At 40.8% G+C, this 115,232-nt stretch overlaps 2 protein-coding genes and 6 long non-coding RNA genes across 8 annotated transcripts; all 8 read left to right on the forward strand.

The window, feature by feature from the left end:
- The first annotated feature begins 340 nt into the window (after positions 1-340).
- On the forward strand, positions 341-24,787 carry cplane1 (ciliogenesis and planar polarity effector 1). Its single transcript, XM_074617498.1, has 50 exons — positions 341-510; positions 741-894; positions 1,866-2,001; positions 2,088-2,207; positions 3,162-3,394; positions 3,521-3,624; positions 3,704-3,860; positions 3,974-4,077; positions 4,492-4,674; positions 5,150-5,399; positions 5,493-5,675; positions 6,518-7,299; positions 7,455-7,645; positions 7,822-7,902; positions 8,018-8,173; positions 8,652-8,819; positions 9,439-9,670; positions 9,788-9,924; positions 10,018-10,235; positions 10,319-10,483; positions 10,873-11,020; positions 11,108-11,217; positions 11,306-11,455; positions 11,564-11,675; positions 12,448-12,763; positions 12,849-13,955; positions 14,668-14,819; positions 14,900-14,985; positions 15,077-15,141; positions 16,351-16,615; positions 16,706-17,080; positions 17,180-17,815; positions 17,910-18,091; positions 18,176-18,263; positions 18,379-18,454; positions 19,408-19,542; positions 20,220-20,270; positions 20,372-20,457; positions 21,078-21,315; positions 21,418-21,677; positions 21,791-21,890; positions 22,068-22,250; positions 22,468-22,510; positions 22,612-22,746; positions 22,825-23,005; positions 23,107-23,162; positions 23,238-23,405; positions 23,586-23,722; positions 23,869-24,134; positions 24,255-24,787. The coding sequence occupies exons 2-50, from the start codon at positions 814-816 to the stop codon at positions 24,408-24,410; spliced, it is 9,744 nt and encodes a 3,247-aa protein (XP_074473599.1). The 5' UTR covers positions 341-510; positions 741-813; the 3' UTR covers positions 24,411-24,787.
- A 5,895-nt stretch (positions 24,788-30,682) lies between these two features.
- Positions 30,683-31,923, forward strand: LOC141757183 (uncharacterized). Its single transcript, XR_012591599.1, has 2 exons — positions 30,683-31,279; positions 31,472-31,923. It is a non-coding gene; the product is annotated as an uncharacterized LOC141757183 (long non-coding RNA).
- A 6,281-nt stretch (positions 31,924-38,204) lies between these two features.
- On the forward strand, positions 38,205-39,305 carry LOC141757631 (uncharacterized). The gene is made up of 3 exons (XR_012591684.1): positions 38,205-38,303; positions 38,499-38,652; positions 38,849-39,305. It is a non-coding gene; the product is annotated as an uncharacterized LOC141757631 (long non-coding RNA).
- A 164-nt stretch (positions 39,306-39,469) lies between these two features.
- Positions 39,470-41,270, forward strand: LOC141757630 (uncharacterized). The gene is made up of 3 exons (XR_012591683.1): positions 39,470-39,494; positions 40,137-40,626; positions 40,819-41,270. It is a non-coding gene; the product is annotated as an uncharacterized LOC141757630 (long non-coding RNA).
- Positions 41,271-49,083: 7,813 nt separating this feature from the next.
- On the forward strand, positions 49,084-50,324 carry LOC141757624 (uncharacterized). Its single transcript, XR_012591682.1, has 2 exons — positions 49,084-49,680; positions 49,873-50,324. It is a non-coding gene; the product is annotated as an uncharacterized LOC141757624 (long non-coding RNA).
- A 6,311-nt stretch (positions 50,325-56,635) lies between these two features.
- LOC141757636 (uncharacterized) lies at positions 56,636-57,707 on the forward strand. Its single transcript, XR_012591689.1, has 3 exons — positions 56,636-56,705; positions 56,901-57,054; positions 57,251-57,707. It is a non-coding gene; the product is annotated as an uncharacterized LOC141757636 (long non-coding RNA).
- A 164-nt stretch (positions 57,708-57,871) lies between these two features.
- Positions 57,872-59,672, forward strand: LOC141757635 (uncharacterized). The gene is made up of 3 exons (XR_012591688.1): positions 57,872-57,896; positions 58,539-59,028; positions 59,221-59,672. It is a non-coding gene; the product is annotated as an uncharacterized LOC141757635 (long non-coding RNA).
- A 2,554-nt stretch (positions 59,673-62,226) lies between these two features.
- wdr70 (WD repeat domain 70) lies at positions 62,227-111,804 on the forward strand. Its single transcript, XM_074617471.1, has 18 exons — positions 62,227-62,315; positions 63,964-64,035; positions 64,153-64,236; positions 64,317-64,422; positions 64,580-64,787; positions 66,029-66,088; positions 66,652-66,785; positions 67,956-68,109; positions 72,797-72,873; positions 83,775-83,949; positions 95,377-95,476; positions 95,882-95,966; positions 96,064-96,202; positions 104,600-104,700; positions 105,222-105,301; positions 107,071-107,187; positions 109,301-109,463; positions 110,840-111,804. The coding sequence occupies exons 1-18, from the start codon at positions 62,291-62,293 to the stop codon at positions 110,925-110,927; spliced, it is 1,968 nt and encodes a 655-aa protein (XP_074473572.1). The 5' UTR covers positions 62,227-62,290; the 3' UTR covers positions 110,928-111,804.
- Positions 111,805-115,232: the final 3,428 nt, after the last annotated feature.

Below are 115,232 nucleotides of genomic sequence, written 5' to 3' on the forward strand. Positions count from 1 at the left end.
CTTTTATTTTTATTATTATATTATTTTTTACAATTTAAGTTATCTTTCCTATTCAATTGTGCCTTGTATGTTAAAAGTATTGAGTTTAGATTACAATGCCTTAATGTTTGTAAATGAATTATCTTCAATAAATAAATAAATAAATAAATACAAAAATCACTATTTTCAGGCAGTGTCTAGAAGGGAACCCGCAAACTGTGGAGTCTCTCTCGCGAGAATGTCACGGTTAGGCATTGATCAAGGAGGTATAGTGAGTCTCGCGAGATCATATTTTGCAGGTTACCATCTAGACACGACCCTATTTTCATGTACGTTCCTACGGCAACGCTTTGAAGCTTCCTCCTAGAGGATCATGGGAAACACTCCTTGCCATTGAAGCGGAGGGAGTTTCGAAATCTTTCATGATTAGCTTCGTTATAACACATAAAACCAGAGTTATATTAACACTTCCGCGACCAAAGGATGTGGGCATTTACACATTAGACTATAACCAACAGTTGAAATGCTCAGGTAAGGCTTTATTTTCGGGAACAAAGCTCCGCAGAGTTAGCAAAATGAGCTAGGTGGCTAATGCTAGTTAACGGTAAGGTAAACACTGCTGACGGTTCAGTTGGTTACTATGGATATTACTAACTAACGCTAACTACGGAGCATCATGTTAACACTGCAGCACATTAAAGTGATGCTTGTCAGCTGACTTAGATGTAGCTAACGCTGTATCATCGTCTTGCTTGTTCTAGTGGGATCCTGCGACATCTATGAAGCCTTCCTGAGAGCATCATCAGGAGGAAGAACCGATGCTGTCTGTTAAACATGGAGCTAAAGCTGGAGGTTGTTTTGTCATCCAGCATCAAACGGAAGAAACCATGGCCGAGATTCTGTTGGCTTGGGAAGGTGAGGACACTTTCAGCCAGAGACACTATAAACATTGATATCCTTGCAGTGGCGTCTGGTGGGAATGTTTCTAGGTAGTGCTGTGCCACATCCAATCAATCTCAGCAAACATCCCTGTATGATTTAATGCAAGAAAAGTGAAGGTATCAAAAACACATTACTACTTTGCAGTTAAATAATCAACAATTATTTTATTCCAACAGGAGCAGTAAAGAATGCTTAGAAAAACAGTTCAACATGTACTCAGTGGTGGAAAGTAACTAAGTACATTTACTCAAGTACTGTACTTAAGTACATTTTTGAGGTACTTGTACTTTACTTGAGTATTTCAATGTTCTGATACTTTCTACTTCTGCCCCACTACATCTCAGAGGGAAATATTGTACTTTTCACTCCACTACATTGATTTAATAACTTTAGTTACTTTACAGATTCAGATTATTAATACAAAATATTATCAACAAATAAATAAATAATATATTATTATAGATTAAACTACCCAGCAGTAACTAAAGTCATTAAAATGAGCTTCACCTTAACCAGCTGCAACATTTAAGTGATGAACACATTAATGCATCAATAAGTATAATCCAATAATATACATTATTCTGCATAATGTGTACTTTTATTTCTCCGTCGCCCCAGAGCTGAACTTCAGACATACAGACAGGCAGAGGGGAGTCAGGGACGTGCAGGAAAACCATATATTTTGCACAGATGATTTTCTATCATATTTTACACATATTACTGGGTGCATTCCATATTTAAAACACATAAATATTGTAAATTTGTATAATTTATTATTATTATTAGTAGTAGTAGTGGTAATGTTTTTTTTGTGTGGCTGTCTGGCTCAGGGGGGGGGGCGGCGCCCTAGCGCCCTCTATTGGCCGGCCGCCACTGCACACTATAAACATTGATATCCTTGTCAGAAGAACATTACTGTGAACATGTGTCGTGTCACTCTTCAGGAGAAGGAGTCTGTGTTCCTGTTAGATGACAAACGGATCAGTGAGATCAACATGGTGTCTGGTCGCACCAAGAAGAGGACTCCTAAGCTCCATCCTCTACTCAACAGTGTGGTCACAATGGCTTCATCCCACAACGGTGAGTATAATGTTTAACCTCAAGGAAAAACACGTTGTCACCTGTCAATTATGAGAATACATTACTTATCTTTTTTTGTTTTTCAGGTATGTGGCTTTGTGGACTTCTGGTGTCAGGAGAGCTGTTTCTGTGGAACAGGGATAAAGACTTGTTGAAGACTGCTGCAGCAGTCCCAGAAGTAGTTCAAATGATTACTGCTCTTCAAGGTATGCACAATACAGGTATATGATGTACTGTACATGCACTAGGGCTGTCAAAGCTAGAGCTAGAGTGAGGATGCTGGCATCATATAAAACTAGAAAACCCTTAGGAATCCATTGGTACCAACCATGTCATACTAGTTTGTCGCGATGTAGGCTAAATAACGCTTCCACTAAATTTTGGCAAGATAAAACTAACATGGCCATTTTCAAAGGGGTCCCTTGACCTCTGACCTCAAGATATGCAAATGAAAATGAGTTCTATGGGTACCTACGAGTCTCCCCTTTACAGACATGCCCACTTTATGATAATCACATGCAGTTTTGGGCAAGTCATAGTCAAGTCAGCACACTGACACACTGACAGCTGTTGTTGCTTGTTGGGCTGCAGTTTGCCATGTTATGATTTGAGCATATTTTTTATGCTAAATGCAGTACCTGTGAGGGTTTCTGGACAATATTTGTCATTGTTTTGTGTTGTTAATTGATTTCACATATTAAATACAGTATATACTTACATTTGCATAAAGAAAACATATTTGGCCACCCCCATGTTGCTAAGAGCATTAAAGACTTGACAAATCTCCCTTTAAGGTACATTTTGAAAAGACAAAAATTTTTTTGATTAATTTGCAACTAATCACGATTAACTATGGACAATCATGCAATTAATCGTGATTAAGTGACAGCCGACAGGTACATACATGTAAATGTATTCTCTCTACTGTGAGACCGTAACATACAGTCACTTGGAAAATGTGGGAGGGTGCATTCTTGACCCGAGATTTTATCCTGGGTATATCAAGCAGCAGATTGTGGGTGGGTTTTTGTAAGGTGATGTTTACTCTTTCTTTGTTTGTAACTTGCGCTGCACATAGAGTATCTTGATTCCAGTCAGTACATTTAAATTAAATATAAAATCTTCAATCTATGGATTTATGTGTGTGTGTGTTTTCTCAGGGAGTGCTACACGACTGTCGCTCCAGGTTTCAGGGGATGGGATGCGTGTGCTCCTGGTAGCCATAACAGGGCAAGTGTTCCTGTGGGAGGGTATGGATGTCAGGGATTTGACATTAGTACGAGATGGCACAGTCAAGGGACACTGGGCACATATACAGCCCCTTGAAGACTCCATTCTGCCTTCCTCGCAGGACAAAGAAGCATCCCAACACACCATCTTCATCAAGACAGAGGTCTGTATACTGAAAAGAATACATATTCAATATATTGTGTCATGCTTCAGTAAATTACACATTTTTACACTCCATTTCTTATTTTCTGAAGGCCTTACATCTCATTTTATCTTTCTTCAAACTTAGGTTATGGGTGATGCCTGCTTATCAGCCTTTGTTTTCACATCTGGGAGGAAACTAATCATCACCTGCCTGAAAATTCAATGGGAAGAGGGACGTGTGAGAGCGGGGTGAGTGAGCAGGTCTATATGACATGCAGGACTCTCATTGGGTATCACAGTGGTTAAAAGTACACATTTCTCTTTGCAGTTCTGTGGGATACAGCATACAGTGGGCCACCAAGACATACCCCATGTCTCGTCTCACCCCGCCCTGCCAACCAGTGAAGTCCAGAGGGGCCTTGGTGCCAGCCTTCTCCCCAGATGGCCGACTGTTAGCCATCGTCCTGAACCAAAGACAGCCTAGGGTGAGCATCAGGCCTCTCTATCTCTTTTTTTCACATATTTATGTGTTTCTTTCCAGGTCTGTCCACCTGTAGAAATGTGAATCAAAATGTATGTTTCCTGTTGTTGAATGCAGGCCACACAGGTCCTCTTTGTGAGCACACAGAATTTTGTCTCAATATCAAGTGGCCTCGGAGGATGTGGCAGTAAGAAATTGGAGATCCCCTCTAAATACATAAGGTATGGTATGCATGAATAAAAATGGAAACATTTGTTGTGGTTGGTGTTGTGCAGTAGTCGGCCAATGAGAGGCTTAACCTGGGGGTCAAGATATGTTTAGTCACACTCTAAATATCGCTGGTGAAAGTGTATGATTAAATAATCATCTTAGTGCTGACAGTGTGCTTGAGTTCAGCACGCCATTTCCAGACTGTCTGAATATAAAATGTAGATCACCTCCCAGCATCACCAGCAAAGATGACAATGTCTTTACAATTGAATCAACACTGACAAAATGTAAGACACCAGGAAATGATTGCCACCAAAGGGTGTGTTGTGTCACCCGAATGTCATCTGTCATTAGATCTTCTTTCAAATCTTTGATGCGCAGTGTGTATTTATTTAGAAATTTACTTATCATATCTTCTCTTGTAGGTCCTACTGGGTGGGCAGTGTGAGCTGGTCACCAGGCGGTCTTTTCCTGGCCTGTGTTCTGAAGAGAGGCTCCCTTCTTATGTTAGCTCGCCTTGGAGGGCTTCTCACTCTAACAAGCTGTGGGTGCAATGTTGACTTCGAGCCTGCACACTTCCTACCCCTGCACCCTCTCGTCCATTACCGGTATACATTTGAGACATTTTGCCTGTCACTTGCTAGCTCTTGTTACAAGTTTTTGATTTGTTTGTGCCCGATGTTTTTTATTCTAAGTTCTCCTCTCTCGTCTGTGGTCATCTTTGCTATTGATTGCTTCACTTTCACTTTTCACCATGAAAGTCAAGTCATAAAATTTCCGAAAACTCAGAAAAATGCCTGTTACTATTTCTTAAAGCCAACAATGTTGTCTTCAAATGTCTTGTTTTGTCTGACCAACAGTCCAAAACCCAACAATATTCAGTTTACAATGATATAAAAGAGAGAAAAACAGCAAATCCTCACAGTCTGAGAAGTTAAAACAAAAGAGTGTTATGTATTTTGGCTGAAAAAATTACTTTCACGATTATCAAAAAAGTTGATAATAGCGATCGACTAATCAATTAACCATTTCAGCACTAATATAATGTGTGTGATAAAACTTCTCTATCCTTTCTCGCTGCAGGGCGCCAATGTCTGCAGGGAAAGGGGAGGCCTCTCTGTCCAGCTCCAGCTTGTCTGTGCGGGATGTCCTCAGGCAGCGGTATTCTGTGACCTGGCATCCACGGCTGTTGTATCTCATTGTGTCTGATGGCTACATGGCCACAGTTCTGAGGGTGCTAGATAGGCCTTCTCCTGCCCTGTTACTGAAAACACTTCTAAAGGACACAAGCAAGGACCTCGAGAAAGCCAGCCGGATACTGGATAGATCACAGGTGGTAAACCAGGGACTTCACCTTCAACTTTTGTATGTACTTTCTGCAGGACTATTCTTGACAGTATGGTTTCCTCACATTCCTTATTTTCAGATTCATGTGAGGGCATGGTTGGAGTCTCTATCTTGCCTGCATCTTGACAGCAGCCTTGCTACACGTGGGCCCAACACCGCAGACTCTGTCATTTCAGCAGCCACAGATGGATCCACTTTGCCACTTTTCCTGCAGGATCAGGGCACATTGGGTGGTACCAAGGAGCTTCTTGAAAAAGTACAGGTCGGTCAAATAGCATAAGTTAGAAATATAGAGCTTTAGATTCTGAGTTTGGTGTAGGCTATATACACTGACTGTGGCTACATTTACATGAAGGTAAAAAGCAGATGAAAAATCTGATTACTCACCCATCCGTACCATATTTTTATGCCTCCGCACCGGCGATGTTTTCGGGTTGTCCGTACATACGTACGTCTGTCCGGTCCATTCTCATGAATGGAATTCCTGGAGGGAATTTCTTCAAATTTGGCACAACCTGTGCTAATGAACTGATTAGAATTTAGTGGTCAAAGGTCATTGTAACCTCACGTCCATCCAATTCTCATGAACGGGATATCTCAGGAACTTCTGATGGGAAGGTGTATTACATCTGGCACAAACATCTACTTGGAATCAAGGATGAACTGATTAGAATTTGGTGGTCAAAGGTCAAAGGTCAAAAAACTAATTTTTTGGCCATAACTCAATAATTCTTATGCTAATTATGACAATTTTACACAAATGTCTTATAGGATAAAATGATGTAGTGATGACATTTTGGACAGACATGGATGTAAACTGCAACTTGACTGGTTCACTGAGGCATACAACTGTGAGGCGGTAATTCTAGTTGTACCAACACTGACATATTCTCAGTGTCTTAAAGTTTCTATCCCTTTGTCCTATGAATTGAAAAATACAGCACTCCCTGTTATATGGGCATGTTTTATGTCAGATTACTGCTAACAGTGAAAATAATCTAATTACTATCGTGCATGTGATTACACTGAATAATAATGGCTGCTGTATCAAGTGTTTGATTCACTTATGTTAGCTGTCTTTAACCTGTTTGTGTGGTTTCCTAGACTTTCTTCGAGGACGACTCTGATGTGGACGGACCTCCTGCTGGTTCTCATCTGGAGGATGGCGGCCGTTTGGAGTTTGCCTCAATGTTTGACACACTTCACGCCCTGGACACACAGACTGGATTTATTACTAGCCCAGATTATGAGAAGGACTTTGTTGAAACAGAGAGGAAGACTTCTCTTCTTCATCTCGAACTTGGAAAAATCCAGAAAAAGCTGTTAACAGCTTGGGCTTTTGGCATGTCTCTCGGAAATGCTGTGGAAAACAGAACTCGTCTGCTGAAGCATACCCTCTATTGTGTGGTGCGATTTGCTGCTTTACACAATTTAATCTCCAGCTCCGTGAACACAGGGAAAAAGAATACCTCGGTTTCTGCTTGCCTTCTGGACCTTCTCAAAGCCCTTCTGTCTTTTCTTCCGTGGGATAGCACTCACTCAGATGGGCCATGCTGCCTGGGGCTGGTGGTAGAGTTCAGTAAACGGCTGATACGCCTCCTGCTGACCCCTCACCCCGAGTCCTACCAGACTGGTCTCTGTCAGTTATCATCTCATACTCTCTCCTCAGTCCTGCTTATCTTGCAGCTGGTCTCCGATTCTCTTGACCACACCTACAGCCTGCAGCGAAGAACTGTCTGGTCCTCTGCAGAGAAGGAATCTCTTTCCCAGCCACCACAATGCTGGCCTTCAGATGCACACCATGTGCCTCTGTTACAGGATGACAAAGAAGAGAAATCCAGTTTTGTACATCAGGCAAGACCTGTTCCCCAGCGACCATCCAGCAGGTGCAGACCATCTCTCTGGCTTTTCATGCATTTGTGTTTATGAGCAAATAGTTATTTGTTGTCGTGGATGCCATGTCTTTAGTTATTGCATGTCATGTTTCGGCTGGAATTTGTCTCAAAGTAAAATAAGATTGGTGATTTTCTTTTTTGCCCAGATTGCTGGGAGTGTGGCAGTGGGTCTACAAGATCACCCAGGAGTATGTTGAGGAACTGAAAAGCTTTAAAGGCTGTGATGGCTGGGAGGAGGAATGGCAACAGTCGTCTGTCATCATGTCCCAGATCCAAACAGCTCTGCAGGCTACAGGAGAAAGGCTAGAGGAGGGTCCTGCACTGCTGAGTTACCCAGGTCTGTAGCAAAAGGACTATTTATCTAACTATGGTTATTGCACCAGCTACAATAAATACATTGGGTAGTTTAAATGAAAACAAACCAAATAGTAGTAGTTAAGATTGAAGAAAAGCCTAAGAGTTATGTCTGAATAATAATTGTTGTTGTTTCGTATTTCACTCTTCTCCCCCCAGGTGAACATCTTTTCCTGTTTGGCTCGTACCCAAAAAGTGCCGATACGTGGCGGACACAAATTTGTGAGGAGAGTAACAAAAGTAAGAACCACTGCTTATTTGTTTTGTTCCATTTAAGTACACCACATGGTCCCGTTCAGTCTGTAATGTCATGGTCATGGTCCCATTAAATGGTAATCTTGTGTCTTTCTGTTAGGCTGCGATCGTAGCGTCTTCAAGGAGACTCGGCTTTGTCTGGCACTCCTATACAGTCTGTTATCCCAGTACCGTCTGAGAGAAGCCCAGGAGTTGGGGGACCACATGGCCTGCCTGATCCTGCACAGGGCTGGACACCAGAAGGACAACATAACAGGTCAGCCATGGTCAATAATTCTTCAGTATTTTAGAGGGCTTTCAAGAACGAGTCAGTTAATGGAAGTAATTGTAAATAGCTCCTACATAATAATACATCATGGAGTGCTGAGTGGACTCAAAAGGTTACTATATTTCATACCGAGCAGCCTTTGAGATAGCTTTGAATGTCTCACTAAAGGCTGTGTGGCCAAAAGATGTTTTCCTCCTTGGGACAAGTAGACATTAATATTATCTATTAGCTATTAACTATTACTCAATATAACCCCTTAACTTTCCGAATTATGAATTTGGTAAATAGGGGAGTTGTTAATTTTTTGGCACAAATCCAGGTGCTAGAAACTGGGATCTTGCTCCATGATGACACAGATTTTTGCCCTTCAGCTGTTTTAGAAATAACTGATGTGCCCAGCCTCAACCATCATACCATGTTCACAGTCGCTTTATTTTGTTATAAGCTCTGCCTTCATGCCCTGCAGCAGACTCCCTCCCTTGCCCGTGGCTGCCGACGGACCTTCACAGTGACGCAGCTTGTGCCGTGGTTCAGACTCTGGGGAGATTCATGGCCTCTTATTTCACCAACCAACCCCTCAGCATCCTGCCCCCTCACCATGTGACCGTCCCGCCTCCACTGCATCTACCTCATGGTGTGTTTTCATAATTATTATTTGTCAGTTAAACAGAACAAATTTCTTCATTTATATTGCTCTTTGGTATAGGGCTGTCCATCGATTAACATGGAAATGGACAAATATGTTTGCTTTATGCAAACGTATGTATATATTTATTATTGGAAATCAATTAACAACACAAAACAATGACAAATATTGTCCAGAAACCCTCACAGGTACTGCATTTAGCATAAAAAGATATGCTCAAATCAGAACATGGCAAACTCAAGCTCAACAGGCAACAACAGCTGTCAGTGTGCTGATTTGACTATGACTGGCCTCAAACTGCATATAATTATCATAAAGTGGGCATGTCTGTTATGGGGAGACTCGTGGGACGTGGGTAGTTTAGAGCATTATTTATCCTATTCGCGACAAGCTAGTATGACATGGTTGGTACCAATGGATTCCTTAGGTTTTCTAAGGATATGTTGCCAGTATCTTCAGCTCTAGCTTAAAAACGGAGTCCGTTACAACCTAAAAATCTATTAAAAAGTTGCGTTAATGCATCAAAGAATTTAGTGGAATTTAAACAAATTTGTGTTAACAGCCCTACTTCATTTATATTGCTGTTTGGTAATATGTCCTGTCTCAGCTCCTAGCATTGGGCGCTTGATGCCACTGTGCCAGGAGGAGGTTGCTAGAGCAGTGCGACAACAGCAGCTGTCAGAGGTATGGACAGTAGACTACGCCCAGGACCTGCTGCTGCTAGGGGGTCTGCTTCCTGAGACTGTGTGGTTGGCTTACCATCTTGGGGACTGGAAGACAGCGGCCTCTCTGAGCCTGGCCTACACAAACTACTGCACTGACCACTTTGACTTCTCTCGGTCAGTGTGAAAGCATACAGTATAATCAAAGAGTGAATGAAATGTATTCACTAGAATTAATTCAAACTTTGACCATGTTTGTTTTCATAAACATCTCAATGACATCTTTTATGACAGGCTCAGGAGAAGAGAGCTCCACCTCCCAACAGCTTTGGAACCAGAAAGCATTTTTCAGGTTGAGTTGGAGTGTCTTCTTGGCAATAAGTCTGACTCCCAAGAGCGCAGAGATAAAGATGGTGACAAGAGCTTTACAGGTTGGTGAGATGTGTCAGCTTGAAGATAGAGACCACAACCCACATAGAACCCTTTGATTTTAATCTATGCTTTGTCTCAACTCCTTTTGCTAGACCCTACAGAAGGAGAAGACTGGAACTTGTTACAGGTTTCCATTCAGGAGATTCTGAAGGCTTCAGTCATGGCTGGAGTTAATGTCTTGTCTTCACCCTTGTCTTCCTTGCTGGACACAGCCAAAGACCTGTGTTCTTGTCTGCCTACGTTGGTGCCCAACGGACTGTATCTGCCTTCCCCACCTCTTTATTGCCCTCAGCCTTCCCCCAACACACAGGTACATAACATAGATCAACCTTTACATACAGTATGCATACATATAAATTCTATAATTACATGTTGTGTGTGTCTCATGCTTAGGACCCAAAAGGGACAATAGGGCAGTTTGCAGAAGTTGCATCACGTCACAAAGTGTCCGGAGTTCTCCAAAGATTGCTGTTACTCCTGAGATCTGCACGTTGTTGCCATCCTGCTGCCCAGTGGTACATCAGCCACCTGCGCCGTGCCAGACACGTTCTACACAAGGTACTCTCCAGGACTGAAGAGTTTTTATCTGGTTTAGTGAGAGGATTAAAGGTCCCCAAGTGTGGCTGAAATAGCTGATGTTATTTGTTTACAATTTCATGCATTGCAATAGTTTGTTCTAAAAGACACTTGACAACAACAATCACATTTTTCTGAAAACATCTTTTCAATTTTGCTACACTTTCATTGGTTTATCATGCAAATAGGAAATTAGAATAAAGATGAAACTCGAAATTTGACTGCCTGTAATGCCCTGTCCTGCTAATATCTTCTCATCTTGTGCAAACATTACCGTAAATTACTGACGGTGTTTAAATGTCGGTGATTACACTTTGGTACGAAGTGCCATGCCATCCTAAATAGAGCAAATATGGTGATGTTGTTTTCAGATCAAGAAGAAGTACTCCTATCCATCAACTGCTGAAGAAGAAAAGGCTTTCCCAGAGGGCCTGATGAAGTTCGTCACCCGTAGTGGATTTTTCAGACGGGGGCCTAATAAAGACCATCACCTGGACCCTGACACCATTCAAACTATTAGTAAGACACCACTCATAGTGAATTGCCAATATCATAATCAATGATCTACTTTCAGAGAGTACTTATTGACTATATGTTTCCTACAAGTCTGTTTCAGGGAGCTGTGTGGTTTGTGCTGGATGCTCCATGTCAGGGACCAGCTCTCCATTTCCTGCAGGAAGTATCAGGCCACCAGACAGCATGGTAGAGATGAACAGGTAATCCATTTGTGATTGATTGTCTGACATGGTTATGTATAAATATCCTCAGACATCGATGCCCTATATTTATCTGTGTGTCCCTCAGATCCTTGGCGATTCAGAGGTGAGATCGACGTGTGCTGATGCTCTCCGATGGGCCCGTCGTTTTCTGCCTTTCTCTTGCTTCCTCAACGCTGAGGAGATCCTCCAGGACATACTGCTCAGCCTTGTGTCTGAACTTCCTCCTCTCTCTCTGGTGATGTGACTTTTTCTTGTCTTTCCTTACACAGACAGTGTTTATAAAAGTAAAACAGAATGACCTCGACTGAGTAAATTACTCATCCTTTCTTGTTCTTCTTCTTAGGTGGCAGACACGCTGGTACGAGCCTTCCCAGAGGAGGAAGAGTCTGTCAGAGTCCCTCTGAGAGAAAAGTACAACACACTGCTGCAGAGACTGAGGCGATGCAATGTCCTCGGTACGAACACCTCTATTCATTAACAAGTTGCTTTGAAGAACTATACAACACTTACACTGTAGGAATATTTTAACTTTTGTTTAACTTACCTGATGGCTACTTCATTTTTTAACTATTAGAATCTATAAAACATGTAATGAAAACTTCTGAAGGCCCCAAAGATAATTTGTTATGATCTTTGAGCCAGGTCATAACACCAGTATTTGTGCTATGATTAGTGCTGGTTACATATGATCACTATGTGCTAATTTGATTTAAGATAGGGCTGCACAATTAATCAAAATGTTATCAAAATCGCAATACGGCCTACTGCAATTTTCAAATCATAGGATGAATAGGAAATCGTAATATTTGTTAAAGGCGAAATGTGTGTCAAAATACCATTTAAAATAAAATATTGTGGTGCTGCAGAGATGTCCTGGCCTACACATCATATTCTACAGACTTAAGAAAACATCTTTGTTTGGTCCAGATCCCTGCAAAAATCACACCATAATCATTTTAACATGTTTTTCAAGGAAAATGAGAATAATGATGTAAAAATGATCATTCCCTCTAAAATTGCAAATCATATCGCAATTGCAATATCCGTCAAAATAATTGCAATTAGGTATTTTTTTTCAAAATCTTGCAGCCCTAATTTAAATTCCTCAAAGCTTTATGTATTCCTTTTAAGTGAGGGATTTAGGATGATGTATTTTACTGATTATCCATGACCTCCTAAACATATGTGATGTATTTGTCACTTGATGTTGTTCTGTCTGTTCTCTAGAGGGGGAAAAAGAGGAGGTGGACGAGTTGATGATTATTGTGATTCAAGACAAATTCAGGCAGAGGAAGAAACATCTTAGGCGTTTGACGAGGCACCTGGCGCCCCCTGAGCTCCATCTGTGGGAGAAAGAGGAGGAGAAGGAGGACAGGGGAAGCAAACATGGGATGGCTGTGTTGAGGAAACTCTCACTGGGTACAAGTCTGAGCACCAGCACCTTAACTGACTGTGGGTTCCCTCCAGTGTACAGTGATGGAGACACTGTGGATAATTCATCTGAGGCTGTCTCTCCTGAAATGCACAGCAGAGCCAAGACAAGGTAGCCAGCATGGAATAGTAGTACTGCCATTACACTGAGGTATCTATGTTGTGGCTCATTCTGTGTTCTGTGTTGTTCTTTGCAGGGGCAAAAAAGCAAAAAAGACTGCTGCAAAGAAGACTACTGTTAAGATTGAAAGCGTCATTCAGGAGGAGAGTCAGCCAGGCGACGCCAAGGAGAATGAGCAGCCCCCCCTACCAGTGGTCGGCACCTGGGAGTTTGAGCTGGAAGATGAAGAGTATCTAAATTTCCTGGAGCTCTTCCTCAGCTACGTGCTAGAGAAGGATAGCGCTGATGGAGGGGACTCAGGCGGTGAACTTCCTTTGCTGAAGGGCTTTTCATCCCAGCTGCGGGAGAGAGAGTTGCATTCCCTCACCTTCGATGTGCTCACAACTATTCATCGCCGTCAAAGAGATGTGCACCATCCAGCGAGAAAACACTCTGGCAATGATCCTCCGGTGTTCAGAGCCGGCTGCTGCTACAAGCCCGTGAAACAAGGTGCGACACCCGATCTGCAGACTTCCTCCGCCTGGAGTGAACCCCCCGTATCCAGAACTAGCCTCTCTGTCACCTCTCTTCCTGGGCTGAGAGCTGGCAAGCAGAAAGGTTTGTTTAGCCTCCGACAGCAGAGGCCTTTAAGCCAAAGAATGAAGGGGGGGCACTTTGGTTCTGAAACTAGTCCTATCCGAAGTGCCTTTCCCACAGGGCAGCCTTCAGAGAGCGGCATATTTGGCTCCTCAACTTCTGTGGAGGCAGTGATTGAACTTCAGCAGGGCCTGGACGCTAAACTAGAGGCTCGGTTTCCGGAGCTAGGCAGGCTGCTGGAGTGGATGGTACGCTGGGCTGATAGGAGGGTGCTACTGGGACATCATGGCAAAAAGAAAAAAGAGAGGGGAGGAGGGGATGGAGGAACAGCTGATGAAGGAGTAGTGATCCGCGTCAAAGCCTCAGCGCCTGCCGTCCTCACTTCCCTCAGCTTGCTGGAGCGCAGGTACACCGCTCTGCTCGGGACTGACCGCTACAGTGCCCACATCCAGGTTCCACATACACAATGGACTGTAGCCCCTGTGCTGCAACCTGAGGCGGACAGGAAGCTGGAGAGAGAGAGCAGTGTTGATACAGGCTACCCTGGATCAGCCAACACTCCCATCATTGGTCTTGATCACAATCTACAGCAAGAAGAACTGTCCATGTGAGTGCCTCATGTTTTTATTTAAATGGTTTATTATTGGACTAGAACTAGCACATACTGTATACTTCAAACAACAAATGACAGTAATTGGACATTTGATGGTGATTTTAAAAAATGTAGCAGCAAAAATAGAAAAATGATGCAGGTAAATAGCTGCATTTGATCCTTTTTGTACCCAGATCTAGAAATATTTGTACGGTTTTGCTTGCAGCCAATCACCACAAGCGTTTTTTTTATTTAATGCAATGTTGGCCCACTACCGCAGCAGCTACAATCCACAGTTTGTGGTGTGGTGAAGCGCAGTGTATTTGACGGCGTTGGCAGTTCAGCATGCTGAGATGCCAGCAAAACGTTCAAAAGTATGACTATACTACACGCCTGTGGTAAAAAGCGGTGGTGATCGCATTTTACGCAACTGAATGCTTCCATTGGCATGATGGGCATTGAATGAAGTCGAAAAAAAAGGTACCAAATGAAGTACTCTGTTGGTATTGGTATCACTTTAAGGTTACTGGTATTGGTACTGGTATCATCATTTTTTAAACGATACCCAGCCCTAATAATTTGGAGTTGCATATGGTTGTTGTGTACTGATTCATCATTTGACATGGTTTCATGTCTCAAACAGTTTCATATAACAGCATATTCCCTTTCAGTTTTACTGTACATATAAATAACCTACTGTATTTATATATTATGTGTTTCCCTGCAGTAGTTCTCGCACAGATGAACCAGAGGAACTGACGTTTCACCGGACACCTCTCCCTAATGACCAGGATAAGCTGACCTTTGATGCTCAGCAGAGACAATCCAGTTCACAACAACTATCTCTCCATGACTTAGATGTCACACCTGAAAAAGAAGGTAGGCTAAGTTGGATCATTAACGTTGCTGTAATGCAGACCCTTATAAAGTATATTAATTGATGCGTTTGATATTTGTAGGAAAAAGTAGTGACAGTGAGGGCTTGGAAGTGTCGTCATCTGTTTACAATGGGAACATTTCTGGAAACATCTGCACGTCTGACACGGTGAATATTACCATTCAGGATTTCTCCATATAGTATGCATCTTCAACGTTGTCAAAACAAAACAAATATCTGTCGTCTTTGTCCTTTGCAGAGTTTAAAGCTTGCAGACTTGGACTTCCCAGAAAACGCTGAAGACATGTCCAGCTCTACGTCTCTGTGAGTTTTTAATGTAAACTTATTTACTTTGCAAGAACACACATGAATGTGTAGAAGTTTGTTCTCTAAGGGGAGCTGATACTGTAGTAAGTTAGTGCCAAAATGATAGCAGAAGGTTGCTCAGTATTGCTTAATTCTTTTAGATTTTAAGTCTAATCATGTTATGTAATGCTTACTATAGTTGTAGTTCCCTTAACTTCTTCAATACCACACTATACAGTTATACAAATAGAATAAAACATAATCCCTGCTGAGTTATTTCTACATCAATATTTTGATGGTGAAACCTCAGGCCAAAACATAGAAAATCGCTATTGACATTGTGTGTTGAAATTGCCGGTAACACCTTATAATAACCATAATTTATAAATGGTAAATTGATAGTTAATTAAACTTAGTTAATAGTTATTTTTACTCTTAACAAACAACAAAATGATAATTGATACTGTTTACTAATTATTAGAAATGCTATAATTTATGTTATTTTGACAGTTTATTGTTGCACACATTGTGACATTTTATATAAAACATATTAACAAGTATTTGTTAATGATTAAGATATTATTTGTAAACTTTAAAGAATTATTTGGAAAACATATAAACATTATATAGATAGATATTTGTAAAACTTTATTAATGGTTAATAATTGGTTTGTAAAGCATCTATAAACATTATTTGGATGGCAGTTATAAAGTTGCAACTGACTATTATTATAATACCTTGTTAAATGGTTAATAAATACTTTGTAAAGCATCTATAAACATTATTTAGATGGTTGATAATTGGTTTCTGGTCCATCCATCTATGTAATGTTTATAGATGTTTTACAAACGATTTCTTAAAGGTTTACAAACCATTTAGTGATCACTAACAAATGCTTAATATGGCATATCAAATGTTTTAATATGTGCAACCATAAACTGTTAATAAATAGTTTACTAATGTAATCTGAATGCAATTGTAATTGTCTCTTATCAACTATGATACAATATAGAATTTATTTTCTAATTATTTCATATTTCACAAACTAATGATAAAACAACAGAAACTATAGCATTACTAATAATAAGTTGACATTATTAATTATCATTTCATTGTTTGTTAACAGTAAAATAACTATTAACTAAGTTTAATTAACTATCAATTTACCCTTTATAAATGATGGTTATTACAAAGTGTTACCAAATTGCCTGTTTTGTTGTGCACAGTCATGCTGAAAGCCTGCAAGCCCCCCCACACCCAGAGCCCCAAGCTCTTCCTACTGTCCAGCCTGAGGCAGAGGTCCATGCAGATCCTTCTGGTTCAACTGGAGCGCTGCTCCCCAACACACCTGTGGATCCTCCAAGCCTTCAGCCACAAAGCTCCACAGCTGGTGCACCCACTGTGGATTCTACAGCCCCCAAACAACCATTATCCACTCAGTCTCCGGCAACGCAACAGCGTTTGGGTGAAGACTTATTCAGATTGGTTCAGGTAAGAAGAGACTTACCAAAAGGAAAGCTCTGGACTCAACTGACTCTTTAGATTGACTCTGATCTGAAGTGTTTCTGTCCTTCATTGCAGAATATCAACTACATGAGCCTGATGGAGGTTTTGGGAGCGTCGTTTTCTAACCTGCAACTTGCCCAGCAGAGCTCTTCTTTGGCCCAGTCTAACATGAACACCTCACACCCTAATGTGCCATCATCTTATGCTACCAATTTCATCCCTCAACCGAATGCCTTACCCGTTCAAACCAACATTTCTGTGCCACCTCAGACACAAGCACATGTGCCAAGTTCAGGATCCAACAACCCTCAGTTCAGTCAGGCCCCTGCGTGTATGTTTGCAGACCAGCATGCCATGCAGAGCTCAGGGAAAACCTCTCCGACAGGCGGCCAGCATCACACCACCAGGAACCTGACCTCCACTGCTAATGGTGCAGGTGTAAGTTATCAGGTATTGCTCACTGTGAAGTTGTGATACATTGTCCCTCTATGTAAGCAATACTTACATCCCAGTGAAACCAAGCTGAGTACAGTTTTCTTTTTCCTTCAGGAAATGCAGCAGCTCTCTGTCCAGGCGGTGTCACCAGAAATCCAGTTTATGGAGAGCAGGAGGTTGATTCCACCCTCGCAGGGGCTTCTGGCCACTACTGACACCAGTCACACTATTCACAGTGCCCCTGTGTTACTGCCTTCTAATGATAGCGTACAAAGTGATCCTGCTCCTCAGGTCTTGGGCTTGAAGTTACTTCAGCTCCACCGTCCTCCATTGCCCCAGCAGAGTGCCCCACACCATCCCCAAGGCCCCCAGGAGCTCTACACTGCAAACCCTGCAACTATAGAATCCCATCAGCATAAAAACAATGACCAATCTGCCTCGGTCCCAAAAAAACAACTCAGTTTTAATACTCCGCATGATCCAGCTCCCAGGTACTCTCAAGTCAAGAGTCAGACATCGGAAAGATACAGTGGGCAAGAGTTCTCCCTGCTCCCTCCTGCTTTACCAGCTCACACACCTGCACCGATGCAGGGCCTTCGTCTGCTGCACTTTCAGCCTGTTCCACACAGCAACACCACGTTCCCCAAACTACCCTTACCACCTCCCTACAGGCCCGCTACTTTCATCGCAGCTCCGATGGGACACGCACCTATGATCAAGCTTCTACATATAGATTCTGGACCACAGATGGCAAGAAATACTTCCATTGTTTCAAGTTTTTTTAATTAGGTATAATTAAATATTGCATTTGTAGTTTATGTACAGTTATCTGTCTCCACCACAGAGGTTTCCTAAGGCAGCTCCTTCACGCCCAATGACCCGTCTCATGTCCATGGAGGAGTTGACAAGTTCAGTGATCGGGAGGCAGAACGCTGAAGAGGCTCGACTGCAGTTGCTCAGAGTAGACCCACCTACTGAAAGCCCTAGAAGAGCTACCACTTATCCCAGCTCTAACTCCAACCATAGGCAATCACATATTAGTTTTCATGTTATTCATTTTCTTTTTTTTAAAGCTGATTATATTATTCATTGATGCCACTTTGTTTATAGGCAGAAAAGGAGAGAGGAGCTGGCGGGGAAGGCAAGAAAAGCAGAGGTCACATTCCGACCAAATGAGTCCATCATCCCTACACAAGAGGTAGAACTATTTTAATTAATGTAATGTAATGTAATTAAAGTAAGAAGTATTTTGTGCTACTACCAATGTTTAAGTGTAATTCCACACTCATTTGTTTGTTCTAATATATCTACAGCCAACAAATGAGCCTGCACACGAAGACCCTGCATCTGCAGAAGAGGTCACCCCTGGACAGGACGTTGCTCAATTTGGTTAGTGTCAAATACATACCTAATTACACTTGCCTGTTTCATCGATAAACAGATGTATTAGGAGAGTTTAGGTCCAAAACTGATTGTGATCTGCAGAAAAAAGCAACCAGCTTTATCAAGTATGTTGCCGGACAACATTTCGGGGCTGGATTGTGCTAGAAAGCAAGTAGTTTGTACAAGAGGTGCACATTTTTAGACGGTCTCTCCTGGAAGACATTCATAGTGCAGCATTTGGTTGTGCAGAAATAGTTGTGTTGAGAATGAAAAAAAGAGAGTCGGAGAAAGAAGTTCAAACTCAGCTCCTTTCCCACCTCCATACGGCTGACGGGAAGTTGGCGTGAATGTCTGATTGTCGGTTTAAGAAAGTTAGATGTTGTCTGATGCAGCCCCCCAAATTTCCGACATCTTAAGGTGTGGGGGGGGGGAGGTTTCTGAAGCTATTCGACCATCCGACTAGCAGCTCTGATGGAGTATACTTCTGCCTTTATTTGGTAGCACTAAAGAAAGGTTTTACCTCGAAGCAATAATTAGAAAAAGAGCTATATCGACGACTGCAATATTATTATTTTGTATGTAAAACAATTGCAAAAATCTCACACCACTACTTCTCAAAGGGAGGACAGAAATTTGCATTCTTACAGTTTCAAACTTACATTGTTTGAATTAAGATGCACACTTTCATTGTCGGCTTGGCATTGATCACATTCTGATGAATTGCAGTCAAATCAAGTTTCTCTTGGCTCTTTTCTGCTGTGTTAAACCTCAAGATAATCACACTACCAAGTTAAAGTAACAATGAATTAAAGGCTCATATACCTCAATACCCCTGTAGCTCCTTTTCCACAGTATTTTATCAACTGGCCCTTAGTTTTACATGTGTAACACACAGTATAATGGAACATTATAATGTCTATTGATCTGTGGTTCTTTTTCTAATGAACTTGAACTCCCAGGGTCTTTTGACTATTTGCTGACTGGTCAGAGATTACTGGACAAGGCCGAGTCCACTTCAGCTGAGCTCCATGCCTTTGCTTCCACACGTAAAAGACCCCCAGAGTGCCATGATGCTTTCACCAACACAGACCCAGGTGAGTTACGCTTGGGCCAGACTGCCCGCGTTAGCAGTGCATGACGGCTGCCTCGCTGATCTGCTGCGTTCTACATAGAGTTTGCTTTCATAATGGCCATTTCATTTCATTATAAATGTAATTTATATTTATTTTAGACAGAAAAAGGTTAAGAACCATGTGGTAATTTGTAAATAATAGTAATAATCCACAATTAAAACCCCGTTATTTATTCATTCATGGAGCCGTGCATGTCACTGCATTTCCTACGACACTGTCCTGCAAATATTTCAGAATAAAAGCCTTGTGTTAAAAAATGAAGGATTACTGTCCACAGAAAAAACGCTAGAGCAGGAAGTGTTGATTTAAAAATATATATTTATTTTTTTCATGTCTGTGACATATTCTACAGATACAGACATTGAAAGTGTAGTAATGTTGCTGGTATGATGTCAATATACTGTCACTTTTTAGAATTTGGGTTACGATTTATACGGTGTTAATATTGTAATAGTTTTGCACAGTTAATGTTATTACACTGTTGTTGCTTGTATTTGTAATTCAATAGAAATTTTTAAGTGTTAACGAGTAGTAGCATAAATTGGATTTCTCTGTTCTGCCTGTTGGTTGTCTGAAGTGCATGCTTTCCAAAACCTAAATCGATAGAGCATGTAACATGTTGATTATTTTTCTTTCAGCTCGTCCTCCCACGCTTGTGGATAAAGCTGTGTCTGCTAGTAGCCCTAAATGTAAGTGGACTTGAAATCCAGGTACAAGGATAACACACTGCTTTCTATTTGTTGTGGACATAATGAAGAGTTAAACATTGTGCGTGTTTTTCTACATCCAGCACAAAGCTCAGGGAATCTGCGGTTTTTCAACGCGCGCCTTGTTGAAGAGAGAGAGGATACCCCACAGGGACCAGAGCCGAATCTGGTAAGAGGCCAGACATACAGGGTAGACTCAGCAGGGGCTGTGAATGGTGTTTTTAGACTCTAAAGCTGTGTCCTCTATTCCACTTACTTAAATTATGTACTGAATACAACATGTGCCTACTACTCTGGGTGTAGAGAGCAGTATACTTAGTTCTAGGAGTGTCGTGATATACCGGTATTGACGATAATCATGATATTTAAAAATGAAATATTGATATCATGTTAATAATACTCATGTGATAATATCGTGTAAATAATCCAGCGCCTCTTAAATCATTTTATATACAGTAGTGTTTATATTAAAAAATTGAAATATCGATACACATTGATACTGAAAATTTGAAACGGTTTTAATACTCATCTTCCACAGTATCAATACACAGGTACCAGCTGCGCTTTCTGCTCTCTATTCTCTTTGACAGCGAGTTGACACACACACTGCTATTTATCTTTTAATAAAAAATGTATGCCCTCAATGTGGTATCGAAAATGGTATTGAATATTAATATATTTCAAGGTATTGTACTGGTATTGTTTATATTAATCTATTATATTTTAACAAGGGGTTACTTTAATTAATGGATATTTGAATTTCTTTGTTTCTGTGTCTTTATCTCTCAGGGTCTGGATGGCCGCCAGTTCATAAGTGTCTTGGATCTAGAAGACAAAGACCTGCATCAGGACCTGCCACCTTCTCTCAGCCTAGGAGCACAAGATGTTCCTTCCATCCGCCCTTCTTCGCCTACTTCTGCTCAGCTTCACGTACTTGCGATTTCTGTTATTAGGAGTGCTGCTGCTGCTGCTGATCCACAACCCTTAGCCACAAGTCCAGAGGATCTCCACTGGAGATCACGCACAGGTCTTTATATGTCTTTATTTTTAAGGATCTAATGCAGTTATGTCTTTATACTGAATACAACCAGATCAGTGGTCCAAATATCTGTTGTACTGTACACTCTAGATGTCCCAGAGGAGTCGCCGTCACACAGCCGCATTGAGCCCGATAGGGATTCAGAGAGAATCACTCCACAAGACGTGGTAGATCCACCTGACTCTGAAATCTGTCGAGCCATAAAGAACCAGAGCGTCGGACTTCACAGTGCCTCATCCACACCTCCTACAGCCTGGTTCTCTTCCCGCCTGTCAGAGCTGGACGCTCAGTTGGCTGCTCTACAGAACATCGCAGACTATCTGGAGATGGACTTTTCCAACTCCAGGATGGTACATAAGCATCATTATTTATTCTGCTTATGTTATTAATGACACCCGAGTTTACAAATTGTCTTCGGAGGCTGACAAATATCAGTATATGTAACATGTCGTTCTTTGTGTAGCTGGTGAACACTATTGAAAAACTCTCACCGGTCTTGGCTCCTGATGTGAAGACTGCCACAGCAGTAAAAAAAACTGTCAGACTGTCCGTCCCACAGGAAGGTACAGTATGACCTAAAACTATTCATCTGGAATAATATAATAAACTGCATTGTATTTTAAATCACATCACAAGAAACCCAGAAACAAACAAAACAAAGTTGAAGGTTTAATACTGTATATAACACAGTGATGTTGTTGCATCTAAGACGCTGTTGTACATTCTCTGTCTCTTAACAGCATGGTTACCACGACTGGACGCTTCAACTGAACTGAATGCATGGGAAGAGGAAGAAGAAAATCAGGAAGAAGAACGTGTGCTTCATAATGACTCCTGGGCTTCCGAAAGTAACCGCTCTGTTCGTTATTCCACTTCTTCTCACAGTCACAACGCTGGTCCTTCCTACCGTCACACCCCTCCAAGTAAAGATGCAATTTAATCAAACATTTCCTAACAACCGTTAATACCTTAAACAAGTGGCTTGCATAGTGGCAAACAACTGCATTTTTAGTTGATGAATAGATATTAATATAAACGTTTAGATTTAGATTCTTTATTCTTGTCGGGTACATGGTTATTTTCTCAGCAGAGTCATAATGTTGAAAGTTATTATTTCATGTATTTGTCTTGCTCCCACAGAAATGAAAGATCAGTTGTCTGAAGCATCTGGGATATCTTCAGTGTAGGTTTAAGTAAATCTCAAACATGTTATGACTGGCATTATCCGTTGTGGATGTGCTGTTCTATTTTACAACACTCTTCCCTCTACCTGTCCATCTCTAGATGGGCCAATGAGAATCTGGGTCAGACCGGGCTATCCGATACAGCAGAAATCTTAGACGAGCTGGTGAGGGAAGGATATTTGTCCCGGACTGACCTGAATCTGTCCAGGTCACAGACTGCTGCACACCATAGCAGGTAAGAGACCTACTAAAAGTCAGTGCTGTTCAAATGACGACGATTTATCACTGAGCTGAAATTTTATGTCACCCCTAGCAGGCTGTGCCAGCAGCAAAGTAGCTGGATGTCGCAGAAACGAGTCCGTCCAGAGGACGAGAGGAGAGAGCTGAGGATCTGGATGAGAAGGAAACAGAGGGAAAGACTGGCTGTTTATCAAAAACACAGAGAGAGCCTGAGGGAGAGGGAGCACAATCCTTTTTCTACCTCAGGAACAGTGGTGAGATATATTTGCCTCTTTACTAGAATTGATATTCCATTGTATGTTATATTTAAATATATTACATCCACATTGTTGTTCGCCTGATCTGCCCCCTGCAGAAACCAACACACAAGAATCAAGCAACAGCTTGGAGAACCAGAGAGGAAAAAGAAAAGTATGTACCTGTTTATATTGTCTTTGCACAAGAAACATGCATCTGCATAACTGTTATTTCCATTTGATTTAATAGGTTCATGCTTCTGGAGCAATACAACCAGAGGACCCGTGAAGCCTATTCCTTGGCCAGTGACTTCCCTACCAGTCCTCCAAACCTACGCACTTTTTCACAGACTGAAGGTTTACCAGTGGCCTTAACTACACGAGCCAACACCGCTCCACCCTCTGGTAGCGCTCACAGGTATTTCCTGCAACAGTAATCTGACCAGCATCTCGTCTCATTAAAGAATAATAGTACTCTGTTATAGCATTTGATCAAACCATTAATCATTCATTCATTATTCCACAATGATCAGAACCAAACCTGTTGATTTTAAACATTTGGATTAGCCGCTAACGGAGGTAATGTCTTTTTTCTTAGGGCGTACAGTGTATCTGCTGATGATAAAAGAAGTCTTAAGTCAGGACAAGCTCAACCCCACCTTCGTCCATGGACTGCTGAGATGCAGGAACGGCCTTCAGAAGATCACCGCAGGAGACTGGGACTACATAGACCAGGTATCATAATGAAAAAGAAATGCTTAGTGAGATGATGTGTGAGTGTCAGCTGATGATGATACCCTGTAGATGTATTTTCAGTCTTTTGTCAATTAACAGTAATATTAAATTCATGATACGTTTATGTTGTGTGAATTTTGTGTTAGTCACCTCTCTGCCAAGGGACCGTCTGTCTCAGGTGACCCGGCGTGGCATGCTCACGTACACAAAGAGCCACGCTAAACTGCACACAGCCGGCCAGAGCGAGGAACGGCATGTCGGACACCATAGAAAAACGGGGCCGAGCATAGGGGCTGCTGTAGGGAGAGGGATCCCGAGGGAGCAGGCGAGGGTGGAAGAGAGAGAAGAGGTGAACCTTTTGGATCCCACTTCAGAACTGAACAGGCTGCTGGAGTCAGAGGAGTCTAACATAGTAAGAATCACATTCATCACATATTATTAGCCTATATCTGAGACGAATGTAACTACTGTAGATGGAAAATGATAATAGTTTTTGTTGATAGATGATGTGGTATTGTTGTACACTTGTCAGGTTTTGGCTGGACTGTTGGATGAGCAGGACGACGGTGCCGGAGCTGGTGTGTCAGCGATGGACTGGCTGGACAACCTTTCTGAGAGCGCTAGCAGCAACCTCAGCAAAATAGACTGGGCAGCTATCGAGAGGATGGTGTCTGCGGAGGACTCTTGAGCTCAAGCAGATGGTATACTGGTAAACATGTTATGTGCCTATTGAATATACTGAAATTCAGAAGCATTTTAAAGTATAATATAAATTATAATTTAGATATATTTAATAAATTAGATATGATCAGAAGTGATATTAAATATGTCATGGCAGATATATTTGTTATTGGTAAAGTAGGCCTACGATAAATTATATGTGATGTAGTCTATTTCATTTTCATAATTTGTTATAGAATATTTGCACTGACATCTGTAGTGATGCCCTCTTCTTGAAAATCTAGGGTTGTGCCATTTGTGTGTAAAGTTTTCTACATTTATAATTTATTTTTGTACAGACTTGACAGTTCCAGCTATTAAATATCTGGATTTAAGCATTTCAAAGTGGTTTCCTCTCATTTTCATTGGTTTCATTCTTGTCTATATAGCCTGAGAGAGCTGCCCACTGGATCACACAAGCATGTGTTTTGATATCTGACTTATTTTAAATTTTCAGCATATATTATATGCTACAAACTGAAAGTTCCCATTACTATTAAATATAAGAGAATTGATAGCTTCTGGAGTTGTTTTATTGCCATTTTGCAGTGGATCCACTAACTTCTCCTACATGAGACAGATCCCGCGCTATTAACCAGTCTGTTGTTCATTAAAACCATAGACATATAAACAGTTTATACAGATTAATTGAGTTTTGCGTCAGTGTAAACAGTCATGTCAAAAAAAAATAATTTAAATCTACGCACGAGTTGTCCACTTTTTGAAAACACTCGGAGGGAGTACCCTTCATCAGTTGAAGAGGAAGACTCCTTACTTCCCTAAAGCAAAAAAAAAAGAAAAGACGGTCCTAGATTGGAGAATGTTGGATCGGTCCTCAAGGCTGGCCTCTGCCTCGTTTCATTTTCGCTTTTTGTCTGCTATCATTGCACCGTTTGAGCAAGCCACAGTAACACACAGTTATGCTTTTTTGTTGTTTTGATATCATTTGTCGCTGGCTTTTTAACCTACCTTTTCTCGTCCAATATCAAAAATATGTCAAAGTGTCTTTTAAGAACTGTGAATGTAGAAAGAGAAGCTTGTACTCATTTAACTGGGGGTAAATTTTGACAGTGAGAACTATAAATTGCATAGTGCTAATTTTACCTCTGAAGCTGTGCACCCATGCCATTGCATGTTAGCAGGCCCAGAGAACTACAGTTAAGATATTTCAGTTGATTATTCATGGAAAATGTTTCATACAAAGTCCATATTAATGTCTCCATAGTCCAATATTTTCATTAAATCATCCACAAGCTAAATCCCATTTGGGTGTTTGTTGACTTATTTTAAAACACACACAGGTCTCTAGTTTGTAGTTGTAAATGAGGGCTATGATGGTGTCATGAGCTGTGATTATCCTAGAGGTCATAAGAGGTCATTTTATAGCCTACAGTGAGGTCAAGTTTTAAAAAAATGGTCTCACTATGTGAAATGTCTACTATGGGGATAGAACCCATCTTCATTCACATATCTTGGGGTCAGAGGTCAAGGGAGCACTGTGGTACCAGTATCGTCACTCTAGCTTAAAGACTGAGCCCGCTATAGCCTCTTAAAGGCAGTAAAGTCTCAGCTGGCCTAGGTGGGCCACCTCTACAGGTGCATAGGACTGAAATAAGGAGTTCTCCAGTAGGCAGAGAAGACATAGGGACATTCACAATGGATGTAATGGTTATCAGTAAACTCTATGCAGTGGTGGAAGAAGTACTCAGATCTTTATTTAAAATAAAAGTAGCAATACACCACCACAGTGTAAAAATACTTTTGGCACTTCACTTAAAGTACAAACATATAAACATCAAAATATACTTAAAGCACCAAAAGTAAAAGAACTCATTATGCAAAGTAGTCAATTTCAGAATTGTATATCTTATATTATTGGATTATAATTATGATGCATTCAAGTGTAAGCATCACTTTAATGTTGCAACTGATAAAGGTAAGGCACATTTTAATTGGTGGGTAGCTAAATGTATATCAATACATCATAATGTGTAGATTATATTTACTATTTGTATCAGTAACTGGTACAGCTATCAAATAAATGTGCTAAATGTACAATTTTTCCCTCTGAAATGTAGTAAGTATAAAGTAGCATGGAAATACTCAATTAAAGTAAAAGTACCTAAAACTGTACTTAAGTATAATACTTGAGTAGATGTAGGACTGTATGAACTGGTTATGGATGAAGAGCTGACATCATTGACATGATGCTGAAGATCATGTAATACCCGGAATGTGCATCTGTTGCCCAGGTAACAGAATTTGCGAATTAAGGGTGCACGTCATAATGTACCGTTCTATTCTATGGTCAATCAGAACGTTCTGTGGCGTTCTATGACAGAACGCGTAAAGTCTACATAAGTGCAATTTTGAGGAAGAATCTCATATCGTCTGTAGTTTTCATTGTGTGAACATCTCATTATCTCGAGTAGAAGTGAAGATATTTCTGAACAATTTCGAAAATCACAGATATAGCAAGCAGTCATTAAACGCATCAGGTAAGTAAACAGCTCTAGCTTTTTTTTTTAGCTCAATTTAAATGTGTAAGAGTAAAACCTCATGAATCTGACTGAGATGCACTTGGCTCTCTAAACTGACAGCTATAGCATTACTTAAACATATTGTTCCTTTGGTCTGTTAGTTGTCAATCCATCAGTATTTTTCAACTCCAATGAATTGTTGAAGAAAGTTGAGAAACTTTTTGGGATGTTGGTTTATTGGTTTAACTGTCAGTTAAGTAGAAATAGCAAAACTACAATGTAAAAAATACTGCAAGTAAATGTTGCATTTTACTTAACAAAAGCAAATTTGCTCAAAATTGCAAGTAGTTATCATGCAGATTGGCACCTTTCAAAGTTTTAGATCATATTATATATTATATTATTGGATTATTAATACTGATTCATCAACATGTAAGCTGTATTCAAATGTTTCATGCTGTCCAGGTGAAACCAATTATCAACTTTGTATATTGTTTGGTAGTTCAATCTTTAAAAATGCATCATGTGTTAAATAATCTGCGTAAAATATTTATCTGCATAGCTGTGAAATAAATGCAGTGAAGTAAAATGTACTGTAATTTCCTTTGACATGTGGTAAAGTAGAAGTAGAAAGTAGCAGACATGCTTCTCTTATAGACTCTTATTTTGTAGGTGTGTGTTTGTATTTCTAATTCAGCTATTATTATTAGGTATTATTAATATTATTAGTCATAGTAGTATTATACTATAACTCTCAGTCAGCTAATAGGGGCCATTTACTGTAAATAAATGCTGCTCCCTCTCATCTTTGACTCTAACCAAGAATCTAGTTTGCACCTGGTGCCCTTAAACCTTTATTTTACTCCCTATAAATGTCTAAATATCATCTTTTTATCAATGTGTGTCACAGGATACCAGTAACTTTCAGATAGAGTCTGTCATTCTTCTGGAGTTGAAACTGTAAGGAGGCCGGACACAAGATGTCTGACACCGACACGTGTGTAGATGTGATGCACTTCCTGGAAGAGCTGGACGACATCGATCTGCTTTCCACTCTCCAAAATGTGTTTCACGATGTGATGGGCCCGCTCAACCCATCAAATCCGCCTCCACCTCCTGTTGTCGTTCCTGACCTCAACATCCGCCCTCAGATTGATCAAAATCTGAGTGGATATGGATATGGTGGGTGCACCCCCCTGGGAGCAGCTCCGCACAGCGTTGAGCCTCCAAGTACCCTGTACAGTACGGCAGGTGCTTACAATCAGGGACAACAATGCTATGTCCACCCTCAGATGAATCAATGTCTGAGAGGAGGATATGGTGGGTGCACCGCCCTGGGAGCAGCTCCAATGAGCATTGGACATGCTGCTCCCATCCCGTACCAAGGACCTCAGTATGCCATGCAGCCAGGTCCTCCGTACATGCAGGCAGGCGCTTATAGCCAGGGACAGGTAAGATACTAAGTTTAAGTTAGGGATAGGTATCATAAGAGTTTTATCTGCATCAAAAAAGACACGTATCAGTCAGAACGGAAAGGATTAACCGATTAATCAATTAGTCGATGTGTTTGGGTCTTGGACTGTTGGTCAGACCAAAAAGGGAATTTGAAGATGTCAACTTGGGCTTTTGAAAATTGTGATGGGCTTTATTTAGACTATTTTATGAAAATTAAATTTTTTGTTAAGTTTGGAAGAAACGTCAGGATAGTTTATTTGTTTAGTATTATTTGTAATTTATGTTGCTACTCTGGTTTCTGGTCTCTTTTTCTAAATAACGGTGTCCTGTAAGTCTGTTTGGGCTGGGCATATTATTATATATAATTTTTTATAGGGCTGGAATTAGAGAATATCTGCCCCCCATTTTTTTCTTGAGGAAATGATTGTTTAACAGATTCTACTCAAATGATTTTACTATAGTGTGATTGAATACACGCTGAGATGAGTGTTGGTGTCTGTATTTATTTTTGAGTGTGTGTTTGATGGCTGGCTGACCTTCCCTCTCTCTTTACAGAACCTGCCATACAGGCCATACGTCCCGAGTGCAGCAGCCACCCCCTACGCTGCTCCTCCGCTGAACCAGCGCATGCGTCCTCTTGGAGTGCTGTAAGTAACACACATATGAAGTCAAACAAACACACACAAGTTTACACAGGTATTGAGCTTCTGTTTTTATCTTCAAACACGTTCTTTCTATTATCTAAAGTATCTCTGTGTCTCTTTATCTGTGCAGGAATGGAGAGGTGATTTATGGGTTTCCAGTCAATTTTCCCGCCACTTCTACCTCTGCTGCTCCACCTCGGCCTCCACCACCGAGCACCTTCACATCAAAGTAAGTGAGCTCTGGCCAGTTTTAGTCAAAATGTACTTTGCCAGCATGAATATTATTATAAAGAGGTATTTTTTATAATGGGTTTTAATGTACAACACTGCACAGACAAGGATGCATTCACCCATGTCTTGTATTATTCTGCTTACTTTACTGTCTTGCTCTAAAATTCTTCTGTTTTTTTCTGTATCCCCACAGTAAGAGAAAGCGTGAAGACGGGCATGATGGTCGGTCATACGTGAAAAAGCCGCCAAATGCCTTCATGCTTTACATGAAGGAGCAGAGGCCAATTTATGCGGCCGTAATGAAACTCACTGGGACTGCAGGGGTTAACAAGATCCTTGGAGATAAAGTAAGTGCACAACATCATATCATATCTGGTAAAAGATTCTGCAGACATGCTTGTTCTTTATTGAAATGCGCTGTGGGACTTTGTGGGAGCCTGCTGTTATTAATGTGGATCTGTGTGCAATGGATGGGATAAGCGGTTACAGATAATGTTTATACCTGTAGTAGTGTGCTGACAGTGTGTTGTCATCTTTCCACAGTGGAAGTCGCTGTCCAATGAGGAGCAGGCGAAATACTTCCAAGTGGCAGACCGTGAAAGACGGCTCCACGCCCTGCAGCACCCGGACTGGTCATCCAGTAACAATTACGTATGTACACTCTGCTGACAAAGAATTATGAAACAAAGTTCCCTGAAAAGAGTCTTTGTTTTTATCAGCTCATGTCAAATAGAAAGCCTAAAATGTTTTTGTTTTTGTGTAGGGCCAAAAGAGGAAGAGGGAAAGGAGCAAGGCCTCCAAAATGACTGAAGGTAAGACAGTATTTCTGTGGATCAGATTCAAGTGAAATGGGATGAAAATTCGATGACATGTGACCACACAGGATCATATTGGACTATGTTATATTGCAGATTGTCAAAATACCTAGAATAAGAAGCAGTATCTTTTACCATGTTTTTAAAAGTCTTAGTGGATTGATCAGTGGTTTTCTTTGTGTTTATCGCAGCATCTACATCAACATCTGGAGAGGTCACACAGGAAGTGAAGAGGATGTGTGTTACCCCAGGATACACAGGTGTGAGAGAGACTCATCACGTACAGTCAAACGTGATGCAGCCCTCCACCTCGATGACAGACGTGACAGTGTCTCATCACGCACAGTCTAAAATGATGCAGCCCTCTACCTCAACGACAGGTGTGAGCGTGACTCATCACGCACAGTCAAACGTGATGCAGCCCTCTACCTCAACGTCAGGTGTGAGAGAGACTCATCACGCACAGTCAAACGTGATGCAGCCCTCCACCTCGATGAAAGACGTGACAGTGACTCATGACGCACAGTCAAACGTGATGCAGCCCTCCACCTCAAAGACAAGTGTGACAGTGACTCATCACGCACAGTCAAACGTGATGCAGCCCTCCACCTCAACGACAGTGACTCATCACGCACAGTCAAACGTGATGCAGCCCTCTACCTCAACGACAGTGACTCATCACGCACAGTCAAACGTGATGCAGCCCTCTACCTCAACGACAAGTGTGACAGTGACTCATCACGCACAGTCAAACGTGATGGAGCCCTCCACCTCAATGGAGTCCAACTTCATGGCTGGGGACAAAGGTTTATCAACGGTGGAGATGCTCAAGCTGCTTGAGATGTCTCCTCCCCCCACGCCACAGACTCTGCCGCCCATCTCTGAAGCAGTTGAAAGTCAAACAACTGAGCCAGACTACTTTACCTGGCTGGATGACTCAAACACGGTGTCTTTTATAGATATGCTTGAGTCTCCTCCCCCCACGCCACAGACTCAGCATCACTCAGCATCACTCTGCACCGATTCTGCATCAATGTACTCCCCCCTTGCACTGGATGACAACCAAACTACGGTGTCCAAACTCTTGGCCGGGATTGAATATCCACCTATGGCAGAGCTGCTTGAGCTGCTAAGTGGCTGAGTCTTGTTTTTGTGAAGGGGCAAAAGGGGAAGAGGGAGAGGGACAGGAGCAAGGCCTCAAAATGACTGAAGGTAAGACAGTATTTCTGTTGATCAGATTCAAGTGAAATGGGATAAAAACTCGATGATGTGACCACATAGGATCATATTGGACTATGATATATTGCAGATTGTCAAAATACATAGAATAAGAAGCAGTATCTTTTACCATGTTTTTAAAAGTCCTAGTGGATTGATCAGTGGTTTTGTTTGTTTGTCTCGCAGCATCTGCATCGACATCTGGAGAGGTCACATCGCAAGCGAAGACGATGTGTGTGAAGCTAGGTTATATAAGTGTGACAGTGGCTTCTCACACACAGTCAAACGTGATGCGGCCCTCCACCTCAACGACAGATGTGACAGTGGCTTCTCACGCACAGTCAAACGTAATGGAGCCTCAATGGAGTCCAACGTCATGGCTGGGGACAGAGATTTATCAACGCTGGCGAATGTTCGAGCTGCTTTAGATGATTCCTGTCCCCACGCCACAGACTCAGCTGCCCATCTCTGAAGCAGTTGAAAGTCAAACAACTGAGCCCGACTACTTTGCCTGGCTGGAAGACTCAATGGTGGGAGATTTTCCTCATCCGAATCAAGGGTCTAAATACAGAGAATGTCGTATGCTGACTATGTTTTGTGATATTTTCATATACAGCAAATAAAACAAAGAAAACAAATGTTCTATGTAAATATGTTTTTTTGTAGATCAAGTGCAACAAATCTTTTAGGTCTTTTAGCATATTTGAGGTGTAATTGTTTTTTTTAATTCTTTACAGCAGTTAGATTTTTTTCAACAGACTGTCTTTGCATAAGCCACATTTTTATAAGTTATTCAAACCAGATTTCAGAGCAGAACTGTTTTTGAAGTTATAGAGTCAACCTTATCTGATCTATGATCAGTTTAGTGAAGCTTGGTAACAATTAGGATCCTTCGACTCTAACTTCAGAACAATGAAAATAGGTTTGTGATTTTAAATCATGAGGTTTATAACAGTTCTAAGATGAGATTTTCTCTTACATCCATTTACATATACTGTAGCTAAAGTGTCTCTTTAAATATTTAGAGGCTTTATGAGGTGATATTATATAATATTTAACAAAAAGAAGCAAACATTTTTGTCCTTTTTTCCTGCTCTGCTAATTATCATTATTAAGTTATGTTATGTTTTTCTGTATATTCCTTATATACACCTGTATCTCCATCAAGAATCTTAAGACTTATTTTGTTTCTTTGTTATCACTCCTATTTTATTAAATCTTACAAAAAGGGGTGCCCTTTGCAGTGTGTCATCCCTCTTTCTCCGCTGCATTTCGTGTCTCTCACACACTTAAAATAAAAGCAAAAAAAATAATCAAAAAATAGAGACTTACTAAAATGTTTTATCTTCTGCTTATGTATTTTAAATAGCTTGTCAATCTTTTTATTTTTTATTTTATTTGATATAATTGGTTCAGTGTTTAGTGGTTTATGATAACATTCCCCACTCTCATTAATTTAATCATGGAGGCTTCCTGTCCCTATGGTAGATCTCACGTTGCTTGGGGCAAAAAGAACAAAGATAAGCAGTTTATTCTACAACCACAAGTAATAAAGACCTATATAGAAAACAGCTATTATAGCTATGTCCAAATCTATACTGATGCTTCAAACAGACAAAATCAATATTTCATTCATAGTCCCAGATTTCAACATTGAAGTCTGCAAACGAATCACTGATGGATTATCGGTGTATACTGGGGAGATGATGGCATTTTGTTGGCATTACAATGGGTTGAATATGTGAGACCGTTGGGATCAGTAATATGCTCAGATTCCAGTTCGTCATTCATTAATCAGCTTGAAGTGCAGAGCAGATGTTTTAATGGAGATACAGCAAACACTATATAGAACTCAAATGATGGGATTAGAGATGACCTTTGTATAGATAGGAAGGAAATGAATCAGTTGACAAGTGTGCAAAGGAAGCCAGAAAAACAAATCAGATTGACATCACAGTACCCTTCAGTAAAACGGAAATGAAGACCAGGATTAAGCATAAACTGAAAGAAAGGTGGAAAAGCAGCGCGGGAGAAGAGAGAACAGGAAGGTGGTTATACATAATTCAAAGAAAAGTAGGTATGATGAGAAGCACAAGGAGAACCCAGAGAGAGGAAACAGTAATATCTAGGTTACGTTTTGGGCATACTGGATTAAATAGTACATCATTTAAAATAGGAAAACATAATAGAGGAAGGTGTACATTTTGTAATCAGGAAGAAACTTTAGAACACGTTATGCTCTACTGTCCTAAATATGAGGCTGAGAGAAGAGAACTGGTTGCAATCTTGAAGAAATTCAGTTGGGCAATGATCTAAGTGATCTCTTACAAAGAAGTTCTGGGAAAAATTTGTATTTATTTTTTGATCCAATATCTCAGGAGCACGAATTTCATAGAGAGAATATGACTCTATTTGTGTATATATACAAATATATTAGGCGCTCAAGGACTTTTAGACTGAAACCACAAATCCTCAGGGACTTCTACCGGGGCACCATAGAGAGCCTCCTGACAGGCTGCTTCACCACCTGGTATGGCAACTGCACCAACGTGGACCGTAAGGCGCTGGGAAGGGTGGTGCACTCGGCCCAACACATCACCGGGTGCGAGCTGCCCAGCCTGCAGGAGCTGTACAGCCAGCGGTGCCTCAGGAAGTCCCTATAAATTGCATAGTGCTAATTTGACCTCTGAAGCTGTGCACCCATGCCATTACATGTTAGCAGGCCCAGAGAACTACAGTTAAGATAGTTTCAGTTGATATTTATGGAAAATGTTTCATACAAAGTCCATATTAATGTCTCCATAGTCCAATATTTTCATTAAATCATCCACAAGCTAAATCCCATTTGGGTGTTTGTTGACTTATTTTAAAACACACACAGGTCTCTAGTTTGTAGTTGTCAATGAGGGTTATGATGGTGTCATGAGGCTGTGATTATCCTAGAGGTCATAAGAGGTCATTTTATAGCCTACAGTTAGGTCAAGTTTTAAAAAATGGTCTCACCATGTGAAATGGCTACTATGGGGATAGAACCCATCTTCATTCACATATCTTGAGGTCAGAGGTCCAGGGGCCACTGTGGTACCAGTATCTTCACTCTAGCTTAAAGACTGAGCCCGCTATAGCCTCTTAGTCTCTACACTGGCTCCCTGTCTCTCAGAGAATTGATTTCAAAATACTGCTGCTGGTTTACAAAGCACTAAATGGTTTAGGGCTAATGGTTTATTTCCGATCTTCTGCTGTGTTATGAACCATCCAGACCTCTCAGGTCATCTGGATCAGGTCTGCTTAGTGTCCCCAGAGTCACAACTAAACATGCAGAAGCAGCATTCAGTTTTTATGCACCAAATATCTGGAACAAGCTCCCAGAAACCTGCAGGACCAACTCCAACTCTCACTTCTTTTAAAACAAAGCTTAAAACTTTCCTGTTTGCGGGTGCCTTTTCTTAAACCAGATAATGATCTGATACTGCACTAGAGCTTTTACTCTTTTGTGTTTTACGCTATTTTAGTTTCTATCCTAGCTTTTATTTTTAGCTTGGTTTTATTTTCTAATTTTTAATGTTTTAATGTTTTAATGTTTTTATAACTGTTTTAATTATGTCTTAATGTTCTTTTGCACTTTGTCGCAATGTTCTTGAATGTTTCTGTAAAGCACTTTGAATTGCCCTGTTGTTGAAATGTGCTATACAAATAAAGCTGCCTTGCCTTGCCTTAAAGGCAGTAAAGTCTCAGCTGGCCTGGGTGGGCCACCTCTACAGGTACATAGGACTGAAATAAGGAGTTCTCCAGTAGGCAGAGAAGAGATAGGGATGTTAACAATGGATGTAATGGTTATCAGTAAACTGTATGCAGTGATAGAAGAAGTATTCAGATCTTTTACTTAAAATGAAAGTAGCAATACACCACCACAGTGTAAAAATACTCTGTTACAAGGTCATGCATTCACTTAAAGTACAAACACATCAACATCAAAATATACTTAAAGCACCAAAATAAAAGAACTCATTATGCAAAGGAGGAAATTTCAGAATTGTATATCTAATATTATTGGATTATAATTATGATGCATTCAAGTGTAAGCATCACTTTAATGTTGCAACTGATAAAGGTAAGGCACATTTTAATTGGTGGGTAGCTAAATGTATATCAATACATCATAATGTGTAGATTATATTTACTATTTGTATCAGTAACTGGTACAGCTATCAAATAAATGTGCTAAATGTACAATTTTTCCCTCTGAAATGTAGTAAGTATAACGTAGCATGGAAATACTCAATTAAAGTAAAAGTACCTAAAACTGTACTTAAGTATAATACTTGAGTAGATGTAGGACTGTATGAACTGGTTATGGATGAAGAGGTGACATCATTGACATGATGCTGAAGATCAGGTAATGCCCGGAATGTGCATCTGTTGCCCAGGTAACAGAATTTGCGAATTAAGGGTGCACGTCATAATGTACCGTTCTATTCTATGGTCAATCAGAACGTTCTGTGGCGTTCTGTGACAGAACGCGTAAAGTCTACATAAGTGCAATTTTGAGGAAGAATCTCATATCGTCTGTAGTTTTCATTGTGTGAACATCTCATTATCTCGAGTAGAAGTGAAGATATTTCTGAACAATTTCGAAAATCACAGATATAGCAAGCAGTCATTAAACGCATCAGGTAAGTAAACAGCTCTAGCTTTTTTTTTTAGCTCAATTTAAATGTGTAAGAGTAAAACCTCATGAATCTGACTGAGATGCACTTGGCTCTCTAAACTGACAGCTATAGCATTACTTAAACATATTGTTCCTTTGGTCTGTTAGTTGTCAATCCATCAGTATTTTTCAACTCCAATGAATTGTTGAAGAAAGTTGAGAAACTTTTTGGGATGTTGGTTTATTGGTTTAACTGTCAGTTAAGTAGAAATAGCAATACTACAATGTAAAACATACTGCAAGTAAATGTTGCCTTCTACTTAACTAAAGCAAATTTGCTCACAATTTAAAGTAGTTATTGTGCAGATTGGCACCTTTCAAAGTTTTAGATCATATTATATATTATATTATTGGATTATTAATACTGATTCATCAACATGTAAGCTGTATTCAAATGTTTCATGCTGTCCAGGTGAAACCAATTATCAACTTTGTATATTGTTTGGTAGTTCAATCTTTAAAAATGCATCATGTGTTAAATAATCTGCGTAAAATATTTATCTGCATAGCTGTCAAATAAATGCAGTGAAGTAAAATGTACTGTATTTTCCTTTGACATGTGGTAAAGTAGAAGTAGAAAGTAGCAGACATGGATCAAAAAACTTTATTATAGTACTTTTATAGTGGGAACTTTCCCTCCAGTCACACCGTGATTTCATGCTTCTCTTATTAGTAGACTCTTATTGTGTAGGTGTGTGTTTATATTTCTAATTCAGCTATTATTATTACATATTATTATTATTATTAGTCCTAGTAGTATTCAAGATTCTATTATCACTCTCAGTCAGCTAATTGGGGATATTTACTGTAAACAAATGCTGCTCCCTCTAGTTTGCACCTGGTGCTTTAATCCTTGATTTTAATATCATCTTTTTATCAATGTGTGTCACAGGATACCAGTAACTTTCAGATAGAGTCTGTCATTCTTCTGGAGTTGAAACTGTAAGGAGGCCGGACACAAAATGTCTGACACCGACACGTGTGTGGATGTGATGCACTTCCTGGAAGAGCTGGACGACATCGATCTGCTTTCCACTCTCCAAAATGTGTTTCACGATGTGATGGGCCCGCTCAACCCATCAAATCCGCCTCCACCTCCTGTTGTCGTTCCTGACCTCAACATCCGCCCTCAGATTGATCAAAATCTGAGTGGATATGGATATGGTGGGTGCACCCCCCTGGGAGCAGCTCCGCACAGCGTTGAGCCTCCAAGTACCCTGTACAGTACGGCAGGTGCTTACAATCAGGGACAACAATGCTATGTCCACCCTCAGATGAATCAATGTCTGAGAGGAGGATATGGTGGGTGCACCGCCCTGGGAGCAGCTCCAATGAGCATTGGACATGCTGCTCCCATCCCGTACCAAGGACCTCAGTATGCCATGCAGCCAGGTCCTCCGTACATGCAGGCAGGCGCTTATAGCCAGGGACAGGTAAGATACTAAGTTTAAGTTAGGGATAGGTATCATAAGAGTTTTATCTGCATCAAAAAAGACACGTATCAGTCAGAACGGAAAGGATTAACCGATTAATCAATTAGTCGATGTGTTTGGGTCTTGGACTGTTGGTCAGACCAAAAAGGGAATTTGAAGATGTCAACTTGGGCTTTTGAAAATTGTGATGGGCTTTTTTTAGACTATTTTATGAAAATTAAATTTTTTGTTAAGTTTGGAAGAAACGTCAGGATAGTTTATTTGTTTAGTATTATTTGTACTTTATGTTGCTACTCTGGTTTCTGGTCTCTTTTTCTAAATAACGGTGTCCTGTAAGTCTGTTTGGGCTGGGCATATTATTATATATAATTTTTTATAGGGCTGGAATTAGAGAATATCTGCCCCCCATTTTTTTCTTGAGGAAATGATTGTTTAACAGATTCTACTCAAATGATTTTACTATAGTGTGATTGAATACACGCTGAGATGAGTGTTGGTGTCTGTATTTATTTTTGAGTGTGTGTTTGATGGCTGGCTGACCTTCCCTCTCTCTTTACAGAACCTGCCATACAGGCCATACGTCCCGAGTGCAGCAGCCACCCCCTACGCTGCTCCTCCGCTGAACCAGCGCATGCATCCTCTTGGAGTGCTGTAAGTAACACACATATGAAGTCAAACAAACACACACAAGTTTACACAGGTATTGAGCTTCTGTTTTTATCTTCAAACACGTTCTTTCTATTATCTAAAGTATCTCTGTGTCTCTTTATCTGTGCAGGAATGGAGAGGTGATTTACGGGTTTCCAATCAATTTTCCCGCCACTTCTACCTCTGCTGCTCCACCTCGGCCTCCACCACCGAGCACCTTCACATCAAAGTAAGTGAGCTCTGGCCAGTTTTAGTCAAAATGTACTTTGCCAGCATGAATATTATTATAAAGAGGTATTTTTTATAATGGGTTTTAATGTACAACACTGCACAGACAAGGATGCATTCACCCATGTCTTGTATTATTCTGCTTACTTTACTGTCTTGCTCTAAAATTCTTCTGTTTTTTTCTGTATCCCCACAGTAAGAGAAAGCGTGAAGACGGGCATGATGGTCGGTCATACGTGAAAAAGCCGCCAAATGCCTTCATGCTTTACATGAAGGAGCAGAGGCCAATTTATGCGGCCGTAATGAAACTCACTGGGACTGCAGGGGTTAACAAGATCCTTGGAGATAAAGTAAGTGCACAACATCATATCATATCTGGTAAAAGATTCTGCAGACATGCTTGTTCTTTATTGAAATGCGCTGTGGGACTTTGTGGGAGCCTGCTGTTATTAATGTGGATCTGTGTGCAATGGATGGGATAAGCGGTTACAGATAATGTTTATACCTGTAGTAGTGTGCTGACAGTGTGTTGTCATCTTTCCACAGTGGAAGTCGCTGTCCAATGAGGAGCAGGCGAAATACTTCCAAGTGGCAGACCGTGAAAGATGGCTCCACGCCCTGCAGCACCCGGACTGGTCATCCAGTAACAATTACGTATGTACACTCTGCTGACAAAGAATTATGAAACAAAGTTCCCTGAAAAGAGTCTTTGTTTTTATCAGCTCATGTCAAATAGAAAGCCTAAAATGTTTTTGTTTTTGTGTAGGGCCAAAAGAGGAAGAGGGAAAGGAGCAAGGCCTCCAAAATGACTGAAGGTAAGACAGTATTTCTGTGGATCAGATTCAAGTGAAATGGGATGAAAATTCGATGACATGTGACCACACAGGATCATATTGGACTATGTTATATTGCAGATTGTCAAAATACCTAGAATAAGAAGCAGTATCTTTTACCATGTTTTTAAAAGTCTTAGTGGATTGATCAGTGGTTTTGTTTGTGTTTATCGCAGCATCAACATCTGGAGAGGTCACACAGGAAGTGAAGAGGATGTGTGTTACCCCAGGATACACAGGTGTGAGAGAGACTCATCACGTACAGTCAAACGTGATGCAGCCCTCCACCTCGATGACAGACGTGACAGTGTCTCATCACGCACGGTCTAAAATGATGCAGCCCTCTACCTCAACGACAGGTGTGTGCGTGACTCATCACGCACAGTCAAACGTGATGCAGCCCTCTACCTCAACGTCAGGTGTGAGAGAGACTCATCACGCACAGTCAAACGTGATGCAGCCCTCCACCTCAAAGACAGGTGTGAGAGAGACTCATCACGCACAGTCAAACGTGATGCAGCCCTCTACCTCAACGTCAGGTGTGAGAGAGACTCATCACGCACAGTCAAACGTGATGCAGCCCTCCACCTCGATGAAAGACGTGACAGTGACTCATGACGCACAGTCAAACATGATAAAGCCCTCTACCTTAACGACAGGTGTGAGAGAGACTCATCACGCACAGTCAAACGTGATGCAGCCCTCCACCTCAAAGACAAGTGTGACAGTGACTCATCACGCACAGTCAAACGTGATGCAGCCCTCCACCTCAACGACAGTGACTCATCACGCACAGTCAAACGTGATGCAGCCCTCTACCTCAACGACAGATGTGATAGTGACTCATCACGCACAGTCAAACGTGATGGAGCCCTCCACCTCAACGACAGGTGTGACAGTGACTCGTCACGCACAGTCAAACGTGATGCAGCCCTCCACCTCAACGACAGTGACTCATCACGCACAGTCAAACATGACGAAGCCCTCTACCTCAACGAGAGGTGTGACAGTGATTCATCACGCACAGTCAAACGTGATGGAGCCCTCCACCTCAATGGAGTCCAACTTCATGGCTGGGGACAAAGGTTTATCAACGGTGGAGATGCTCAAGCTGCTTGAGATGTCTCCTCCCCCCACGCCACAGACTCTGCCGCCCATCTCTGAAGCAGTTGAAAGTCAAACAACTGAGCCAGACTACTTTACCTGGCTGGATGACTCAAACACGGTGTCTTTTATGGATATGCTTGAGTCTCCTCCCCCCACGCCACAGACTCAGCATCACTCAGCCTCACTCAGCATCGTCTCTGCATCGATGGACTCCCCCCTTGCACTGGATGACAACCAAACTACGGTGTCCAAACTCTTGGCCGGGATTGAATATCCACCTATGGCAGAGCTGCTTGAGCTGATATGTGGCTGAGACTTGTTTTTGTGAAGGGGCAAAAGGGGAAGAGGGAGAGGGACAGGAGCAAGGCCTCAAAATGACTGAAGGTAAGACAGTATTTCTGTTGATCAGATTCAAGTGAAATGGGATGAGAACTCGATGATGTGACCACATAGGATCATATTGGACTATGATATATTGCAGATTGTCAAAATACATAGAATAAGAAGCAGTATCTTTTACCATGTTTTTAAAAGTCCTAGTGGATTGATCAGTGGTTTTGTTTGTTTGTCTCGCAGCATCTGCATCGACATCTGGAGAGGTCACATCGCAAGCGAAGACGATGTGTGTGAAGCTAGGTTATATAAGTGTGACAGTGGCTTCTCACACACAGTCAAACGTGATGCGGCCCTTCACCTCAACGACAGATGTGACAGTGGCTTCTCACGCACAGTCAAACGTAATGGAGCCTCAATGGAGTCCAACGTCATGGCTGGGGACAGAGATTTATCAACGCTGGCGAATGTTCGAGCTGCTTTAGATGATTCCTGTCCCCACGCCACAGACTCAGCTGCCCATCTCTGAAGCAGTTGAAAGTCAAACAACTGAGCCCGACTACTTTGCCTGGCTGGAAGACTCAATGGTGGGAGATTTTCCTCATCCGAATCAAGGGTCTAAATACAGAGAATGTCGTATGCTGACTATGTTTTGTGATATTTTCATATACAGCAAATAAAACAAAGAAAACAAATGTTCTATGTAAATATGTTTTTTTGTAGATCAAGTGCAACAAATCTTTTAGGTCTTTTAGCATATTTGAGGTGTAATTGTTTTTTTTAATTCTTTACAGCAGTTAGATTTTTTTCAACAGACTGTCTTTGCATAAGCCACATTTTTATAAGTTATTCAAACCAGATTTCAGAGCAGAACTGTTTTTGAAGTTATAGAGTCAACCTTATCTGATCTATGATCAGTTTAGTGAAGCTTGGTAACAATTAGGATCCTTCGACTCTAACTTCAGAACAATGAAAATAGGTTTGTGATTTTAAATCATGAGGTTTATAACAGTTCTAAGATGAGATTTTCTCTTACATCCATTTACATATACTGTAGCTAAAGTGTCTCTTTAAATATTTAGAGGCTTTATGAGGTGATATTATATAATATTTAACAAAAAGAAGCAAACATTTTTGTCCTTTTTTCCTGCTCTGCTAATTATTATTATTAAGTTATGTTATGTTTTTCTGTATATTCCTTATATACACCTGTATCTCCATCAAGAATCTTAAGACTTATTTTGTTTCTTTGTTATCACTCCTATTTTATTAAATCTTACAAAAAGGGGTGCCCTTTGCAGTGTGTCATCCCCTCTTTCTCCGCTGCATTTCGTGTCTCTCACACACTTAAAATAAAAGCAAAAAAAATAAGCAAAAAATAGAGACTTACTAAAATGTTTTATCTTCTGCTTATGTATTTTAAATAGCTTGTCAATCTTTTTATTTTTTATTTTATTTTATATAATTGGTTCAGTGTTTAGTGGTTTATGATAACATTCCCCACTCTCATTAATTTAATCATGGAGGCTTCCTGTCCCTATGGTAGATCTCACGTTGCTTGGGGCAAAAAGAACAAAGATAAGCAGTTTATTCTACAACCACAAGTAATAAAGACCTATATAGAAAACAGCTATTATAGCTATGTCCAAATCTATACTGATGCTTCAAACAGACAAAATCAATATTTCATTCATAGTCCCAGATTTCAACATTGAAGTCTGCAAACGAATCACTGATGGATTATCGGTGTATACTGGGGAGATGATGGCATTTTGTTGGCATTACAATGGGTTGAATATGTGAGACCGTTGGGATCAGTAATATGCTCAGATTCCAGTTTGTCATTCATTAATCAGCTTGAAGTGCAGAGCAGATGTTTTAATGGAGATACAGCAAACACTATATAGAACTCAAATGATGGGATTAGAGATGACCTTTGTATAGATAGGAAGGAAATGAATCAGTTGACAAGTGTGCAAAGGAAGCCAGAAAAACAAATCAGATTGACATCACAGTACCCTTCAGTAAAACGGAAATGAAGACCAGGATTAAGCATAAACTGAAAGAAAGGTGGAAAAGCAGCGCGGGAGAAGAGAGAACAGGAAGGTGGTTATACATAATTCAAAGAAAAGTAGGTATGATGAGAAGCACAAGGAGAACCCAGAGAGAGGAAACAGTAATATCTAGGTTACGTTTTGGGCATACTGGATTAAATAGTACATCATTTAAAATAGGAAAACATAATAGAGGAAGGTGTACATTTTGTAATCAGGAAGAAACTTTAGAACACGTTATGCTCTACTGTCCTAAATATGAGGCTGAGAGAAGGGAACTGGTTGCAATCTTGAAGAAATTCAGTTGGGCAATGATCTAAGTGATCTCTTACAAAGAAGTTCTGGGAAAAATTTGTATTTATTTTTTGATCCAATATCTCAGGAGCACGAATTTCATAGAGAGAATATGACTCTATTTGTGTATATATACAAATATATTAGGCGCTCAAGGACTTTTAGACTGAAACCACAAATCCTCAGGGACTTCTACCAGGGCACCATAGAGAGCCTCCTGACAGGCTGCTTCACCACCTGGTATGGCAACTGCACCAAGGTGGACCGCAAGGCGCTGGGAAGGGTGGTGCACTCGGCCCAACACATCACCGGGTGCGAGCTGCCCAGCCTGCAGGAGCTGTACAGCCAGCGGTGCCTCAGGAAGTCCCTATAAATTGCATAGTGCTAATTTGACCTCTGAAGCTGTGCACCCATGCCATTGCATGTTAGCAGGCCCAGAGAACTACAGTTAAGATAGTTTCAGTTGATATTTATGGAAAATGTTTCATACAAAGTCCATATTAATGTCTCCATAGTCCAATATTTTCATTAAATCATCCACAAGCTAAATCCCATTTGGGTGTTTGTTGACTTATTTTAAAACACACACAGGTCTCTAGTTTGTAGTTGTCAATGAGGGTTATGATGGTGTCATGAGGCTGTGATTATCCTAGAGGTCATAAGAGGTCATTTTATAGCCTACAGTTAGGTCAAGTTTTAAAAAATGGTCTCACCATGTGAAATGGCTACTATGGGGATAGAACCCATCTTCATTCACATATCTTGAGGTCAGAGGTCCAGGGGCCACTGTGGTACCAGTATCTTCACTCTAGCTTAAAGACTGAGCCCGCTATAGCCTCTTAGTCTCTACACTGGCTCCCTGTCTCTCAGAGAATTGATTTCAAAATACTGCTGCTGGTTTACAAAGCACTAAATGGTTTAGGGCTAATGGTTTATTTCCGATCTTCTGCTGTGTTATGAACCATCCAGACCTCTCAGGTCATCTGGATCAGGTCTGCTTAGTGTCCCCAGAGTCACAACTAAACATGCAGAAGCAGCATTCAGTTTTTATGCACCAAATATCTGGAACAAGCTCCCAGAAACCTGCAGGACCAACTCCAACTCTCACTTCTTTTAAAACAAAGCTTAAAACTTTCCTGTTTGCGGGTGCCTTTTCTTAAACCAGATAATGATCTGATACTGCACTAGAGCTTTTACTCTTTTGTGTTTTACGCTATTTTAGTTTCTATCCTAGCTTTTATTTTTAGCTTGGTTTTATTTTCTAATTTTTAATGTTTTAATGTTTTAATGTTTTTATAACTGTTTTAATTATGTCTTAATGTTCTTTTGCACTTTGTCGCAATGTTCTTGAATGTTTCTGTAAAGCACTTTGAATTGCCCTGTTGTTGAAATGTGCTATACAAATAAAGCTGCCTTGCCTTGCCTTAAAGGCAGTAAAGTCTCAGCTGGCCTGGGTGGGCCACCTCTACAGGTACATAGGACTGAAATAAGGAGTTCTCCAGTAGGCAGAGAAGAGATAGGGATGTTAACAATGGATGTAATGGTTATCAGTAAACTGTATGCAGTGATAGAAGAAGTATTCAGATCTTTTACTTAAAATGAAAGTAGCAATACACCACCACAGTGTAAAAATACTCTGTTACAAGGTCATGCATTCACTTAAAGTACAAACACATCAACATCAAAATATACTTAAAGCACCAAAATAAAAGAACTCATTATGCAAAGGAGGAAATTTCAGAATTGTATATCTAATATTATTGGATTATAATTATGATGCATTCAAGTGTAAGCATCACTTTAATGTTGCAACTGATAAAGGTAAGGCACATTTTAATTGGTGGGTAGCTAAATGTATATCAATACATCATAATGTGTAGATTATATTTACTATTTGTATCAGTAACTGGTACAGCTATCAAATAAATGTGCTAAATGTACAATTTTTCCCTCTGAAATGTAGTAAGTATAACGTAGCATGGAAATACTCAATTAAAGTAAAAGTACCTAAAACTGTACTTAAGTATAATACTTGAGTAGATGTAGGACTGTATGAACTGGTTATGGATGAAGAGGTGACATCATTGACATGATGCTGAAGATCAGGTAATGCCCGGAATGTGCATCTGTTGCCCAGGTAACAGAATTTGCGAATTAAGGGTGCACGTCATAATGTACCGTTCTATTCTATGGTCAATCAGAACGTTCTGTGGCGTTCTGTGACAGAACGCGTAAAGTCTACATAAGTGCAATTTTGAGGAAGAATCTCATATCGTCTGTAGTTTTCATTGTGTGAACATCTCATTATCTCGAGTAGAAGTGAAGATATTTCTGAACAATTTCGAAAATCACAGATATAGCAAGCAGTCATTAAACGCATCAGGTAAGTAAACAGCTCTAGCTTTTTTTTTTAGCTCAATTTAAATGTGTAAGAGTAAAACCTCATGAATCTGACTGAGATGCACTTGGCTCTCTAAACTGACAGCTATAGCATTACTTAAACATATTGTTCCTTTGGTCTGTTAGTTGTCAATCCATCAGTATTTTTCAACTCCAATGAATTGTTGAAGAAAGTTGAGAAACTTTTTGGGATGTTGGTTTATTGGTTTAACTGTCAGTTAAGTAGAAATAGCAATACTACAATGTAAAACATACTGCAAGTAAATGTTGCCTTCTACTTAACTAAAGCAAATTTGCTCACAATTTAAAGTAGTTATTGTGCAGATTGGCACCTTTCAAAGTTTTAGATCATATTATATATTATATTATTGGATTATTAATACTGATTCATCAACATGTAAGCTGTATTCAAATGTTTCATGCTGTCCAGGTGAAACCAATTATCAACTTTGTATATTGTTTGGTAGTTCAATCTTTAAAAATGCATCATGTGTTAAATAATCTGCGTAAAATATTTATCTGCATAGCTGTCAAATAAATGCAGTGAAGTAAAATGTACTGTATTTTCCTTTGACATGTGGTAAAGTAGAAGTAGAAAGTAGCAGACATGGATCAAAAAACTTTATTATAGTACTTTTATAGTGGGAACTTTCCCTCCAGTCACACCGTGATTTCATGCTTCTCTTATTAGTAGACTCTTATTGTGTAGGTGTGTGTTTATATTTCTAATTCAGCTATTATTATTACATATTATTATTATTATTAGTCCTAGTAGTATTCAAGATTCTATTATCACTCTCAGTCAGCTAATTGGGGATATTTACTGTAAACAAATGCTGCTCCCTCTAGTTTGCACCTGGTGCTTTAATCCTTGATTTTAATATCATCTTTTTATCAATGTGTGTCACAGGATACCAGTAACTTTCAGATAGAGTCTGTCATTCTTCTGGAGTTGAAACTGTAAGGAGGCCGGACACAAGATGTCTGACACCGACACGTGTGTAGATGTGATGCACTTCCTGGAAGAGCTGGACGACATCGATCTGCTTTCCACTCTCCAAAATGTGTTTCACGATGTGATGGGCCCGCTCAACCCATCAAATCCGCCTCCACCTCCTGTTGTCGTTCCTGACCTCAACATCCGCCCTCAGATTGATCAAAATCTGAGTGGATATGGATATGGTGGGTGCACCCCCCTGGGAGCAGCTCCGCACAGCGTTGAGCCTCCAAGTACCCTGTACAGTACGGCAGGTGCTTACAATCAGGGACAACAATGCTATGTCCACCCTCAGATGAATCAATGTCTGAGAGGAGGATATGGTGGGTGCACCGCCCTGGGAGCAGCTCCAATGAGCATTGGACATGCTGCTCCCATCCCGTACCAAGGACCTCAGTATGCCATGCAGCCAGGTCCTCCGTACATGCAGGCAGGCGCTTATAGCCAGGGACAGGTAAGATACTAAGTTTAAGTTAGGGATAGGTATCATAAGAGTTTTATCTGCATCAAAAAAGACACGTATCAGTCAGAACGGAAAGGATTAACCGATTAATCAATTAGTCGATGTGTTTGGGTCTTGGACTGTTGGTCAGACCAAAAAGGGAATTTGAAGATGTCAACTTGGGCTTTTGAAAATTGTGATGGGCTTTATTTAGACTATTTTATGAAAATTAAATTTTTTGTTAAGTTTGGAAGAAACGTCAGGATAGTTTATTTGTTTAGTATTATTTGTAATTTATGTTGCTACTCTGGTTTCTGGTCTCTTTTTCTAAATAACGGTGTCCTGTAAGTCTGTTTGGGCTGGGCATATTATTATATATAATTTTTTATAGGGCTGGAATTAGAGAATATCTGCCCCCCATTTTTTTCTTGAGGAAATGATTGTTTAACAGATTCTACTCAAATGATTTTACTATAGTGTGATTGAATACACGCTGAGATGAGTGTTGGTGTCTGTATTTATTTTTGAGTGTGTGTTTGATGGCTGGCTGACCTTCCCTCTCTCTTCACAGAACCTGCCATACAGGCCATACGTCCCGAGTGCAGCAGCCACCCCCTACGCTGCTCCTCCGCTGAACCAGCGCATGCGTCCTCTTGGAGTGCTGTAAGTAACACACATATGAAGTCAAACAAACACACACAAGTTTACACAGGTATTGAGCTTCTGTTTTTATCTTCAAACACGTTCTTTCTATTATCTAAAGTATCTCTGTGTCTCTTTATCTGTGCAGGAATGGAGAGGTGATTTATGGGTTTCCAGTCAATTTTCCCGCCACTTCTACCTCTGCTGCTCCACCTCGGCCTCCACCACCGAGCACCTTCACATCAAAGTAAGTGAGCTCTGGCCAGTTTTAGTCAAAATGTACTTTGCCAGCATGAATATTATTATAAAGAGGTATTTTTTATAATGGGTTTTAATGTACAACACTGCACAGACAAGGATGCATTCACCCATGTCTTGTATTATTCTGCTTACTTTACTGTCTTGCTCTAAAATTCTTCTGTTTTTTTCTGTATCCCCACAGTAAGAGAAAGCGTGAAGACGGGCATGATGGTCGGTCATACGTGAAAAAGCCGCCAAATGCCTTCATGCTTTACATGAAGGAGCAGAGGCCAATTTATGCGGCCGTAATGAAACTCACTGGGACTGCAGGGGTTAACAAGATCCTTGGAGATAAAGTAAGTGCACAACATCATATCATATCTGGTAAAAGATTCTGCAGACATGCTTGTTCTTTATTGAAATGCGCTGTGGGACTTTGTGGGAGCCTGCTGTTATTAATGTGGATCTGTGTGCAATGGATGGGATAAGCGGTTACAGATAATGTTTATACCTGTAGTAGTGTGCTGACAGTGTGTTGTCATCTTTCCACAGTGGAAGTCGCTGTCCAATGAGGAGCAGGCGAAATACTTCCAAGTGGCAGACCGTGAAAGACGGCTCCACGCCCTGCAGCACCCGGACTGGTCATCCAGTAACAATTACGTATGTACACTCTGCTGACAAAGAATTATGAAACAAAGTTCCCTGAAAAGAGTCTTTGTTTTTATCAGCTCATGTCAAATAGAAAGCCTAAAATGTTTTTGTTTTTGTGTAGGGCCAAAAGAGGAAGAGGGAAAGGAGCAAGGCCTCCAAAATGACTGAAGGTAAGACAGTATTTCTGTGGATCAGATTCAAGTGAAATGGGATGAAAATTCGATGACATGTGACCACACAGGATCATATTGGACTATGTTATATTGCAGATTGTCAAAATACCTAGAATAAGAAGCAGTATCTTTTACCATGTTTTTAAAAGTCTTAGTGGATTGATCAGTGGTTTTCTTTGTGTTTATCGCAGCATCTACATCAACATCTGGAGAGGTCACACAGGAAGTGAAGAGGATGTGTGTTACCCCAGGATACACAGGTGTGAGAGAGACTCATCACGTACAGTCAAACGTGATGCAGCCCTCCACCTCGATGACAGACGTGACAGTGTCTCATCACGCACAGTCTAAAATGATGCAGCCCTCTACCTCAACGACAGGTGTGAGCGTGACTCATCACGCACAGTCAAACGTGATGCAGCCCTCTACCTCAACGTCAGGTGTGAGAGAGACTCATCACGCACAGTCAAACGTGATGCAGCCCTCCACCTCGATGAAAGACGTGACAGTGACTCATGACGCACAGTCAAACGTGATGCAGCCCTCCACCTCAAAGACAAGTGTGACAGTGACTCATCACGCACAGTCAAACGTGATGCAGCCCTCCACCTCAACGACAGTGACTCATCACGCACAGTCAAACGTGATGCAGCCCTCTACCTCAACGACAGTGACTCATCACGCACAGTCAAACGTGATGCAGCCCTCTACCTCAACGACAAGTGTGACAGTGACTCATCACGCACAGTCAAACGTGATGGAGCCCTCCACCTCAATGGAGTCCAACTTCATGGCTGGGGACAAAGGTTTATCAACGGTGGAGATGCTCAAGCTGCTTGAGATGTCTCCTCCCCCCACGCCACAGACTCTGCCGCCCATCTCTGAAGCAGTTGAAAGTCAAACAACTGAGCCAGACTACTTTACCTGGCTGGATGACTCAAACACGGTGTCTTTTATAGATATGCTTGAGTCTCCTCCCCCCACGCCACAGACTCAGCATCACTCAGCATCACTCTGCACCGATTCTGCATCAATGTACTCCCCCCTTGCACTGGATGACAACCAAACTACGGTGTCCAAACTCTTGGCCGGGATTGAATATCCACCTATGGCAGAGCTGCTTGAGCTGCTAAGTGGCTGAGTCTTGTTTTTGTGAAGGGGCAAAAGGGGAAGAGGGAGAGGGACAGGAGCAAGGCCTCAAAATGACTGAAGGTAAGACAGTATTTCTGTTGATCAGATTCAAGTGAAATGGGATAAAAACTCGATGATGTGACCACATAGGATCATATTGGACTATGATATATTGCAGATTGTCAAAATACATAGAATAAGAAGCAGTATCTTTTACCATGTTTTTAAAAGTCCTAGTGGATTGATCAGTGGTTTTGTTTGTTTGTCTCGCAGCATCTGCATCGACATCTGGAGAGGTCACATCGCAAGCGAAGACGATGTGTGTGAAGCTAGGTTATATAAGTGTGACAGTGGCTTCTCACACACAGTCAAACGTGATGCGGCCCTCCACCTCAACGACAGATGTGACAGTGGCTTCTCACGCACAGTCAAACGTAATGGAGCCTCAATGGAGTCCAACGTCATGGCTGGGGACAGAGATTTATCAACGCTGGCGAATGTTCGAGCTGCTTTAGATGATTCCTGTCCCCACGCCACAGACTCAGCTGCCCATCTCTGAAGCAGTTGAAAGTCAAACAACTGAGCCCGACTACTTTGCCTGGCTGGAAGACTCAATGGTGGGAGATTTTCCTCATCCGAATCAAGGGTCTAAATACAGAGAATGTCGTATGCTGACTATGTTTTGTGATATTTTCATATACAGCAAATAAAACAAAGAAAACAAATGTTCTATGTAAATATGTTTTTTTGTAGATCAAGTGCAACAAATCTTTTAGGTCTTTTAGCATATTTGAGGTGTAATTGTTTTTTTTTATTCTTTACAGCAGTTAGATTTTTTTCAACAGACTGTCTTTGCATAAGCCACATTTTTATAAGTTATTCAAACCAGATTTCAGAGCAGAACTGTTTTTGAAGTTATAGAGTCAACCTTATCTGATCTATGATCAGTTTAGTGAAGCTTGGTAACAATTAGGATCCTTCGACTCTAACTTCAGAACAATGAAAATAGGTTTGTGATTTTAAATCATGAGGTTTATAACAGTTCTAAGATGAGATTTTCTCTTACATCCATTTACATATACTGTAGCTAAAGTGTCTCTTTAAATATTTAGAGGCTTTATGAGGTGATATTATATAATATTTAACAAAAAGAAGCAAACATTTTTGTCCTTTTTTCCTGCTCTGCTAATTATTATTATTAAGTTATGTTATGTTTTTCTGTATATTCCTTATATACACCTGTATCTCCATCAAGAATCTTAAGACTTATTTTGTTTCTTTGTTATCACTCCTATTTTATTAAATCTTACAAAAAGGGGTGCCCTTTGCAGTGTGTCATCCCCTCTTTCTCCGCTGCATTTCGTGTCTCTCACACACTTAAAATAAAAGCAAAAAAAATAAGCAAAAAATAGAGACTTACTAAAATGTTTTATCTTCTGCTTATGTATTTTAAATAGCTTGTCAATCTTTTTATTTTTTATTTTATTTTATATAATTGGTTCAGTGTTTAGTGGTTTATGATAACATTCCCCACTCTCATTAATTTAATCATGGAGGCTTCCTGTCCCTATGGTAGATCTCACGTTGCTTGGGGCAAAAAGAACAAAGATAAGCAGTTTATTCTACAACCACAAGTAATAAAGACCTATATAGAAAACAGCTATTATAGCTATGTCCAAATCTATACTGATGCTTCAAACAGACAAAATCAATATTTCATTCATAGTCCCAGATTTCAACATTGAAGTCTGCAAACGAATCACTGATGGATTATCGGTGTATACTGGGGAGATGATGGCATTTTGTTGGCATTACAATGGGTTGAATATGTGAGACCGTTGGGATCAGTAATATGCTCAGATTCCAGTTTGTCATTCATTAATCAGCTTGAAGTGCAGAGCAGATGTTTTAATGGAGATACAGCAAACACTATATAGAACTCAAATGATGGGATTAGAGATGACCTTTGTATAGATAGGAAGGAAATGAATCAGTTGACAAGTGTGCAAAGGAAGCCAGAAAAACAAATCAGATTGACATCACAGTACCCTTCAGTAAAACGGAAATGAAGACCAGGATTAAGCATAAACTGAAAGAAAGGTGGAAAAGCAGCGCGGGAGAAGAGAGAACAGGAAGGTGGTTATACATAATTCAAAGAAAAGTAGGTATGATGAGAAGCACAAGGAGAACCCAGAGAGAGGAAACAGTAATATCTAGGTTACGTTTTGGGCATACTGGATTAAATAGTACATCATTTAAAATAGGAAAACATAATAGAGGAAGGTGTACATTTTGTAATCAGGAAGAAACTTTAGAACACGTTATGCTCTACTGTCCTAAATATGAGGCTGAGAGAAGGGAACTGGTTGCAATCTTGAAGAAATTCAGTTGGGCAATGATCTAAGTGATCTCTTACAAAGAAGTTCTGGGAAAAATTTGTATTTATTTTTTGATCCAATATCTCAGGAGCACGAATTTCATAGAGAGAATATGACTCTATTTGTGTATATATACAAATATATTAGGCGCTCAAGGACTTTTAGACTGAAACCACAAATCCTCAGGGACTTCTACCAGGGCACCATAGAGAGCCTCCTGACAGGCTGCTTCACCACCTGGTATGGCAACTGCACCAAGGTGGACCGCAAGGCGCTGGGAAGGGTGGTGCACTCGGCCCAACACATCACCGGGTGCGAGCTGCCCAGCCTGCAGGAGCTGTACAGCCAGCGGTGCCTCAGGAAGTCCCTATAAATTGCATAGTGCTAATTTGACCTCTGAAGCTGTGCACCCATGCCATTGCATGTTAGCAGGCCCAGAGAACTACAGTTAAGATAGTTTCAGTTGATATTTATGGAAAATGTTTCATACAAAGTCCATATTAATGTCTCCATAGTCCAATATTTTCATTAAATCATCCACAAGCTAAATCCCATTTGGGTGTTTGTTGACTTATTTTAAAACACACACAGGTCTCTAGTTTGTAGTTGTCAATGAGGGTTATGATGGTGTCATGAGGCTGTGATTATCCTAGAGGTCATAAGAGGTCATTTTATAGCCTACAGTTAGGTCAAGTTTTAAAAAATGGTCTCACCATGTGAAATGGCTACTATGGGGATAGAACCCATCTTCATTCACATATCTTGAGGTCAGAGGTCCAGGGGCCACTGTGGTACCAGTATCTTCACTCTAGCTTAAAGACTGAGCCCGCTATAGCCTCTTAGTCTCTACACTGGCTCCCTGTCTCTCAGAGAATTGATTTCAAAATACTGCTGCTGGTTTACAAAGCACTAAATGGTTTAGGGCTAATGGTTTATTTCCGATCTTCTGCTGTGTTATGAACCATCCAGACCTCTCAGGTCATCTGGATCAGGTCTGCTTAGTGTCCCCAGAGTCACAACTAAACATGCAGAAGCAGCATTCAGTTTTTATGCACCAAATATCTGGAACAAGCTCCCAGAAACCTGCAGGACCAACTCCAACTCTCACTTCTTTTAAAACAAAGCTTAAAACTTTCCTGTTTGCGGGTGCCTTTTCTTAAACCAGATAATGATCTGATACTGCACTAGAGCTTTTACTCTTTTGTGTTTTACGCTATTTTAGTTTCTATCCTAGCTTTTATTTTTAGCTTGGTTTTATTTTCTAATTTTTAATGTTTTAATGTTTTAATGTTTTTATAACTGTTTTAATTATGTCTTAATGTTCTTTTGCACTTTGTCGCAATGTTCTTGAATGTTTCTGTAAAGCACTTTGAATTGCCCTGTTGTTGAAATGTGCTATACAAATAAAGCTGCCTTGCCTTGCCTTAAAGGCAGTAAAGTCTCAGCTGGCCTGGGTGGGCCACCTCTACAGGTACATAGGACTGAAATAAGGAGTTCTCCAGTAGGCAGAGAAGAGATAGGGATGTTAACAATGGATGTAATGGTTATCAGTAAACTGTATGCAGTGATAGAAGAAGTATTCAGATCTTTTACTTAAAATGAAAGTAGCAATACACCACCACAGTGTAAAAATACTCTGTTACAAGGTCATGCATTCACTTAAAGTACAAACACATCAACATCAAAATATACTTAAAGCACCAAAATAAAAGAACTCATTATGCAAAGGAGGAAATTTCAGAATTGTATATCTAATATTATTGGATTATAATTATGATGCATTCAAGTGTAAGCATCACTTTAATGTTGCAACTGATAAAGGTAAGGCACATTTTAATTGGTGGGTAGCTAAATGTATATCAATACATCATAATGTGTAGATTATATTTACTATTTGTATCAGTAACTGGTACAGCTATCAAATAAATGTGCTAAATGTACAATTTTTCCCTCTGAAATGTAGTAAGTATAACGTAGCATGGAAATACTCAATTAAAGTAAAAGTACCTAAAACTGTACTTAAGTATAATACTTGAGTAGATGTAGGACTGTATGAACTGGTTATGGATGAAGAGGTGACATCATTGACATGATGCTGAAGATCAGGTAATGCCCGGAATGTGCATCTGTTGCCCAGGTAACAGAATTTGCGAATTAAGGGTGCACGTCATAATGTACCGTTCTATTCTATGGTCAATCAGAACGTTCTGTGGCGTTCTGTGACAGAACGCGTAAAGTCTACATAAGTGCAATTTTGAGGAAGAATCTCATATCGTCTGTAGTTTTCATTGTGTGAACATCTCATTATCTCGAGTAGAAGTGAAGATATTTCTGAACAATTTCGAAAATCACAGATATAGCAAGCAGTCATTAAACGCATCAGGTAAGTAAACAGCTCTAGCTTTTTTTTTTAGCTCAATTTAAATGTGTAAGAGTAAAACCTCATGAATCTGACTGAGATGCACTTGGCTCTCTAAACTGACAGCTATAGCATTACTTAAACATATTGTTCCTTTGGTCTGTTAGTTGTCAATCCATCAGTATTTTTCAACTCCAATGAATTGTTGAAGAAAGTTGAGAAACTTTTTGGGATGTTGGTTTATTGGTTTAACTGTCAGTTAAGTAGAAATAGCAATACTACAATGTAAAACATACTGCAAGTAAATGTTGCCTTCTACTTAACTAAAGCAAATTTGCTCACAATTTAAAGTAGTTATTGTGCAGATTGGCACCTTTCAAAGTTTTAGATCATATTATATATTATATTATTGGATTATTAATACTGATTCATCAACATGTAAGCTGTATTCAAATGTTTCATGCTGTCCAGGTGAAACCAATTATCAACTTTGTATATTGTTTGGTAGTTCAATCTTTAAAAATGCATCATGTGTTAAATAATCTGCGTAAAATATTTATCTGCATAGCTGTGAAATAAATGCAGTGAAGTAAAATGTACTGTATTTTCCTTTGACATGTGGTAAAGTAGAAGTAGAAAGTAGCAGACATGGATCAAAAAACTTTATTATAGTACTTTTATAGTGGGAACTTTCCCTCCAGTCACACCGTGATTTCATGCTTCTCTTATTAGTAGACTCTTATTGTGTAGGTGTGTGTTTATATTTCTAATTCAGCTATTATTATTACATATTATTATTATTATTAGTCCTAGTAGTATTCAAGATTCTATTATCACTCTCAGTCAGCTAATTGGGGATATTTACTGTAAACAAATGCTGCTCCCTCTAGTTTGCACCTGGTGCTTTAATCCTTGATTTTAATATCATCTTTTTATCAATGTGTGTCACAGGATACCAGTAACTTTCAGATAGAGTCTGTCATTCTTCTGGAGTTGAAACTGTAAGGAGGCCGGACACAAAATGTCTGACACCGACACGTGTGTGGATGTGATGCACTTCCTGGAAGAGCTGGACGACATCGATCTGCTTTCCACTCTCCAAAATGTGTTTCACGATGTGATGGGCCCGCTCAACCCATCAAATCCGCCTCCACCTCCTGTTGTCGTTCCTGACCTCAACATCCGCCCTCAGATTGATCAAAATCTGAGTGGATATGGATATGGTGGGTGCACCCCCCTGGGAGCAGCTCCGCACAGCGTTGAGCCTCCAAGTACCCTGTACAGTACGGCAGGTGCTTACAATCAGGGACAACAATGCTATGTCCACCCTCAGATGAATCAATGTCTGAGAGGAGGATATGGTGGGTGCACCGCCCTGGGAGCAGCTCCAATGAGCATTGGACATGCTGCTCCCATCCCGTACCAAGGACCTCAGTATGCCATGCAGCCAGGTCCTCCGTACATGCAGGCAGGCGCTTATAGCCAGGGACAGGTAAGATACTAAGTTTAAGTTAGGGATAGGTATCATAAGAGTTTTATCTGCATCAAAAAAGACACGTATCAGTCAGAACGGAAAGGATTAACCGATTAATCAATTAGTCGATGTGTTTGGGTCTTGGACTGTTGGTCAGACCAAAAAGGGAATTTGAAGATGTCAACTTGGGCTTTTGAAAATTGTGATGGGCTTTTTTTAGACTATTTTATGAAAATTAAATTTTTTGTTAAGTTTGGAAGAAACGTCAGGATAGTTTATTTGTTTAGTATTATTTGTACTTTATGTTGCTACTCTGGTTTCTGGTCTCTTTTTCTAAATAACGGTGTCCTGTAAGTCTGTTTGGGCTGGGCATATTATTATATATAATTTTTTATAGGGCTGGAATTAGAGAATATCTGCCCCCCATTTTTTTCTTGAGGAAATGATTGTTTAACAGATTCTACTCAAATGATTTTACTATAGTGTGATTGAATACACGCTGAGATGAGTGTTGGTGTCTGTATTTATTTTTGAGTGTGTGTTTGATGGCTGGCTGACCTTCCCTCTCTCTTTACAGAACCTGCCATACAGGCCATACGTCCCGAGTGCAGCAGCCACCCCCTACGCTGCTCCTCCGCTGAACCAGCGCATGCATCCTCTTGGAGTGCTGTAAGTAACACACATATGAAGTCAAACAAACACACACAAGTTTACACAGGTATTGAGCTTCTGTTTTTATCTTCAAACACGTTCTTTCTATTATCTAAAGTATCTCTGTGTCTCTTTATCTGTGCAGGAATGGAGAGGTGATTTACGGGTTTCCAATCAATTTTCCCGCCACTTCTACCTCTGCTGCTCCACCTCGGCCTCCACCACCGAGCACCTTCACATCAAAGTAAGTGAGCTCTGGCCAGTTTTAGTCAAAATGTACTTTGCCAGCATGAATATTATTATAAAGAGGTATTTTTTATAATGGGTTTTAATGTACAACACTGCACAGACAAGGATGCATTCACCCATGTCTTGTATTATTCTGCTTACTTTACTGTCTTGCTCTAAAATTCTTCTGTTTTTTTCTGTATCCCCACAGTAAGAGAAAGCGTGAAGACGGGCATGATGGTCGGTCATACGTGAAAAAGCCGCCAAATGCCTTCATGCTTTACATGAAGGAGCAGAGGCCAATTTATGCGGCCGTAATGAAACTCACTGGGACTGCAGGGGTTAACAAGATCCTTGGAGATAAAGTAAGTGCACAACATCATATCATATCTGGTAAAAGATTCTGCAGACATGCTTGTTCTTTATTGAAATGCGCTGTGGGACTTTGTGGGAGCCTGCTGTTATTAATGTGGATCTGTGTGCAATGGATGGGATAAGCGGTTACAGATAATGTTTATACCTGTAGTAGTGTGCTGACAGTGTGTTGTCATCTTTCCACAGTGGAAGTCGCTGTCCAATGAGGAGCAGGCGAAATACTTCCAAGTGGCAGACCGTGAAAGATGGCTCCACGCCCTGCAGCACCCGGACTGGTCATCCAGTAACAATTACGTATGTACACTCTGCTGACAAAGAATTATGAAACAAAGTTCCCTGAAAAGAGTCTTTGTTTTTATCAGCTCATGTCAAATAGAAAGCCTAAAATGTTTTTGTTTTTGTGTAGGGCCAAAAGAGGAAGAGGGAAAGGAGCAAGGCCTCCAAAATGACTGAAGGTAAGACAGTATTTCTGTGGATCAGATTCAAGTGAAATGGGATGAAAATTCGATGACATGTGACCACACAGGATCATATTGGACTATGTTATATTGCAGATTGTCAAAATACCTAGAATAAGAAGCAGTATCTTTTACCATGTTTTTAAAAGTCTTAGTGGATTGATCAGTGGTTTTGTTTGTGTTTATCGCAGCATCAACATCTGGAGAGGTCACACAGGAAGTGAAGAGGATGTGTGTTACCCCAGGATACACAGGTGTGAGAGAGACTCATCACGTACAGTCAAACGTGATGCAGCCCTCCACCTCGATGACAGACGTGACAGTGTCTCATCACGCACGGTCTAAAATGATGCAGCCCTCTACCTCAACGACAGGTGTGTGCGTGACTCATCACGCACAGTCAAACGTGATGCAGCCCTCTACCTCAACGTCAGGTGTGAGAGAGACTCATCACGCACAGTCAAACGTGATGCAGCCCTCCACCTCAAAGACAGGTGTGAGAGAGACTCATCACGCACAGTCAAACGTGATGCAGCCCTCTACCTCAACGTCAGGTGTGAGAGAGACTCATCACGCACAGTCAAACGTGATGCAGCCCTCCACCTCGATGAAAGACGTGACAGTGACTCATGACGCACAGTCAAACATGATAAAGCCCTCTACCTTAACGACAGGTGTGAGAGAGACTCATCACGCACAGTCAAACGTGATGCAGCCCTCCACCTCAAAGACAAGTGTGACAGTGACTCATCACGCACAGTCAAACGTGATGCAGCCCTCCACCTCAACGACAGTGACTCATCACGCACAGTCAAACGTGATGCAGCCCTCTACCTCAACGACAGATGTGATAGTGACTCATCACGCACAGTCAAACGTGATGGAGCCCTCCACCTCAACGACAGGTGTGACAGTGACTCGTCACGCACAGTCAAACGTGATGCAGCCCTCCACCTCAACGACAGTGACTCATCACGCACAGTCAAACATGACGAAGCCCTCTACCTCAACGAGAGGTGTGACAGTGATTCATCACGCACAGTCAAACGTGATGGAGCCCTCCACCTCAATGGAGTCCAACTTCATGGCTGGGGACAAAGGTTTATCAACGGTGGAGATGCTCAAGCTGCTTGAGATGTCTCCTCCCCCCACGCCACAGACTCTGCCGCCCATCTCTGAAGCAGTTGAAAGTCAAACAACTGAGCCAGACTACTTTACCTGGCTGGATGACTCAAACACGGTGTCTTTTATGGATATGCTTGAGTCTCCTCCCCCCACGCCACAGACTCAGCATCACTCAGCCTCACTCAGCATCGTCTCTGCATCGATGGACTCCCCCCTTGCACTGGATGACAACCAAACTACGGTGTCCAAACTCTTGGCCGGGATTGAATATCCACCTATGGCAGAGCTGCTTGAGCTGATATGTGGCTGAGACTTGTTTTTGTGAAGGGGCAAAAGGGGAAGAGGGAGAGGGACAGGAGCAAGGCCTCAAAATGACTGAAGGTAAGACAGTATTTCTGTTGATCAGATTCAAGTGAAATGGGATGAGAACTCGATGATGTGACCACATAGGATCATATTGGACTATGATATATTGCAGATTGTCAAAATACATAGAATAAGAAGCAGTATCTTTTACCATGTTTTTAAAAGTCCTAGTGGATTGATCAGTGGTTTTGTTTGTTTGTCTCGCAGCATCTGCATCGACATCTGGAGAGGTCACATCGCAAGCGAAGACGATGTGTGTGAAGCTAGGTTATATAAGTGTGACAGTGGCTTCTCACACACAGTCAAACGTGATGCGGCCCTTCACCTCAACGACAGATGTGACAGTGGCTTCTCACGCACAGTCAAACGTAATGGAGCCTCAATGGAGTCCAACGTCATGGCTGGGGACAGAGATTTATCAACGCTGGCGAATGTTCGAGCTGCTTTAGATGATTCCTGTCCCCACGCCACAGACTCAGCTGCCCATCTCTGAAGCAGTTGAAAGTCAAACAACTGAGCCCGACTACTTTGCCTGGCTGGAAGACTCAATGGTGGGAGATTTTCCTCATCCGAATCAAGGGTCTAAATACAGAGAATGTCGTATGCTGACTATGTTTTGTGATATTTTCATATACAGCAAATAAAACAAAGAAAACAAATGTTATATGTAAATATGTTTTTTTGTAGATCAAGTGCAACAAACCTTTTAGGTCTTTTAGCATATTTGAGGTGTAATTGTTTTTTTTTATTCTTTACAGCAGTTAGATTTTTTTCAACAGACTGTCTTTGCATAAGCCACATTTTTATAAGTTATTCAAACCAGATTTCAGAGCAGAACTTTTTTTGAAGTTATAGAGTCAACCTTATCTGATCTATGATCAGTTTAGTGAAGCTTGGTAACAATTAGGATCCTTCGACTCTAACTTCAGAACAATGAAAATAGGTTTGTGATTTTAAATCATGAGGTTTATAACAGTTCTAAGATGAGATTTTCTCTTACATCCATTTACATATACTGTAGCTAAAGTGTCTCTTTAAATCTTTAGAGGTTTTATGAGGTGATATATATATAATATAATATTGTTTCGTTATCTCTCCTATTTTATTAAATCTTACAAAAAGGGATGCCCTTTGCAGTGTGTCATCCCCTCTTTCTCCGCTGCATTTCGTGTCTCTCACACACTTAAAATAAAAGCAAAAAAAATAATCAAAAAATAGAGACTTACTAAAATGTTTTATCTTCTGCTTATGTATTTTAAATAGCTTGTCAATCTTTTTATTTTTTATTTTATTTTATATAATTGGTTCAGTGTTTAGTGGTTTATGATAACATTCCCCACTCTCATTAATTTAATCATGGAGGCTTCCTGTCCCTATGGTAGATCTCACGTTGCTTGGGGCAAAAAGAACAAAGATAAGCAGTTTATTCTACAACCACAAGTAATAAAGACCTATATAGAAAACAACTTTTATAGCTATGTCCAAATCTATACTGATGCTTCAAACAGACAAAATTGATATTTCATTCATAGTCCCAGATTTCAACATTGAAGTCTGTTAACGAATCACTGATGGATTATCGGTGTATACTGGGGAGATGATGTCAATTTTGTTGGCATTACAATGGGTTGAATATGTGAGACCGTTGGGATCAGTAATATGCTCAGATTCCAGTTTGTCATTCATTAATCAGCTTGAAGTGCAGAGCAGATGTTTTAATGGAGATACAGAATACACTATATAGAATTAAAATGATGGGATTAGAGATGACCTTTGTATAGATAGGAAGGAAATTAATAAATTGACAAGTGTGCAAAGGAAGCCACAAAAACAAATCAGTTTGACATCACAGTACCCTTCAGTAAAACGGAAATGAAGACCACAATTAAGCATAAGCTGAAAGAAAGGTGGAAAAGCAGCGCGGGAGAAGAGAGAACAGGAAGGTGGTTATACATAATTCAAAGAAAAGTAGGTATGATGAGAAGCACAAGGAGAACCCAGAGAGAGGAAACAGTAATATCTAGGTTACGTTTTGGGCATACTGGATTAAACAGTACATCATTTAAAATAGGAAAACATAATAGAGGAAGGTGTACATTTTGTAATCAGGAAGAAACTTTAGAACACGTTATGCTCTACTGTCCTAAATATGAGGCTGAGAGAAGGGAACTGGTTGCAATCTTGAAGAAATTCAGTTGGGCAATGATCTAAGTGATCTCTTACAAAGAAGTTCTGGGGAAAGGTGTTATTTATTTTTTGATCCAATATCTCAGGAGCACGAATTTGATAGAGAGAATATGACTCTATTTGTGTATATATACATATATATGAGGCGCTTAAGGACTTTTAGACTGAAACCACAAATCCTCAGGTACTTCTACCGGGGCACCATAGAGAGCCTCCTGACAGGCTGCTTCACCACCTGGTATGGCAACTGCACCAACGTGGGCCGTAAGGCGCTGGGAAGGGTGGTGCACTCGGCCCAACACATCACCGGGTGCGAGCTGCCCAGCCTGCAGGAGCTCAGGAAGTCCCTGAGGGTCATTAAGGACAACACACACCCCCACAACAGCCTGTTCTCCCTCCTGCCCTCTGGTAGAAGATACAGGACCCCCAGGACTCTCAACAGCAGACTGAGGAACAGGTTTTTCCCCCCGGCCATCAAACTTTTAAATAGATAATTCATTCGACAATTTCTCACACAAAAAGTACCTCAATCATATACATTATAGTGTATATACTGTATATGTTCTTAATGTAAATGTTATTAATATGCCTGTATATGTTCTTAATATGCCTTGTGCAAAGTATTTCTTATATATGTACATTCAAATTTCCAGATATGTCTATGTTCTTAATATGCCTTGTACAAAGTATTTCCTTTTATAATTGTAATATAACTTATTTAATTTTTAATTCCCAGCAAAAAGCATTTCACACGATTCTACTTGTATAACCGGCGTGACAATAAATATCTTGAATCTTGAATCTTGAATATTTTATTATTTTTAATTTATTTAATTATTATTATTATTATTATTATTATTATTATTATTATTATTATTATTATTATTATTATTATTATTATTATTATTATTTTCATGTTCTTTAGTAGTAATACTAGTGAGTAGTCAGAAAGTTGATCCACACTCCAGACCAGCTGGTGGCGGTAATGCACCATAAACCACCATATAACCCCAACGAAGTAGAAGAAGAAGAAGAAGAAGAAGAAGAGGAGTACTTCCGGAGGTCGAAGGTAATCTCTGTATTTGAAAACATGGATCCCAACAAAGTGGATGAAGGTAGCAACGTTTTGCTCTCACACTGTCTTTAAGTTGTATATATTCGTCTTACACGACTTACATGTGTGTGCGGACACATTGGGCTGTGTTTACAGTTTGTTTGACATTTCTCAGCTCGCTACTTGACGCCAGTATGTGAAGATAAACCTGCATCGCTGCTGGTTCTGTGTTAGCTTATGTGTTAGCTTATGTTCTCTGTAATGGTGTTGTCATGGTGTTGTCCTGGTGTTGTCCTGTTTCCACCATAAAACAACTTTTAAGGGTTATTTAACTGCAGTAAGTCGTCGCTTTAAAGGTCCTGAAAAGCTCCTTCAAACAGGAAAGAAGTGGCACACTTACCAAAGTTAAATCTATTATTCTTATTCAAGCTGAAAGGAAACAGCCAAGCTTTAACATTTTAACGTTTTCTAACATTATTAGTGTAAACAATGGATGTGTTTAGGTCGCCTAATATGTGGTAACAGTCACAAAGTGAAGTTAGCTAAATGTAACGTTATTAATCCAACCTTTCAAGATTCAAGCCCTTTATTGTCATTGTGTAGTACAAAGAAATTAGATTTTGACAATCCCATAGGTGCTAATGAAAAGATAATACAATAAAAAAAGAGATTATTGCATAAAGTGTCCGTCAGATAATTATATAATTATTGCACAGAGTGATCAGCATATTATTTGCACATATCCGTACCAGTAGATTTACAGTATTTACATTGCAAAAGTGACCAACGTGTTATTGCACATTTACATTGCACGTGTTCACCTCAGACAGAGGAGACGTCAGAGTTCAGGAGGTTCATGGCAGTTGGGAAAAAGCTGTTTTTAACCTTATGACCATGTGTATGTTATATTCTTGTTCAGGGTTGTGCAATTTCTGGTTTAGCAGGACCTTTTATGTTGATATACGATACGATACAACTTTATTGTCAGTTTGCACTGAAATTCATTTTGCATCCATAGGCAGCTCAGTTTGAGAAAAAGTACACATACAATAGACATACTGTTACCATAGACAGACAGACAAGTAAGACCCATCAGACAAAAAACAAAACACATCACAATTATTCATACATAACTCCATTACAAAATGACCATCTGTCTTCTGGATTTACATGTCTTTAGCAGCACATTAGTTATTATTTAGCAACAAGATGGACTGATGGACTAAAGCGTTCTTTAGCCTGATTCAGGTAAATGTAGGGACTCTGAATCACCTCTTGGAGGGCAGAAGTTGATATTCCCCATTTAAAACATGGAAGGGATCAGAAGAGATGCTGCTGGCCAGTCTGAGCATGCTCTTGTTGTGAGCTGCTTGAAAGGAGAGTGTCACAGGTTGGCCAATGATCTTCGCACAGATTTTGATTTGGCGATAAAGTTTAGTTTTAAGTTTTACAGATAGAGTTGTGTTTCTTTCACAACTCGATACTCAGCATTTTCCCTTTCATTAGAGTCATTTCCCCCTTTTTTTTTGTTGCAAAAATGGCCTCTCAGGTTGTCACTGAAAGGGTTACCTGTAGTTGAAGCTGCTTTACTTACAAAGAAAACAACACAACCCAGAGAGCTGCGTCCTGCCTATTCATGTGAAAAGTAATTTGGCATTACAGTATCCATGATAAACAAGATAAACCAATTTTGCTCGCCTCTTTTGCAGAGTCAGGCAAGATGAGTGGTGATGGAGACGGAGACGGAGACATTGCATCTGTCATGGGATTCTCTGGGTTTGGTATGTACAGTCCAGCACAAACCAATATTTTGACCTGATTATTTAATTTCCTATATGATAAACTGACAATATGGGTTGTCAGTTATTATTCTAATGAGCTGTCTTTGATTCATCCAGGTAAGAAGGCCCGCACATTTGACCTGGATGCCATTTTTGAACAGACCCGTCGAACAGCCGTTGAGAGGAGTCAACGTATATTAGGTAGGTTTACTAACATGACAAGCTGTTCATTCTGTCATCAGGGTGTGTGTAACTGTGTGCTGTAACTGTTGCTTCCTTAGACGAGCGGCAGAAGGATGATCAGATGGAGGAGGAAGGGGAAAGCTCCAAATCAGTCAAGGCATCAGTCCAGGCTCAGAGAGACAAAGCTGCAGCTGCTACATCCAGGTAAGCAGGGATTTTTAGTTTGATTGTTTGACTGAGTACTGCTTTACAATTAGGGCAGGCTGCACGTCCCTCAGAGGTTAGTTACAAGTCTCTAAATCAAGTAACTTTTACAATGCTTTTACAATTACAATTACTGTTTTTGTTTTTTTCCTTTTAGAAAACAGGAGAGTGAGAGCAGCAGTGATAGTGGTTCAGACTCGGACTCAGACTCTGATCTTATTGGGCCTCCACTGCCTCCTCAATATGCAGCCAAGGATGACGATGATGAGCTTGTGCGACTGCCTCGTCCACCAGGCAGCATGGCTCAGAGTGATGAAGATGATGATGATGATGATGATGAAGAGGAGGCACAAGATGACGATGATGTATGTCTGAAATAACCCACTTAACAGCCGGCATTACATGGGGATTACAAAGTATTTCCTGTAGGGTTAGAGTTTATATTTGTTCTGTCTAAGATGTTGAATCTGTCTTCCTGCTGCCTCAAACATGTCCTTTTCACAACATGTCATAGTAGGAAAATAAAATATAATAATAATAAACATATAATCAACATAAATAAATATTACGTCCGAAAAAGGAGTAGGAAGAAATATACATTTGATGGTTCTACTCCTTCTCCATAACTCAAACAATAACTCATTATTTATCATATGAACTTTTGTGGTGGCCTATAGGCTATTACTTTTTATTTCAATTCCAACCTTGATAATGAAGTGGTATTTTCCCCCAGTTGTCCACGTTGGGTAGGATAATCCTTTACTATATGTCGATGTGGAGTGTTCCAGCAGCAGAAGGACCTTCGGTATACCTTCTTCACACACCGAGGGTGAAGCTGCAGCAGCCTGTCACTGAAAGAGCTATTTAAGAACGTACGGGAGGAAGCAGCCCCTTTTGTAGTCCATCTTCGGAACATTGTAGTTTCACCACGGCAGACCCGAGTCACTAACATCAAACATTTTTGACTTTTCGCCGCAGCCCCTAAAACTGAAGCAGCTAAATAGAATTCAGGCATCAGTAATTTTCTTACATACACCTGTGCTTTTCCTACTGTGACATGTCACAATGGTTTTGGTGAAAAGTTCTATAAAGGCACCTGTTTATTCTGTGTTGTGTGGTGCTTTTAACATTTCACCACTAGATGGCAGCACAAGAAAATATATTCAATGGTTAGTGTTACACCATACAGGAGGAGACAACTATGATCTTATGTTACTGAACACTAATTACAGCGTTGTCTCTTAGGTGTTTTCTCCTGCATCTTTCTCACACCAAAATATCTCAAAATATATCGGCATCTTAAATGCAGCATTAGTCAAAAGTGTGGCAGTACATTGGTTTTCACATGAAGAGTATCAACACTCTGTTACCTAAGGAAATAAATGCCTCAGGTTATGAGTGAATAGCTCAGATCCTTTTACATCCAACAGTGTAACTGTTCCCAGTCAGCCATTTGCAGGTGATTACTGTGATTCCAGACTTTTGAGTCATACCGCCTATTAAAGTTAAAATGTCATGTATAATTGAGTCTTGGAACTACACACCTAATTCAGCCTTCTTCAGTCTTTCACCGCTTCCTTGTATTCATCTCAACTTTCCGCCCTAGAGTCCAGTGAAGAAGATTCCAGATACCCATGAAATCACTCTGCAGCACGGCACCAGGACGGTAAGGACTTCTTCTTTCAGCACTCACTGATTACTGTTTATGTGGCTCTTTGGAAATGTATTCAATGATTCTCTGTTAGGAAAAGAATAAGAATAGGAAGGTCTATATTTATCATAAGTGGCTTGTAATTCACACCATATTTTATTTACATTATACTTACACTAAAACATCTGGAGATCTGCATCAGTTATTGGATTTTTTAGCCAATGTTCCCTCACTTTGTGCTGAATTGAGCGGCAGCAAGTCTGTTTCCCTTTGGTATTTTGTTGCAGTGAGGGAAAAATGTGTTTGAGCTCTCTGTGTCTTCAGTATCTCCAATCTGGTATCCAGATCCAGTGCTCATTGCAGTTTTAAAACAGTTTAGATCTGAATAATTTGATCATTACACAAGAACAAACTTTAAATATTTGGCTTCTGTTTATTTTTGCTGAGTATACAGTATGACTACACTGTCAAATATTTCTAGAAGCAGAAGAAGCAACCTTCTACAGTTGGTCGGCATCTGAGTCGTACAGGCGTGTAGGTTGTATTTTAGTTTTAAATATGTATTTTTGTCTCCTCAGGTGTCAGCTCTCGGCTTAGACCCCTCTGGAGCCCGTCTGGTGACCGGTGGGTACGATTATGACGTGCGGTTCTGGGATTTTGCTGGGATGGACCAGGCTCTGCAGGCCTTCAGATCCCTCCAGCCCTGTGAGTGGTGAGTCCACTTCTGAGAAACACAAACGTGGAACATCAACACAGTTGCTTAACATGTGCTTAATTAGTTTCATGCAAACATCCAAGTACACACTCACTGCATTTCTGTGTGCCAAAGTGTACACGCAAACACACACACATTTGTTGAGCTTCATTGAGCCTCTTGTTAACTGTGTGACATTCAAAATGAGCCTTTCGGAAGCAGATGGTTGAGATATGTGAGTGTTTGTGTGTGTTTACTCTGTGTTTCACTGAAGCCATCATCAAAGATTGAATTCTTTTTTGGGTTTTGGGAACCAGTGGGCTGAGCTGGAGCGGGCTTCCCCTTATTAACAGAAATTTACGCTACATTTAATTTGATTACAGCGTGATCCAGTTGCCTGTTTGATTTTCTAACAAGCTGGGCTTCATATAGAAAGCTTTGCTGCCGAGGTCCACTGTTCCTCTTTCCTGACCCAAAACGGCAACTTATGATCTCAGTCGAACTAAAACAATGAGGAAAATGAGCATTCGGTGCTATGTAGTGAAGATGCCAAAGACCCCAATTAAAAACAGCATTAATGTTAACCTCACTTTCATTTCAGCAATGGAACTTTTTGCTCTGTGTATCGAAATGTTGTAGCATTGTAGAATGATATGTGTGTTTCTTAGTTATTCAGTGTGAAATTGAAAACATAAAAATCACATATCCACTCTGAAAAGCACTGACTAACGTTTTTATATCTTATTATGCTTCTCGTTATGTTGCAATGTTATGTTTATTTTCTTTCAATGTGTTTCATTATGTGTTGTGTTAACATTCTTTCCATTTATTGGCTTAAAATGCCATTATGCTCACTGTTACGGATGTTGCGTGTCGTAGATCAAAGAGACCAATCATCAGATGTACATCAGATGTTATGTTGTTTTGTTCCTATAGTTACACGTGTCTATCATTGTTTTGTTTTTTTCCTGAACCCTTTGAAGGATTAAAAAGATTCTTGTGTAACAATGTTTTGGTGCAGAAGTCTTGTAAAATCACAGCTCGCAGATGGCTCGCAAAAGGGCACCGAGACACTTATCAGAGCTTATCAGCACCACAGAAATGCAAACTAAAAGTAACTTCTTTGCCTCAGATGTCCTCTTCATGTGTGTCATGTGTGTGTGTGTGTGTGTGTGTGTGTGTCCTCAGCCATCAGATCAAGACCCTGCAGTACAGCATCACTGGCGATGTCATCCTGGTGGTTTCTGGCAATGCACAGGCCAAGGTGTTGGACCGTGATGGCTTCAATGTCATGGAGTGTGTGAAGGGAGACCAGTACATTGTGGATATGGCCAAAACCAAGGTAAAGTGGTGCTTGCATATTGTTTGGGTTGTATTTTTGTGGTTTTGGCAATCGTTTCACTTAGTTATGATAACATTGTGCTCACCAATTAATTGCAGAGATCTGGTAATTCAATTCAATTTATTTTTATATAGCGTCAAATCATAACAGAAGTATTCTCGAGAAGCTTTTCAAATAGAGCAGGTCTAGACCGTACTCTATAATTTAGAGACCCAACAAGAGATCTCCCATGAGCATGCATTGCGACAATGGCAAGGGGAAAAAATCCCCTTTCTGTGTGTGGTCAGATGCCCAGACGGGTTGTAAACAAGCCAATAATTTAACCACTGGATCACTTTATTTGGAGAAAAAAAGCCTACAACTACGGCAACTATGGTGGGTCAAAGTTGAACCAAGAAGTCTGTAAACTGAGATGGATTTTTATGACAGTTTGGGCAATAATTCCCTCCATTTTCTCTTCCAAATAAGTTTTGCAAACCTGTCTGATCATCGAACAGCGTTTCTTCCCGTCTGCGAGTTATTCTTTTAGCAATGTAGCAGCATTCCCAGATTCCAGCAACTTTCTTAGTGAGTACAATGTTATTATTTCTGATCAAATTGACGGCCAAAACTATAAAAATAAAAACCAAGTTGTAATAAACTTGAATTAATCATAAACCTGCATTAGCATATTTGTTGGCCACTTGGGAGCAGTGTAAACAAGTTGTGAGCACAACATTGACATCACCTTTTAAGTTGCTATGTCGCACTTATTGGCAAAAGGTTGCTTATTTACACATCCAACAGTTATGGAGCAACATTACCATTAATTTGAAGTCGTGTTTCTGGACACTTGAGTGTCTAGTTTTCATTCTCCTTTAGAGCTGTTTTTGGTCTCTACCAACTCCTGAGGGAAATATCTGGCTCTTTAGCTAAATGCTCCACTTCACCAGCTAGTCGCTAACTGTTTCTGACTGCTGTTTGGTGCTGAGCAGGTAGGACTGCACGATAATGGCCAAAATGATAATCACGAATATTTTGATCAATATTGAGAACGTGATTCTCACAATCATTCATTGATGTTAGGGACAAAATGTTTTTATTGCACTTTAACATTTAAATAAACAGCACTGCTTTAACTTCCATGTTGTGCTACATTCCTGCTAATGTACAAATCTTTACATTAAAATAAGACTGATCCTTATTCACAGTGCATCTCCTAGAAGCAAAATAAAATTGTACTAAAGCTGTTTACCCAAAATTAAATCAACAGAGCTTTCACTTTCACGTTGTGCTACATTTCTGCCAATTAACAAATCTTGCCATCAAATAACTCTTAAAATAAGGTTCGTCTTCACCTGAATTGTCATTTTGCCAGTAAAATATACAGTATATCACCCTTCTACTCTGGACTGCTGCTGCAACATTCTGCCGCTGCAGGGTGTGCACGCACCAGCATGACAGCTCCACAAAAGTGGAGCCAAAACATCTCGATTTCCCCCTGGTGGCTGGCTGTTAGTTTAGGAAGCACTTGATTTGACATGCAGAGGAGTTTTTTCTGTGAGCGAATTTTAAATATCGCAGTAGATAATGTTCATTTAATTGTGGGAAGCAAAAATCATGATCGTGATTAATAATGGATTAATTGTGCAGCCCTATGAGAAGGTAGTGTACAGTGGGGTTTTTAGAGCTATGAGAGCGGTGAGAGAGAACCAAAACTGTAAAGTTGTGGGCCGACAGCTAATCACTGAGCTGAAGCTATAAAACTCTGTAAAGCTGAGAGGAGCTGCAGTTTCAGGTGATAATTCTATGTAGGTTCATCACTACGAGTGACCCTTTGCACATTGTTTTCATTTAAAGCTGAAGTAGGCGAGATTGGAGCAAATATGATTTTTTTAAAAAAAGTTATTTTTATAAAACGAGCGCAGCGGGTCGCTACAGTATATCCTGACAGTAGTACACGAAACAGATAATCTGTGTCCTCCGGTGTCTTCCGATGCTCCTAATGGCATCTGCAAGATTTCACAGACCGGAGGAAAACAACCAATCAGCGCCGAGCTGGAGTCTGCCGTCCAGCTTCCGTCTATGAGAGCCACGAGTCAATCACTCGCGAACTCTCGAAGGCTGCGTTGATCAAATATGAATCAATATTCTGTTACTGTAAATGTTTTCAGAAACATCTTGTAGTGCATGGTTTAGCTGTAAAATGAGAAAGTTTGTGAATCGGCAGCCATGTTGAGATCTGTTGAAGAAATACCAAGCACCGTCCACATGGCCGGAGCACAGCCAATAGGAACGCTCTCTCTCTGAAATGACGTGTGATTGGTCAAAGTCTTCTGTCACAGGCTAGATTTTTTTTAAAGCCTGAAAACAGAGCCATGATGAAGTGCAGGAGTCTAGTTATCTCTCAGAACACTTGAATTACAATATGCTGAAAGGTTATTATGACATTTTTGCCCAATGATGCCAAAAAAATTGTTCATGCATTCATGTTTTCTCTTCTAAAGCAACCGCGGCCTGAGAGTGACTGCTAATTCTAAACACAGCCTGGATGCTCTGTTCTTATGTTCTTTGAGTTGATCCTGCCAACGCATAATGGTAGAAAGGTGTAGCCCTGAGCTGGTCTGTTTTTGTATTGTATTGACCAGCCAGAGGCGGTCTCCGGGGGAGAGGACCACCACATGCTTTCAAGACTGTCGTGGTTCAACTCTTTCTTGTACCTGCCTCTACAAAGGACCATCCTAATTAATGGCCCATGTTTGGGTTTTGGTGTGTTTAATAAAGCCATAATGGTGGTCACTAAGCATCTGTGCCAGCTGCAGTGCATTTAGACATGGTTTATACCACCCATATGAATTACTTGAAACAAGTGAAGGCCCATTGATTGCAAGTAGTGTTTTCCTGGACGTCCTGCATTCTTTGTCCTGCTCAGTCCCATCTGGAGCTGATGGGAGGGTTTGGTTCAATGAAAATGCGCTTTGGCCCGCTGACAATGTCCCAGTCGATTAGCTGTGTCTCATGTGACAATTAAGTCCTTGCTTCTGCTCTGCATCTGTTGACAGACAATTACTTATCTCCTACCTCATCCAACTGTGTGCAGAGATTTGTAACAGCCCAAAATCCAAGAGAAAGGGAGCAAATCCTCACATCTGAAAAGCTGAAACCAGAGAACGTCGGACATTTTTGCTTCATAAATGACTTATCAATTATCAGCCAGGTAACTAAACTTAAACCTAACAATTACAGAATCCTGTTTAGCCTATGCTAAATGCAACTGCACTGAAAACAACCTGGACATGCCAGTGTTGTCCTCAGTCAGTCACTTCTTGTTATCAGGGAGGTTTCTATTCTTGGTGCTGTTTATCATTAACCTGCTCTGTTTCGGTTTACTGTTACTATGAACATCAGTCTGTTTCTCTTTAGTCATTGGCAATTTGTTGTCCTAAACTGTTGAGGAAGAGGAATCAGATTTGTTTAGGATGGTAGCGGCTCCTTCAACCTAATCAGGAAGCTCTTGTAATGGATGATTCTGTCTAGTTTGATGTTATGGCACTGGGCAGGGAAGCAGTCATTCGCAGCCCATTTAACCTCATCATATAGCGAGTGTGTATTTTACCATAAACTTTAACAACTTTTGTTATTAATCCTTTTTAGTCGTTAAACAGCAAGACCTAGGCAGTTCCCCTTTTATCGATTATTGAAGTGGTGTGTTTTAAGTATTTGACAGTGAACAGACGGGCCTCTCTTCCTGATGCACACATACCAATGTCGTTCGGTCAACCTCTGCTCATGCAAGGCTCTGCTTTTCTTGAGCATCCTGTCAAATAGCGGTACGTCATGTCTGAAGCCTCTTTGCAGCACATTGAAGTGTACCTCTCTGACCTGGCTGTGGGGGAGGCCTCTCTCCAGGTTATCCCACTTTGAAGTCATTTGTTATGAGTAATTCTCCACAGGACTAACTCCAGCAGAGGAAATGTCTGAAAGTTACTCTTGTAGGAGTTTCGCTGTTTGAAGCTGTGACACAGCCTGCTGCACTGCTTCAGAGTTCACAGGCACAGTCGTAGGGCGAGCCCTGTGTCGAGGAAGTCAAGGTTACAATACGATCAAATTAAAGGTCCAAAAAGATCCGTTTCTCAAGAGAGCGCCCTTTTTAAGGTGCATTCAGATCAGACAACATAATTGGTGCCACCCGAACTGGAACTTTTGTTTGCGTAGTGGACGACCTCACAGTTGCCGTGCAGTTCACACTACACAACTCTGAAAATGCATCGTCACAAATACGTAACAGCACCCCTGAAATAATTAACTGGTGACCTTTTGCGGAGCAGTTTTGGCTCAAGATTTAACAATGAAGAACAACTGCTGTCTCTGCACATAATTTATGTGCAGTAAGATTGCAAAATACGTCTTCATGAATTCACCTTCATTGGTTCCTCCTGGCGACATTTCACCTTTTGTGTTTCCGCCAGCGCTTCCCAGCTACAACTGTTACAGCAGTTTCAAATGAGGTTGAAAACAGTTGTAGGGCAAATGGCAGCCCTGAATGTCCATGTTGCAGACTGGATCCACACTAAACCATGTGATTCACAAGTGTGCTGCTGCTGCTGCTGCACCTCAAAGCAACTGGAGGCTAGCCACAGGATCTGGCCAGCAACAATTTAGTGCCTGCTTTATGGTTTTTTAATTTTCACTTTCTGCTTTTTTTCAGGGCCACACAGCGATGCTGAATAGTGGCTGCTGGCATCCCAAGATTAAGGAAGAGTTCATGACCTGCTCCAATGATGGGTGAGTGTAAATAAGTGTAGTTAGTTCTGAGTTGTAAGCAGAATCTTTTATTTTGTCTTTGTTGTAGCTGCAATATTGTACTTACTGTAAACATAAACCATCACAATGATAATCCGTAACATTTTCAGAAGGAGAAATAGTCACTCCACTCCATGCACAGACAGGCATATGAAACATGTATTGGTTTACAACTATATAAGGATATAAATCACAAGTTTAATCACGATACGATATTATATTGATTCTTTGGACAACAATACGATATTTGTCGATATCACAAAGTCTGCCACAATACAATTTTGATTGGATTAAATTCAGGGTCCTCATCTGCCCATATAACACAGTCAGTTACATTTATATCAACTCACTAAATGCAACTAAAATATGATTTGACTGTTTTATTACTGGGCTCTGTATGAAGGAGGTGCGCTTGGACAAAAATGGTGACACAGTCGTGTCATGTGGATTTCAAAATAAAGGCTTACCTTAAAGATGAAGATATGTATCAATGTTTTCACTTTGCATCAATGATATTGGATCGTTGATCATTGAATCGATCGCACATCGCACCAGATCGATGTATAGTTACACCCCAACCTCTAGAATGTGTCGTTATTACCATTAAATACTTAGAAAGTCCAAAATACGATCCACTGGGTGGAACAGGATAAATGCTGTGCTTAACAGCAATTATAGGAAATACCCCTGCCAAGTCTGTTTTTGCTCATTTTGTTTCATTGTTCCATATGACGTGTCAGGAAAGTGCAGAAAAAAAAACATTTTTAAATTAAAGAAAAAAACAAAATATCAATTTATCTCGTCAGGTGAAATTCTTTTTGGATGTGGCATAATTAATGATAACATTTATAAACACCTCTGTAATATTAGGATTACTTGTCCCATCATTTATTCAGAATCATCCTTACTGAGCAACTAACTTGTGTACGTCATGTCCAAGAGTTTTCTTTGCTCTCATCCTCTGTCGCCAGCAGGGAGTCCTCTAGTCCAGATTATTCCTCTGGAAAGGGTAGCGTGGCTTCACAGCTGTGCATTGACATATGGCACATTTTATACTGGATGCAGTCCAAATGCTGCCCTTTATTTGTATTCAGTGATTTGGACCAGAGCAACACTGCAGGAGATAACAAGACCTCACACACACACACACACACACACACACATGCATTTTAATAATCATTTTGCTTCAGAAAGCAGAGCTTTAGCAGTTTTCTGCCTCCTTAAAAGCAGCACTAGTCCTGTATGACTGCAGAAGCTGTAACCTTTTGCCGTGCGTATAGGTGTGAGTGAATATTTGGGAGCGTGTGACTTTGAGTGAGAGCACAGTGATGAGTCTAAGTGAGTGTGACAGGCAGCAGTGCAGAAATCCAGGGCTATCATCATTAAGTGGAAACAAGGGCCTGGCTTTGTGGGCAGGCCGCGGCCCAGTGTTTACCAGTGTTGCTGCTCTCCCAGATGTTGAGGCTGGTTTATTTAGCTCTTATTGAGGCTCTGGAAATCCTCCCCTGGCACGTTAGCACTGGGTGTTGGTCCTGGCCAGCTCACAGGAGAACAGCGGAGAGGAGCGCACAGGGAACCATTCACGCAGGCCGAGCAGCTGTATGTGAGGAGGGTTCAGAGCAGCAGAGCGGGTCAACACCGCGACCTGCGTCTCAGAGATGGAAAGAGGCAGTGACGGCCTAATAGTGATTTACAGGTGAAAGACGCTGCCCATATAACCCCATGTCAAATCTCTCATATTGCACTTTCACTTGTCATCACTTTACTAAATGTGCAGTGCAATAGAGGGGCTACTTGGTGATGAAGTGCAGTACTTGACGTTCTTGGTTGAACCACACAACCCCTCGAAGTTCACACTTCTTCAATCAAAAGTCCCTCTCATTCCTCCAGTGCAAACAGAACGTAGGCGCCAGGGTTTTAAACAGGTGCCAAACACACTGATCACATAATTCATTGTTTCTGTATTCTGGTAACTCCTCATTTTTAGAGTTAAGCATTTAAAAGTGCTAAATTTGAAAATCAGAGCGTTAATATAGCAGCAAACAACTATTTGATATGTAAAGATATAGTTGAGTAATGTCTACCTGAGCAGAGAGTGAAGTGACTCTCCCTCACTGGGTATTGTAATCCGAGATTCTCTGTGCTTTGTTTTCATCAGTCATTCCCAAAGACTTGGTCAGGACCCACAGGTGGGTTGCAGGAGATTTTATTAGGGTCAATTTGCAGAATTTCTGTTATTTAAGACTGATATCTGCAGTGCACCTTTGAGCCACACGAGAAAGCCTGAATGTTCATATTGTTCTGATAATTGTAGCCTACTTCATAACATAGAATCTAATGTGAAAGGCTAGCGTACATTTGGTTTGTCTTACTGATGAGAGGAAAAAAACAAGGGCCTGTTAAATGTAGGCCTAAATCCTATTGATTTACTGAAGAATGGGATAGCCTGTTAACTCCGCCATTTACGTTATTTGGTCTCATTTATAAAGTATTTAATGTATGTATATGTTTTCAACAACACATGCATAAAACAAAGGTGTGATTTATCAAATGTATATGTCTTCGAAATAGCTGGTTTACATATTCAAGATAATATGAGGTGATGCAGAAATGGCAGTAAAGGGTTGTGATGGTTTGTCATTTTTAAAAAGCGGGTCCCCAGAAAAAAAGTTTGGGAAACACTGATTTACATAGCCTGGCGGGCCATGCTTCCATTTTGGTGCATACGAGTCTCTCTATGAGCACTGCGCTCATAGGGCGTTTACTGTTGATAAAGCCGTCATTGCGGAAGCGTAGCACCCACCCTCCGGTTTCCCCCCAGGTAAACACTGTTACCTCTGTCAGCACTGTTGCTGTTTGTTCTGTTCATGCTGTTAGCACCGTTAGCTGCTAGCTGCTGGCTCAGCCGTCTCCATATTGAGAGCCGTGTGGAGGCAATAGATATTCTCTGAATTCCGCTCTGAATTAATGATAACCTTTAAGATTTTAGCAGGCATGTTTGTTTGTTCTGTGCTGGTAAATTTAAGGATCGTTGAGAGTACAGCATGAGATCCTCAGAGCAGAGCTCCTGTACATTCAGCTAGATGACAGGCAGCCAGGCATTTGCTGATCCATCTAGATATGAGGGGGTTCTGGATTTTACTCAGCAAATGAGTTCTGCTTTTTGGAGCTGGCCCCAGGAATGAAGTCATGAGGACTTCTTCTGCAATTTCAACTTACGAAAGAGAGTCTTTTTTTTCAACACTTTATGGTCTAAATTGCTAATTTCATTGGTTGGGATTTTGAAGAAAAAAGAACGGTTTATATGTTTGTAAGAGTATTTGCTTGATTGACAGGAGTGTCAGCTTATCACACTCAGTTGTTGCCTCTTGCTCGTCCTTCTTAAGCTCCATCAGGCCACCTTGATCAACTATAGAGTCTGCAGAGGCCATACTGTAGTCAGTGGGCCTCTAGAGAATGGACCGGCAGTTGGCCAGTAGTACCAGTGGGGGTCTGCTACTGGCTGTGTCTGCTTAAACATCAGACCAACACCTAGGTTTGCTGTCTTTCTTCCCGTGTAAGAGAGTCTTTGTTGTGTTTATTTGAATAGGTTATTAAGCATGATCACTGGACCGCCCAGCTCCTTAATTAAAGGTCCCCCTAGTTGGGTGGAATCTCATTCATAAGAACTGCCTCCCAGCTTCTTGAATGATTTCATTAACTGACACTTTTTTTTTCCCTGAGAGGAAGTGGATGAGAGGGAAGTACTGATGAAACAAACATAATAATGCAGCAGCAGGGTGGTAGCGATTGTCCTTTCACACTGACGGTTGAATGGGGGGCTTCAGTTTGTGCTCGGACTGGTGAGAACGTGTCAACATTTCACATTCTTCTGTCATTCTGTTTGAGAGTCGTGTGATTGTTAAACGGCTAAATGTTTTACAACATGTTTGATCCAAGGGGGAAAATGCGTATTAAGCATGGAGACACTTTAACTAAGTCTTTGCTGAAAGACTGGACACCTGTTGGAAAACCACAGATTTATTTCTCAGAAAGTGAAGGCCATATGTGTTGGATTTACTCCCGGTGGAAGTGTTCCTTTGGCAGGATTGAACTTGAAGTAAACTAAAAATATGGCAGGGACTTTTGTGTCAATCATGGTTTTTAAGAGCTGCAGCCTTTTTTAATGACTTAAATCCTCAACAGTAGTGGTTTAAGAGTTCTTGAATATGCTCTGTTTAAAGTTAACAAACCGTACCGCAAACTGTAGAATTGTTAAAGGGGTAACTTCAGTATTTTTCAACCTGGACCATATTTTCCCATGTTTTGTGTCTCAGTGACTAATGGGGACAATATTTTCTGAAATTAGTCTAGTATTGAGGGAGAGAACGCTATGGCAGCCACACAACGATCTGTGAGGGCAAGTGAGTAGCGTCAATGTAACGTTACGTTCACTAAAAGTGCTTGTTTTTGCCACTGACAGGCTCAGGATTATTATTATAAGTGCCTGACAACATTATGGATGGAACCCTACAGAGAAATAAAACATTTTTCTGACCTTTTCCTTCGTCCGGTCTGTTTGTTATTGTGTCCAAGTCCCGCTCAAGGAGAAGTCTCGTTGTGAAATCTGAATATCCGTATTCTCTGGCTCAAATAAATACGGGTGGCCTTCGAATTCAAAGACCTCATCCACATCTTTGATATCATCCAAATATTCAGCCATGAAATTCTTTTAGATAACACTAAGCTGCGCTTGCTGTACTCAAACAGTATTCCACTATCCCACCGTTGTCTTGCGGCAACACGTCACCTCGCCAGATTTCAGAACGAGACTTCTCCTTGAGCGAGACTCTTTCCATAATGTCAGACACTTATAATAACAATCAGAGTCTGTCATGGCAAAAGCAAGCACTTTTAGTGGACGTAAATGACGCTGCCAACTTGCCCCAATAGCACCATATTGCAGCCTCTGAGCGGCTGATGTCTACAGCACTCTCCCTCAATACTGGACCAACTTCAGAAATTGTTGTCCCTGTTAGTCAGTTAGACACAAAAACATGGGAAAATAGGTTGAAAAGTACCGAAGTTACCCTTTAACAAACTATAACTCAACGAAAGCTTTTCATTAGTGGCTTCAAGGACATGACATTTCTGATTGTTGGTTTTACTTGATGTAGTTTTTTAGTGCTCCGGGAAAGCCATCAAAAATTCATGTTATGCTCTTTTTGTGACTGAAATTTCAGCCAGCGGAGCAGAGAGGATAGGACAAACGGCGACTTTCTAATTGAGCCCACATGTTACTTCTGTCTTGAGACACACTTGCGCATGTGCACACACACAAATACACACAATTTGAGGAATGTTTGCAGGAGGTTTGGATGCCAGGGATTCCCTCCGTGCTGGCCTGCTGTCAGGGCTGCAGCTGGACGTGCATGTGTAGCTGTACCCAAGGAGGCCCAGAGGACAACATGGAAGGTCCTTTTTTACTGCTGAGGAGCAAATTATTTGTCTTTATGCGCTCAAACCAGACACATAATGTGATCTATGTGACACATTAAGGAATTATCATTGGAGAGCAGCCACAAAAATAGAGTCACACAAGGCAGAATCATGATCTACTGCTTGGATAAATCCCGGTAATCAATTGTTTTTTTTGCATGTGAGTAGGCACTTTTTATAAGTCAGTATTTTCTCTCACTGATAATTGCTAGCATACTGATCTTGTCAAGTAAGTAGGTCATCTATTTCTTTAGTGTTTTTAGCCAAATGCTTGGTGATAGCTTACTTTGGATTTTTTTGAGGGGAAAGGAAAGGGGGTGGAAATTAAGTGTTATCTGCGTGACAGAACGGGGATCAGAAGTGAGGACAGACATTGCAGAGTTTGTGTGAGCATGTTGGGGCGATTCACACAGTTAAACACACCAGGTTCATCCACAGTCCAGCTCATCTCAAACTGTTGGCCGCTTTACACTGCAAGTGTTCCATATCCTGCCCAAGAACGCACATACCGTACCTTTCAGGAGTGCATTTATCCTTTTTGTTCAGTTTACAGTCATGGCTGAATTTTTGACTGACAGTAACTTCTAGATCTTCAGTGTGTGAATACAATGTTTGTTTCTTTTCTTATTGAATTGGCCACTTCCTTATGGGGAGGCTTCTTATCAACCAGATTGCTTGAAGAACTGTCCTGACTTCTTTTAACTTGAGTTAAGCATTTTGTTCCTGTAGTGCACTAGTTCCCAACCTGGGGGTCCCAACCCCCACTAGGGTTTTGCCAAAGCTTCACAGGGGGTCGCGAGGCCTTCTTGATTTTAAGGGGTGTAAGACAACTTTTAAAAAAGATAAACAGTTGGCCTATATCTCAGTATTTCATTCATTTATGTGAAAAAAACTGAATGAAATTGTTCTTTTTAATGTTTGGATTATTACTTAAGATATAAACTTTTAAAAAATCTCACAGGATAAGGGCACGGTGAAGACCTGAACACAAGCTATATTCACAGTCTCTGCTAAACAGCCTCATCTTGCATTAAAAAAGTACGCAGTTAAAACAACCTAAGTGCTAATAGAACAATAGCCAAGAGTCAGGGAGAAGAAAACGCTGAATTTGTCAAATAAAAAAAGTATTTATGATGTATGTATTAAGTATGTATGATTCTTAATAATAAAAAAAATACATAATACAGACAGAATTGTATTAAAAGTTCCTAAAAATAACTTCTCTGATTCAATATTCACAGGAAATAATCTGTTCTAAATTCATCCAAATCACTCGTTTTGCACAAACTTCCTGCAGTTATTGCGTTCACTATTTAGGTTAAAGCAGCAGTGGGTAGCAAATATGATTTTAAAAAAGTGATTTTTATAAAACGGTTGCTATATCCTGACAGTAGTGTATGAGACAGGTAATCTGAAAAAAAAAAAAAATCATGTGCCTCTGTGTCCTCTGGTGCCCCTAACGGCATCTGCAAGATTTCACAGACCGGAGGAAAACAACCAATCAGAGCCGAGCTGGAGCCTGCTGTCTCTGAGCAGCTGTCAATCACTCACAAACTCCGATCAAACGGTCTAAATAGGCAGCGCTGATCAAATATGAATCAATATTCTGTTACTGTAATGCCTATTTCTCATCTCAAATGTTTTCAGAAACATCTTGTAGTGTTCTGTTTAGCTGTAAAATGAGAAAGTTTGTGACCCGACAGCCATGTTTAGATCAGTTGAAGAAATACCAAGCACTGCCCACCAGCCAGAGCACAGCCAATAGGAACGCTATCTCTGAAATGACCTGTGATTGGCCAAAGTCTCCCGTCACGGGCTAGATTTTTTTTAAAGCTCGAAAACAGAGCCACGAGGAGGTACAGAAGTCTAGTTTTCTCTCAGAGCACTTGAATTACAATATGATGAGATCTGCTGCTGTAGTGTGTGGTCTCACCTGCCCTGCTAAAACCTTTTTTTAGGTTGATTTTCCACTTCGGAGCCACACTAATAATGTTGTGAATTTATGTGAATCAGCATCTCGCTGTACCCACAGAGCATCTGTGCTCAGACCAGAGTGTTTCTTCTTTTGCTGCCTTGCTTGAGTGCCACTGTGTGTACGCCTCCTCCCAAAATCCTTCCGTTATCTCCCCTTCAGCTGCGATGCAAGATGGACCGACTTCCCCTCCTAATCCGCGTTTCTCATAACAGAGCCCTAGTTAGTCAGTCAACCGGCCATCAGGAAACACAGCCTAACCCCATCACCGGAGTTTGACCAATAAACAACCTCATACAAGACGTACACCTTTCTTATCCCTCGCTCTTCCTTATCTCATCATCTGGGAAAGTGATCCCAGCAACCATCTCCCCCACTAGGCCTGTAACCTGACGGACAGATAAAATCTGGGGCCTGGGGAGTTGTCACTCCTCAGTTGATGTGTGAACGACTGCGCTACCTCGTAAAGTGCACACGCATGACTGAGGATGTATGGGTCTCATTTTATTACATTCACCCCTCTGCTTCTGAAGCGAAAAAGGGGGCTGCTGATTGAAGGGAAAACAGGGAAGAGGAAAGGGCGCACAGTTTTTGGCGGTTTCTTCATGGTGCATGTGAATATTTTGACATCTCACTCTTTTATTGCTGTTTCTTTCCCAAAACAACCACCTCCTCTGAGAGAAAACGGTGCCCCAGATGTTTCCCTCTGGAATAAAGGTGCAACTTTTATTAGGTGAAGCTGCCGATCACTTCCTTTTGATTTTTTTTGTTACTCTGATAGGGGACAGAAAGTTTTTAAACTTTAATTATTACAAGGCTTTGTTGAATACTCGATTCTAACTGGTCAATCACAGCGTTCTACGGTCTGTTATTTCATTATAGCAGACTGTTGCTATGTATAACAGATCATTGCTATGGGCGCAGTTCTGATGTCGTACTCTGGCGGACCGTTTTTGTGTTAAATTACTGATTTTTTTAAGTAAGTAGCCGTGTAATAAGCAGGATAATGTACAGCTAGTGGGTCACTGTTGTGAGATAAACCCCTTCAGGGCGATGCAAGACCCCTCTGCTCCGCATCAGGGTCCACCCGCATAGCCCTGTCTGGGTTTATTTCACAACAATGAGCCGCTAGCTGTACATTATCCCTTACTTTACAAGTTTAAAGACAGTTTCCCCTTCCCTGCTCTGTCTTGCCCCTGACAGGTGAGGGTGTGCAGTCTTTGCCCCGTGCTCAGGGTTGGCTCGACACTGGTGGGCTCCAACCTCTCTGTTCTATCCCCCTGACAGCCAGCAGTGCCATGTTTTGGAAAGTGCCCTTACGATAAATAGCATTCCAGGTTTTGTGTGCTACGCGAAAGGTTATGTTGTCTTTATTGGCTTGACAGACGCCTACAGTCTTCTGTAAACAAAATAGAGATGTCTGTGTGAGGCAGCAGGTGGACCAATTTGTCATCCAGTCCACGGCGATCACTCTTTCTCATTCACTCTCACACATACACCCGTATATCTGCTCATGTAAACACTTACTGTACAGTGCAAGGTTGTAATGGGGCAACCTACTTATTATATATTGGGCTTTTGTATCTTATTTTTCCAGCAGGTATTTTTTGATTTACGAACAGCTTCGGTTTATGTGGATTTAAACACAACTATGCATCAAACAGAGTTTTATTTGACCCCTTACCAGTTCTCACTCAAACCATATGTCTTCAGCTGGCATTTGTATTACATTGTTAGAGTTATCCAAACACAGTTGAGTGTGTGTGTGTGTGTGTGTGTGTCTGTGTGTCTGTGTGTCTGTGACTTTGTAGCCGGTCATGGAGGAATCCTTGCCTGGCTGTTAGTAGCAGCCCTGCCTGTGTGTTTATACTCCTCTGCTGACCTCATGACCCCAAAGGTCGTGATGCTCACTAAAGCAAACAGTGGGTCACAGACACATTTGGACACGCTCTGTCTGGCGTGAGTGTTGGCGTGGGTGTGTGAGAGGTTGGCTAAACATGTTTGTGTGTAGTCAGGTAGTTCAATAACTAAATGTGGAGCTTTAAGGCTCTTGAGGTCACTTACAGTGCTGCTCATCATTTTTGTCTTCTTATTTATCAGTTTCTATATCTCTCTTCTTTTTAATTTCTTTTTATCACTGCAGCCTGCCTTACACACTTTTCACAAAAGCCCTGAAAAGATACAGAGCTACTTGATTGAAAAGATTTGGATTTGGTGGGTGGAGGTTGTGTGCGACATCCCTTGCTTGGACATCCTCTAGACAGCAAGCCAACGGGGTCAAAAGTGAAACGTTCCACCTTGTTTTAAGCTAAACAAATTGGTGTACTCAAATCATTGTCCACTCGACTTTGAAATTTAAAGTATGCATAAATACTGATAACGGCTTTGACTAGCCTAAATAATCATCTTGCTCTAAAGGCTTTTTTGAGTAACTTTATCCTTTTTTTTATTTTAACAGATTATTTAGGATTGCTAACTGCAATGAATGATTGATCATTTGAAAGTTAACACTCAAGTTTCAGATGCATTTTGTTTTTAAAGCTAGGGTAGGTAATGTTGAGAAACTAGCAAGAGTACGCTAGATTTAAAAAAAATTTCCAACTGAAAAACCCAGCCCAGTGATGGCAACTCTTTTCCAATGAAACGCTGCTGACTAGCTCCAAACGTTGCTAATTCTAGCGAGAAAGTCAGCAATACTGACAGATACCGGATTTTATTCATCTATTTTTGTCAGAGCATTTGATTTATTGATTGTTGTTGGGATGTAATGAGTATTTCAACTAATATAACAATAATGTTTTTGAAGGGAATTACCAACTATAGCTTTAATTTGTAGATTGATGATTGATGGAAGTCTGTTTATCTCATAATTTTGCATTGTTTATTTGTAAATATATGTCAATTCTTTAGTGGTTTGATGGATACATTTCATATGCTATAATGAAAATTAGTTAGTATAAGATTTTTTTTTATATAACACCATTTAAGTCAGTATGATGTGTTCAATGTTTGAAATATAAACCTGTAACCAGCAAGGATTCCTGTTGGGCTTAAATTTGATGACATTTTGGAATAAAACCATCAAAATTTATATGCACATATACTGTATGAAAAGTCTGCATTTTAATTCCTCCTTCTCAGCGGTCCAGGTTGTATAATGTGTCCAAAGATTTCATGGTTTCACGCTTCCGACACACCTGTCAGACTGATCTACTGTCCTGCTGTTTGCTAACCCCTCACCCTGCAACACATACTGTAGCTGCCTCACCTTATGTTCATGAGACTGGCTGAGGCACACTGTATCTCTCTGTGATACTGATTTATTACAGTGGTGGATGGTGTTGATGACCAAATTTGTTTTGAGGGATAGATGTTTTATGAGGGATTCATGACAGTTGGGTGAGTATAAATTAAATACCCTGTCTGTCCACAGCACTGTGCGCACATGGGTCCTGAGCTCGGAGAAGGGTCACAAGTCTGTGTTCAAACCGCGATCCTTCCAGGGGAAGAAGGTCATCCCCACGTGCTGCACCTACAGCCGCGACGGGAAGCTCATTGCAGCAGGCTGCCAGGATGGCACCATCCAGATCTGGGACAGAAACCTCAGCGTGAGTCTTCAAACAAACACACACACACACACACACACACACACACACACACACACATACCAACTGCCTCAATGTGCAGTAGGTTGTAAACATGGGATGTCTGTTTTGTCACGGCCTCAGGCACAGAGTCATGAGACTCAGGTCATCCGGTCACAGGCCAGAGAGGCCAGAGTTCAACAAGTCACTAACGTTGACCAGAATTCAAAATGCCTGGCTTTAAAATGCATTTGTCCAAACGGGGAGTAGTTGAGAATATTATTAAATAGTCTGTCTGACCTGTATTGACCCTGTTATCGCACTAACAAAGTAAGAGTTCTCTCATTCCATCCAAACTCTGGAGAAACAAGTCTATAGCCACGCTAGAGGGTCTGTGAGGCTGTACTTAAATACAGTGGTGCTTTGAGCTAAATGCTAACATCATGTTAAGCAGCTATAATCTTAGTTAACAATCACTTTATTAGCACTTGTAGTAAAGCTCAGGCTGATGGGAACGTCATTGGTTATGCAGGTATTTGGTCATAAACCAAAGTATTGTACAAATTAAAATGTTGATCTGATGATGGTGCTAAATGTTAAAGAGATAGTTTGGGTGTTTTGAAGTGGGGTTGTATGAGGTACTCCTCCATAGTCAGTGTATTACCTACAGTAGATGACGGTCGGCACGCCCCCAGTTTGGAGAAGCAGGCAGGAGTTACCACATGGGAGCAAAGCAATACAGTGCTGTGGACGGGGCCATCAGCAAAACGTTTTTTAGCCACCTAAAAGAAAGGCCCACCTAAATAAATCAATATCAGTTTAAGTGTATGCTATATTTCGAATTTTTTCTGACGGGGAACTGAACTGAAAGTGAAACCTCTTCTATCTACAGCATACTGTTTTTGTCAACGGAGTCTGTTGGCTTTGAGCTTGCTTAGACAAGTTTCACGTTCAGTTCACACAGTACACTTAAACTAATATTGATTGTTTTTCTTAGGTGAGCCTTTCTTTTAAGTGGCTAAAATACATTTTGCTGCCGGTCTCGTCCACATCAGTACATTGCTTTGCTCCCCTGCTGGTACTCCTGTCTGTTTCTCCAAGCAGGGGGCGTGCCGACGGTCATCTACTGTAGGTAATACACTGACTATGGATGGAAGTACCTAATACAACCCCACTTGAAAACACCCAAACTATCCCTTTAAGGGAACACCAAAGTGATCTAATAGTTGTTGAGATATTTCACTGTGGACCAAAGCAGTGGACCGACCTTCCCTTCCCTAGAGCCACACCGCTGGCATGGCTCAAAATAGCTGATTATGTAACTGAATTAACTGACGTGTGATGATTACATAAAAGTTACTGGGAGGCCCAATCACAATTTCCCTCTGTACATTTTCCACTATTAGTTAATGAGGCAATTAAGTGATCAAAGTGTTCATTCCGTTCTTCAAGATTCACATTGTTGAGGTAATGGTTGATCTTGGCTCCTAAATAGCATTGCTCGCACTTATTTGGCTGTTTTCACTCGAGTTATTTGACAAATAGTCACTGTAGATAAAAATGACTTCCATCCGAGGCTGCAGAATGCACCTCCTCCATCTTTCAACGAGGAGATCTTTTGGGTCTCTCGATTTGTTTTATCACCGATGGATACACCTTAACCCATGCCTGCTTGTCTACCCGTCTCTGGTTAGTGTATGGGCGGCAAAAGGAGCCTGTTTTGCAGCTTACTGCTCACTTGCTCATTCACACGCAAAATGTAGCTCCACGATACAGATGTGAAGAGGAAAAAAAGAGGTGCATTCCTGTTGGGAAGCTGAGAGGACCTGCTGTACTCATAATAATTCAGTATTTTCAAAGGTGATATATTGCAGGCATCGTTCCAGTTTGGTATTGTCTTACATTACGACTAGCTCTTTTGCAAACACGGTTTCACAAGTTGCCTTTTCCACGGTGTGAGAAACACTTTATGGATACTCACCTGGGAGCCCTGAATCACTATGAACACACATTTTAAGAGAGAAAATAAAATTGATGGAGGTCTGCACACAGATGTTGCTAAATACTCTAAGACAACCGAACAATACGTTTTGAACTACTGGTTGGTCTATTTTCATGAACTATCTGAAGAGAATAAGAAGTTGTTTTTCTACCCCCCGCCACATTTTCACCCTTAATTTTCTCTGTTCCACTTTATATCTTTTCATCTGTCCAACCCCAATACATGGACACGGTTGAATGCTTCTGTTATTTCATTTGAGAATAGTGACGGTGACAATTAAGCTGCAGTTAGTGAGTTGGAACAGCTTGATTGGACAGAGGGGCTTATCCAGATTAGTCAAATGAGAAGTAGGCTACACGATAATTACTCCCAACAGTCAACTTCATAATCGCACAACACACAAAAAAATGTATTTAGATGGAGGATTCCTATTGTGAGAGCTTTTGTGCTTCCGTGTACCCGTGTTGTGTGGACTCCACTCACTCATCATCCCACCCCTGGGCTGCTCAGAGCAGCAGGCTCCGAGTCATTGGGTTAAAGCTCTCCGAAATTTATTACCCCTCTTTCTCCAAGCTAAATATTTACCCTGCGTCCCATAGCAGCTTACAATAGTCATGTCTGTTGCCTGACCACTGGAGCCTGTCCTGTCTGAATGGCTCAAGAATTTAGTTGGTGCCCTCTGCCCTAATCAGCAACCTGTTCTGCTGACTCGAATTCAGCCACAAGCCTAAAAAGGAATTGACCTCGCGATGCTTTTATTGCTGCTACCCACCTCCCCCCCCCTCCCCCCACCCAGACAAGGCCTATCTCCTGTTGTATCGCCACTATTACTCATGGCCAGAATATGCAGGCAGATCAATCACAATCAATCACGTACATGACCTTGATCTCGAGCTGAGCCCGAAGAGAAGCTATTGAGGATGACACATCGTGCTCTTGAACCCTGACATGAGTTGATTGATCCTATGATGGGGGTACAAGTAGGTCTCTTTTAGTGGTCTGCCACAGAGAGTGATTGCATGCTCCCTTTCTGACCAGAGGGGTCGGTGCCAGAATTACAAGACTGCATTTAAATGGTTGCCAGGTAATGTGCACTCTGTGAGAGTTTGTGCGTCCAGGGTGCAGGCCTCCGTTCAACAACATTACCACAGAGACCTGGGGAATGTTATGATCTCATTGGTGGACTTGGATGTTTCCAGACTTCAAAGTGGGACCCCAGAAGAGAGGTGGTTTTGATGAACGGCACCGGTGGGGAGTGTTATCATGAGATGATATGGCAGACTTTCTCTCGTTCTCTGCTTTTGCTGGCTTTGTCATCGCAATCGATACTTATGAGAAAAAAGTTTTAAATAGTTTTTAATCAGATTAATTTCGATGTGTTATGAAGTCTTGTCTTCATTTATTCTCTTTATTCTGGTCTTCAGCCCATGTTGTTCTTTATAAAACGACTTAAGATTCCAGGCTCCTTTTCCTCCACTCAACATCGTGTTTTCATTCTAGTCACACGCAGTTTATTGTCACCTGCATAAACTGACCACCAGTGCTGGCCAGCAAATAATTTATAGTTACCAGCTTAATAGGGCCCTCAATAGAATTAATACGACTGCACAGTATCACTGTAAACTAGTAACTCTGTGGGTCATAAAAGATGGGTCTGTGGGAATTTAAAATGGAATGACGCTTTCACAAGCCAGCATTTATTCCGTTTTAATCAAACTCTGGTGCGGTTAGTTTGTTTGTGAACGCAGTAATCGTACCCTGGTGCGTACCAAAACAACCGATCCGAGACCGCTTATGAGAGGTGGTCTTGGACCGTTTCCAAGCCAACCAAAAACGCAGGCTGCCTGTGAGGGTTTTGTAGGTAAACAACAGGTTAACATGAGTGGGAGAGGACAGACCGGTTGCAAAACTCCGATGTTTACTTGACATCTGGGCCGAAGAGGACATACAGAATATGCTAATTTGAGTGTGTGAAAACAGTGATGTTTATAAAGTCATAAACTGCTTCCAGTTTGACTGAAGAAGGGATTGGTGCGCAGTCAATCAGTGCCGAGTCAAAAATGAAAAACGTTGACAGTATCAAAATCCGCGATTCCCTGCACAGAAGTGGCAGCTCTCGAGATGAAAAAGATAAATTTGCCTTCGTACACGTCCCTCAGCAACAATTGCTTTTATTTGTCCGCTTTAATTTGCTCTGTGAAAGCGGACCAGACTAAATGGAAAACGAACCAAAAGTATCAATTTAACTCTGATTCAGACTAACTAAACGAACAATTGCTCGTGAAAGTCCCTTAAAGTCCAATGAAAATGTTGAGAAAAAACGTTCTAGGATCTGATAACGGACTAAAGTACATATACGACCCTCATCATGAATATGTCTTCATGGAAGCGTTTGCCGGGCTATCTAAAGACATTCTGATCGTAAACATTTACACCGAATCTCATTCCTACAGCCTTCATTGTAACTAGCGATTATTTTCATTGTTGATTAATCTGTCAATTATTTTCTCGATTAATCGATTAGTTGTTTGGACTATAAAATGTCAGAAAATGGCGAAAAATGTTGATCAGTGTTTCCCAAAGCCCGAGATGACGTCCTCAAATGTCTTGTTTTGTCCACAACTGTCATAGAGGAGTAAAGAAACCAGAATTCACATTTAAAAGATTTTGACGATTATCAAAATAGTTGGCAATTAATTTAATAGTTGACAACTAATCGATTAATCAATTAATCAATTAATCAATCTTTGTAGCTCAAGTGCTTTTTATCAAGTGAATGCTTCAGCTTTCAGCGTTGTGCTCATTCCTCACCCAGGTTTTAACTCTGGACAAAGACCTGGAAACGACATGTACAGAATCCTTTTTTGCAGTTTGCAGCCTGAGACATAGAGGAATACTGTCCCTTCAAGGGAACACGCTGTCAGATCATGCGGACACTCAGTCCAGTGTGATCCGCTAACACACACATACACACGGCTTCCCCATCACCACTTGTTGATTTCCATGAAAGATCAGAGCAGCTGCTCAGGACTGCGGTTTGGCCACTCGATCCTCAGAAACGAACAGAGGTCAGAGTGAGATGTTACAACTGACTGCACAGTGGGCATCACTAAGTCTTTCAGGTGTGCGCTTGTAAAAGTATGGTGGTTGGGGGGGGGGGGGGAGGCAGCGCCATACAGTGCCATACAGTATTTATATAATGATACCCAGATAGTGTGGTCAGGAACAGTTGGTCCTGTGGTAGATTGTTATCATAGTCTGCTGCGGATGAAACCCAACGCTGTGTTCCTGCAGCTATTTATCAACTCCTGCTGCCGAATGGGTGGAGATGTGAATTAGGACTCTGTGTACGCGTGTGTCACAATCTCACATGAAACGTTATACATGCATATCTGTGTGGGAAAATGCTCACATTGGCTCGCTGAATGAAATTGTGACAATTTATCCCGATGCCTGTTTGGGCCAGGGAGAAGGGCACAGTTTACAGAGGAAGTCACAAGGCGCGAGAGAAGTTTCAAACTGTGTACGAGAATCCGGTTTCACAAGCCGGCTGTGTAGATTATCACAGGAAGCAAACACCATGGCATCTACCAATGCCAGCCAACATCAGGATAGTAAATAAACACGCAAGCTCTCACAACAGCAGTAAATGATCTAGAAATAGCTGGAGGGGTTTATGTTTGCAATGAGCAGCTAGAATAACCACTGGCAAAGTCACTACTTTTATGTATGAAGTTTACAAAATGAAAGAGGTCTTATTATTTCCTGCCTTTTTTTTTTCTTCATAATTTACTCCAAAGGTTGAACATGGCTCGTCTTTTCCCTCATTCCACCTGTTTGTCTGTTAGGATGACAGAATTTTTTATTTTTTTTGTGCTAACACTACAGTCACTGCAGTGCAGTATAACATAACACATACGACATAAAAGTGAGAGTTAAAACCCAGCATGTGCCAACAGCAGATGGTGTTCATTTTGGAAAGAAAGACGTCAGATAAAAAGAGAAAAAAAAAAAAAACATTTTGTGGAATGATTCATCACGGGTCGGACAAGAAGAGCTCATAACTTTTCTTACTAGTTGACCTGAGGAAACCCGCAGCTATGGCGAGAAAACATGTGTTTCGAGGCTATGTTTTAAAAAAAAAAAAACGCGTCTTCGCTATTCTCTCTGGAGTTATGTAAAGCAGATTTCATCACCTTCTCCTCGTTGTATATTTATGGTGTATTATCTACTTTTGATGCGGTATATTTTCACCCCCCGCAACGCTGCACTGTACATACAATGCTACGATTTTCCCGCCTGGACTATCCTCTCCACTAGACCCACTTTTATGGTGTGCCATTGAGCTTCATGTAACAACTCATAAGACAAGATAATTACAGGAAAAGGGTTCATCAGCATACCCTGCTGTTCATAGTCCGCTGACCCCACCCCTCCCAACCTATTTGTGCCTCCATGCATAGATGCGCTCGCAGTTATATGAATGGAAATGTTTGGATACGCTCCCATTCTCCATGCACACAAGCTGTGGCAGTGGTCATTGTCCCCCCAATGTCTTTTGTTTTAGGCTGATCAAATAATGTATTCTCAAAGCTCAGTCGGCCACCATGCACCCTCAACGTAGAGTACTGTGTGTTTGACTGGGTTTAAGCCTTACACATTATGCGTTAGCTTCTGTTTAGTAGTCCTGAGATAGCCTGTGGCCTGGCTGTAAGATTAGAAAATGTACTTTTTATATTAAATTGACCTCTTGACTTTTATTTCTCAACCAAGTCAATTTCAAATGCAGCGAATAAAAGAATAGGAAGATAATCTAAGATAAGAAATAAGGAGAGTGGATTTGAGTCAAAGGTACTTTACAAGTAAAATGATGATGGGAAGCAGAAAATTATCCCTAGAGAGACCACAGAGGCTAAATGGCCAACGCCTGGAAAAGTGGAACCCACGTTATCTACAGTTCAAGGTAACAGTGTTATCTGTCTCGTCCAAGTTAATAACTTCCCTCCATTTACTCACTTTGGAAGTGAAGTATGACCTCGTTTCCTTCTTGTATCATAAGGACACATCACTCATTCACCTCACGCTCCTCTCTCTCCTGCTCTCGCTGCCAGCATTTCTCTACACTTCTCTCTATCTTATCTGTCCTCCACACTCTGTGCTCACTTCAAATTCCTTATCCACCTCTCCGAGTCAAAAGCCCGTATTGCTGCAATTCTCCTTTCACTGATTTATTTGCATTCCGTTTAGAATTAATGAAAATGTAGCTGGATAAACCGAGGTTATGTTTGTTTGAGCGTTAGCAAGCCTACTTCCCAGACTATTGCTTCACCGCTGTCTTTTAATGATCGATCTTTATAATCTGGCCGTACTCGGGTAAAACTAAGGAAGTATGTGGAAGAAAGCGGAGAAAAAAACACAGGCATCAAGGCTTTGCAGTTAGTGGTGAAACAATTAGTTTAGTTTGATAATCGATTTAGTCGTTTTAAGTCATTTATCAAGCATAACTGTCAAATATGAGAATGTGCTGCTTTTCTGAGCTTTACATCTCTGTGCATTCAAATTTATGTCTTTGGATTTTGGACTAATGGCTGGAGAAAACAATCAATTTGAAGACATCGCCATTTTATAAAGAGCTGCCCTGTCTTAGTTGATTAGTCGACTAATCGGTCGTTTTGGTCTTAGTCGACTAAGATTTCTTTAGTCGATTATACGGCTGCAACTAATGATTATTTTCATTGTCAATTAATCTGCTGATTATTTTATCAATTAATAGATTAGTTGTTTGGTCTATAAAATGTCAGAAAATGGTGATCAATGTTTCCCAAAGCCCAAGATGACGTCCTCAAATGTTTTATTAGGATTTTGACGATTATCAAAATAGTTGGCAATTAATTTAATAGTTGACAACTAATCGATGAATCAATCAATTCATTAATTAATTAATTATTCACATTTAAGAAAATGGCATTGGAGAATTTTGACATTTTCCTTTAAAAAATGACTCAAATTGATTAATTGATTATCAAAATAGTTGCCGATTAATTTAATAGTTGACAACTAATCAATTAATCGTTGCAGCTCTTGTTGATTAGTAATTTTTTTATGCTTTTTTCATGCTGTATGACTTATTTCCAAGAAACTGTGATGTGCTTAACATGAGCCTGACATATTTCATTAATACATTGGTAGATAGATGATGTCATGTCCTAGTGTCGACTAATCTGTCGTTTTGGTCTTCGTCGACAAAGATTTCTTTCGTTGATTAGTCGTTTGTTTGTCTTTTCATGCTGAATGATTTATTTCCAAGAAACTTGTGGGCAAATCTGTGGTAAAAACAAGATTTACAGTGGTGCTTTTGTGCGATTCTTTTTGGAGAAACTGGGTTTCACAGATCTGTCAATTAAATCAACTAATCGATTAATCGACAAAATCGTATTAGTCGACTAAGAATTTCTTTGGTCAGCCAAAGAAACCGACAGCCCTAATTTTGTAGACTAAATCATTAATGATTAAAATTCAGACTAATTGACCATGAAAATAATAATTAGTTGCGTAACCCTAACTATAAAATCTAGAGTTAAACAAATCAAAAATTCTAAATGCTATAACTTTTTTTCTTGTCTTCATAGAACATTTTATACACTTAAGGTTAGCAAGCTTAAAATGAATTTTAACATCATATTTGTTTACTGGTTATCTCCTTTTTCCCTTCTGTTCATTGTCCACATTTTGGGTGGCCGTGTCCTTTTAGAGAGCTTTTCTTCTTGCTGTTCCTTTGTGTGTATGTGTGAGAAAGATAGAGAGAATTACAGTGTGTGTGTGGTGGTGGTGGTGGTGGTGATGGTGGTGGTGGGGGGGGGGTTAGCTGGGTTATTTCCAGCCTGGAGCTGCAGATCTTGGCACACACACTCTCTGCACTACAGTAGTATACCACTTGCTCAGAGTGAGCACTGAGGAAGCACATCGCGCGGCTGGCCATCTTGAAAACAGCTGCTTCAACGAGAAGTTAAAACGCTTCTGTTTGCAGGGGGAACATTGCTGCAGTGGCTGGGATTCATTAGGACTAATTTGGACCTCTTAATTGGGTTTATTGTAGTTTTTCTAATTGTTTCCAAACTGTCTCTAAAACGCCTCTCCTCAAACTGTTTTAAAATAACTCATTATCTGTTTTTACTTCATGAGCTACAAAAGTGAGATTCCACTCCCTGCAGCTTTTGTAACCAGTCTGTTCTCACCTCTATAGAATGACCCCAACTGAAAGGTCACTCAGCCTACTTGGTTTTCAGCGATGCATGCTGATCATCACAGCCAAGTTGAGTAAGCTGTCATTCTCATATACAGCAACATGCCGAGGAAATAGTTACACGGGCAAAATTATATTCACATGATTTGCCTGACGAAGACCTTGATGGTGGAAACGCTGCCTGGGGGGCTGCAACACTCAGCGTGCGGACTGCCTCTCCTTTTCCATTGTACGCTGCTGTGACTTGTGTTGGGTGTGCACTGTCTCTGCTTCAGAACATTACATTACTCATATTTAGGGCTTCAACTAAGGCTTATTGTCATTATCGATTTATCTGCTGATTAATTTCTTGATTATTATACATTCTTTCAATTGTTTGTTTCAGAAAATAATGATCAGTGCCCATAACACTTTCCTGAAGCCCAAGGTGATGTCTTTGTTTTGTCTGGCCAATGGTCTGAAGCCCAAAGATATTCAGTTTACTATCACATAAAACAAAGAAAAGCAATCAGTTTGACATTTTTGTTAGAAAAAATGATTAATCATTAAAATAGTTGAAGATTAAAAGACATTTCTCACCAGTGCGATGCGAATAAATTAGAATTTTCCGCATTGACAATTATGCACACGGTGTCCGGTGCGAATTATTTGCTTTGCCGTGTTCCATTTTCGTCAATGAGGCCCAATAAGTTTCCTCCTAAATAGTGCCGTGTCCACTCCACACAACAAAAATCTATCCGGACAGAGAATGTCTAAGCGGCTAACGTTAACTACACAATACATGACCTAATCGGACCCCAAATTTGATGCTGTTGTGGCGGCTTTAATTTTCTTTCAGTTTCAGATAAATAATAATGCGACTCGTAGTTTTTCATCAGACATTTCCTGCCTTGTAAATGACTTTCAAACCCCTTACTGCTAGTTTGTAACATAGGCTTTCTGTTAAAAAAATGTAATATCCAAGCCCAAGCCAAGATAATCCTAATGGCAGTATTATATTTATATTATTATCATCAGATAACCTTATGTTTGCTCAGACTTGAGAAAATTCCTTTAAGGCTGGCTAGTACTCCCCATGACTAGTAACCTGACTTTAATATGTAAATTGGTGGAGTTGCCCTTTAACTGTTTTAGGGAGAGGACTGTGTTACTTATTTATTTCCTAGCCCCACTTTTGTGTTTAAACACGTCTTTTCAATCTCAATCTTCTCAGCCTCAAGCTACTGCTGTCTCCCATGCTTCTGGCACATGTCCATCATTTGTAATTAATCCTGGTTGTTGATGATATTTGATGTGACACTTTAAAACAGTTGTTGTTACTGGCCCGACACTTGCGACATAACACTTGTTTAAGGATTGGCTAATGATAAGAGAGAATATTAGCCCTGAGGCTGCTGGTAAAACAGTGTCTGATGTGCGTTATTGGCTGGTAAACTGTACGAAGTAGGAATATTATAATACTGTTTCAGGTAGAAGCAAGGGGAAAAATCAAAATCTGTCAGACAGGCACCTAAGCTTGCCAAGGTAAATCTCTGTGGTCTGTAGTCTTGCTAAAGAGTGCGGCGGGTACAGTGTGTAAAGCTGCTGGTATTTCATAAGTTGTAGCTGAGCTTCATAGTTAAACATATAGTTTGGTGTTCGTGGAGGTAATGGAAACCGTGTGTTGTTTTGAAGACACGGAGAGTGAAAAGGTTCTTTTTGTTACCGCAGTGAGAAACTGGAACGCCTGCTACTGAAGCAAAGCATTGGCAGTTTCATACTGTAGTACATCAGGAGATTATAAGAGCTCTTTTTAATATTGATGAGCAGTAGTGACCGAGGCAACGTGTTTATGGAAAAAAAGGCAGAGAGAGCCAGGACTGCACTATTTATTCATTTTGATCTGTAATTAATGATCAATTACATCGAGGTCTAGGTTTTCTGTTTCTGTAATGTCTACTGAGACATATCCACGGTATAAAAATAAATTAACTTCTGTGTTTGCTCAAGTATTTCTTCTTTTGTCACTCGCACATAACTTTTATTAGACACAAACGGGAGTGAGTTGCTGCTACAGTATCATGACCTCTGTGCTAGACTTTCACTTTAATAAACAGACCAAGCACATCACCTGGAATAATGAAATGTCATTCAACCTTTATTTGACCCATTCATGCCAGCCTTGTCGTCATAAAATATAATGCAATGTTTCTCTTTTTCCTCTTAGGTCCATACAAAGTTCCACTGTCGGCAAGCTCACATCCCAGGATCAGACACTTCCTGTCTCTCTTTTTCTTATGATGGCGTGACTCTCGCTTCACGAGGAGGTAAGAAACCCCACAGCCAGCCAACAGCCCAGCTCAGAGCCTCCAGTTTCTAGGTCCAATACTTAATCCTTTATCCAAAGTGATGGTTTTTTTTGCAAGCGGAGATGTAGCTTTTCTCCTCCTGTGCAAAATAACAGAAGCACAGAATACTCACAAGAGATATATATATATACACACAGAAACACTTGAGTTCCTCCTTGGTATGTGATCTAGTCAGGAGGTTTCACAAAGACAAACAGGAATAACTCTGTGAAGAGTCCTCCTGTAATGTAAATGAAAAATAACTCTTACAGCCTTGTTGTATAGTCACGAAAAGCCAAAGTAAATAACAGTTCAACTGTGGCGACTTAGAAAGTAAATATCACAATTTACAGCTTAACCTGTTGTTTTCTTTCTATTTTCTAGGCGATGACACTCTGAAGTTGTGGGATATACGTAACTTCAAGAAGCCTGTGAACGTAGCTACTGGACTTGAAAACAACTTTACAATGTAAACTGTCATCTTAATAACAATCTGTTTGATAACTGTAAAGTATGTGTGGATCGTGAACTGATGATATTGTATGTGTGTGATTTTTCTCTATTAGGACTGACTGCTGTTTTAGCCCTGACGACAAGCTTCTTGTAACAGGGACCTCTGTGAAGAGAGAACAGGGAGATGGGAAGTTGGTTTTCTTCGACCGAACTTCCTTTCAGCGGGTCTATGAAATAGAAGTCACCAATGCAGTAAGTCCCGCTCCAGTCTCCGCAACCGCAACTGCTCTCATTGCAAGATGTTTTTCAACTGGTTGATATGATATGTTGGTCGCAAACCAAAATGACCCCAAATAACGTGCAGTGGAAAAGAGACATAATGAATGCACAATGAAACATAATGAAAACCTAATGAAATCAATGTGCATGTCATTCCTCCTCATTGTAAGTCTGGGCTCAAACAAAACTGCAGTCTTAAAATGTTTTTATTTGGTTACAGCTCCCTGAAAACACAGCAACAACCGTCTAAGGCCTCATTATGACAGCCGGACGGATTTGACTAGCCTGATACGGAGATTTATTTAACTTCCTATTTACCCAACACAGAATTATTCCAACGGATTAGAACTTGGGTCTATTATTTATTTTAGTTGTATTTATAAAATTCTAACAGCAACTATGTAGTAGTGTACACCACAGGAATTGAGAGAGACAGAACTGTGCAGTCAGCAGCCTCCGTTATGTATCATTATGGAATAATAATCCTAGAAACTCAGAAATCTGCTAAAATGTCATATCAGTTCACGCAGAACGAGAAATTGGTTTTGCTTTTTTTTTTGTAAATCAAATATCAAATAACCCAATCCTCTGGCAGTGACTATACATTTTCCCTTTAAATCACTATGTCTGAAGCTAATCGTATATCAGCAGCAAAGCAAAATACGTATTTTCTCCATCATCACCCTGGATGAGAGATTGACGTGGCGGTGTTTTGGGGGGGAAAATACAGAGGAAGATGAGAATGAGTTATGGAGGGGAGTGAAAGCAAAGAAGGAGGAAAGTTTAAAAAAAACACGGTGAGAGGCAAAATAGGAGAAAGCAGGGTAATGTGACCTTTCCTTACTGCTAAGTCATTCCCACAAACCTTTGGCAGGACAGCTATTAACGCTTTTATACGCTTTTATAATGCCTTTGAGTCACATTTGAAATTAAATTATCTACGGACACAATCGGCATGTTCCATTCACATGTACTACGCTGTCAAACACGTTAGCGTACCATGCACTTTATCCTAATCCTGCTTTCTCAGAAATCCATTTGGGGAGGGCAACCAGCCATAGGTGCTGAAATGAAGGGGCAGAGGTGCTGTCTTCAGTAGAAATACTTCCTGCTCCTTCCTCCTCCTCCTGTCGCTCCTTTTTAACAGATTTAGCACTGTGTATCTGTAGTCATAACAGTGAGGTCTGACAGAGGCTAATGGCTTCTAACTTGGTCTCCCTAGCTAAGGCATGACACTTTCACATGGGCCGCAGAGTGAATGTGTTCGAGAGAGAGAGGGGGGAAAGAGACAAAAGCTGGGTTTGTGTGTCCGTGCATCCCCCTGTCCTGCCAGCCAGCTGCTGTTAGCTTGCAAACCTTGGCACAGCATCGACACTAAGTGCACACCCCGCTGCACAGTTGCACTAACTGAGGGGAGGGGAGAGCGGTCTGTGTTTTGGTTGACCCATTTTATCTGAGATTTTAACTCGAAATGAATAAATTAATTTTTCTTATCTTTCATTTCCTTATCTAAATATGACTTTTTAGAGTTATTTAAGCTGTCAATTTATATAAAAGCCTCACTGTTGAATTAAAAGTTGAGCGTGAGTTCGTCTGAAGTTAGAATAACGCTGCGTTAAAATAGAGTTGTGCGTTTACTTTGATGACTAAAAGCGCTAAGAATAGCATCTTTAGAATCAACATAATCACCGTCAGTACCTTGGTGTCCCTTCATTCAGGAGGAACAACAACGATCTCTGTCTCACAGTGATGTTACACAATACAGACAGACAATTGTCTGTGCAAGTGTTTTTCAAAATGAAAACCACATGTTCTAGATGCCCTGTTGTGTAGATGATGTGGCTACTGTACTCGTCCTCTCCTCTCTAGATGGCTCCTATAATGTTAGATTGCAGTCCGCAAAACCTGACAGCTAAATAGTTCACTCCAATCAAAATACACTTGAGTTTAAATGTTCAGTATTAATGGTGTCACTCAAAGACGGTAGGTGGCATTGTTAATCTGCACCACATAATCCTGGATGTCTGTCATTTAGACCAAGCAGTGGTCAGCTTCGCCATGTTGTATTTAAGGTCTTCCTGCAGAGTCTACATAAGCAGAATCAGCTGTAACATTTGCACCCACTTCACCGGGGTGACGATATCGCTATAGGCAGCATCAAAGAAAAGACCTCAGACACTTTAGGTCAAAGAGTCTGTTAAGAACTTAACAACCCTCCTCCTCCTCCTCCTCTGCATCACTCCGTGGACGTTTGTCTTCCCTTTCACTTTACTGAAGAGGGTAAACATTTGGAAATGATTTTTCCATTGGCCTTTCACTCGTTCCACCATCCGCCATTGTGAGAAGCTCTAAAAAGCTTCGGCTCACTTTCACTGGAAGGACGGCAAAAACCTCTTCCTGTCTGCTGCTCACCCTTTTTGCGCTGCACAGAAATCCAGCAGATTTCCCCACAAAATCTCACCCGCTGCCACGGAAAACAATGCAGTCTAGAGGGCTGCCAATCGCCTTGGCAATGGTTTTATTTGTGTTAATTATAACCTCTCAAAATGTATATGGTAATGATTAAAATACTTTAATAATGCTTCGTTCCTCCCAAAAGGAACTCCAGCCGACGTAGTCGGTTTGAGGCCTGTTCACATATTTGAGCAGTTTTCTTGCGGTCGTTTAGCCTAATTGCTTTCTTCAATTTGTGCGACAACTTGTGGAGTGTGGAAGCCACATGGATGATGCAGGGAAAATCAATGTTGTGTTGGAGAATTTGTGCACTTGATGAAAATATTGTAAGTGTCCGTTAGTGCGCATTATCATTACTTGAGATCAATTACTGTAAATAGTAAAATTGCATAAATATTTGAATTTATTTTTGGCATTTTGACATTCACTTGGCAAATATTAAAATATATATATAGAGAAGTAAGTGGGTGGGGGGGGAGTTTTAATGAATAGTTAGGGTTAGCCGCCAGATGTACATTTTTTAATTGATCCTTTCATGGTATTTTACTGTATGTTCACATTTGAAAGTTTTCATGAAAGTCATCCTCTGGAAGTCAACCTATGTGTAACTATATCGCCCACGCCAAATGGCATCGGTAGCTTTACCCCCTTTTTCTAAAATGTAAATTTGATGCAGTGAAATTTAGTTTTTGCAGCAGATCAGTTATTTCTGGTTGACATGCACTCAGTGAACCTGATGAATGTGCTATTTACTATGTTTACATCAGCCGTCTGCTCCTCGGATGGCCCAAGAATTTAAGTGCAGTCTTTATAAAGTGGCGTACCAGGCAGGCGAGTGAAAGGAAGGGCCACCAATCATTTCTAACTAAACAGTCTACATAACCCCAGACCTGGATTCTGGGGAACGCCTGGGAGCGGAGGCTGCTTTATGCCCATTTGGCAAATACTTCAGACACTCTTAAGCTTATCTTAGTTCATCAAAAGGGGCAGAAACCAGGTGAGCCCATGCTGACCATCAAAGGACTGAGCTTTTGGCTGGATTTCAAATGGAACTTAAACCTGCAGCCCTCATGCACTTTCTGTAAATATATATGTATGTGTTTCTTTGTGCTGTATGGATTCAGATTTCAGCCTGCTCTTGGCGAATCCGACAAGGACCGTTGTTACATCTCTGTGCCTCATTTCCTGTCATCTCTCCACTATTGCTATGAAATAGAGGCATCAAAATTGCCCCAAAAATAATAAAACATTTTAAAAAGGGCAAGACTGCATTAGTTTGATCCACCAGATTGTAATCGGTGCTGATAGTGACCGTACTAAATGGATTGATAGGCATTATGTACTATTTGTTAGTCAGTAATTCACATGGTAAAAACCAGTGGGCAACTCTGGGGTATGCGGAAGTGCCTTGAACTTGCATTCTTTCTAATAGCCAGCAGGGGGCGACTCCTCTGGATGCAAATAGAAGTCTATGAGAAAATGAGCCTACTTCTCACTTGATTTATTACCTCAATAAACATTGTAAACATGAGTTTATGGTCTCAATCGCTAGTTTCAAGTCTTCTTCAATACAGCATGATGTTCATTTAGTAAATTATGGTTCCATTTAGAGTCAGATAGACCATAAAGCAGGGTATGCTTTAGGGCGTGGCTATCTTGTGATTGACAGGTCGCTACCACGGCGTTGTCCGGTCTGGGACTTGTCCGTGTTTTCATCTTACAACTTTAACCCTTTCACAGTGTGTTTTCAGCTCATGAAAGTTAATTAGAACCTTTTGGTCGCCTAAAAATATCTCATTCAGCGTTTGGTTGCGTCTTGTGTGTTTGTGTGGTTGCAAAATAACAACATGGCGACGGCCAAAATACCGAAATCGAGGCTTCAAAACAACAGTCCACAAACCAATGGGTGACGTCACGGTGACTACGTCCACTTCTTATATACAGTCTATGGTAAAAACACAACTTTATAAACCTTGTAGAAAAATATAACTTTGCACAAACCTCAATTGAATGTTGCTGCATCCACTTATAGTTACAAAGTTATGTATAGTAGTTACTGCCTCATTATCTTACACATAGTAGAATGATCCCAATGAGATTTATCCAATTACATAGACATATTTTTAAATGAAAAAAAAGAGCAGTGGCTTCGAAATAAATCTAAATCCTGATATCTGTATAGGATTCGGCATTGGGAGAGGAAAAAGTGGCACCAGAGAATCCCTAATATGATATACTCAGTTTGACTTTCAGGTGTAAAATTCTAAATGATCAGAATAATTAGTTAAATATGCTGAAAAGTCTGAAAGACCATTTGTTCTGGAAAAAAAGCAGTTTCCTGCATTTCAGGAGTGCAGCTAAAGAATCATTGATTAGCCCTAATGTCTATGTTATGATGATTCTCTGCATGGAATGGGATTTTTGTAGAGGGAGAACTATTTCGGGGTCACCTTCACTACTGTACTGTACTGTACTTTACTGTAGTTGCTGTTTGCCCATGCTACACCTACCATCTCATGCTTGATGGCTCTTAAACAGTGGGCTGCTCCCCGTGCCATGCTCTTCAGGGAACCCTCTGACACGTACGGTCGGTCTTTCATCCTCTGTAAGAGCAGCCAAGCGGCAAAGGTAGAAGGGAGGCCTTAGCTCTGTTCTTTCTTGTGCATCTTACCCAAGTAAATCTTGCATGATGTAAGCACCAGTCGTTCCAGTAAGGCAGTCCATACTAATTACAGACTTCTCGGACATGTGCCCACTCGGTGTGCAGCTGAGGTGCTAAGTCTAGAGATCTCCTTTCTCCTACTGCATTCACTTGGCCTGTGTAGCTAAGTCAGTCAGAAGCATTACACATTTGGATCCATTCACCAGCGAACTAAACAAGGAACACAGCTGTGGCTATTGTGTCCCATTAGTGCTGCATAACTTTATTTCATAATCAGCGTACATATTGAGCGAGTCGCTGTTGTCTTATTTATCCCTATAATCAGCCTTCGGTATTTTAATCTGACGGGACATAGAAGGCTGCTACTGAAGAACCGACTGATTAAAGTTTCCTCCTTCATGATGTGATGTAATTTTGTGGACGTGAAGCGTAAACAGGGGTTCCTAGAGTATAAACATGCTGCTCTGAATATCTGGAAAGCAGTTTTACTCTTGGACTGGACTGAGCTGTGCTTGGCTCTGGGCTCCTCAGTGGATCCAGCTGGGGTGGGCCCCACTGAGCTGCTCTGTTTGACTTGTTGCGCTGCTGACAGAATGATTTGTTTGGGTCTGAAGAGGTTGTTTTCTGAGCTTGGCTGGGCTGCAGTTACCTGGCCGTGTTGTTTTGATTTTACTGCCTGGTTTCGGGTCATGCTGTGTTGTATGGCTGTACTGTGTGTTGGGTTGAATTCCTCGAGCTTTGACAGTACCTGCGGAGTGTAACAAAATTCCTAACTGTCGTCTCTGCCTTCCCTCGCGTGTAGGGACTGTCCGCGTTGCTTTAGCAACCCTGACGGGGCAATTTATAACCCATTACACATTTACACTGAAGCACATCCGCAGTGACTTCAATTCACTGATGCATACAGGTTGATACATGTTTTACTAAGTGTTTTGTGCTCTATGGGAACAGCATCTCCCTCGGGACAAATACAATAGATTTTCACCATTCTGAATCATTTGTTAAATGAACTGTATTTATGCTAAGATAACAGTGCAAACATATTTACGTTTGTGCTTATTAAAGCTGCAGTGGGTAGAATTGGAGCAAATATGATTAAAAAAAAAGTTATTTTTATAAAACAATCTCTATATCCTGACAGTAGTGCATGAGACAGGTAATCTGAAAAAAAAAAAATCATGTGCCTTTGTGTCCTCCGGTGCTCCTAATGGCATTTGCAAGATTTCACAGACCGGAGGAAAACAACCAATCAGAGCCGAGCTGGAGCCTGCCGTCTATAAGCCGGCTGTCAATCACTCGCGAAATCCGAACAAACGATCAAACTAGGCAGCGCTGATCAAATATGAATCAATAATCTGTTACTGTAATGCTTATTTCTCGTCTCAAATGTTTTCAGAAACATCTTGTAGTGTACTGTTTAGCTGCAAAATGAAAAAGTTTGTGACTCGGCAGCCATGTTGAGATCAGTTGAGGAAATACCAAGCACCGCCCACCAGCCGGAGCACAGCCAATAGGTACGCTCTCTCTCTGAAATGACCTGTGATTGGCCAAAGTCTCCCTTCACGGGCTAGATTTTCTAAAGCCTGAAAACGGAGCCAATGATGACAAAAACATTCTGCCTACTGCAGTTTTAAGTCATTTATCGGAATTATTCCTACATGTTAAGGGCTGTCCTCGACCAAATAAATTCATATTTGACTAACAGGATTTTGTTGATGAGCTGATTTAATCGACAGATCTGTAAAACTGAGTTTCTCTGTTTACCAGAGACGTGCTCATACATTTTGCTGAAATGAGTCATTCAGCATGAAAAAGCATAAAAAAAAATGACCAGTCAACTAAAGAAGTCTTAGTCGACTCAAACGATTAGCTGACACTAAGAGGGGGCAGCCCTTCACATGTCATCATCTATCTGCCAATATATTAATGGAATATGTGAGGCTCATGTTAAGCACATCCTGTTTAAAGCATTTTCCAGATCAGAGCATTTTTCTATCAATTACAGCCGGCTCATGATCTGGTTGAGCAGATTAACCCTCATCTGTCCCATGAAGCTACACACCACTGAGCTGTTGACCTGGCAGTGTAGATAGATACTGTATGTACAGTAGCGCGTGAGGTTTGTGTCAAATTTAAGTAGATTGTGAATGATTTTAATTCACTATACGGTATGCTTAGAGTCTTAATTATGTTGCATTCCTGCGTGACAATATTGGAACACGATTATGTTGTTAAATACATTTATTTAAATGGTGACACAATTTCATTGTATATAGAGTACTGGTTGGATATAATGTTTTATATGATCACTTTATGTTGTATTTTATAGTTTTCATTATAATATTGAAGTAAAATCACCAACTAACCATGCTTACATTTTATCTATGTACATGTATGCACAAGTCTTCGTACATGTCTGTCCTCTTCTGTGCATGTGTGTGTGTGTGTGATTGAGACTCCTTCTCATGGTATCCTGGTGGGAAGCTGAACAGCTGGGCGCTAAGCAGCTTTCACCATCACAGAATCCGGACGTCCCAGTCCTAGTCCTACCCACCCCCCATCCTACGCCCCTGTCCTAGACCCCCCCCCAGATTGCCTACTCTGTTCCACATAAAGACAAACACTCACTCCCTCAAAAATTCTGTACAACCACGGGACATGCACAACCAAACATATAGAGATGTGTGTTAACAATGGCATTGTTGTGATGCTCTAATAATGTGTGTGACAGAAAGGAGGCACTACTGCAGGGAGTCCTGCGCTCTACTGTAGCTCACATATCTCAGAATGAACAGAGGGTCTTCATCACCGTCCCAACAAACTGTGTGTGCATTGCTCTCTCTGCCCCTCGTTTGCTCTCTGTCTCTATCTCCCTCTCACACACACACACACCTCTGGATAAATGTGGTCACATTTGCGTATTGGCACTGGGCCATCTGTCACACACAGACTGAGGGATCCAGCCCTCATCCCAACAACCAAATATAGTCAACTAGAGCAGCAGAGCACGCTGGGACTGATCCCCACTGTACCGCCACCAACCTGGGTCACACACTCACAATACTTCAAGTCAATAATACATGATTGTTACCTTTTTGTTAGCAGAGCAGAAACACGATAGAGAAAGAAGTTCACACCCTGCTGTGGGCTGCTATCTTAAAGTACGACCTCCTTTCCTCACATGCACCACCCTCAGTTACTGTACAAAAACACACTTAACTGTATCTTGTTTTGTTTCTGTCTGTGTGTTGCAGAGCGTCATTCGCTGTCTGTGGCACCCAAAACTGAACCAGATAATGGTGGGAACTGGGAACGGACTGGCCAAGGTCTACTACGACCCTGTTAAAAGCCACAGGTACGTTCAGTTTAGACCTTCAGAAATTATTTTGTTATTTATCTTCTTTTTATTGACAACAACTCCCCCGAAGAGACTAAAACCAACAATGAATTCATCCTAACCGTTATTGTCTGTGTAGGCACAGCCTGAAATAACTTGCCGCCATGCCATAGAATTCTATTGTTGACCGACAAACAATTAAAAACACATGGAAAGAGGGAGCCATACTGTTGCAATGGATAACATATGCTTTCATTGCAATCAACACGGTGTAAACACAGCGTAAACATGAGCACGCAGTTGCAAAGTCATGATCTGGCTCTGTGTTAGTCAAACCAGATAAGCCTAACTGAATCATGATACACCTATGTCAATCACTATGGCTTTCTTTTATTTGTAATGTTTTTTTGCATGAGCAATATTAGGCTTTAGCTGCAAAGAATTTTTCATTGTTGGTTTAAATCTCTTCAGGCGAATATAAAAAAAATTTTTTTTCTATATGATACGTTCAAATTTCTAACCTACTGGCTCTTTTCCAGAGGGGCTAAGCTGTGCGTAGTGAAGAGCCAGCGGAAAGAGAGACAAGCAGAGACACTTACACAAGATTACATCATCACACGTAAGTTCTTCCGTGCCTGTTCGAACACTCTCGCTGTCTGTTTCATCAATAACTCTCTAAGAATAATGAAATTTGCCACTTAATAAATGTTGAACTTAATTCCCCTCTCTTGCCTTGGCGTGCACGGCCTTTTCATCAGTAAACTATTACCGAAGCAATTAAAGTGAAGTGCCTTTCTCAAAGCCCCTCCGGCGGTTTAGTCCACCTTGCGCCTCTAACCCGTCTGCGCTTCACATGATAAGGCACGTTGTGTTGTAACAACAAGGGAGACACAACACCAAAACAATGGTGGCCGTGTTCCAAGTGCATGCTGTGACAAGTATTCTAAGCATTTTACTGTAGATGTAAAGAGCAAAAATACCAACCCTTGCTTACATGCTACCTCTCTCTTCTCTCACACACACACACACACACACACACACACACACACACACACACACACACACATACATACATACCGAGGAACGAGAGTGGCTTTCACAGGCCCATTAGCTGATGGAGCAGGGTGTGGATGAGTGGATCGACAGCCGCGGGGCACTGTGCCACGCGGCGGCCATGTGGTCTGCAGTCATGCCGGATCACGCTAGGAGCAGCCACCTCTCCAACCTCTGCTGGCGTGATCTCCTGCTGGTCCACACCGAGCACACACACACTCGCACACACACGCACACACATGCGCACACACACAGACTACCCCCCTACCTGTCATCCTGTCATATCACCAACACACGAGGCTGTCATCTCTTTTGTGCGTGCCTCCCGCTCCTTTGCCCCCAGACTGAAGTCATGAACCCGCACGAACGGAACAGCTGCCGACACGTCGTCCCCGATTGGCTGCTAAGACCCAATTCAGGCGCCATTTATTGTTTGGCCTCTTCAGATGCATCATGTGATTTGTATCGCCATGCCAACAGGGTGTGAAATAGGCAGGCATTTGACTGCTACAAGCGGCGAGTGACGCACTTGATGCCCTGGCACTGGAAAATTAGAGGGGACAGGAAGCAAGTGATGGCCCATTGAGAAAAGCGAGGGAATCTGTTAACAGTAACCTTTTTGCTTAATGTAGCGTGGAGGAGAAGAATTAACACTGAACAGCGACAGGGCTCCTGAATGGAAAATCACTTTATCTAGCCCTTTACTAAAGTGTCTCTTTGTAACCCCTGAGGATAAGAGCAGAGCATACACTCACTTTACACAAACACAAATGCTCGCTCTCACACACACACACACACACACACACTCGCACACACACAGTCTCTCCTTCTCACACACCTTCGAGGACACTCATTCACACTTACTCATGCACACGTTCACTCGCACACACTCGTGGATTTAAGTGCTGGGGGCCTTTTTTATTGTGATAGTGTTCACAAAAGTGTGAAGAGTGGCAGAGTGATTGTCTGAATCTAAACATGGGGGTATATAAGGAATATGTTGGTGTGCACTATGGCAGAAAGAGCACACACGAGGAGAGAGATGCTGTCAGAGGTCAACAGGTGTGTGCATTTTTTTTGCGTAAATTGCTGCGTATCGTCTGCGAAGTCGCAGTAGCGGGTGAGATTGTATTTCTGCACTTGCTGTATGAAAACACTGCCACATCTCGGCTTTGGATTCTGTCTTCTTTTAGCGACGTAGCAGCATTTATACGTGAGCTACAAACACCGAACACATTGCCAGGTGCCCTGTCTGCTTATTTGTGCGGTTGTGTTATGTGATCTCGCAGTTACCTAAGCAACTTGATTATACTTGTTTACCCTGTCTGTCTCCAGCTCATGCCTTACCCATGTTCAGAGAGGCCCGGCAGCGGAGTACACGAAAACAGCTGGAGAAGGACCGACTCGACCCAAAGAAGTCCCACAAACCCGAGCCTCCTGTCTCCGGACCAGGTGATGTGCTTTTACTTTTATTAGTGCAAAACATTAACTTCACAGAATAAACAGAACAATAAGCAAAAGAGTAACAGGAAAGGTATGCAATAGCGTGTATAACGAGTGTCCCTGGGAGATGAGACAACGCAAGAAACGGCTAATGAGCAAAAACAGAAACACACAACAAGCGCTGCTATTTGAGTATGTGTATAGTAACGAAGTACAGTTCTAGCGTTGTTTTTCAAAGCGTATTATTAGTCATGTTCTTAACCGGATGAATACATGATTCAGTTTGAGGCAGATGTACGAAATCCACAGTTGTTGATGATTTCCGTATTATGCAATCCAGCTGAAGTCGAGAGCTATTACAGCACTGCTCCCACTTGGCCTCTCAAAGATTCATTGTAGCCTGCTGTTGCCTCATATTTTTTAACTTTTGGAACACAATGATGCATTGTGAACTTTCTCTGGGACCCGTGGTCAATCTGTTTGTATTGTTACTTTAATACACACTTTCTCAAATGTCACACCTATGCACGATTTGAGCTTGGTTCCAATAAGCGGAGGTGCCAGACAACGTTTCCTGCTTCGTTGTATTCCAGCTGGCTCGTTGCTGACATGTTTTCCTGTTTTATTTTTTTCACTTTCCTTCTCTTATTCCTTCAGTCAGTGCTACAGAACCACATAAAAAAAAAAGCCAAGGCAGCCCACTAAAGGAAATAAAATATTTTGTATTGAAAGGAAGTTGTTATTGACACACACCAATCAGCCATAAAATTAAGACCACAGACAGGTAAAGTGAATAACATGGATTATCTCGTTACCATGGCATCTGGCAGTGGGTGGGATATATTAGACAGTAAGTGAACATTTTGAACTTTGTGTTGGAAGCAGAAAAAATGGACAAGCGTAAGGATGTGAGCGACTTTGACAAGGGCCAAATAGTGCTGGCTAGACGACTAGGTCAAAGCATCTCCAAAACTGCAGCTCTTGTGGGATGTTCCCGGTCTGCAGTGGTCAGGACTTACTGTACCAAAAGTGGTCCAAGGAAGGAAAACCGGTGAACCGGCGACAGGGTCAGACCCGAGACTCACTGATGCACGCGGGGAGCGAAGGCTGGCCCGTGTTGTCCAATCCAATAGAAGAGCTACTGTAGCTCAAATTGCTGTAAAAGTTAATGCTGGTTCCGATAGAAAGGTGTCAAAACACACAGTGCATCGCAGTTTGTTGCGTACGGGGCTGCGTAGCCGCAGACCGGTCAGGGTGCCCATGCTGGTCAGGGTCAGGGTGCCCATGCTGTCCTAATGTTATGTCTGATCAGTGTATATGATATAATCAGAATATCAGTGTTTGTTTTACTTCACTGTAATATGTAGTGAAAAAAAAACTTGACTTAAGCCTTTTATAATTGAAAAACACTGCTCAGCTAAATGACAATGAATTAGGACTTGTATATTTAAGTATGGAAACAGAGACGCAGGTTCAGAGAAAGACAGAAAAATAGTACAGTGAAAGTAGTAGTAGTAAAAGTCTGCAGATGCATTTTGTAAAAATAAGGTTAACTACTTGATGGCAGGCCAGCGGTTTTAAGACGACAGGCTGTCTTTATATTGTTTATCCTGCGTGTGAAATTACTTTCTATAAGTGGAAGATAATGTTTGGTGGTTGGCTGGATGCTTACAAGCAATGGTAAGAGGTGCCTCTCAATGCCCCAAACAAGCTCACTGCCCAACTCTAGCAGGAAATCTCTGTGTGTTTAAGTATGGGAACGTATCCTATCCTTGATCTTTTGAGACAACCGTAACAATGTCCTCTGTGGAAAGCCTCTGTTTTTCTCCCAAAAACTCCATTAAGTGCAGTCAAATACAGCCAATAGCACAGAAATACTGTAACTACCGCAAAGATGTACTTTCTGGAGCAAGTGTAGAAAACCGAATTCTGCTTAAAGTAATAAAAAACTCATATGATACCTCAATAATGAATTGATTTCGCCTGTGTGAGATGGTAAAACAGTGTGTCATAGTGTAGTCACACTCTGTTCTTTAATATTAGAACAACTCTTGTCATGCAACATTAATGATTTGTGTTTTTTATGTACATGAGTTTGAACTCTATCTCTGTGTCCTGACAGGTCGTGGAGGAAGAGTAGCAGCTCATGGTGGCACTCTGTCTTCATTCATTGTGAAGAACATTGCTTTGGATAAAACCGACGACAGCAACCCACGACAGGCCATCCTACGTCACGCCAAGGATGCTTCAGAAAACCCTTACTGGGTCGCTCCGGCATACACACAGTAAGAAAACCTTCACATCTTCAACATGAATCATTTACACACTTACACACCTTACTGTGTGTCTTCTTTTCCTCTCTCACTCATCTTCTCTCATTTCTGCGTTTGCTCTCATGAGTGTAAGATGAGTATCGGGCGTGCTGCTTATGCTATTGTGATGGTTACTTGGGTTTCTTCCTACCGGTGTGACACATAAATGTTTAAAGCGTTGTACAGTTTTACAGGTATACACGCTTCACACTGCATAAAGGAGTGTAATGGACGACTTTAGATCGCTATCGGGCTCAGACAGCTATGTAAACGTGGAACAAAGCTGCTCGCCAAATCAAACAGACTGTTTCGCATACTGCAAGCCAAAGAAAGGATCTCTAGTTAAAAATAATATACTAGTGATATTCATTATGGTAGATAAATCTGATGAAGTACACCACTTTAGCCTGGTTGCAGAGCGCTCCCAAGCAGTAGGCTAATAGTCACCATCACAGCTCTCTCTCTCTTTTTTTACACTTTGTTTTTATTGTTTTCATGGAAATGAGAAGACAATACTTAACGATCCCCTCCCTCTACCCTGACAGCAACAACTGAATTAGACACTGTCAGAACAGAAAAAATGCTCACACCTAATCCAAAAGTAAACACATCCAAAAAAAAATAAGGGGAGGGTGTTGATACGAGGTTGGATTGGGTTCATGGTGATAGCAAAGAGTAGGTCAAGCTTGAGGAGTTGGTAGAGGAGCGAGCTCGCCGACGCTGTGAGAGGAGAAGAGAGAAATAAATTGGTACCAAAATAAATGCAATTTCTCCGCCTTGCTTTGCCGTGTGTACCTAATCTTTTAAAGATGCAAGCAACTCATTACATCTCTCATCCTGTGTATATGAGAAGATGGTTGAGTAGACTTTCAGCCCATGAGAATCAACCATTTGGCAATTAAGGTGGAGAAGACCAGGGCGTCTTTCTGGGAGTTAAGAGAGGGGAATATTTTTGGGTGAGAGACCAAGGAGAGCAATGAATGGGGAAGGGTCAATGACTGTTTTAAATGCTTTAGAAATAGAGTCAAAAATTAACTTCCAGAAAGTTCACAGCTCTCTTTGCTTGGCTGGGAGGAGTGGCCCCGTAATGGGGGTCTAGATAAGGTCCGACTTAGTCTTCCGCACCATGTTACTATCACATCTGCAGCTTGAACTTCCTTAAGCCCCAGTTGGCCTGAAATCATTTGTCCAAAGCACTAAAATTCTAATATTAAACTTCCTGAAGCATGTTTCCTCATAGCTCTCTTATCTGATTATTATCTTAAATTTGCAGTTTATTGCTTTGCTCTGATGATGTCTGAAAAAAACAACAACCTGTTAAATCATTACCCCTTTTTGTTTCCCTTCAGGACCCAGCCAGAGCCTGTGTTTGCAGAGGAATCAGAGGAGGATGAAGAAGCTGACAAGGAACCAGAGTGGAAGAAACGCAAGATCTGAGGTGCCTCAACAGCAGCTCATTTTATACAGGATAGCAGACAGGGTGGGCTTTTGTTTGTATATATATCGCCGTAACTACGAGGTCTCGGGATCAAACCCAAAACACTGAGTTCCTGTCAAAAACTGTGCAGGGGAGCATCAATTAAGTTACTAAATTGCACAGTCTCTGTCCTCCCTCTCGTAATGTTTGCAGATATGTATTTTATGTGCGTGCTCCTGTGTTAAGGAGTAGCACATAAATGTGCTGACATTTTTACTGTGCAAGCATAATATAGTTTTATACAGTTTTATGTTCGTCTGCTTCTCCTCGCAATTCATCAACCTCTAGAAGAACTTGGCTTTTTATGTCTGTTTTGACGATATGGACTTTATTTTCATCCTTTCTATTGTCTTCTTCTCCCACATCTCCCGAGTTTCTTAATGCCTCATAAATTGTCTCCAGATTTTGTGGTCCGGTTGTGTTAGTTAACTGTGAAAAACAGTTTGCTAGTTTGTAAAAAGTAAATTGCAAAGAAGTACACAAACTTGCGGCCAATTTTCTTCTTCTTTTCTTTTTTTTTTTTAGGGTTTACACTTTTTAAAGCGGTGCAGTTTTGTTGGATATACAAAACTTCAATCAGCCATCTGCTAATTTAGAATTGTTCCTACATGCTGTATTTCACCTCAAGACCTATATAAAGGAATTTGTATCCCATTGTCAAATAGTGATATATATTTACCCAAATTGAAGCGATAGATCTGCTTTTACCAGCTGATCAAAGGAATTCTTCTGCCAAATATGTTTTTTATGAGACGTAAAGCTTCAGATACTGTACACTCAGTCCTGGCCGAAGCCGCTGTTTTGACTCACTGCTTTAAATAAAGTTTTTACAGGCTACGTTTTGTACAGTTATTCAATTGGTAAACTTTACTACAAGCGCTGCAATTTCTAATATTGATGAATAAATAAGAAATGATGATTAGAATTTAAAATAATCTCAATAATAGGTACACTTGCTGGATTTTTCTGTAGTTTTATCAACTGCATCTCACAATCTTTGTCACCAAATTGAAGTTGAGGAAGACAATGAGATGCAAGACTGAATTTTAAGATCATTTTCTCAAAACAACTTCTCAAAATGAATAATATACTACTTTCACGCTTAAGCTCCAGTACCAAATTGCATTATATTTGTAGGGGCTCTTCACGCCTACATTTTTAAGATTAAACTTGGGTGTGGCTACAAACATACCGTATGTGTTTGTTGCATTGTCTTTGCGAAAACAAATAATCTGTAAATAACTGTACTGTATAGCACACCTATAACAGATGTTTTCCCTTTGAATGACCTGCACAGTGTCTAAAACTATTTCAACTGACAGAGAAAACCACAACATACAGATCTAATGACACACATGTTTGTGTTCCTTATACATCTGTCTGGAATGCAACATCTGTCTGTCTGTATCAAGTAAAACTAGTTTGTAACAAGAGAAATTTGACTGTATACGTTTTGAATTTTACCGACAAGATGGCAAGGAGGATTTGATGATACATTTTTCCCCCCAATTGTTCAGTAAAACTGATATCTGTTACCTTACCTTAGCTGGTGTTTCTACTCACACTGGGTGAAACTGTATAGAGCAGTCTTATATTCCTAGCCAACCAAAATTACAAGCAGACAATCTAATGTCTCAGTGTCCTGGCAAACTTCCTGTGGCCATAAAAAGAATATGAGGCAGATAAATACCAGGACAAGAAATATGGAAAGACTAAAACAATGAGTGATGTTTTTAAGAGCGACTAAAGTGGAGAGTTGAGCGGAGATAGGCTTCATGGGGGAGAGGCTGACGTCAAGCTCTTCTTGAGAAAAAGAGTTCTCAGACGGATAAATTCAACCAATAATGGCTTCCATGCTTCTGCAATCTAGGGGTACTTAGTGAAAAAAAAACACATTTCTAACATAAATCTGCATAGTTCAGTGTTTAGTTAGTTTTCAAAAAGTTTGAAATAGGTTGGTGGCCCCTCCCATTCCACTACGGGGCAAAGTGTCCAGTGTTGAGTACAGCATCCGGCTATTTAGAGTGCACTCTGCAGAGTGTACAGAAGTACGCAAATTGAGACACAGCAACTGTCTTTTAGCTCTGTTCTTTGGTTTCTACCAATCCCTGAGGGAAATATGTGTCTCTTTAACTGCTAAATGCTCCATTATGTTCACCAGCTATAGTTACTAACTCTGTCTGTCTGCCTTTTGGGGTCTTTAGAGCTGTAAACAGCGGCCAGAAAACGATGCAGAGGAGAGCGGTGAAACGGAACCGGAACATTAAAGTCCTGGGGAGTAAAACCAAAACAATGAGCTGAAAGAAACCGAAACACTCAGCACAGTTCAGCAATCATTTTTGTAGGGCTGCAACTAACAATTGTTTTCATTGTCGATTATTTTCTGGATTAATGGATTAGTTGTTTGGTCTATAAAATGTCAGAAAATGGTGAAAAATGTCAGAGTTTCCTAAAGCCCAAGATGACGTCCTCTAATGTCCACAAGTCAAAGATATTCAGTTTACTGTCATAGAGGAGTAAAGAAACCAGAAAATAATCACATTTAAGCAGCTGGAATCAGATAATTTTTGTTTTTTTTTCTTAAAGAAATTACTCAAACCGATTAATCAAAATAGTTGGAGATAAATTTAATAGTTAACAACTAATCGATTAATCGATGCAGCTCAAATTTTCTGTATTTGTTTGTCACTGAGCGACCCCTTTTACATACGCATGGTCATTAGATCCATTGTTGTTGTGAAATTATTGATAAGAGCAGCTTTTATTATTAGGCCTCAGCACTGAAGACACATGTAATATTTTTTTAAAATAGCATTTAAACAGCTTTGATAAAAGAAAAATCATCATTCAGAGGCCCGAAAGATTTTGAAATGAACTTGTGAGACTTGTGACTTGGCATTACAACAATGGAGACTTGGAAACAGCTCTTGTCTTACCTCCGCTTTACATTGTATGCACACCTTGAACCCCTGCGTAATGACTCACTGTTTGTACTGCTGCCATCTTCTCATCAGCATGCACAGATCTTCTTTGAGCAGTGGAAACATTCTCGAGCGCCCTTGATTTACAGCTCAGTGGCGCTTTACGGCCAGCTTTTGTTTACTGTACGACCCTGGGCCAGTGTTCAGGAATGCACGCCACACTGCGGAGGCCACCTCTCAAACCATCCCCGCAATCCTCCATTCAACCCAAATTTTCATCCTCAATTTTAACATGATGCTTGTGTAAACACATCCCAGGCAAATTAGCACCATCTGGCAACCGGTGCGTTATTGTGTACTGTACATGGCGGAAAACCAGGAGACACGCTCATTTAATAGAAACAAGTTTAATTCTGTAAAAAGTTATAAAATGAATATTGTACAAAAATAAAGTTTGCAGAGAGCTTTGGTTCTGTAACACAAAACAAGTGAGACGACATGACACAGAGGTGTTAACACAAATGAGGAGTGAAAGAGAAATCAAATCCTTTCTTCTAATATTAACACTGAGGATTCCTTCGCATCTTTTTTACCTTTTTGCTTGTTTACCTTTGCGTCAAAACCAGAGGACTAATCGGCGAGGAGAACAGTTTGAGCAAACAGTCACGGAGATGAGAGGGCTATAGTGGTCACAGTTTACACACTTTTAATGTATGGTATCGAAGAGTAGCGAGGCGCTCTGGGGCTTCTGGGAAGTCTCCTAACTGCACATTCTCATCTGGAAAGGCTTATGCACGAATCAGTTGTTTAAGGGGAAGATGATCCAATTGATGAGGTATGCTGTGATAAAAGCTGAGTTTTTTTTTTCCTCTGTGTGTGTAGTGTTTGGCCTAAATTCAGCTTGATGCAGTGGATTTGTTCTGTGTGCAGGCGGATTACACAGTAAAGCTGGCTTGCTTGCTGCTGGGTGGGCACAGATACCTTGGTCCCTAATCCGCGCTAACATCAAGACCTACCCGAGGGCTCTCTTTGTTCCACTTAAAACCATCCCCTCGCAGGGTCTCCATGGGCACAGCAACATGCTTTTGAAAGACCCTCCTGTTTTCCTGGATGTATATTTGTGTATAGTTTGGTAAAAAAAACAACGTAGCTGAACAAGTTATTACGTGTAGAAAGCATGTTGAAGCCTACCCACCGTCTTCCCTCTGCGATTCCAAAACATATCCTTTTGTCCGAACGTCTAGTCTTGAGATATTTACATCAGTTGCGCGATGACAGCCGCTACAGTAGCTAGATCTTCCTTAAACTGCTTTCACCAATATGCCTTTGCCCACGGGGATATTT

This window comes from Sebastes fasciatus, chromosome 19, assembly GCF_043250625.1.
Source record: "Sebastes fasciatus isolate fSebFas1 chromosome 19, fSebFas1.pri, whole genome shotgun sequence".
NCBI lineage: Eukaryota > Metazoa > Chordata > Actinopteri > Perciformes > Sebastidae > Sebastes > Sebastes fasciatus.

What these genes read in the sequence shown, in the direction of transcription:
- wdr70 (XM_074617471.1), top strand. Translation starts at nt 62,291, where the DNA reads ATGGATCCCAACAAAGTGGATGAAG. An exon ending in TCCCTCCAGCCCTGTGAGTG is followed by an intron (nt 66,786 to 67,955) that starts GTGAGTCCACTT and finishes GTGTGTCCTCAG; the next exon opens with CCATCAGATCAAGACCCTGC. An exon ending in GACTCTCGCTTCACGAGGAG is followed by an intron (nt 95,477 to 95,881) that starts GTAAGAAACCCC and finishes TCTATTTTCTAG; the next exon opens with GCGATGACACTCTGAAGTTG.
- cplane1 (XM_074617498.1), top strand. Translation starts at nt 814, where the DNA reads ATGGAGCTAAAGCTGGAGGTTGTTTTGTCATCCAGCATCAAACGGAAG. An exon ending in TGAACCAAAGACAGCCTAGG is followed by an intron (nt 3,861 to 3,973) that starts GTGAGCATCAGG and finishes TGTTGAATGCAG; the next exon opens with GCCACACAGGTCCTCTTTGT. An exon ending in TGTCACACCTGAAAAAGAAG is followed by an intron (nt 14,820 to 14,899) that starts GTAGGCTAAGTT and finishes TGATATTTGTAG; the next exon opens with GAAAAAGTAGTGACAGTGAG.